At 44.4% G+C, this 144179-nt stretch overlaps 1 long non-coding RNA gene across 1 annotated transcript; it reads left to right on the top strand.

The window, feature by feature from the left end:
• Positions 1-33757: 33757 nt before the first annotated feature.
• On the top strand, positions 33758-99239 carry LOC104680401. Its single transcript, XR_750454.2, has 2 exons — positions 33758-34089; positions 98928-99239. It is a non-coding gene; the product is annotated as an uncharacterized LOC104680401 (long non-coding RNA).
• The last annotated feature ends 44940 nt before the right edge of the window (positions 99240-144179 follow it).

Here is a 144179-nt window from a genome sequence, read left to right as displayed (position 1 = left end):
ACTGACACGAGCATAAAGAGCAGGTGAATTTAACAGCTTTCATTCCATTTTCTATTTAGTTTAATCAAGATACCAGTTAAGAACAAGGGGAGGTTGCTCCCAGAACTTCTCTGTCCTTTTAGGGGTTGACCCTACTGGCTTAGCTGGCTGTGGATTAGACCACACCTGCTACAAATCAATAAATAATGAACTTCGGATGCTGAGAACCTGAAACACTACATAAAAGAGGGCATAAATAAACTCTTCTTTGTCAACATATGATGGGCAATTTGAAGCAGTCAGTGGAGGATAGCTGTGCACGAGAATGTGGGCCTCCTCCCTTGAGCCAAGGTCTCAGTTTTATGCTTCCTAACTTGGAGTTAAAAGAAGTAAGCCATACAGGTAAATGATTATCAGGCAGAGAGGCTTAACATGCATTACAGTTATGCCAAACCTGGGTGTTTCATAGGTGTTTTCAATGTTGGCATGAACAGTGGAGCCAAATAGCATCTTGTAGCCCCTACGTGGGCACGATTCTTTCCTGGATGACACAGTCTGCATGCCCCATGGTGACATTCCTGTGTGCTTGATACAGTTGGCTAGTAATCCTGGCTTTGAAGAAGGTTTTCCAGTTCCAATCACCATGCTCAAGACCAATGTGTGGGCCGGTATTATGGGTCATGAGTCTTCCCCAGGAACTTTGGTTAAAGTGAGTTTGAGGAAAATATGGGTTCTCTCAGATGCTCACAGACCACGTGGATGTGAAATTTAGACTTTTATTTGGATGATAATAAAGGTAGACTTTAAAAGTTTTCAGAATAACTGGACAGCTCTATCTGTCTCAATAACTGCAGGCTGGAGTTCACATTCAGCAGGAAACAGTGCTCAGGTTCCTTCTCCTCCTAGCCCTGCCCCATTCTTTATAACATGGAAAGCCTGATTACCCCCCGCCTAATGCTTCCTTTCAGGCAGCATGATTTTTGCTTCACTGGAAACACACCAGGATCACTGATGATGATAGCATTTATTGCTTGGAATAAAAAGTGATCTGCGGCCCTATACATAGGACAGCAAATAGTATTGCTTTTGACCTAAGGTTCCCATGTCACTTCATGATTTTATTCATTTTCATATTCAAAAGAAGGATAAATAAACTGCTTTCCTGCTTAGTAGCTTGGTCATCTGAAATCCAATATCTGAACTCAATTCCCAGTGGGAGAAATTGTGCTTTGCTGCGTGTGTCTAACTCAGTCTCTGATGTTCTGGTTCTGACTCAGGATGCTGGTGACAGCTGCACCACACATGCCACGCCTTTCATACTAGACTAAGACCAGACGTCTTTTCTGGTGCACATGGAGTCACACTGTGACCTAGAAGACGGTGCTTTGAAATAATGACAAAGCACAGAGGCAAGGAATAAAGCTTGACATTGCATACCAATGGCATCATCAAATTTGTCCTCAAATGTCACTGTGTAATGCTGAGTGATTTTTGGGATCTCCCTAGTTTCCCCCAAGCAAATTACGTATCTTCATAGGCACATCGATATCATTGTTTTGAATATAATATATTTTAATGAATATATAAACATTTACAAATAAATATAATGAATATAACAAGTATGACTGTCTTATAGGAGACACAGGTGTTTTCAATAAATGTATATTTATTGTGAATATATATTTATAATAGAAATAACAATACAATGTTGTTGAATGGGTGAATAAATCCTTTAAAGCAGCCTCAATGTCTTAAGCAGTCACTATGATTCATTCATCTCATGCAAGCATTATCTTTCTATGTATGTGATTAATACTTATGGTAAATTGATTTTTATTGAGTCTCAAGAAATAGGAAAATTCTTTTCTGACATTTTGACTATTCTAATATGGCACAATATTATAATTTTAGTGCATATAATTTTTTCCACCCAGAAAACTGGCACTTTCTAAATTCCTGGTTTCTTATTTAAAAACAAAAAGAGACAAAACTTATGACAAATACTACCAAATTAATATTTAAATTATATTTGAATGGCAAATTGATACTTAAAATTACATTGCTAAAAATTAATTCCAGATACGAAGCAAACTTAAATGAGAAAGATAAAACAATTTAATTTTTAGAAGAAAATATAGGAGGGGCAACTTCATGATTTTGGCCAAGGCAAAGACTTCTTAATTAGGACGCCAAAAACACCATTAAAAAAATGGGTGAAATAAGCCATTGAAATAATACTGGGGGCCGGGAGTGGTGGCTCACGCCTGTAATCCCACCACTTTGAGAGGTCAAGGCAGGTGGATCACCTGAAGTCAAGAGTTCGAGACCAGCCTGGCCAACATGGAGAAACCCTGTCTCTACTAAAAATACAAAAATTAGTCGAGCATGGTGGTGCATGCCTGTAATCCCAGCTACTTGGGAGGCTAAGGCAGGAGAATCACTTGAACCTGGGAGGCGGAGATTGCAGTGAGCAGAGATTGGCCCACTGCACCGCAGCCTGGGACAGACTGGGCCACTACACCCCAGCCTGGGACACAGGGAGACTCTGTCTCAATAATAATAATAATAATAATAACAACAACAACAACAACAATAACAATATTGGGTACAGATATTGATTTCCTCCACATGTGTGAAAAAGAAGGTTATGAGAATCAGAAAGCAGGAATTTAGACAATATGTAGGGGCAGCAGATTTCCCTCGTTTTGTAAAACAGACGTCGGAGAAGGAGTGTCAACTTGCAAATAGGTCAAAAACCCTTTGAGGGAAGGAAGTTTCTGGGCAGCAGAAGCTTTACTACCATTCACTGTCACATGGGGAGGGATTGCAACATGCTGGACCTTTACTAATAACATCTTGTCCCATTTGGATGACAACCCTATGAAGTAGATATGATCATGCTAGGGAAACTGAGGCTGAGTGAGACCCAGTGCCATGCCCAAAGTTGGGCTGCTGTCCAGTGGTAAGGCACAGGCTAGCCGTGTCGGCCCTAAAGGGCACCCCGTTACATACCCCCAAGATACAGGTCATGAGGCTGCACCCTAAGCCACAGCCCAGCATCCCCCAGGCTCAGCATGAGTTTGCATCTGCTCCTTCCCTGGAAAGTCATTTATTTACATAAATGACTAATGATCCTGGGCAAGGGCTCCTGTTGGGCCACATGTTCTGCTTTTTAAAATTCAGAGCCTAGGTCAAATGTTTGATAGAAAAATGAAAACGTAATGCAAATTCCAAATAAAGCTGATATGCAAAGAAACTGCCTGTTAACTTTCCTTACTTGTAAATCGTATTTTCAGTGGAAGACTGTTCAGTTTAAAGATAAACATGACATGACTAGAGGAGAAAGAGGATAGCCCCTCCCTTTAAGTTCCAAGATAATTCAAGACATCAGTTAACTATTGAGCAATTAGAGAAGGTGTTTGGGGAGCTGACCTTGACCTAGTATCCTCAAGTCACCTTCCCCTCCATGAGGCCTGGTATACTTCATGTTCCTGGCAGTCGACATCTGTCTGGCTTATGAAGAACGAGATAATCACATTCATTTTGGGGCCTCAGGCTATGAACACCTGAGCATGTTAATATCAATTAAAAACCCCAGCACCCATCTGCTGAGGTCAGTACTATTAAAAGTCAGGAGTGGCTGGGCACAGTGGCTCACGCCTGTAATTCCAGCACTTTGGGAGGCTGAGGCTGGTGGATCTCTTGAGCCTAGGAGTTCAAGATCAGCCTGGGCAACATGATGAAACCCTGTCTCTACTAAAAATACAAAAAATTAGCCAGGTGTTTTGGTGGGCGCCTGTAGTCCCAGCTACCCAGGAGGCTGAAGTGAGAGAATCACCTGAGCCCTGGAGGATGAGGTTGCAGTAAGCCATGATCGGGGTGAGATCTTATCTGAAAAAAAAAAAAAAAAAAAAAGAAAAAAGAAAAGAAAAAGAGTCACGAGTCAGGAGTCAGACGTAAATGCCTGTATATCAGACCATATTTTAGAAATTTGCTTTTAAGTTACCCTTGTGACTGAGACTCAAAAAGAAACTTCCAGGATGAATGTTCAAGCTTCCAGATTGAATCTATTACCCATGTGATGTAGGGTATGGATAAAAATCTGTACCATGGGTTTTAAATAGATACCTTCATGTGTGTAAGCTTGCACATATTTGTGTGTATGTATGTGTACATCTTGATGTGAGCAGAGTTCTATTAATGCCACAATTTTTCTGCATACACCAAGCCTCAGATCAGAAGCTGTGTCTCTAATATGTGCAGCTCCTTTAGTCCCTAGATTTAATTGCTCTCAACCCTTGCTACAGGAGCAATTTAACCATGGCAATGTAATCTTCGAACTAGAAGAGCCAGCAGCAATGTCATCCTCAGGAATCTTGTGAGGAATGCAGAATCCTAGGCCCCACCCCAGACCTACTGAATTAGAATCTGCATTGTGCTGACATCCTGGGGTAGCTGAATGCCCACAGGTGTTTGAGAAGCTGAGAAATGCTGCTCTAGCCCACAAGTGTGGATGATCCTCTCTTCTACTCTCTTTACAGTATGTTTCTAAGGTCCTTTAGATCCTTGTTTGGCGGATTTTGTAATTAAACATGGTAAGGGGCTGAGTATTTAAACACTTGTTTGGATTTCTAATGTTTGTTTGGCATCATGTCTATAGTTTGGGTTTCTTTGGTTAGTTGCATTCCTTACCACTTCATTTATCAACACCTTCTCTGGAGAGACGGAGAATTACAGACAAAATGGATTTTGGTAGCTAGAGGAACATGGGAAGCTGGCAGGATCTGGCTACATGTGGGACTGAAACCCAGGCTGCCGTCCTGCCCAGCTATGCTCAGGCCCTAACAGGACATTTTCACAGAAGATTTGGGACTGAGCTACAACATTGCCTTCAATTCCAGTGGGTGCCTACACTTGCAACCACTTTTTGTTTGACCAAACAACCGTTCCCCTCCAAAAGTCTAGATAAAATATATTTAAAATCATGTCGTGACACTTTGACTTTTTACATAAATGACGAATGCACTGAAAGGTTGGGTTGTTTTTAGGATCTATTTTCCTTCTTGGATGTATCCTATTTCCAGCTTGATTCTCTTGTGTTTTCTTAAATCTGCTTTTTGTCGGCTCAGTGTGAAATCAACTCGTGTCATTCTGAGACCCTTTCTCTTCCCTTCCTTCTCCCCTCCAGAAGCCCCCCAACCTGCCCCATCTCTAGCTATGCACACAGCCTCTATCCCAGACCCCTGCCCCATCCTGACAGATGCTTATGCTCAAACACTCTTCACTGGGTCCTGAGTCTCAACCTGGAAACCTCAGCGTCACTGTTCACCAACAAAAAGTGAATCTGTTACAAGTCACATCCCTGCTTTGCTGTTTTTACGGCTTTGCTTGTGGAGATGAGGGACTGTAAAGCACACTAAGAAAAAGCCTGACAGAAATCCCAGCGACGTTTCAGATCAGAGGAGGAAATCTGTCCCAACCTCATCCATTTGGAGGCAGCGGGAAAGGGGAAGGGGTCATCCGGGACTCCAGGGTGAGCCAGAGCCCTCCTGTCTCCTGTGTGGATCCACATCCACATTTATGTTCTCACTATGTGAGAACACATAGTGTTCTCAAGCTATATGGAAAGCCACTTTTTGTAAGGAGAATAATATTTTTATTGCATGGGATGAGGAGCTATTTTTGTAAAGGAATCCCGCAGTGAATAGTTTGTATAATGAGGAACCCTCCTGTGCTGCGAATGTATTTAACTTAATAAAAGCCCACATTTGGATCTCAGGGTTTCTTAAAACAATGCACACACCACATACAGGAATAAATACATTTCTGTACACACAGATACATTAGATAGGGTAATGCCAGCAGCTATACAGATGAACCCCAGCATACCAGTGCCTTAGTGCTCATGGAACAGTCCTGGTTGGCAGGCTCTCTCCTTTCCCTTGTGATTCAGAAACCCTAGTTCCTTCCATCTCACGCTCTCCACCATTCCCTGAGACCTTGGAGGTCCCAGCGGCCTTGGCATTCAGCCAGCAGACAGGGAGAGCGGCCTGAGTGAGATCCATAATGCTTCCCCTCTCCTCCCACTGGTGAGAACTGGACCTAGGGCCATGTCGGGCTGCAGGGGGGCTGGGCCATGCAGTTTTTGGCCACAACGCCACAGCATGAAGAGGAAGCACTACATTTTGGTTGACAGATGTCATTTCCTTATGCATGGGTTTAAAAAGCAAATTTCCTCCAAGATGTCTGAACTCCTACATGGAAGTTTGAGTGACTGGTGGTACCTTTAGTTTTTGGAGAGTGAATTTGAGACCCTAGGGAAATTTATTTGCATTCTGGCAGACGTGAGAGGAGAAAGAAAGATCTCAGGGACTCCCCGTGCTTTGTGAAGAGTGCTTTTATTTATTTTTTTAATCACCGTGGTATTGACTTTATTTTTTTTAAAAAAAGCAAGCCAGTAAGCAAGAAGTTAACTGCACAGAGGCAGCTTTGTGGCCTGTTGTCAAAAGAGAGGAGTCTGGGGGCTGTGGGGCCATGGGGCCATGTCTGTCGTGGGGCTGCAGCCTGTGCACTCATCATCTGTATTGTCCTGGGTCTGGTTCTGGTTTCTCTGGCATCTCTGGGTTCCAGAGGAGCCTTTGTAGAACTGACCCAGGGCTTAAGCCAGCTTTGCACTGTTTACACTTCCCTGGATTTCATAACTTTACTGGAACCTGCAAATTGTTTTTTTTTCCTAAAACACAGATGTACCAAGTTCTTATGAAACTAAAAGGAATCCAGTAACCAAAACCCATCTCCAATCTCATTTGTTGTGAGTGCAAATGTCACATTTAAGGACTGGAAAGTACTTGGCCTTTGGCCTGGAGACATGGGACCCTAGAAGGAGGAACTAGTGGAGAGTCCCACAGACCTGGGTTTCACCCTTCTCTGCCACCTGATAGCATTTGAACTTGGGCGAAAATTGTAACTTCTTAGGGCTCAGTTGCCTCATCTGTAAAATGGGGTAAAATCGTCCACTTTGCAGAGTTGCTCTGTGGGCTGGAGATACAGAATGGGGACCTCTCCTGTGTGTTTAGTAAGTGGTAGGCGGGAGGTGATTTCCATGGAGTCCATGCCTTCCCTCTTCACCTCCTTTGGAAAGATTCTTCCCCAGCCTGCTCCTCACTGCTTTGAGCACTTTGCATACATTTCTCTGTTCCAAATCCCAGACCTGGATCTGTAACCCCAGCTTACCTGCTCTGTACACTCCTTCTTGTTCTCTTACCTATAGGACAGCTTCCCTCCAGGGTCTTGTAGGCCCTGAAAGTACACACGCCAGACACTGATCTCTTTTTTCCCCACAGGGTGTCTCCTCCTGCCTCCCCGTGCCTGCTTCACCCATCTGATTTCTCGGGTGCCTGGGTGGCAACCTTGGAGTCATCTTTACTTTTCTTTTCCTGCCTCTGATTACATCCTTTCTGCTCCTTGCCAGCCCCTTACTCTTGCCTCCCGCATCCTCGATGGTGCCAGTTCATTTTCCATATTAAAGCCGGATGCATTTTCTTACCACTCTCCTTTCCTTGGCAGCCTGCAGAGATGGCCGGCTTCTCACCAGGGGAGACACTTGTTGTAGAACACTAGCTCTAAATGTCATGAATCAGAAATAAATTTCTAGCCCCCTGGTCAGGGTCTTGCAGTCTAATTCCACCTCATTGTTCCTCCTTTAGCTCCCTTTCCTCCCCAGCTGAAATCATTCCGGTTCAGTCCAATTGAGCTAAACATTAGCCAGTGGAAGCCACTCACATTCACTGCAGAATCCTGCTCTCCGGTTCCCATTCTGCTTTCTGGACTCATCTACTTTACTGCTGGACTACTCTTGCCTAGAATGCATTGTTGACTCCCTACTCTTTACTTTTGCATAAGCCTCTTCTCTCCTCTTATTTACAAAATCTTTCATCTATTGGGTGTTGTCAGTGTGAGTCAGAGTAGAGTCCCGGAGAGTGGTAAGTGCACAGAAAACAGGTCAAATGTATTAGGGTTGAAAAATAAACGTTAGAATTTCTTAAACATTCAAAAACCTAGCTTCTTTAGGTTTTAGAGTTCACATTATAAATTTCATTATTCTACCTACTAATTTAATTTTACAACTTATTAATTACATCCCATAAATATTTTAAAGTGCATGTATGCATCTAATGTATTTGATAGTCTTAAGTTCTCCCAAAGCTTGTAACAAACAAGACCTCTCCAAGAACTTAAAACGTTCTTTGAAATCGGATAAATGAAACGTAGAATGCATGTTCAACTTATGTAAAACCTTACACAAATCATTTTATACCTTTTGACCAATATCCAGATTCTAAAGTTGAATACCCAGTTATACACTTTACACTGGAGTCACCAGGCTAATCCACCAGACTTGCCAACATTTGCAAAATATTACAAACCTTTTAAAGGTGAAGTACACACCAATGGCTCACCAGGGTTAATGTAGCTCTGTATGGGTTTGGCAGACTCCCACATTTCTCAGATGAATTCTCACCTCCTGTGTTGAAACACTGGCCCATCTAAACAGCAAACAAGTTGAGATTCCCATTGCAAGGACCTACCAGAGGGATTTGGGGCTAAGGCTCAGGATCTGCTTAGCACAGATCCTGAGTTAGCACAGCCATGTTTATTTGATTGTAACATGAATGCCCCTACTTACCAAGTGATTGGTCTGTCAGACCACGGTCCTTAGATCAAAGGTACACGTCACCCAGCTCTGGGTCCCTTCAAATCTGCACTCCCTGGGTTTCCATTTCTGATTCTCCTCTTCACCCCCTCTCATCTAGGCTTTAATGACCCTCCATGGGCTTCCCATCAGAACCTCTCCTCCGCATATAAATGGCTAGGGCCTCTTTTATCATCACAGAGAATTTTAGTGGAAGGACTTCTGTGTCCTTCCCAGATTCTTCTGGTCAAATAAGACCCAAATATTGAGAGATGTTAAGATGTCATAAACAGAATTCTGCCTCTCCTGCAGACTCTCCCTCTGGGTTTGTGCACCGTAGTCCTGCCGAGGACAGAGGTCTGGGCAGAAAGCAGTGCCCCTCTGTCCATGATATATTGCACATGGCAGCATTGCCTGTCAGATCCCACATGCCTTTGAAATTGCAGCAGGTCGTCTGTGATCCACCTCCCCTCCTCACTGCCCCCACAGTAGCCCACATGTTTTAGGTAAGTAATAACTAACTGAGGTCCTGCTGGATGCATTTGCCTGTGAGAGAGGGCCAGAAAAGGGGAGTGATTAGCTCAGGACCATACAGAATCGATGCCCTCACCATAAGCTGTGTCACATTTGACATACTTTCTCTTTCTAGTTTAGCTGCTGACATAGGATTAATGGGCTAGCTCTTATCCTTATATTCTGAAGGTGTTTTTTAGCTATAGGAACACTAATTTATATTCGCTGAGTGAGAGAGGCTTTGAGTTCTTAAACCATCATCACAATGTCGGTTCCTGGGGTTAACAGTGATCATGGAAAAAATTTCACTTCTTCATTCATTGCAGCTCAGTGAGGTTGTAAAAATTACATAAATTGCATTTAGTAGTTCAGACTCCAAAAAGGGGATGGCATCAGATGTTGTATTTGTTAGGCATTTTTAGTAGCAAGTAAAGAGAAAATTCAGAAAACTTGAGATTGCACGAGGGAGACAGAGACTATATGGGAAGATATAGGAGTTACTCATAGAGTCAAAGAGAGCCTTGCAATGTGAATCCTGGGAAAGCAGAGATTGTCAGCCCGTGCCAGCCCTGGTTCCAGGAGTGCAGGGAAACCAGCAGAAACAGAGTAGAGGTGGACACAGGCCTGTGGACAGTAACAGTAGTCAGCATGTCATTTCTGGATTTGTAGTCCCCTTCCAACGTACCCACACTGTGAACACAAACTGAACCAGCCCTAGAGAAACTGCTGGTGGAGGGGGAGGTATGTTTTCACAAAAGGATTTCTGCTTCTGGACTACATGATGTGCTAAGTCACAGAAGCCTGAGGAGGAAGAAATGAGAATAAACCGATATCTTGAAGGACAGAAAGGGGCCTGTACGTGGAAATGAGTTCCTTTACCCTTCGAGGAAAGTGACCCAGTCCCTGCCTAGAGGGTGGCTTCCCTGCAGACACCAGTGATGGACTGGGCTACCTGTAATTTGTGGCTCCTTTCAGCGACCAACCTCACTATCCTCTTGTTTTCAAACAGGATTGGGATTTGATGATTTCTTTTTTTTTTTTTGAGACGGAGTCTCGCTGTGTCGCCCAGGCTGGAGTGCAGTGGCGCGATCTCGGCTCACTGCAAGCTCCGCCTCCCGGGTTCACGCCATTCTCCCGCCTCAGCCTCTGAGTAGCTGGGACTACAGGCGCCCGCCACCACGCCCGGCTAGTTTTTTGTATTTTTAGTAGAGACGGAGTTTCACCGTGTTAGCCAGGATGGTCTCGATCTCCTGACCTCGTGATCCACCCGCCTCGGCCTCCCAAAGTGCTGGGATTACAGGCTTGAGCCACCGCGCCCGGACGGGATTTGATGATTTCAAACCCATCATGGGATTGAAACTTTGTCCTAAGTCAGTGATGACTACATTTCCAAGTACTTTCGAGGAGACATATTTTCATGTATTTTTGGTATCGCTCTGGATTTCAACTTATACACCCAGAAATGTCACATTTAGAGGCCCCTTTGTTGAGTAGATTTGATCTCAAGTATTCCAGGTCTGGGGACGGATCTGGCTGGAAAATGTTCAGACACTGAAGTTTCTAGAGCCTGAAGATGCTCCCCTATCAGGTACCAGGATGAGCCAGATTTCATTCTCTGACTCTACATAACTTCTGACAAATGAAATGAAGTTTGCATTTTTGGCCAACCATGGAGCCTGCTCAGTGTCTAATATTCTTCTTTGAAGACTGAGGATGTGACATGATTTTTCTCTCCCTCCTTTTTCTAGCTACATTTTTCTTTTTTTTCTAACTGGTTTTCACACGGGTTTTCCATGGCCTCTCTCTGACTGTGGGGACTGGCCGTTTCCCAGGCACAGCACCTTGGCTTGGGGGAGCCGTGAGAACTGATTAGTGTCTTTTGAAGGAGGCATTGGGCTTCTGCAATGAGAGAATTTTCGTGTGTGGGGAACATGGGAACTTTTCCTTTTGTTGGCTCAGGAATGAAGTTGTTGTATAAATGGACCAAGAGACCTAAGGAAAGGGACAGTCCTTTTGGCTGGTGGGTCCTCTCCACTGATAGATCCAAACAACAGAGTTGAAAATGTACCACGAGAAGACTCTGCTCATTGCCTGGAACTCAGTAGCCCCTGTGGCCATGTCGGCACTCGCCTCACCAGAGTGAGCCTGGTTTTCCCGATCATTTGGCCTTCCACAATAAGGACAATTTAAGAGATTATTTCGCAATGTTAACTACTTCCTTGAGTAATTTTGTGATCTACATTTCTCCTTTCTGACCAGCAGTAGAATCCATTTATGTTTCCAAGATGTTGCTACTTAGGATACAATTATTTCTAAGAAATACAAGCGACATTGCTTTCTAGAATGGGAACCCTGTTCTACCGCCCTACAAGGACCTGTCCTGAGAGAGCTGGGGGGGATGCAGGCTTGGAGGAGGTGAGGGCATGCACTGAGTGGGTGGAGGGAATCAAACGACTGCCAGAATAAATACCAGATGAAGCTCCTGGGCTTCTTGAGGGGTAGAATTTCCTCTGAGCTCTCTGCAAGACCCCAGCCACAACCATTCATCTACTTAATGCATTGAAGCAAATCATATAAAAAGCCAGACAGATATTTTCTCTGAATTGAAAACTGGATTTAGAGACTAGATTAAGAAATATTGTCTTTGTCATGTAAATCTCTTTGGAGAGAATCATGTCCCCACTGTATGGCAATGCAGCAGATCCTGACCATTTATATTGGTGTGTCCTTCCTGCTCTCCTGGGGAGACCATCCCATCAGGATGGAGCATGTAGCTCTCACCCATCTCCCTGTTCTGCCATGCACCCTCCTTCTTGCCTGCTCTTTCTGCTCCCCATGGCCAGCCCCTCCAGCCAACAAACTTTTTATCTCTCTTTATTTTGCAAAATCATCACCTCCAACATAAAACTAGAATTTGGCAAACAATCACATGTCGGCATAAAGCTCTTAAATTGACCTGTTTTTGATTAAAGCACAATATGGGTTTTATAGTTTGCCTCAGGTGACCATTTAAATGCCTTGAATAATGAAATGAAAAACTGGACAGACTAAAATAAGAGTCCTGTCTGCTTGTGACAGTAACGAATGATCCCTCATTGCCTCTCACACAGCTGCAGTCAGGGTTCCCACCACCCTTTCTGCTGATTCTGAAGTCAGTCCTAGTCCATAAATTATCAGGGAATTTGGTGAGTTTTCTCTTTTAATGTCAGTCTGTTTATTTGATTGGTAGTTTACTGACTAGTGGTTTCTGGCCTTCACACATCCTATTAATATGTTGCTTAGTTGAGCACAATAATAAATAGAATTTTTGTTTACTTTTACATCCAAAGATAAATGTTGAGTGCTATTAAAAACTTTTCTAAAATAGTAAGGCCTCCAATGAGAAATTTTCCTTCAACAAATCATAAAACTGGGTTTAGAAGTGCCAACCCAAGTAAAATTACTGATGAACTAATCATATAGTTATTATTTTTCCTTCATCTTTTCTATGCGCTTTGTTTGACACTTATTGAGGATACAGTTGCTGAAGACCAGCTGGGTAGGACAATGGCTCTGTCATGCATTAACTCATCCACCCATTCATTTATTCACTCATCTATTGAGCATCTGCTATGTGTCAGGCTCTATGCCAAACATTTTATTCAGGAGCCACTATATCGATAACTATAGTGTAAGCTAAGTCATGCAATGAAAGACTTAGAGATAGACACCAAGCTGAATATTAAGCCAAATAAATTGTTGGAAGATATATTAGTTATCTAAAATAGACTTAAAACAATAAACATTTATTATCACAATTTCTGTAGGTCCAGAATCTGAACATGGCTTAGCTTGATGTTTATGGTTCAAGACTTCTTGAGGTTTCAATAAAGGTGTTAGTCAGGGCTGCAGTCTCATCTGAAGGCTCAGCTGGTTGGGGGTGGTGTCTGTATCTATGTGGTTATTGGCAGGCCTTGGTCTTCACTACACTGGAACTCTTCAAAGGGTTTTCTCGTGACACAGAAGCTAGCTTTCCCCAGGGTGAAGAATGTAAAAGAATGTGAGAGCTCTCAAGACAGATGCTATAGTCTTTTTTATAACTTAATTTTGGAAGTGATATTCCATCACTTCTGCCATATTCTTTGTTAGAATCAAGTCAGTAAATCCAGCTCAGATTCAAGTGAAAGGATTCCACAAGAGTGTGAATACCAGGAGGTAGGGAAATTGGGAGCCATCTGAGAGGCTGCTTGCCACAGAGGGCCTGTCAGTTAGGAATTGGGTTCAGCTGTTGCTGTTAACAGGCTCGACCTAAGTGGCTTAAACACAGTAGAGTTTTTTGTTTTTCTAATGAGAAATCTGGAGGCAGATAGTTGCTGGCCTTGGCTCAAAGGCTGAGGGCACTGCGGTTCTTGTAGCCGTTCACTTATGGCCCTAAGCTGCTGGAACTCTTGCCATCATACCTGCATTCCAAGCAGCAGAACAACAAGAAAAGAACAGGGGGAGAAGAGAAAGAGGGCACCAGCCCATTGACTATCCTGTTCATCCCAGGAAGTATCACTCAACAAGCTCAACTCTCATTTCCATAGCCATCTCCAGCTGCTCAGGAGTCTGGACAATGTAATCACATGCACCATTATCCCCAAGTGCACCACTGCCTCCATCCCCTTTCCACCTTTCAGTTATAGCCATAAACATTCAGCTAATCCATGTCCAGATTCTTGACCTACAGAAACTGTGACAGTAAATATTTATTGTTTTAAGTCTATCTTAGATCACTAACATATCCTCTACTTAACATTTCACTGGTGGTTAATATTCAGCTTAGTGTCTATTCTCAAGTTTTCCATCGTTATGTCTTTGCACCCTCCTCATTGAAATATTGGCTCCTGATTAGAATGCTTGAGTACCCTTCTTTTATACCACCAAGACTGCTCCTCAAGCTGATTTTGTACCCTGCAAGCCAGTGATGCCTCTATTAATGGTTGTCCTTGTCTTTTATGAGTTGATGTGACTGGGTGGGGGAGATTGAACACCCACCCTCACACTGCTCACTCTCAAGTAAAGAAGTAAGCCAACATTAGAGTCTCAGGGCTATGAAAGGGAGCACAGAAATCACAGTGCAACCTCCCAAGTATAGGTCAGGAAGCCTGGTTTAAATATTTGAAGGCAATGTTATGAAGTTCCCAGTGGGAAATGAACTTGAGAACTGGGTCATTCATATGCCCAACATCTACCTTCTGCATATTTGGAGTGTGCATGGCACTGCCTGGGGCCACTGCAGTGAATAAGAGAGATGAGAATCCAGGCAACTCCGAGAGACCCAGTCCCACCTGCTTTGCTGGCAGGGGCTTAGGATGCAGTCACTTTCCATTAAAGTCAGAGTCCTGGAGTCCCATCTGCTTTGCTTCTGCATTCCCTACAATGATGAGTGGTTAGGAGTCCATGTCCCAGAGAAAGACTGTCTGGGTGTGGGTCCCTACCTTGTCACTTCTGTGTCCCCTTGTGTGAGCTGCTGGACATCTCTGGGCCTCAGTTTCCTAATTTATAATGTGGCTGCCTGTCGGAGGATTGCATGAGAAGATACATATTGCTCAGCATAGTGCCAAGGGCACAGTAATAGCCCAACACTTATTAACCACGTAGATGACAGCTATGGAGATGACGGTGATGATGACAATGGTGATGATGATGATTCCATTTCTATTCTAAGGTTTGGTTACAGTTTCCTAACTTTGGGAGATATGCCTATCTGTATATATCACGGCATAGTCTCTTTCTCTTATTGTAGAGAAAACACCTTCACATTATACATGCACTGCTTGGCCTCCCTATCTCTCAGGGTAGAGGAGACTCCGGAATTCCTCTCGACTGGTCCAGATGCCCGGAAAATTCTACAGACAAGCAGCACCAAACTTATGAGCATACATGTGGTCCAAAATATTCTTTTAAAGTCAAAGCTGTCATTGCAGTTTTCCAGAAATAAAATGATATAAATTGTGCACAGGACTGCTTACCATACTTAACTCTTAACACAGCTGAGCTTTAAACCATATTAACAGTACCAACCTGAGTTCTGGGTCCTGGGAACCAGGAGGAGATAAAAGATGAAGAAACGGGGAAGGAGAGGCCGGGTGCGGTGGCTCACGCCTATAATCCCAGCACTTTGGGAGGCTGAGGTGGTGGATCATCTGAGGTCAGGAGTTCAAGACTAGCCTGGCCAACATGGTGAAACCCCGTCTCTACTAAAAATGCAAAAATTAGCTGGGTGTGGTGGCATGTACCCATAATCCCAGCTACTTGGGAGGCTGAGACAGGAGAATTGCTTGAACCCAGGAGGCAGAGGTTGCAGTGAGCTGAGACTGCACTGCTGCACTCCAGCCTGAGCAACAGAGTGAGACTCTGTTTCAAAAAAAAAAAAAAAAAGAAAGAAAGAAACAGGGAAGGAGAAATGATTGGAAGAAGATGGATATGCTGAGTCACATTCTGAAATTGAGAAGTCTATCTGTGATCACTTGCACATCTTCCCCTCTGGGTAGTGTCTACTTCCCATGTCACTCTGCCATTCTTTTGCTGAAGCCATGCCCACCTTACCACAGGGTGCAGGGCAGTGAAGAAGCAGCAAGCTGTGAAGGCTGAGCCATACCTGGGAAGAGTGACTGCTAACATGTGTGTGTTCCTGGAGGCATTTGCTCCTTCACAAAGAAATGCTTGTGAACTCAAACTGGGTTCTAATTGTCAACATTCAAGGGAGCTTGCAAAAAGAGTCATTATTCAATAAACTATACCAAATACTATAATATGTGCCTGGCATGTTGTAGATGCTGGAGAAACAGGAGTGAACAAATAAGCAAAGCCCGTGCCCTGTCACTGCATTTCTGCAGAAAAGATGTTTTGCTTCAGGGAAGCCAAATCACTCACCAGGAGCCTGGCCCCGAGTCCACTCTGGGGGTCAACACCCAGGGCTGCCCAGCGGGCTGTGTCTGCTGTTCCCCTGGTCCTAGTCCACAGGCTTTTTGAAACCTCCAGTGCACTCACTATGTAGAAAACAGAGGTGAAGGCTCCTGTCATAAGGACGACTCTTTTCTGGAAATTAAAAGGAGCAGTCCTGCTATCTCACCATACAATCACTGGTATAGTTTACTTTTTCATTCTGTGTCTGGATTTTTCCCCTGGGGCTGCAGAAGTAAGCCTGCTTCCTTGGTTCAAAGCCAGTGTGTGTTTCTGCAAGAAAGAACTTCTGGATCAGTGGGACCCCTTAACAGGTTGCAAGCTGGCTCCTGAGAGGGAGCAGGCAGCCAAACAATATTTGGCCTGTCCTTCCCCCTCCACACCAGCCTTAGTTCTGGTTCCTGCTCAGTAGGCGAGCGGCAGCCCAGGACTTCGAAGGAAACTTGATAACTTGTCTTTGTGTGATTAAGGCTGGGTAGCAGAGTCCACTGAGAACCATCTAAGCTTCACCATAAAAATAGACCTCTACTCTGGGTACCGGGGAGTTTTAATAATGTGGAAAAATGCTTATGTTGTCATGTTAAGTGAAATAGAGTCCTAAGTAATGTATACAGTGTAACTACAACTATGTAAACAGAGAGAGAGCAGAAGGAAATACAGGAAAATATTAATAGTGTGTGGCTTTGGAAGGTGGGATTAATACACTCTACTTGGCTGGGCTCAGTGGCTCATGCCTGTAATCCCGTCACTTTGAGAGGCTGAGGTGGGCAGATCAAGAGGTCAGGAGTTCGAGACCAGCCTGGCCAATATGGTGAAACCCTGTCACTACTAAAAATACAAAAATTAGCTGGGCATGGTGGTATGCACCTGTAGTCCCAGCTACTGGGGAGGCTGAGGCAGAAGAATCACTTGAACCCGGGAGGTGGAGATTGCAGTGAGCCGAGATCATGCCATTGCACTCCAGCCTGGGTGACAGAGTGAGACTCCGTCTCAAAAGAAAAAAAAAATATGCTTTACTCTTCTACATTTTCTAGGTTATTCCCAGGCAGCATTTATAACTTTTATAATCATACAAAAATAAGCTTTATATTATAATATACATATTTTGCATATTTTAACACTTTTCCCCAACTTTAAGAATATGTGTTAAAAGAAATTTATGTTACTCTAATGAGCAGCTGCTATCTTGGTTAATTCATATTTTTTCACAATTAATAATATAAACTTTAAACAGAAACTGATAGGAGCAATTGTCCATTGGGTAATCAGTGGGTGAAATTGCCCAGGAAATGAAAGCAAAACAAAAACAATATGAAAATAAAAACAAAAAATCCACAAACTACATCAGAAATGAATTTCCTCTTTGGGACATGCTGAAAAACATCCTGGGTAAAATCAAGGTATTTTGCAATTATTTTTCGAGTAAAGATTGTACAGAAGGATGCAGTGATCAATGCTGCTTTCCTTTACTGCTTTGCAGGTCTATCTAGAAACTTTAGTGGCCAGAGAGGCGGCCTGCAGGCTCAGGGATAACTGTCTTGCTAACAAGGAGCTTAACAAGTTCCCTGTTGCAGTTTCCTACTATGAAAATGTGGGGTAGTTTTGTGGGAAGCTGCTAGTTCCCTAGTCAATTTTTGAAAGATCTAAGAGAATAAGGAGGTTCACCAAATAGCAAATTTTGCTGGGGTTACAGCCACACTACAGATGTTTACAATGTGGTACCCAGGGCTGATAAGGATGGGGCCCACTGTATCAATTACACTTAGGGTTGGTTGTATGTAGCAGAAACCTACAATAAAAAAGCCTCAAATACGAGACATTTTATTCTTTCACATAAAAGAAATCCAGAAGATAGTGAGTCTGGGGTTACCCGGCCACCGCTCATCCCTGCTAACTCAGGCTCCTTCCACCTCTTCACCCTGCCTCCCCCGGGTGGTGGCCACCCCCACCTGCAAGGGCATTAACACGCATGGAGTTGTTCTAGAAAGAATTATTTTGTGCCCAGCTGAAAATCAGGGTCTTGATTTTCAGGGAAGAGGGGAGAACACATGTGGGGTTAGGCAACCAGCAATCACTGCTGTGGCCATAACTGGAGCATACTGAATGTTCTGAGGTCTCCAGGGGGTGCATAGCAGTCTCTCAGTAGTGTGCAATGTGGCCTTTCTGGACCCAGAGGCCTATAAACAGATAATAAAGCAATAAATTAGCTGCCCCACACAGCTCAGTACCCTGCAGGAGAACAGGGGCAGGATAATAGCAACAGCACCACCATTCTGAGAGGAGCAGACGGGAGGCACACAGGGGCCCCCCGCCCAGCTACAAACCTTCTGAGCATGCAGCAGCAGGCCTTTCCCCCAGATTTTCTGGTTTATCCCTGGGGAACCTCTCTACTCACTGTCCTCTGGGGCCCCTAACTTGTGCTCAGAGAGACCCTCTGGCCTCTCACTCTGGATAGCTGTGTATGATATGGGATTAGGGACATGCCCTTAGTGGGGTCTGCACAGCTCCTCCTGCTCACTTGCTGCTGCTGAAGGTTGGAGATTCCACAGTTGAATAGTCAAATGCCTTTTTTAAAAAATTGAGATGTGGTGGGGCACAGTGGCTCATGCCTGTAATCCTAGCACTTTGGGAGGCTGAGGCCAGAGGATCCCTCGAGCCCAGGAGTTTGAGACCAGCCTGAACCATACAGTGAGACCTCAGCTCTACAAAAAATTAAACAATTAGCTGGACATGGTGGTACGTGCCTGTAGTCCCAGCTACTAGGAGGCTGAGGTGGGAGGATTGCTTTAGCCCAGGAGGTCGAGGCTGCAGTGAGTCGTGAACTCACCACTGCACTCCAGCCTGGGTAACAGAACCAGACACTGTCTCCGAAAGAAAAAAAAGAAAAAAAAAGGGAGGGCAGTGAAATTCAGGTAGCATAAAATTACCGTTTAAAAATGAACAAATTCAGTAGCATTTAGGACAGCCACAACATTGGACAACCACCACTTCTATCTGGTTCCAGAACATTTTCCTCACCCCAAAAGGAAACCTTGTACTCATTAAGCAATTATTCTTATTCCTACCTGCCCCCAGCCCTGACAACCACTAAACTACTTTCTATCTGAATGGACTTGCCTATTCTGAATATTTCATATAGATGGAATCATGTAGTGTGTGTCCACTTTGCATAATGTTTTCAAGGCTCATCCATGTTGAAGCATGAATTAATATTTCATTCTTTTTATTCTTTTATGGCTGAATAATATTCCAATTTATTCATAAAATATATTTTTAACTCATGGTTTCTTTGACAAATCGGGATCCACAAAAACACATTCAGCTTCTGACCTGCTTGCTTCTCATCAGCTCCCTGGCTGCAGTCACACTGAATTCTTGCCAAGACCTACGCCTCAGACCTGCTTTATTGCTTTTCTTTTGTGCCCCTTCACTCACTCTCATTTGATGGAATGGCAGCTACCTTGACTCTTCCTGGAACACCATATGGCAAAGGCCAGTCCTTTCCCTTCATCTCGTTCTGAGCTGCTTCAGACCCTTGACCACTCAAAGGCCAGCATAGTCTCATCTCTTACTATTTGGGATTTATAAGCAGTTGACTTTTCTGACTTTGCAAAGCCCTGAATTTCGGAACTCTATTCCTTTCCTAACAATAACAACTGCATTGACTTCTAAACAGCATTGGTTGTATCACCAAGGGGAAAGAAAAAAAAAAAACCTCAAACCTCTGCCAGTTAAACCATGTCATGCCATATACTGCAAGTGCCATTACAATGTGAAAAAGAAATATGCACCGCAGAGTTGATGACGTGCAGTAAAACTACCGATATGAACGGCTGACATTAGTTGAGGTCCTACGCATTGTGAATCCTTTGAGAGAGATGTCAGTATTGTTAGCTTTCTTTTACAGAGGAGGCAGTGGAGGCAGAGTGAGGTTCACACCCAGCACCCCTCACTCAGAAGGCTTCTGCCTGGGTGGAGCTTGCATTGGCCAAACCTCATCCACTTGCCATTTATTCTGTCATTCAGTGACAAGTGTTTATGGTCACCTGTGGGAGTGTGTGTGTGGCAAGGGTGGAAAATTTCCCTCTTGGTGTTTTCAATTTAGTGGAGGAGTAAAGATGTGTAGCAAAATATGAAAGAGATCATTCAAACATTTAGGGGCTCAAGTGAATGCAAAGGAGTTGGGGAAAGTTCCGCTTAGGAGGTGATATTTGAATCAGGTTTTCAAGACCAAGCAGGAATTTGCTTGGAGAAGGGGGCTGGAGGAGAAATGACCAGGCTGGGGGTGGCAGGAGCACAGGTACAGGCAGGGAGAGAAGAAAAGGGGCTTTTGGTTTGAGACCCTGCAAGGAGGCAGCATGGAGGAAGGGGCTGCAGGGAGCTTTGGGGTTGGGGAGAGAATGCAGCTGGAGGAGTCCCTGATGTCACTTGGGTATTATTAATGTCAATAATAAGCTTATATAGAATGACCTGCTCACTACAATAAACAGTCATAACTGTGGTGCTCTAATCAACATGACAGCATTGGAGACTCTACCCCAACTCACTTGGGTCTAGAGGTGATCAGTTTTTCCCCGGCCAAAGCCCAAGGGCAGTCTCGCTCCTCTCTCCCTCCCCTGGCTCATGTTCCTCTGTGTATGACTGTGTCCCTCCAGCCCATGACCCATGGAGAATGCAGACCATCTCTCTGCCAGTGTTGGAGACCAGATCCCATGGAAGGGCACTCATGTCCAGCCTGGGGCCCCCAGACTTGGCAGACACTACTAGTTGACAACAGATACCCTTCTCCCCTTCTTGCTTAATTTAAAAACAATTCTGTTTCAGATGGCATTGTGTCAGTGAAAAAGACCACATTTTCTGGACTAGTCTGCAACTAGGAGAGCCCAAGTGATCTAGTTCCATATGTGGAACCATTATGTGGAATTTTCAGTAGGCTCCATCATGGTGGGAAGGGATGGCGTTACACATTTTTCTGTCCTCCCTCACTTCCTCCTACTGTCAATAAGGGGAACATGGACTTGCTGGTTGGAGTGCCAGCAGCCGTCCTGGGCTGTGAAGTCACTTTGAAGATGAAAGCCAGGCTCCGGGATGGTGGATCAGGAAGACAGGGGCCCAATTTCCTGGTAATGCTTTGGGGCTGCACCCTCGGCTTGTGCTTTTTATGCCAGACTACTTTTACATGAGAGAGAGAGAGAGAAAAAAAAGCCCTGACTTAATGCATTGCTGTTTTTTTCCAGAAATGTGCAGCCCGACCTAATGACAGGTGATTTAGGGTGGGAAGTAGAGTAAGATGACAGAACTACAGGACCACATGAAGGGAAGGAGTGGGTCCCCCAGGAAAGGGTGCAGTTTGTTAGACAGAACAATAACATATCCACTACAAAGAGCTGCCATTTGCTGGGCGCTAAGGGCCTGGCCCTCTGGGAACCTCACCATCTGTATCATCTCACTTCATCCTCACCACAGTGGGGGCACAAGGACTCTCTTATGACCAGGGCTATTCTCAATTTACAAATGAGGAAACAAAGGCTCAGGACGGGTTCTTTCCCAAGGCCACTGGGTTGGGAGCTACTTTCCACTCTGGGTCTGTTTGACTCAGGGACAAATCTTGAAGCCCCACAAGGGCACGGAGAAGCTGTGCAGATGTGAAAGCTGTAGTGGCCTGATCAGATCTGTGACTTTGTGTCATCACAAAAGTGAAAGAAGCAGTTCACAGAAGGGAGCGGAGTGTGCAGGTCAGAGGCAGGAAGAATAGGCAGACACTGTGATGATGACAGGCTGTGAAGAGATGGGCGATGCCTGGGGTGGGAGGGACTGTTTTGGGCCCAGTGCTGAACTGAGAACCTCCTCTCAGGCCCTCAGTCAAGCTGGCCCCTGCTAGACATGAGATTTGACTCACTGGTTCCCATTAATAGCCACTATAGATGAATGCACTCTATCAAGTCCATGTCTGATTAAATTCAACAACTCAGGAGTAGTGGTACAGGAAGTGTGCTGATTTTTTTTCAATACAGATAAAGTTTTTAATTACAAACTCTTCAGAGGGCAAACTCAGATTGCTTAGGGTGTATGTGCCCTTGTAGTGTTTTTGAGGGAGTCATTAGGGGCATGGAATAATTAAGTGAAAATTAAGAAGCTATTAAAGAATCACTCAGCTAAGAAGCAAGATGGTATATCAGATCAGGCTCCATCTGATCTCTTGGCAGTAAGCGTTAGACCACAGGGTTATTTAGGTGTCAAGGATTTTGTTTTGCTAGTTATCAAGCCTAAGAAACTTCCCAGTTACATCAAGTCAAGCAAATAATGAAGGCTATCATCCACCTTTGCTTACAACAAAAAGAAACCACTTATAAGTTCTTCCTGTTAGCCAAAACTGAAGAATTTAAAGTGCCTTGGCTCTTAATAATTGTTTTACTTTATGATTTTCTTGCTAGTATTTCAAATACATAGTCTGTCTTCACCAAACTAGAGATAGTTGATATCAAGAAAAATGTGTTTGCCTGGACTGAATGATGTCATTGCACACTCAGGGACCATGCACTCTTTAGCAGCACCCACCTTATTCCATGCTGTCCTGCCTTCTCCATTTGTAGGATAACTGTAGTACTCAGAAGCTGGCTGGTGGAGCCCAGGCCTCTATCATTCAGTTGCCATCACTGTACTTGGTGGGGCCTCAAAGGATGCTCCAGATCCCATTTTCCTGCTTCCTTTTTTGACAGCATTGTCTGTGGGTGCTGCACCCATTCCCTGCAGCCAAGTTCCTGTGTTTCACTCATGGAGGCTGCTAGGGCCATCTCCCTGGTCACTATGGCCTCCCATGCCAGGCCAGTGCATGCGAGGCCAGTGCATCCTACTCTGCTCCTGTCTGACTTGACCTCTCAGCAGTGCTGGCAGGTGGACCTCTCATGCCTTCTTGAAACCCTCACTCCTTGGCTTCTGAGCAGTGATTTTCTTGGTTTTCTTCCAACCTCACTGGCTGAGGGTGCTGGGTTCGCTTCTCATCTCTCTCCACATGCTCTCTCTCTCTCATCCAGGGCAGGTCTTTAATTCCATCTGCAGGACATTAACTCTTGAATCTGCCTCTAATATTGACTTTTCCCAAGAATTCTAAGCCCACTCAACATCTCCACATGGATATCTGATAGGCAACGTTCAAATTAAGATGGCCAAAACCAAATCTGGGATTTCACACCACCCATCTCTGTAAGTGGCACTCCTCAGTTACTCAAACCAAAAATTGAAGGGTTATGCTTGATTTATCTCTCTCCATCACTGCCCTCAAACCCAATCCATCTAACAACTCTATCTCCAAAACATTACTCAAACAGGTCCTCGTCTTTCTGTCTCTGCTATACTCATCAGACCCCAATGGGACCCACTAGACTCCCTTGTTTCCACCTGGTCCTACACAAGGGCTCCACACTTAACAGTAAGAGTTATCCTCAGAGGCTGGGCATGGTGGCACACACCTGTAATTCCAGCACTTTGGGAGGCTGAGGCAGCTGGATTGCTTGAGCCCAGTTCAAGACCAGACTGGGCAACACAGTGAAACCATGTCTCTATAAAAACTACAAAAATGAGCCAGGCGTGGTGGTGTCTGTCTGTAGTCCCAGCTACTTGGGAGGCTGAGGTGTGAGGATCACTTGAGCCCAGGAGGTTGGGGCTGCAGTGAGCCATGATCACGCCACAGAACTCCAGCCTGCAACAGAGTGAGACCCTGTCAAAAAAAAAAAAAAAAAGAAAAGAAAGAGAAAAAGTTGTCCTCAGCAAATTCAAGTCAGATCATGTCACTCTCCTGTTTAAAAGCCTCCAGTGTCTCCTCATCACAGCTGGCACAAAATTCAAGCTGCTTCCTTGCCACCTTCTCCAGCCCCATCCTGTCTTCTCTTGCTGTTGCTTAGTAAGCAGCAGCCATCCTGGGGACTCTTTCCTGTTCCTTTTTGTCTTGGGATCTTGGCAACAGCTGCACTCTTGTCCTGGAATGCTGCTGGCTGGCTCCTGGATATCATTCAGATCTCAGCTTAAATGGCACCTCTCCAGAGTGACCTTCCTAGATGACCTGCCCATCTCAAGTACTTCCCTCCTACCCTATGCTAATTTTTTACACTGTTCGTGTCACTAGCTTGTACTTTTCTCACGTACTTATTTTCTGTCTCACCCTCCTAGAACGTAGGCTTCATGAGGACAGGGATCTTTTGTGTCTTCTTCTTGCTGTGTCCCAGGACCTGAGTTGGACCTTGGCATCTGGTGTGTATTCATTAAAGATTTGTTGAATGGTTGAGTTCCAAACTTACTGTCTTCTGCTCCGTGTGTTCTGATGTCTTCTTTATTATGGTCTGCTTTGTTGAGTAATGTGTTATGATCACCGAGATTTACTCATAGGCACTGAGTTTCAAAAGATGATGTATATTTAGTGTATGATTCATTTATTTAAAATTTTAGACTTTTGACTGCAGCCTGTGACTCAAATACTGTATTGGTGGAAAACTTTCAAATCATCAACCACACGTATTTGGATTTTACCAGCTCCATGGTACATATAAAAAATAGCCAGTACTTAGAGATTGTTCTTATTATCATCCTAGACTTTTGTGGATATTAATTTTTAATTCTCATATAACCCTATGAGTATGAAACTCTTATCTCCCTTTTGTAAATTGGCTGAATGTGTCAGTTCTCTAATGCTGTGTAACAAATTCCTGCAAACGGAGTGACTTTAAAACAAGCCACATCTATGAGTTCACTGTTCTGTGGGTCAGAAGTCTGGGCAGACTCCACTGGGTTCTCTGCTCAGGGTTGCACCAACTAAAATCAAGATGTCAAAGGGGTTGTGTTCATGTCTGGAAGCTTTAGGGGAAAACTGACTTGCAAGCTCATCAGGGTTGTTGGTGGAATCTGGTTCCTTCTGGCTGTAACTCTGAGGTCTCTGTTTTACTGCTGGCTGTTAGCTGGGGGTTGCTCTTAGTGCTTAAAGACCTCCTGAAATCCTGACACAGGACCACAGGACCCTTTCCTGCTTTGAGTCTCTGACTTCCTCTTCTGCTTTCAGCCAGAGAAAACGCTCTGCAATTTTTTTTTTTTTTTTTTTTTTTTTTTTGAGACAAGGTCTCATTCTGTCACCCATGCTGGAGTGCAATGGCATGATCACAGCTCACTGCAGCCTCTCTGAGTAGCTCGGACTACAGGCATGGACCACCATGTCTGGCTAAATTTTTAATTTTTTTCTGTAGGTAAGGTCTCACCATGTTGCCCTAGCTGGTCTTGAGTTCCTAGATTCAAGTGATTCTCCCGCCTCAGCCTCCCAAAGAGTTGGGATTTCAGGTGTGAGCCACCACACCTGGCCAATGACTTGCTTTTAAAGGGCTCACCTGACTGGGTCAGGCCCACTCATCTATTCTCCTTATTTTGTGGTCACTTAACTTGAACTTTATTGTACTTACAAAATCCCCTCACAGTATTACCTATTATTAGTGTTTGACTGAAAAAGCAGAGACAGGAATCTTGGGGAAGCATCTTTAGAATTCTGCCCACTGCACTGAGGTTCAGAGAAGTTAGGTGATTTATCCAAGGTCATACAACCAGCAGTGGAAGCCAGATTCAAACCAAGGTATTCTGGCCCCCAGAGCCTGTGACCTTAAATAATACCCTACAGTGTGACGAGAATCCAGTGCTGCCTTGGAAATCGTGCTGGGCAGATTTTCTGACAATCTGATGTAGTCATGCAGGTGAGATGCACTGGGTTACTCTGTTCACAAGGACTGGAACTATCCATGGTGCCTTGTCTACTCACTCCCATCACTTCGGATGTAACTGAAGACAGATATGACCAAAGAAGTCAGGACTCTGCTTTTCAATGGATTGAACCCACGGATGCTGCACCATTTTCCACGAGTCAGCAGCATCATTTCCAGGTTTTTGCTGCCCCCAGAACTTGGTTACCCCTCAAATCCTTTCATCATCAGCATGAGTGAAATCAATGTGACTCCCATTAACAAGAATATTATTATTGTGCACATGAGAATTAAGCCCAAAATGCAATCTGTGCTCACTCAGGTTTTGTGATGGATGGATGCAGTAGTATGCTGGCAGTGACTTGTTCTGGGTTTTGGAACTGATTTGCTCATCTCTGCCCAGCTCACTTTCAGTGAGAGCATGCTGGTAGTTTGCAATTGGCAATTGAGGGAGAATTTACACTAGAGAAATCAGCAAACACTAGAAATTAGGGTTTGCTTTATTCATCTATATTTGGAGAAGTGATTGTTAAACATTTGCCAGCACACCTCTGGATAGATGGATGGTAGATGGAAGTGGTGAGAGCCAAGAGAGTTCAGGGATTCCAGCTTTCATAACCAGAAGCAGGGACATTCTTGGAATGCTTAAGGGGGCTTGGAGGGAGGACCCCCAGCATCAGCCCAGGAGAATGAGTCTTGTGAACTGGGAGATGAAGTCTCTAAAGAAGTGAGAAGGGAGGCAATTTGAGCTGGGAATCTTGGCAAATAGCCCTAGGCCAGAGGCAGAGGGGAGGAGAAAAAAGAACCTTCAGGGCCAGGAAGATCAGTGGAAAATTGGAGGCCTTACAGAAAGCGAGTGGCTTGCTTGAGCAGAATGATGCCTCATGAGTTTCTTAAAAAGGAAAAGGTAGGGGTAAGGGGCTGTTTATCTGTTAATACTTCAACCCACTCTCAGCACCCAAATAATAAGGTGGGTGCATCAAATCTTGGTAGCTATATATATAAGAATACTTGTAGGGGTTGTTTAATTTGGGACCTTATAAAGACAATAGAATGGCTTATTGAGAATCACTAAACCAACACCCTGTAATGAAAATACTTTTTAGCTCATATAGATCAAGACACCAAACTTGACTATATAAATAGAGAGATATACCATGTTCATAGATTGGAAGACTTAACATAGTGAAGAAGTAGATTCTACCCAAATTCATTGATAGATTTACTGCAATTCCTTTCAAAATCCAAGGGGGGACATTTTGTAGACACAAATGAGCTGACACTAGAATTCATATAGAAAAAAAAAAAAACAAGAATAGCCAACATAATTGAAAAAAGAAGAATAAAGTTGGAGAAATCATACTACCTGTTTTTAAGATTTGACATATAGCTGTAGTAACCAAGACTGTGGTATTGGGAAAGGAATAGACTGGTAGATTAATGGAACAGAATTGAAAGTCCAAATATAAATACACATAACATGGTCAAGTGGTTATTTTTGTTTTTTTTTTTAGACAGAGTCTCACTCTGTTGCCCAGGCTGGAGTGCAGTGGCACGATCTTGGCTCACTGTAACCTCCCTCTTCCAAGTTCAGGCAATTCTCTTGCCTCAGCCTCCCGAGTAGCTGGGACTACAGGTGTGCACCACCACGCCTGGCTAATTTTTTCTATTTTAGTAGAGATGGGGTTTCACCATGTTGCCCAGGCTGGTCTTGAACTCCTGACCTCAGGTGATCTGCCTGCCTTGGCCTCTGAAAGTGCTAGGATTACAGGTGTGAGCCACCATGCCCAGCCAGCCAAGTGATTTTTTTTACAAAGTCCCGAAAGCAATTCAATGGAGGAAAGATAGACTTTTCAACAAATGGTATTTTATTGGATATCCTCAGTCAGAAAACTCCTCAATCTAAACCTCACATATTGTGAAAAATTAACTTAGAATTGCCAATATGCCTAAATATAAAATGTAAAAGTCTAAAACTTTTAGAATAAAAAATCTTCATTACTAGGGTTAGGCAAATATTCCTTAGAAGACCTAAAGCACCATCCATAAAAGAAAGATAACATCTATTGGATTTCATCAAAATATTTTATTCTGCAAAAGATATTGTTAAAGAGGATGAAAAGACCAGATATAGACTGGGAGAAAATATTTGCAAATTACGTATTTGATCTAAAAAGTTGTACCTAGAATGTATAAAGGTGGTTCTAAACTCAACAGTAAGAAAACAAAGAATCCTATTAAAAAGTGGAGAAAAGAATGGTATAGACACTTTGCCAAAGATACACAGATGGCAAATGAGCACATGAAAAGATGTTCAGCAGTATTAGTCATTAGGGACATGCAAATTAAAGCTATGTGGAGATACCACGACTCACACGTTAGAGCAGCTAAACTAAAAATACTGACAATACCAGCAGGGGAAAGGATGAGGATCAACTGGTCTCTCATGCATACATTGCTGGCGGAAATACAAAATGGATTGTATGGTCACTTTGGAGAAAGTTTGACAGTTTCTTATAAGGGTAAACATACAGTCACCCAGTAGTAGTACATTAACTATTTACTTTAGACAAAAGAAAAACTTACATCCATACAAAAATGTGTACACAAATGTTTACAGCAGTTGTGTTTGTCATAGCCAATGTGGAAAACAAAACAAATTTCCCTCAACATGTGAATGGATAAACAACCTGTGGTATGTCCATACAATGGAATAGTTCTCAGAAATCAAAATAAATAAAATCCCACAATATCACCAAAGGGGACTTTAGTTTTGTCTGTAATGTTTTAAGGTTTTTAGTAGACAATTTTCATGTTCCGTTTGTTGTTGAATTTTTAAAATTGATGTTTCTTTTATTACAAAGTATGAAAACTACAAGAGCATACCTCCCTGCCTGGTCAATGTTCTGTCATGTAGACAGACTCTCCTTCACCAAGCCCAAACCCTCTCCTTGAGCAGTAGGTTCTAGCCTTCTATCTACTCCACCAAATTCATTCTCACTCTCTCTTACAACATCAATTTTTCTCTTTCTACTAAATTATTTCTATCAATAAGTACACAGATGGGCTGTTGTTTTTCCCATCTTAACAAATAAGGAAATCTCTCTCGACCTCATTTCCCCCTCCAGCTATAGCCTTATTTCTAGAAAGCAGCGTCTGTTCTGTCTTCATTTTCTTTCCCCTTTCTCTCCTTACTCAGTTCAGAGCTTCACCCCCATTTCCCCAACAATTCCTTTTTTTTTTTTTTGCCAAATCCACAGATGCTCTTCTATCTCCACCTTACATGGCCTTTCAGCAGTGATTATGCAGGTGATCAGTCTCTCCTCCTTAAAACACCTTCTTCACTTGCCCTTAAAGGTTCTATACTCTCCAGGCTTCCCTCCCACCTCACCAGCCCTTACTTCCCCACTCCCATCTTTGCTGGCTCCTCCTCACTCCCCAACCTCTTAAAGCTGCAGGGCCCCAAGGCTCAGTTCCTGCTTTCTTTTTCTACATTCATTTCTGTGGTGAACTCATGCAATTTCCTTACTTTACAGACTATATTACATCCAATTTAAGATGCCCTCAATTATAAGATGCACCATTAAGTTTAAGTTCCGGTAAGGAAGAAAGAAGCACTGCCAATCAAGCTCTTTTATTTATTTATATTTTTTGATATGGTGTCTTGCTCGGTAGCCCAGGCCGGAGTGCAGTGACACAATCTCGGGTCACTGTGACCTCCACCTCCCAGGTTCAAGCGATTCTCCTGCTTCAGCCTCCCCAGTAGCTGGGATTACAGATACTCACCACCATGCCCTGCTAATATTTGTATTTTTAGTACAGACGGGGTTTCACCATGTTGGCCAGGCTGATCTCGAACACCTGACCTCGTGATCCACCCACCTCGGCTTCCCAAAGTGCTGAGATTATAGGTGTGAGCCACTGAGCCCGGCTGCCAATCAAACTCTTATATCCTGTCATCCCAATTTCAGATGTCTCTTTGTTCTCAGAGTCCCTCAACTGCTCTGGAGAGAGTGATGCTGCTTCTCCTTCCCAGCACCCCTCTGGGAAGGGGAACAGGGTTCACACCCTTCCTTCTATCCTTTTTCTTCTAACTCTCTTCAGCACCCAGCCTGTGCAATCCTTATGTGAACTTGGGATGGTATCGCCTGTTACTACACCTAGCTTTGCCACATATGGTTGTACACATACATACACTTGTATGAATTTACTCCATTAGGTTGTGCAGTATATAATCTGTACAACTATACATTGTTGCCTGACTTCACCCATTCTTCCAAGGCTTTTTATTTTTCTCTTTATAATACTGTCTTAGTTCATTTTTTGTTGCTATAACTGAACACCTGAGGCTGACTAGTTTATAAAGAAGAGAAATTTATATTTTAACAATTCTGGAGTCTCAGAAGTCCAAGGTTGAGGGGTTGCAACTGATAAGGGGCTTCTTATTGGTGCGGACTCTCTGCAGAGTCCTGAGATGGCTCAGGGCATCACACAGTGAGAGGACCCACTAGAGACGGCCAAAGTGGCTTTCATATGAGACCCACTTTTGTGATAACCCATTAATCCGTTAATATATGAATGGGTCCATTCATGAGAGCAGAGCCCTCATGACCCAATCATCTCCCAAAGGCCCCACCTCTCAATATTTCTGCATTGGGAACCAAGTTTCCAACACATGAACTGTTGAGGAACACATTTAAACCACAGCAAATACTTTGTCCTGGACTTTTGAAACTTTAGAGCAAGAAGGAGACTCTTTAGTTCTGTGCATTCTTCCCTGTTATTTCTTCCCTGAGGCAATCACTGTAGCCTTGGGCTTTTTGCTCCAGTTGGGCACCCCTGAGCTTACCACTGTGGCTAGAAAAAAACGTGCCCTAACTGACATAGGCCTGGGAGCCCATCTGGAGCCATTCACAGTGGCAAGGGGTGGCCCTTGTTTTGCCTAACTGACGAGAACACTCCCCTGGCTATGAGGGTGGAGTCCATCTTAACCAAATGTCAAGGTTGCTACCAGTGGGGGAGGGATGGAATGAATGTGGGGGTATCCACTGGGTCTGCTCCACAGGTTCAAAGGCAGGGATGGTGTTACTGGGATGAAAGAGACTTGAGCCTGTGTTTAGGTCCACAGACAGGAAGCAATTGAAGATGTTGAAGGGAAAGAGCCTAAATTTGGTTAGGAGCAAAATCCCAGAGAACAAATGACGTGTAGCAGGGAGGGTCTAGATTTGAAATGAAGGCATGAAACTTCTCCTAGATGGAGGATGATGAAAAGACCTGCTATGAAGGTCTAAGTGAAGGAAGGGATGTGAGGGCCTCTGACGGTCTTGTGTCCTCCAGGTAGGAGGAGCAGCACAGCTGGAGATACTGGCAGTGTGGGCAGCTTCATGGTACTTTCTGGGAAGTGTCCAATGTGTAATTTTAATTGGCTCTTTTCATTAAATAGAATTGATATTATTTTCAGAGATTGATCACTTGAAAATTAGGATTTTGATTCACTTCTCAAATGAAGAGAAAGTGCCTTTGCCTCATGTATGTCTGCAGAGTTTGGGAGAATACATCATGAGCTCAGGGAATGTGTGTGCGAAGATGTTTAAAAAGTCACTTGTGGGAATTTGCCTGGCTTGGTGGTTAGGAATGTGGACTCTGAAGCCAGGAGGACTGGGCTCACATCCAGGCTTTGCAACCTTGGGCAGGCTCCCGAACTCCTCTGTTTCGTTGCTAAAAAATGGGCAAGATATCACTATGTTTGGTATAGACCTACCGGAAGGATCAGAAGACTTAATATTTGTGTGTGTTTTGGAGAGTTACTGGCACATAGTAGATAGTTTTACTGCGAATCATCATTATTTATAATAATTCTATGACATGCTGGATTGTACATTGTCTTTAGAAATGAAATTTGTTTTGTTTTCCTAATTTCGTGAAACCTACATTTTTCCAGGGCTATTTTCGTTGGGGAAAGAGCATGCAGATGTTCAGTGTTTTCAATGTAGCGGTGTTTAAAATGTCATCATTGTTTCCTTTCTGGTGGGATATTCAGAGCCAGCTTAAAGAGACTCTACTCCAGAAAGTTCCATATTAGCAATTATGTGGGGGCTGGTGCTCATATGCCTTAATGAATGATTTATTTATTAGTATATTGGGAATGGCTTCCCCCTTCTCACACTAGCATCTTTTCCCCACTTTCCAGCCCATTTCCAAATGAGAAGGGCTGAAGTCAATCAGGAATTAAGATTTAGCATTTCTGGGATTATCTTCGAATGAGACATTGCACTGGGGGGACACAGTGTCACTCATCCTCCATGGTGGCAGTCCAAATTGCTGCTTCGGGAGCAGGCCTGGCTGTGTCTGAGGCCTCAGAATGTTCCAGAAGTCTCCCGTAACAGTGCCATTGTGGAAGAAACCACTTCTAATGTGGCAGGAAGGTGTGGCCCTGCTTGGAGCCCGTGTTTTCTAACTATTTCACGTTCCTTTCATTCATCCCTGGTGTTATTTTTTGAAATTAATTTTTGTTTTCAGTTCTCCCAGGAATTAACGAGTTAACTTAATAAAAGTCTTCATAAAGAAGGTAAAGGCTGGCTTTCCACATAGAGAACAAACATAACCACCCACATCTCTGCAGAGATCCTGGTCAATGCATTCTTCTAGTGGGGCTGCCACACACCTGGGGCCTCAGACAAGCCCCTTGTGGATGACAGGGGCTGGGCTGAAGACTGTCTCTGGGTCTGTGCCTCCTCCCTGTTCTCCACTCTCCCCCTAAAGGAAATGCACTGCAATGAATTGCACAATAAAGGCACTCCTAAATTCTGGAAAACCAGCAGGCTTTGAACTCTCCTGGGGGAAAGAACCATAAAAAACAAAACTGCAAGGAATGAGACTATTTGGCCAAATGGCCAATATGCTACAACTTTCTTAGGGAACTCACCGCACTTGGTATTGCCTGATGGAAAAAATGCCCTGAATTTCCCGATAAAAGATCTGAGATGTGGCAAAGGAATAAGCATTTTTTCCCTAAGACAAATCTAGCTGTAAATGGAAACTGGGTCTCATGCCTCCGACAAAATATTATTTCCTTATTTACTCTAAACCTTTAGGAGTATCAGAATATAGCCTACATAGCATCAGGTACAAAGCCAAAAAAGGCTTCAAGGGCACCATTGTTCATCCATGACCTTGACTATGTCACCCCCCAGAAACCTTGAGTTGGGCAAATGTAATCACAGCAGCCTTTGCTGGCTTCTTGAGCAGCTGCTAAGGATCACATGGATTCTGCTCACACCCAGTGCTTCTCATAATTTAAAAATGTTTGAAGCTGTGGGAGGCTGCCTGGCCCTCTGCATTATTCAAAAGAAAACCAGGAGGCAGCGACAATTCTTGATTCTTGCAGATAAACATTTTCCAACAACTATTAAGAGGTGGATTGCTCTACCTTCATTTAATTCCTTGGTGGTTTACTATTGGGATCTAGCATATTCTTGAAGTCTGAAAGATGGATAGAAAAGATGTAAGTCGTGTAAAGTTAAAAACTGGGCACCAACCCCCCTAACAGACAGCTTTGAAGAGATGATGATTTTAGATCCTGTGAATTGTTGTGTCAGAGGAACATATGCAGAAGACAACAGGCACCAAAATGGTTATTACCAGAACAAAGTAAACCTGAACACCTAAAAGGATAAGAAAATATCTCATCCTTCTCTCTACTCTGAACTGCCTTGAAAAGAGCAAGAATTTCATACATGAGCCTGTAGCACATTACAAAATCTTAGTATGTATTTGAAATTCAAATGCACACAAAGTTCATGCATTTTATTTTCCAGTTGTTCTCAAGACTCCTAAATAAAGCATTTCCCCTGTGTGGGCGACCCCTGGGTCCCATGTGGGGTCAGTGTTTGGGTCTCTCTGAGAGGATCAGGAAGGCTGCCCTTCCAGGAAGGGCTGCAGGGACCCTGGGAACCGGACCAGTCCAGCTCACAAGTATGAAGAGAATGTCGGGAGAGGAAGTGGTGGCTATGAGTCAGCATGAGTCATCTCGTTCCAATGAGAATGAAGGCTGAGGTGTGCGCCTTTTTTTTTTTTCCTTCTTAGTCGTGTGTACATCATTGGGAATGGAGGGAAATAAATGACTGGATGGTCGCCACTTTTTAAGTTTCAAATTGACATTCTAGGCAAGCGGTGCCTGAGCCCGTGCCTGTCTTCAGATGTTCACAGCACAGTTCCTGGGAAGGTGGAGCCACCAGCCTCTCCCTGGTGAGTATGTTTCTGTCATTTTTAGGGTCGCTTCTGCAGTTTGCCTTAGAGTCTGGGCTGTGGGAAACGCTGCTGCGTCCTGGCAGGGACACTGCGTTTCTTTCAGACTTTGAAGATCTGTCGTTTTAGAAAAGTGGCTGCCTCTGCCCCCAGCCCTGTGGTTACTGTCCTGTAGTGTGACTGTCAGGAGGTGTCTCTCGGTCCTTCATTGCGAGAATGTAGATGCCGGTTGCACATTCTGTTGTCTTGGAAGAAACTGCAGTGCTTGGCTGGAAAATAAGCTGCTCGGGACTCCTCTGAGAAGCCAGAGTGAAGCTCAGAGATGGAAGTGGGTCTACTTGTGCTAAGCCAGGGTTGCTGAGGTTGGCTGAGCTTCCGCTTCTCGGAGGTGGAGGAGAGGCAGCTCCTGAGCCATTTCTGGCCTCGTGGTCGGAGCTGCCCAATTTCGGTGCAAGAAATACCAGAGAGGCAGAACTTTGGCTGCCTTCTCTAAAAGCATATGAATGATTGCAGGAGCTTATTTTGCGTCCTTTCCTTTTCCTTAACGTTGAAAGTCACAAACTGTAGCAAAATCAGGAAGAACATAAAAATGCTGGGGGCTAGCGCTGGGGGGGGGGGGGGGGGGACTGGGGAGGACTGAGAAGGGGGCACTCAGTCTTTGAGGCCTGACTTGATCTTGATAGGTATTTCTCAGGCTGTTAGTATTCCGATGAAGCTTAGCTTTACTGTCAAGTAAAATACAGGAAACATTTTTTTAAATGTTGTTCTAGTTACTGTAAATGAAACGGTTAAAATGTCATAAATACCTTATGATAAACATTTTTTCAAATTTGCTTAAAAAGCAACACATCAGTAGGCAGGGTATGACAGGGAGCTTTTTCAGTACAGTCATTTGAGTGTGTGGGCTTCCTGGGTTAATAATGAGTCAGCACCCAATTTCTAAAATTGGAGCAGCTAAGAGAATGTTCAATCTGCCCCTTAGCACAGCACAGTGGCTGGCCGGCCCCCCGTAGGAAGGCTTGGCTGGTGGATATTTGGTTAAAATTGACTTAGGATGCCCCCCCTTATGTAAGTGACCAGCTCCCAGCTTGGGTCCCAGCTCCTCTGGGCTACTGCTGAGAGACCCCCTCTGCTAAGGGATCTGTCTCCAAGGCAGGAGTTAACACATTTGGCTTCCAACCTTTGGCTAATGTTGACGATTTTTAGGTTGTATTGAGGGAACAGGTTGAACATAGTTTCTGAAATGAAAAATCTAGTGTTTATTAAGGCTAGGGGAGCTGAGGGCTGAGGCTGCATCTGGAGCCTTGAGATGTTCCGCTTGCACGTCACCTCGCCGAGGGATTGGGCGGGAGAGTTGGTCACCGAGTGAACTTCAAAGTTGGCGCTCTGCATGTGACGTGTAGCGTGGGAAGATTAAGTCAGCTTAAAATGAGAGAACAAGATCCCAAGGAAGAAAACCTCCCCAGAACCTTACTCTTTTATAGATAAAAGAAGATACATATTGAGAAAATTAAAAAAATAAAATGAAATAGTTGGGCTGCAAACCAGCAGCTCTAGGACCAGATGCAGCTTTGGTGAAGGCATCCCCCACCAGATTCTGTTTGGCCTGCTCAGGATTGTTTTTTTTTTTGGTGTTGAGATAACTGTGGGTGGGGTCCATGCTCTCCGGATCTCAGGCGCTGCCACACCCTGATGCCACAAAGCTTGGAGAGTGCGATTACAGGGAGGCTCAGAAGCCAGGCTAAGGGCCTGCCAGCCTCGTGGGGCTGCTGTGTGGTCCCCATGGTTTAGCATCTGCCAGGCCCCCAGAACAGGGCCTGGATGGAGAAGGAACTCCATCAACACTAACTCTGCTAGACTCTCTTATTAATTTGCCCTCTGAAGGCACTTGGGCTTGTGGTCCTTGAGTTAGCTCCACGGCTTTTTCAAGAAAGATCCTGCAGTTCCAACGTGAGCAGTGGTTGTTTCCAAGGCTAACAATCCCTTGCCAACTAGGAGCCTCCACAAGTCAGGTGCCAGGCATTTCTAAGCCGGGGGAGCAACCCCGCTTGTCTGTTTGGGTGAGTCCTCTCAGGGTGAGACCCTGTCTCCTTGTAAGCACTTGGAGACGTGCCACCTTCATGGAGACGGGAGCCAGTAAAAGGCAAACTGCCTTAGACAGCGCTTCCGTACGGTGTGGACACCAACATTCGCTCATCCTTGTTTCAGAGAAGGTGCCGGGTCCCAGACATGTGCTTATCACTGGGTCCCACGCCCTTCAATCCTTTAAAGGGTTTTGAGGTGGCTGATTTTTATCCCATACATTGATCATGTTTTTTCATGCAGAATTTGGGCAGTTGTCTGGACATTAGGAGTTGAGTCATCTCCTACCCATGAGAAACAAGCCTGTGGGAGGACTGATATTATCACTTCTGTCATCAAGAAATAAGGCCGTGGGCATCCTGAATATACGGCATGTATTAATCGAACTGCGAAAATGAAATGCAGCCCGTGATGACTGCTGGAAGTTGGCCAATGTCCTGTTGTCATGGTGCCCTCAGCCTAGGGACTGGCCTGTGGCTCACTGGACCTGTCTCCCACTCTCCACCTCTCATCAGCACCTGGACCTGGTGCACCTGGTCTACCTCATGTCCAGCATTTTCCACAGTACCTGACTGCTGTCCCCACCCCTTGTTGTTGTGTGGTGAACTTGTCCCTATATTGGCAAGTTACTTAATTCCTTGGTGTCCTGCCTTCCTCATTGTAAAATGCGAATAGTCATAGCACGAATGTCATGAGTTCTCGTGAAGATTTTATGATTAGCACACCTGTTACAAGGGGACATGATAACTGTTATGTACATACCCATTCATTCAGAAATATAACAGAAAGCTTAGTGTCTCCATCTGGGTCCCTCTGCCCCGTGGGAATCCATAAATAATTGATTCTCATCCCCCGGAAATGAGATCCCTCTTGCATCATCAATTACATGGCATGTTCTGCATTTACAGGACATTGATTTATTAGGTAAATGGGGAATCCTCCTTGGTTCTCTCCAGGAAAACCTGGGGTTTTAGATATCATCATCATCATCATCATCATGGTCATCATCATTGACATCTCACAATAAGAACTCCCATTGTATTCAGCCCTAACTGTATGGTAGCAACTTTACGGTATTCCCTTTACCCTCTCCCCACCCCAATATCCATCCTGGAAGATGGGAAGGATGATCGTTTTGTTGACTCACTCAAGGCGGTGGGACTCTCCAGCAGGCATCAGGCATAGCATCTGCTTCAAAGAACGCGTCGGCGGCAACAGGGGAGCCCCTTGCACTCACTCAGGCAGGAAAATCAGGAAAAGCAGCAGCTCTGCAGGGCTTTGTGTGTAATCCAACCAGACTGATGCCACAGGCCAGGAAACCGAGGACGGTTGGCTTCAGACCTACCCTGGAGTGGAAGCAGCTGGATTCTGTCCTCACGCTTCCTGTCTAAAGCCAGCTAGAGTGAATTTCTAGTCATCTAGATTCGGGTTATTTGGAAATCATCGCAGTATCTGGAGATGACTCATATTGAAAAAAATTAAATAAGATACACTTAAAACTTAACCCAGGGTGAACATAACATGGCCTTTCCTTGTCAATTCTGAAGAAGATCTTTCAAGTTTGTGCAGTGCCTTAGAAGCCAGATGCTCTCTTCCATTCTGCCAGGGTCCTAAAGAAGTACTACTGTGCCCTTTTGATCACTCTGCCTTGATCACTCTGTCCCGTCACTCTGCTATTTCACCTGTCAGGGAAATACCTGGTATCGGCCTGTGAACATGAAGCACTGAATGCTTTACACATCTCCATCTGGATTGTTTAGGCTTTGAATGCCGAGAATTATCTGCACTTTGTTGGTCAATCATAGTTGGTGCTAATTTGTGGGGAGTTTTTCCTGCAACTTCCCCTTGTGCCATAATCCAGAGGATCTCCCTCTGCCCCCAGTGCTGTAGGCTAGGCAGATATGGGCCTGGCTCAGGGCTGTTGGGCAAGGATTGGACTCTCTATAGGTTCTGGAGGGTTCTGGTTAGATCACAGAGCTCAGGCAAGGAAAAGACAATAATAGATCAGAAGGAAGTTGGGCCATCAGGAAGGATGAGTGGGCAGGATGCTTGGTGGTGTGAGAGGATTCCTTCTGATTAAAAAAATAGATGTTATTGCACTTTGTGTAATCAGAAAAGCTAAGGGTGACAGCAGATCTTATCCATTGTGGTTTTCCTGCTTATCTTTTGCTTTTAGGAGTAATTACCCTGCGAGTGAGGGCTTCTGCTACAGGGTCTTGTAGCTCTTCTCTTCATCCTGCCCTTTAAAAAATTTATCAGACTAAAAATCACAGGAATTTTAATGATGGCAGAAAATGTATTATTTTGGCTGTTCTCACTGGACAAATAACTTACAGAGTGTGAGACGGATGTGTAAGTTTCTATCAATTCAACTAGGTACAAGCGAAAATGTGTAAAATAGCAAGGGCTCCAAAAACAGTCAGGCTTAATTTCTCTTGCACAGAAAAAGGATTCTGTTGCTCTTTCTGTCCCGTCCTCAAACAGGAAACAGGTTGTCTGGGACAAGGGTCAACAGGCAGCCTGTTCATCCATCTGCCTACTCTGCCATCTTATGGATATCCAAGTTATCTTATGCTTCAGGAAGGCTGCTGGAGCTCCTGCCATCACTTCTGCATTCCAGACAGAAGGGAGGAAGGAAGTGGTGGGCAAAAGGCAAAGCCTCTTAGATGTCAGACTCCTCTGCAGGCCTTTCCTTGAATTTCCAGCTAACACTTTCACCCTAGTCTTTTACTGGCTACCCTATCTGTAAAGCAGCTGGAGGAGAAAGATGGAGGAGTGAGGCAAGGCCTTGAGATGATGCAGAGCAAGGGGCACACAAGGGGGGCTCAGGTCCAAGGTGAAATGGCAGCAAGCACCCTCCCTCCAAAACCCACCGCCTCCTTATGAATCCCGTTGGCCTTGATTATGCCAGTAGATAATGGCTATGTGACAGTTTCAGCTTCTCTGGACTTTGATCAGGTTGACTTATGTGAACAGGCTCCATGTCCTTGGAGATGAACTTGTTCTAAAAATTCTAAGCAACCCAGCCATTTGGCTCTTTGCTGGAAAGTAGCCTGACTTTTGAAGCCAAGTCTGGACAGTTTCCTTGCTGCACCTTAGGACTCAAAGGGCATGGTCCTGACTCAGAAAGAGCTGGCTTTGAGGGAAGGGGTGAGTCATGAACCCAGACACAGCAGAGATTCCTGGTGCCAGTCTCCTGGGGGGAATTTATGATGGCCTTACATAATTGGGCTTATATATGTTTCACTAGAAAGACAAAAATAGGAGTGAATTGTCTGCCAATTCACTACGATCTCCTTGGGGTCTAAGAGCCAGGCTGATGGTTCAAAGCTGGGATCCTCTATGTATTAACAGTGTGATCCTTAACCCCTCTTTGTCCCAATTCCACATCTGAACGATGGGGATGAGAATGGTAGACTCTGCCATATATGGTTCTGAGGACTAAGTGAGGCCACATATGCAAAGGATCCGGAACAGTGCCTGGCCCCAAGTCAGCCCTCAGTCAACATAGCAGTGTTTGGATTGTCCTTATTACTTTATCGGATGCATGATAAATACGGGTTAAATGCATGAATGAAAAGAAATCCTACCTGATTTTAATACAAAAATCAAACAAGTGACTTCTGTCCCTTTGAATACCCTCCTCTAAGTTGTCCAAAGTCCTTGAAGCTACCATTTCCTTGGTACCCTTCCTGATGCCTCTGGTGCGGGCAATGTGGTTACTTCGACAAGTAGACCCTGGTTACAGAGAAGCCAAGTGATCTGTCCGCAGACCCACTCACAGGACAGAGTACTATACAATATCAGTCTGGTTGTCTTCAGAACTCTGTTGTAGAGACTTTAGTATGCATTCTCTTTTGCTTCCTCTGTTGTCAACCACAACCCTGTGTTGTTAGGGACAACAGTGTGCCTGGTTAAAAAACGGTATTTCCTAGTCTCCTTTACAGATATGGTGGCCAATGAAAGATGTAGGCTGAAAGGGTTAGCTGGGGATTCTGAAAGTTCTCTAAAGGAGCCTGACATCTAGTAGGCTTAGCCTTTTGCACCTGAATTCCCTCCTTCCCCCATCTGGAATGCAGACGTGATGGCTGGAACTCCAGCAGCCTTCATGAAGCCATAACACAACATGGAGGAAGGAAACTAGTGCTAAGGATGGCAGAGCAGGCAGATGGTCACAGGTCTTTGAGTGACCAGCTATTTTGCCTGGATATTTGACTATTCTTGGAGCCGGACGCAGACGGAGGTGGGAAAATTATTCCTGCTGACATTCAATCTGTAGGAGTATTTGTCAGCGTGTCAGGGTCACCTCTGTGTGGAGCTGCCTTTCAGGTCTCTGGTATAAGGGGCAGGGGTCATGGCCTTATGTTGACACCCTGGGACCCCAGTTGCTGTGGTCTTTGCAGACTACTTTCTTATGAAAAAGCAGAATGTGACTGCCCTGGCAGAAAGATAAATGTCGTTCAGGCTGATTCATTATTATACATTCATTTTCATTTATTTGTGGTTTTCCTCTGATTTTAAAAAGAAATCAAAATTAAAACACTTTTCAGGCCCCTAACAGTATCATGGGCCCCATGCACTGTGCCCAGTGTGCCCAATGGGCATGTAGGTCCCAGGAGGGCAGAGAGCAATCGCAGAAAGACTTGCCCTGGCCAACATAGGCTGGTCTGTCTAGGGGCAGCTTCGGAATTTTGGATTACCCAGAGCTGCACGGCGGGAAATGTGGACCTAACTCTTGCCTCTGAGGAAGGCAGGCAGGCTTGGTTTCATGTACTGTTGGTGAGCCCGGCATCCTCAATGCTCACTCGAGCTTTGGAAATGACAAGCAGGATTTTCAGAACAGGATTATCTGTCCTGTCCCTGTTTTAATTTCAGCCTCCTTATTCCCCCTGTAATAATGTGCTACACTGCCTCAATGTATTTGTTTAGTGGGTATGAATTCCAGTCTATAATGCTAAGGTATCAAATATGTGACATAACTTTACTCTAGAAATCTCTAAATTATGTGAAATCTGCTCCAAGCTCACCCTGCCCTACCTCACCCTTTCTACCTGGTTACTGGAAGATTAAAATTCTGTCATTATTGAGGATCCTTGCTTGTCACAATGCTCCAGATGTCATCAAGCAATCTTGGGCTTAGGTGATGCCAGGAAACCTGGGCGGGAGTTCCATTGTCTGCAGTGGCTGCTACCATTGCAACTTCGACACCTGGAGCCTCAGTGTGTGGGGAGCTCTGGGAGCTGCTCAGGGCCTGCTCCAGCTGGGGTGGACCCCACACCTCTCTTGATCTGTCCTCTAACCACAGGCTCTGCTGCTGGAAATGTGTCTCTGCTCTCCTGGCCATGGTGTGAGCTCCCAGTCTCAGCAAATGCACCCAGCAATGTCTGATGGGGCACCCTCTGTGGGCCTTGTCCTGCTTGCTGCTAGCTGCTGCTGGGCCTCACCCAGCCCGGGCCTCCTGTCTCAGTCTGAAGGCCAAGAGACAGTGACAGCAGAGGAGACAGAAACAGAAAACTCTCTGAGGAGCCAGGGAAGTCACAAGGTGGCTTCCCAAACTCTCTAGTGCAGCACACTGATAGAACCTCCTGCAAGGATGGAAAAGTTCTGTATCTGTGCTGGTCAATGCAGTGGCCACAAGCCACATGTGGCTACTAAGCAACTGAAATGTGACTACTGTGACTAGGAACTGGATTGAAAGTTTTATCTAATTTCAATTAATTTTAATTTAAATGCCCACAACTGCATGTGGCGTGTAGCTACCAGGTTGGACAGCACACATGAGGAACACAGACTCCTGATCTGGGAGCCTTGGAAGATGAGCCATCACTCTGATGAGGTGGAGGGCCTGAATTGAGCCCTGCAGTGGCACTAGGCAGGTCTTCAGAGGGGTTGGTGACCCCTCCGAGGTGCATAGCCCCTGGGCCAGGAGCAGTGGCTAGTCAGGTTGGGGTTCCTGGCCTCTGCCACGAGTGGCCACTAGTGGAAACCTCAATGTCTCCACCTCCAGTGGGCTCTCAGGCCTCACATGCCCATGCCAGGGTAGGGGACCTATCAAGGAGGATGCCTTGGCACCCAGAGCACCTCTGCTGTTTGTCCTGACAGTTCCCTTGCGCTGGGGACCCCAGGTGCAGGGCACGTGCATCCAGACTGTCCAGTCTTGCGGTATTTGTGCATGAACTTTCCTGCAGTGGGGATAGACAGCCTTATTCTTGTTTGTGTAAAGCCATTCCAGGAACTATTAATAGTTAGACTGGCATACATAAGCCTCAGGCTTGGTTCTTGTTAGTGTCCTACAAATCTCCCAAACTTTACTCTTTTGGCTTTTTAAGGGAGAGGCATTACACTACGTTCAGGCACAATTGACAAGAAACATACAAGCTGTGAGGAGATGAGCAGACCCAGGGCCCCAGGCCTGAGCCTCTTTTCTCTCCCATGCCCTGCCTGCTCAAGTTACTCTGAGCACAAATGATGTCCTTCTGTGTGTGGGATCACAGACTGTAACGCGGGCCATCCCTCCCCTGAAGTCACCCCTCAAGTTCCCCACATGATTTTACTCTTGGCTACTCCCCAGTTGGCTGCAGTTTGCTGGGCCATGTGACCTTGGAGGGGCTCAGAAGGCACAATGATGAAGCCACCGCCAGGGCTGAGCCTCAGCTCAGCCAGCTACTTACTGCATGCATGGCAACTGCATGCATTAACACCTACTGACCTCAGTTTCCTCACCCGTAAACTAGGAATAGAGAACAATTACCACAGAGAGTTGTTCGGAGGATGCAAAGAGTTCTTGCACGAAAAATTCTTAGGAAAGTGCTGCACATAGTAGGTATTCAATAGCATTAGCTATTTGGATTGGAATTAGTGGCTTTTTGCCATTTACTCCTGACCATAGGAGCTGTTCTCTGGGTCCTAGCTCTCCATGCCAGCAATGATCTCTCTCCTCCAACTCCGGCATTGGAGGAGTACCACAATCCTGCCTCCGGGTTGCATTTGCTGACACCCAGGGGCAGCATTAGGTGTGGGTTCAATTGTCCATCTGTTTAGTTATTTATTCGTTATTCAATGAGTGTTAATTGAGACCAGTCAGGGCAGGTGAGAAGCAGTGCGGTTGTGAGGAGGGCTGTTAGTGGGGGAGATGCTGCTGCTGGTGTGCTTTCCTGTATGAATATAGCAGCTAGTGCACAGTCATGAAGAGGGAATCAGGGACACCATGGGGATGTTCAAAACTCTTGCTGATGTGGAATCAGAATCCCTAGGCCAGTCCTGCCTTCCTCTTGCTTAGCTGTGTGGCCATGATGGAGGGTCCTCTTTGATCCTCTGTGATACATGGGTGAGGTGACCCACAGTGGTGGATGCCCAATCATCCAGCATGAAGTCATCATTACTAAGACACCTTTACTTGGAGTCACGATTGTCAGTGTGAAGGACACTTCCCACCTTAGAAGCCCCTTTCTATGAGCCCTCAGAGGGCTGTCTAATCCATAAGCCCTTTGCCTCCCACAGAGGCAGCCCAGCGCATCACTGCAAAGCGCTAGCTGAGAAGATGTTCTATAAATTATCCAAAGTCTATTCTCTGGCACATCCATGGTTTGGACCTAGCTCTGCCCCCGAAGTCATATAAGCATAGCCGTGATGGGAAGGATGGTGATAACTCAACATGCCCATTCATATTCATTGAGCATGTATTCTGTCCCAGAAACTGCTGAATTACTGCGTGAGCCCCAGCTCCTTCCATACCAAAGCCCTTCTGACTGCATGGACCTCACTACTTGTGTTCAAGCTCTTCCTTCTTCTCATGGTTCCTGGAAAGATTCTTTATGTGCTGAGGTGTTCAGCTACCCTTGACCTTGTGCTGCCTTCCACAGCATCTACTTGGCAACTTTCCAATGTCCCTCTTCACGTGGGCACAGTGACCTCCCTTGTCTGGTTTTTGGCAACCATACCCATCTGTTGGACCCGGGCACTGTGCTCGAAGTCAGCTGACCTCCCTGTGTCTCTGTGTGGGAATGTGCTGCAAAGTCACATCTCTCTCTCTCTCTGTATGTATGTGTATATATATATATCTTTTAGAGACAAGATCTCAGTCTGTCACTCAGACTGGAGTACAGTGAAGCAATCGTAGCTCACTGCAGCCTTGAACTTCTGAGCTCAAGTGACCCTTGATCTCAGCCTCCTGAAGAGCTGGGGACTACAGGCATGTGGCACCATGCCTGGCTAATTTTAAAATATTTTTTGGTAGAGACGGGAATCTCACTGTGTTGTCCAGGCTAGTCTCAAACTCCTGTCCTCCAGTGATCCTCCCACCTCTGCCTTTCAAAGTGCTGGGATCATTCTGAATATGAGGTGGTGAGTTTTTTAAAAAACTTTTTTTAACCGAAGTAGAACTTTACATTATCCTTGGTGTTGTCTTTTAGATTTAGCCCATGTATTCTCTAATATAAAACATGAAGCTCCATGTCATCTATAACTTGGAGTGGTATCCCCTTTGCATCTTCACCAGAAGACCACTTGGATCAGTGAAGACCAAGAGCAGAGACCCGTGACATCCACTAGCGATTGTCTTCACTGCTGCCACTATCCCAGTGCTCTCGGACACCACATTGAACATGAATAGCTCCCCTTGCTGCACAAGCTTCACTGATGGGGGTAAAGGGAGTTATAAAATGTATCATATGATCGAATATGTGATAGTGATCCCACAGACGAATGGAGTGGGTGGGGATGATTTAGACGCTCAGCCAGGCTTCTCCTGATGGATACCCATCCTTCTCTGTTGTTCTCTCTTTACTGCATCCTCAAGCACGGAGAACTTTTGGCGAGGTTAGCTAACTTCAGGGCAGCTGTGAATTAGATACCAGCTGTAAGTTACCTCCAACATCCAGAGCATGTAAACGCTCGACTGTCAATGATTGTAATTTTCATTGTTTATACATAGTCACATCCTCAGTTTGTGGGGTGGATGCATTTGATTCAATTCAGATATGCCTTTCAAGCTGGCCCTGCTGAGCCGGGCCTGACAGGCACATGGCTCATCTCATCTGCATACGACGGTCTCTTTGAAGTCATCAGAAGTGCCTGCTCAGAGTCATGCGCAGGAGGGAAGAGGTAAGACACAGAATGAGTACAGACTGCCACCCAGCCGCAGGAGAGGTGACTGCACACCAGAGGTTCCTGGTAAGGAGGTGACTCACCCGCCGACTGTCTCACCTGTCCAAAGTGTGTGTCGCCTGCTCTGTGTTCACCCACTGGGTTCATCAGAGGGGCACTTGGACAAAACAGAAATGCCACTGGAGAGGGGAACAAATGCTGCCCCCAAGTCCTTCCCTGCCCTTTAGAGTAACGCAGCCGCTGTCAGCACATCCTCACCCCCACCTGCCCTCAGCTTGCCAGAATTATCAGAATCTCTCAATTCTAATTTCAACCATTCTCTGTGAAAATGAAAAGGTGGTGGCAGGCAATGGACACCCTATTGAAATAGAAACTGTTCTTCATATGTAAGAAAATAGTCCCAGAGTAATCTGGGAGTAATCTGAGCAAACTGATTCAAAGGATTATTACAATTTCTTAGTCTTCTACTGCTGCAAAAGTGGCACTCTTTGATTCTTATGTTTGAGGTTCTAATTGCGGGACTTACGAGAGAGATCAGTCATGCTGCTTACACTGTGTGTAGTGAATCAATGTTATTCTGAAGGGCCTCCTGGAAGCAGTAGGGATTAGAGACTGTATGTCTTTTAACATGATCATTCCCATCCTATGGGGGTTGGGCACTCTTAACTCATGTTGCAGATGAGTAAACTGAGGCTTTTGAGATTTGAGGGTGCACAGCTTGAGGTAGAGGTGGAATTCCCAGCTTCATCCGAGAAACTATGAATCTCCAATAGCTTGCACACATCCAGGTCTGCTGGATCCTACTTTCTAAGACCACTTGCAGATTAGGAGACTTCAAACAAACAAATTATTTCCAAGGGAGGGCATCTTTCTTTGTAACCCCTACCCTGGCAATTCTCCATGGCCTCCAGGAATCCAGCCGGAAACTCTGCGATGAGTCCTGGAGAACTCTTTTGCCCAGGCAGGTGTTGTAGGTACTCATCTGGAAAAAGGCGCTCATGACAGGTGGTGCCAACCTTCCACAGGTGCTTTTCAGCATCTCTTGAGATGAGGATACAGAATTTCTCTTTCACCCTGTAAATGTGGTAAATGAGGGAATGGAATTGCCAGCTTTAATTTTTCTGAATAGGATTCAAAAATGAAACTGAATGAAAAGGTATCCAGTGAAAAACACACAGCCATCCCCATCTCCCATCCAGTTCCCTCCACAACCCTTTTCTCAGTTTCTTATATGTCTTTTCAGAGTTTCTTGATGCAAATATGGTATAAACAAAAAAGAATGGGCCTTTTTCTTTTCTTCCTTATTTTCCACAAAATCTATCAAAATGGGTTTTTTGTTGTTGTTGTTTCATTTTGTTTGAGACAGGGACTCACTCTGTCACCCAGGCTGGAGTGCAGTGGCACGATCACGGTTCACTGCAGCCTCGACCTCCCCAGGCTCAGGTGATCCTCCCATCTCAGCCTTCTGAGTTGCTGGGACTCCAAGCATGCACCACCATGCATGGCTAATTTTTCTATTTTTTGTAGGGACAGGGTTTTGCTGTGTTGCCCAGCTGGTGTCAATCTCCTGGACACAAGCAATCTGCCTGCCTCAGCCTCACAATGTTTTTTTTTTAATGTTAAACCTCTTTTTGTGTTGAGAGGCCTGGCTTGTGTGTTTGAGCTCAGCTGCCTACCTTTGCAGCTGTAAATGTCAGGGCTCCAGGAGGGCTGGCTGGGTCTCTCCTCCTCCCCTGTAGGGTGAGTGGGGCCCTGAGCTTATCCAGGCATCCGCAGGGGAAGTGTGGATGGATGGATGGATGGGCAGGCCCTGGCCTTTAGGGAATGCACTGTGTGTGGTCTTCCAGCCCCAGCAAAGTCCCAGGGGGCCCGAGCGGGAAGTTGCCATCCTCAGGGGGTCTGAGTGGGGAGTCGCCATCCTCAGGGTCAGCCGTGGTTTCTGGTTTCAAATTGAGCTCCCGGGGGCGGAGACTCCATTCCCCGGGGGACAATCTGATAGCCAGAAATGAGAGCAGTGACTTGGACGCTGTGTAATTCAGGAGGGTCCCAGTCCCTCAGAGTCACCTGGATACCAGATTGTATTTACACAACAGATGTATAAGGAAATGGAAATTGGGTCTTCAAAAGAATTAATCTCAGATTTTATTTATTTATTTTTAAAATATTGATTTTTCCCAAAGACCCTTTCCAAGTCAAGAATTGTTTTAAAAACCAGCCTAGCGAAGGCAAATGCTGTCTGTGGCAGCAGGCACCGCAAGGAGCTGAGGCTGACTTATGTTACTCCTCTGGGCTAGGTGCGCCTCTAAGGAGTTCACACACTTTAACCCCCTTTGTGACCCTACATGCTCATCCGCATTTCTTAGACGGGAAGCAGAGCCAGCTCACAAGTCGGGGAGCCACAGTTCCAGCCCAGGTGTCACTGGGCCCTGCCCGCCCCAGCCAGCAACTCAGGAGCACACAGCACCCCATGCGCGTGCAGGGGACAGCTGTCCTCACAGAAGCAGCCCCAGGGCCTACAGGACTTCCTGGGGTTTACTCTCAGAGCACCCATGAGGTTAGAATCAGAAAGCCTGGGAGTCAGGAGACCCAGGGCAGCTGGAGGTCTTCGCTGAGGCACAGCAGCCCCGTCTGGAGGCCTCCCTGAGAGGCACTTTCTGAGGAGTCTGGTGGATTTTGAGCTGCTTTTAAAACAACCTTCTCCTTAGCATAGACACTGACACTGAAGGGAAAGAAAGCAAATGGTCCATTCTTAGTGGGAAGGCAACTTGCTTTCAGGGCAATGAGTTTGGGGGAAGAGGACTGGTAGAAGACACGACTAAGAAAGTGAGTAGGAGTCCAGACGTGTGTGAATCATCCTTTAGGGCCTCCATGTGTGTGACGGGTTGACTTGTGTCTTCCAACATTCACATGTGGACGTCCTCGCCCCTGGCAGCTCAGAAAGTGACCTTATTTGGAAACAGTGCTGTTGCCGATGTAATTAGTTCAAATGAGGTCATGCTGGAGTTGGGTGGGCCCCTCATCCCATACCACTGGTGTCCTTATAAGAAGGGGAAATTTCAAGACAGACTCACACACAGGGAGTATACCATGTGAAGACTGGACTTACACAGCTACACCACCAGAAGCTGAGAGAGACGCTGGAACACAGCCTTCCCTTTGGAGGCAGCCTGGTCCGGCGGGCACGGTGATCTCAGACTTCCAGCTTTCAGAACTGTGAGACAATATTTTATTGTTTAAGCCACTTATTTTTTGGTACTTTCTTACTGGCAGCCCTAGCAGATGCTAATCCAGCGTGCATTCTGACAGAGGGTGAAGGGGGCTCCTCAAGTCCCAGGTCTAGCTTGGTGTGGTTCAGCTACTCGAGAGACATCTGCTGCTAATGGATGAGCAATCAACCTGGATGCAGGAAATCATTTTTTATTTGGGTGAATACAATATTCTCATTTTGTTTTAACTTTTCCTAAAAGTTAAATCAAGGTTCAAAAGAAAATCGAGGTTCAAAGAAAAATTTTTGGTCTTTACATGTGCTAAAAGGAAAAAACAGAAAGAAAGACTCCTTTCATCTTTATATGGATATGATCCATGCTCTGGTGGGCTACCGAGTGTCTCTCTCTGCGGGTCCCTGTACTCCGTGTGAGGTTGGCGGCCGAGCCACGGTTCCCACATGAGCAGGACAGCAGTCTCACCTCACACCGAGAACCTTGCCCGAACATGGAACTTTCACCCATGTTGCCATTTTCCCTCTCCCTTTCCCTCCTTTGAGGTTCACACTCGTCTCTCCAAATTAAAATTTACAAAGAGAGGAGATGGAGGCTCCCAAGTGACCATGAAGTCACATTTTATGTGAGACCTTTTTGCCTCATTTGCTAGTTATTGAACAAAGGTGACTCTGAACCTAGCAGAAGCACGGGTTCAACACACAGTTCAGAAAAACAGGAACCATCAATTCGTAAGAACTTAAAGAAAAAAATAGTTTAAAGAACTGAGAAGTTGCCACATTATAGTGAAAGAATGTCGGGTTTTGGAAATGACAAGAACGAGCAATCTTCACCTTGAAAATCCGGTGGAGTCAGTTACACAAGACATAACCGCACACAAACATGGCATTTCTGATAATATAATGGCATTTACAGTCAAGAAGCTTCTTTCAGAGTATTTCATGGAAAGTTATTTTAGTAGCAAGGGTAGCCTTCAGCAGTGAGTATTCGTCAAGAGAGTGAAACCTTGACTTCAAAGTCAAGAGGCGGAGGAGTGAGGACTCAGATCTGGAGGCGATCTGCAGGGCGGGTGCCCACACACAGGTGCCCCAGCTGTGGACATCCCACGTGCACAGGAGTGGGCCAAAGAGAGGCCCATGGATCCCTGCCCACCTCAGAAATGTGAGCAGGCAGCTGGGGGGCATTCGGACTCCAGCCGGGACACCCTCGTGGCTGGGCAGGGGATGCAGGCACCACAGGTCACAGTAGTTTGCTACAAGTGTCAGCTTTTAAAATTTTAAATAATCCTCTTATTGCAAAATTGAGCACATTATTTTAAGCAACGCAAAAACCATGTAAAAAAATGTCTGTGGGATGTGAATAGTATGTTTCTTTAAGGTAATGTCTGAAGAAAACACAAAAGCCCTAGGTGAAAGACGCCCTGGAAGCAGAGGTGCCCCTGAGGGTTGGCTGCCCCAGGACAGAGAAGGGCTTTGCTGGTGCCCAGGTGGCAGTGCCTGTCTTGATGCCAGGTGCAGGGGTGTAGAAGAAAAGGCAAAGAAGAAAATAAAACTCACCGCTGACATTCCCACCACTAGAGCTGCCCACTGTTCCCAGTCAGGCCTATTTCCTCCCAGTCCCGTCCTCTGTGTGTATTTGATAATTGCATAAATCATCTCTCCCGTAATTAATCTCCTTTAAAATTTGGAATAATATAGTTCTTAGAATAATATAATGATCATGCAGAATCATTTAGAATAATGTTATTTAGAATAATTTTTGTAGTCATGCCACTTTGCAGTCATTCATAACTCAGAAGGACTCTGTGTTTGGAAGGTGTATTTAAAATGTGCCCTCTTTGCTGAAGAGTTAGTTTTATGGTAAAAATCCAGTAACATTGTAGCTAAGCACTGAAAAAAAGTAAAGGATTAAGCTCAGCCTCCAGAAATACTGATTTTATATATATTTGCTCGGGGAAGATTGGTTTAAAAAGACCTACAGCCTGTTAATAGCTCTTTTATCAATTGCCTCCTCATAATTTTTGCCCTTTTTCCCCCTCCCTCCCTCCTTTATTCCTTCTGTCTCTTCCTTTTCCCCTCCCTCCCTCCTTTCCTTCCTTTCTTCCTTCTCCCTTTCTTCCTTTTATTCATTGTTGTTCTGGGGGAACTTTTCTAATGTTGTGGATTTTAAGCCTTTGATAAATATGCTGCAACTACTGTCTCTCAGCCCGTCTTAACTTTCTTTACTGTGTCATTTATATTATGGAACTATTTCACTTTTAGGTAGTTATTATTTTCCTTTTAACACCCAGGTTTTGTCTTGCTTAGAAAATCTGTTCCTACCCCTAGATTCCAAAAATATCCTCACATTTTTTTCTTCTGATACTTAATAATTTTATTTTTAAAGTTTAAAATGTCAAAACAAGTAGAACTTATTTTTGTTTATAATTTGAAGTAAGGGGGTTTCATTTTATCCTAAACGTGTAGCAAATTTTCCCAGACTATTTATTAAGTCATCCACTTTTTTCCTGCTGAAATTATGAGATTTAAGCTGATACGTTTTATGTGTTGGGGAGGTGTCACATGGGCAGTTTCCAGTTGGAATGTGGGATTAGGTAGAGCTTTGACACGACGTCTGTGTCTTTCTGACTCCCATGTGACTTCAGGGCAAAGAGGTAGAGGAATGGAGCTCAGAGCTTTTAGAGAATATGGGCCAGAAACAGGAAGGAGTCAGGGCCTGATAATGGGAACTAGCGGACAGTAAACACAGTGGAGGGCCATTGGAGCCAGAGCAGCTGAGAAACTTCAGGAGATGAGTTTCAGAGAGCCTCAGCATAAATGGATCCAGGGCGTGGTCAGCTCAAGGAAAGACAGACAACCAGACCTGAGCACAGGCCAGGCCAGGCCAGGCATTTTAGTATCTGCATATTGAGAAAGTTTGACCTTGAGTGTGACATGTAGACAAGCAACCCAAATAAAAAATAGGCCTGATTGGGGCCAAAACTAAACCAGATTGATGAAAATAATCTCAAGAGTAGGAATGGACACAACCTGCAAGAAGGAGACTGAACCCACCAAGAGTGGAGCTTGAGAAAAACCAAACGATTAGAGGCTGCCAAGTCGGCCCAAACCCCAAGGGTGTGGGAATTTGGGAGGGCACCGAGGGCTGGACTGAGAACCTCTTCTCAAAGAAGTCTTTCCAGGATGCTGTACTTCTGTCTTGCCACCTTGCAGGCCTTACAGTGAGACCATGAAGTCCCTGGCACTCTCCCTGCTGGACCCGTGGCCGATGTCGATGTCCACTGGGTCGGCCTCACAGGCGTGCGTGCTGTGCAGTCGCTTAGGGCCTCCCCTGTGAGAAGGGCCGGGCTTGGTTTAATGCCCTGCTTTTACCATCTGAAAATTCTTAATGGTTTTTGAACAAGGGCTGCACATGTTCATTTTGCACCAGTTTATAATTACATCATTAAAAACTCTGTGCTTTTCCTTTTTATTAAAAATAAGAATGTCAGAAATTACCCCCTTTAAAACGGTAGAACAAGAAGGCATTAAACTCTTAATATTTCCGGTCAAATTTGACACTGCCCCTGGACATGCAGGTCTGGGTATCAGTGGGTCTTAACCCCTTTCCTGCTGAGTCCAGAAGATGCTTCTAGTCACCTAGCATAGGTCTCTAGGGGACCCCTGCCACAAGGCAGGGCCAACACCAAATGACGTAGTTGCCTTTGATGACTGAGGCACCACTGCTTTATGTAACAGCAGGTCCTGATTTATGAAATGTGGCTTAAAGGCAACTTAAAGAAACGAAAGGTCAAGGAGAGAATATGTGATGAGATTCTGACCCCACGGAGCCTCCAGCCCTATGGCTTACTGTGCTTGGGCTGTGTTCTCTGGCCTGGAAGGGTCCACAGAGAAGGCAGGCTGCCAGCAGGAGGCCTGCCTGCTCCACCAGACTGATGACACTTATCCCACTTGGTTCCCAGAACTAAGAGACCAGGGGCCCTGAAGGACTAGTTGCAGGAGAACTCTCTGTCTTAATTTAAGGCATGCTCTGTGGAGTGGGGCTGTTGGGCAGCCTTTCCAATTTATTCACCCATCCCCGGGATTCCTTGGGATTGAGAAACCGAGTTTCTCCAGGATTCTTCTCTCACCACCCATATCCTGCAACCTTAGGGTCCTCCCTGTACTGGGTATCAGCCTGGTTTCAGCATTCAGGGACTCAGAGAGAACAATCAGAGGTGCATTTCTATCACTATGAGGATCCTTGACCTTCTTCCTTGACCTTGACCTTCTATCCTTGACCTTGCATTTCTTTAAGTTGCTTTTAAGCCACATTTCGTAAATCAGGACCTGCTGTTACATAAAGCAGTGGTGGAGAGTCCCAGGCTCCCATGAGGACCTTAGGCTCAGGCCAACAATGCAAAGAAGCACCCTACTTGGGGGAAACTTGCTGTCCAGTTGTAAAGAAAGCACCAGGGGGCCATGACGCCCATCCCACCGATGTTCCCTCCCAAACTCTCCTAAACCCACAGCTCCCAAACAAGTTTTGGATTGCACTGCTCAGGCTCCAGCCAAGGTGAGCCCACTGAGGTCAGAGCTTGCAGAATCTGGGAACTCAACCAACATGATGGCTTCAGAGATGAAACAGCCAGCACATCCAGCTGTAGTTACCCCGTAAGGAGCAGAAAGTTTGTTATCACTTCCTCTCTACTGTTTTTATGTTCAGATGACCAGTAGGTCAGTTGTTCATACTGTGGTGATGCCTGTAAAGGGAGCACTGGAGGTCAGGGGGTGCCAGTGAGTGGTGGAGACCATTATAAATACTATGTCCCCAAAGGGTGTACAGTCAAATAAATATAGCATGGGTAAAACCAGGTTGACCTAAGAGAAACATCTTTTTCTAAAAATCTGCAAGACTTCTCAGAGCCTTTGGTCATGCATTTTAAATATCCAAATATGTGTTTTGAAAATATGTGAAATAGCATAACATTTGCGGTATATGTTAAATGTAGATGATGGTGGAACTTTCTATTTTTTCTTAGAGAATTTCATGGGACCAGAGTTCCAAAAAACACAAATGTTTTGAGGACAAAACCTATGAATATTGTAGAAGATTAGAAGCAATACATTACTATAGGCAGAAGATAAATGACATTGGATTGAAATTTTTAAAATGGGAAAATAATTACAAATGGAGGAGTGGCATGGTCAGAGGCAGAGTGCAGGTGCCTGTGGCACATCTGGATTCACTGGCTCAGGCAAGCTGCGGTGGAGCAGGAGGCTGGGGACGTGTGTATAGAGTCCCAACTGCCAGATCACAGTGTTGGATTGGGTCTTTCACCTGCAGGGCTGTGTGTGTGTGTGTGTGTGTGTGTGTGTGTGTCTGTGCACACGTGTGTATGTGCTGCTTAAAGGTTTCTGAGCAAAGGATGGAATGATGAATGTGCAGCTTTAGAATAATGACTTGGTGGGAAGAATTGAAGTGAAGAAACACTGGAGATTTGTAGCCCTCCTAGAAGTCACTTTCAGCATGGATCTTGGTGTGGCCTGGAAGGAAAGGACCCGGGTTGTGGGAGGCAGCAGCAGAATGGACACATGAGAGCCGCAATCAAGACAGACGTGGCAGGGTGAAGAACTGGGCTGAATTGTGAAACTCTAGGCTGCCCATATCACACTGACATTTTGAAAACTCAGAACAGATGGCAACACCTGGGCCCCTGCCTGGGCAGATGGGCCAGAAAAACGTGACACATGTGAGGGAGGGTGGGCATGGGGTGGTAGCAGTTTCTCTCGCCCCAGCATTAAGAGTGTTACAGAGTAGAAATATTATTACAGAATTAGTGAAGCACCTCTGGGGGACTGCCCTTCCTTCCCCCAAGTATATGTTGGCTAAGTAGCCACCAAAAACAAATGGAGACACCTGCATGCTCTTGCAGCCACTGCAGTGCGGCCAGCTCCTCTGCTGGGCTGTACACATGGAGATCGTGTAAGTGACCAGGGCCAATGTCTCTGGCAGCCATGGAGAAACAGGTGGCCCAGCCAGGCCCCTTCATTGCCCATGATGGACCAGCTTGCCATCGCTGGTCAATAGCTGCAATCCCAGATAGTATTAGGCAATATATAATTAATAAAGAATATTCCAGTTGATCTGGTTGTTTTAAAACAAGGAAATTTCTTGCTATTTGGAACCCATAAAATCCAATACTCCCTGAATTGTATGTCCTGAAATCTCACAAATTTGCATGCTGACACAGTTAATAAAGGAACAGGAGATAATTTAAACAGCCCTGTGGTTTGGAAGTCACAGGTTCTGCTGCTTCATGTTCATGCACGAGACTAAGAGCCTTTGAAGAAGATCACTTCCTAGACGAAGGCTTTATGTCTGGATTAAATGCAGCTCCTCCAGATCATCTCCAAAGGAGACTCAGCCAGCTTCTGTTCTCTCTACTATCCCCGTCTTCTTGCCTCATCCCATGCACATATTTATATGTGTTCATATTTATGCACGGACATGCTCTAGTGTGCCCTCTAGTGCAGAAATTTTATGCATGAAACTTTAACCCCTCTTGCATCAAGGCATACAAGCAGAACAGATGAGTGGAAAGATTTTAGGGCCTGGAAGGGCAAACATGATAGTCACTGTACCTTATAAAGAATACCAAATGACAGTGTGCTTTGGAATATAACCACTAGGAATGTTTCTGCATTGCAATTAGAAAGTAATGATATTGAAATGAAGTGAAAAAAAAATCACAGGTATATAATTCAGCACTGAATTGATGAGGACACAGAGGTGAACTAGAAAGGCATCCCAGTGGAAACCACTTACAGTCCCACAAAAGTAAGATCTAAGCAATGGGGGTATAAAAAAGGAAGGCAAATTGATGAAGATGGCTTGCGGTGATGTGACCTGGAGTTCAGGGAGGGACAGGGACTTGCCTTGGACTCACCATGGGTGCTCATGAAGGAGGCAGCATTTGGACAAGGCCCTGAGAGGCAGGTGGATTTGGATGTGCAGTGGTGGTCCAGGTGTGTGGAGTGGGGGTCAGGATGTACAAAGGCATGGAGGTGGGCAAACCGAGGCTGAGAGCACAAGAGGTTCTCTGTGTGTCTTCCGGCTGGCCAATGAGCACATGGAGGTAAAGGTACACAACTCGGTGAGAGACAGGAGTTTGTGTGGATCAGGCCTGCTGTGACATAAATATGCAAATGATGTGGTCCCTCGTGGTAGCACCCTCAGGATGATGCACTCTTCTACCAAGGTTGACGTTGCTCAAAACAAGGCTGAAAATTTTGGCGGGGGGTGTACCCTGGGAGCACATTTAGAAGCCACAGTGGAAAAAGCCCTCATTGCTTCAGCTTTGAGTCATCCGGGCTCTCCCACCTGGCTCATTTCACCTGACAGTTTCTCAAACTTCTCACAAGGAATTTGTCAGTTTATTACACATCCATAGAATGCCCTGAAGAGCTATTCCAAAAGAAGAGCTTGAAAGTCAAACACTAAGCAGAAAAACGGTGACTTCCAAACCACAGGGTTTATTCGAATTATCAACCTAGTCCTTTATTAACAACTTCAAGGTGCAAATTTGTGAGATTCCAGATGGGCAGTTCAATGAGCAGCTGGATTTTGCTGGTTCCCAAGCAAGGAAAATTCCCTTGTTTTAAAGAGCCAGATCCATTTGGAATAGTCTTTCTTCCCCACATATTACGGCATGCACATGACTCTAAAGTACCTGCTGAGGGTCTTTCTTTTTGTGACAGTGGGCACTGTTCCCCACTGTCATCGGCTTGTCACAACGCTCAGTGTGCATTCCGTTGCTTCTCTCTATAACGCCTCTCAGCTAACTCTGCTGTTTCTGTGCTCCTGGGTTGTTAACATTCGAGTCTTGGCTCTATACCATTTTCCTTATCATTTAGGATTCCACTGGGAGGACATCACTAAGTTTTGTGAAATCAGACTTCATGTGTTGGCTGAGATCATGGGGATTGAGTGTTCTCTGAGCCCTTGCAGGCTGGGGGAAGACAGAAAACCTGGACACCTTGCAATCATTTGCAATAAAGTGGAAAGACTAAAGTAGTTTTGATTTGTGCATTAGTCTGTTTGGACTATTATAACGAAATACTACTTGGTGGCTTAAACAACAGAAATTTCTTTTCTTACAGTCCTGGAGGCTGGAAGTGCAAGAGGAAGGTGTCAGCAAGATCGTTATTTTTCTGAGGGCTCTCTCCTTGGCTTGTGCACGGCAGCCTTCTCCTCGCACAGTCTTTTCTCTGTACGTGCTCATGTCTGTGTCCTGATTCCCTTTTCCTAGTAGGACCAGTCAAATTGGATTAGGGCCTAAACTAATTACCTCGTTTTACTTTACCTCTTTAAAGGCTGTATGGCCAAATACAGTCACATTTTGAGGTGCTAGAGGTTAAGATTTCAACATATGAATTTGAGGGGGGACACAGTTCAGCCCACAACATTTGTTTTTTGTAATACATTTAAAAGACCCATTTCTGGGCTGGACTCAGTGGCTCATGCCTGTAATCCCGGCACTTTGGGAGGCCGAGGTGGGAGGATCACTTGAACCCAGGAGTTTGAGACCAGCCTGGGCCACATAGCAAGACCCTATCTATATAAAAAAAATACACACACAAAAAAACTTGACCAGATATGGTGGTGCACACCCATAGCCCTAGCTACTTGAGGGCCTGAGGTGGGAGGGTCACTTGAACCCAGAAGTCTGAGGTTACAGTGAGCTATGATCATGCCACTGTCCTCCAGCCTGGGCAACAGAGTAAGACTATGTTACTTAAAAAATAAAGTAAAATAAAAAGACCCACTTCCATTTATTTCACCCATGGAGAAATTGTGCAGCAAGTGGTTAGGTGAAATGTGAAATGCCTGACTGATTATTGTCATCATGCTCGATTATAGAGACACAGTATGCTCCCCTTTGCATTCTTCATTGCTGATCCTGTGCTTTACATCTGGTGGCTACAAAAATTTAGTATTTTGCTAGCAGGTACATCAAATCTATTTCTCATTTCAAACATTACACTTTTTGTTTTCAACGATTCTGACCCGTAGTCAACAATTGCAAGTACGTGGAAATGTGATTCTCCTGCTTTTGGGAACAAGGGAGCTCCCAGTTTTCTGGGCAGGATCCGACATTCCCATCATAAGGGTGGCCTTACCTGTCTGTTCCTCTGGCACCTCAGTCAGAGCCCTTGGAGTTGGCTAGGCCAGTTTTGGCCCTCCTCATTGAGACCTAGTCATTCTGTAGACACACTTCATTCTCCCACGCTTGGGCTTCTGGTTCAACCTGTGGCTCTCTCAGTATCACCAGAAGATATCCATCTGGCCCACCTTCTATGATTTTTTTTCCCATGTACCTTTCTGACTAAATTGTATACGATCATTCTCCAAAGGGTTGGCTGTCTTTGGTGGTATAAAAGGCCTGAGTTCTGCCTTGGATTTATGTTTTTTGTGTATATATATATATATTTTTGAGATGGAGTCTCACTCTGTTGCCCAGTCTCTAGTGCAGTGGTGTGATCTAGACTCACTGTAACCTCCGCCTCCTGGGTTCAAGCCATTGTCCTGTGTCAGCCTCTGGAGTAGCAGGGATTACAGGCATGCACCGTCATGCCTGGCTAATTTTTGTATTTTCAGTAGAGATGGGGTTTTACCATGTTGTCCAGGTTGGTCTCGAACTCCTGACCTCAGGTGATCCACTTGTCTCGACCTCCCAAAGTGCTGGGATTACAGGCGTGACCCAACGCACCCAGCCTTATTTCATAATTTTTGATTGTAATTTCACCCACATGTTCTATTCGTGTGAAATTTACTAAGATGAGACCAAGTAGAGATAAAAACTAAATGAACAACTTAGGTCTCTCTTTCAGACTTTTTTTTTTGGTTTTATGGTCTTAAATACAACCCACTTGGCCTTTCCCCTGAGACCGCCGGTTCTTTTGTCTCTGGAGTCCCAGAGATCAGGGTTTGAACTAGCCCACCACTTACTGGTCGTGTAACTTTGGGCAATTCAGTTTGCATCCCTAAGCCTCAATGTCTTCATCTGTAGGATGGAGGTAACCATAATGCCTGTCTCAGAGGCTGCTGCTAGTGTTAACTGTGGGACACAACACAGAAGGAGGCACACACGAGGTGTGCAGAAAATGTCAGCTTCGTTTTTTACTCTTCTGCACTTGCTGTAGCATTCTGCAAAGCTATTATTCCTTTCCTAGACTCATGCCCAAAGTTACAGAGGACCCAGCAACCATCGCCTGCAGCCCCTGGAAACCTCTTGACTCTTCTGTGATGTCCCCAGTGATGCAGCAGCCCCGGCCTTCTTCTGATGGCTTGAACAGTTGGTCTTCATCGAACAGTTCTGTATTGGAAACTTGCCAACCTCCATCCACATTCCAACCTCCATCTGCATCCCTTGGTACAAAATGGTTCAATCTGTCTACCTCCTTTCACATTCCACCAAGATATTCAAGGCCCAGGGTTCCTTTGACCACCTCACACCTAACAAGTTCCCTCACTGTCTCTCACTCTCCCCTGAATATTCTAAGCTGCCTCTGTCCTGCTAAAACTGTAGACCTGAGAACGAAGTAAGGTGCTTCGGGTGAGGCTTGATCAGCATAGAGCAGTAAGGGGCCACCTCCTCCCACCCTATAAGACCCTATTAGTGCACCTTGGAGCCCTTTGCTTGGCTGGTGGCTACATTACACTTCTGTTAATGATGGAATTCCATAACATTGTTCCCCATTAATTTCTGCTACAAAACACGAAAGTCTTAGCCAGGTGTGGTGGTGCCCACCTGTTGTCCCGATTAGGCAGGAGTCTGAGGTGAGAGGATCGCTGAGCCTGGGAGGCAGAGGTTGCAGTGAGCCAAGACGGAGCCATTGTACTCCAACCTGGGTGACAGAGGAAGACCCTGTCTCAAAAACAAAACAAAAACAAAAATAAAAACAAAACAAAACACACACATACACACATATATAACTCTCGTATTTTACACTTATGAAGTTAGGTGGGTTTTTTGTTGTTGTTGTTGTTTGTTTGTTTGTTTGGCTTCGTTTTTTGTACCCAAAAGTACATAACCTACTACTACCTACCTTTATTTTTTTTTGAGATGGAGTCTTCCTCTGTCACCCAGGCTGGAGTGCAATGGCGTGATCTCGGCTCACTGCAACCTCCGCCTCCCAGGTTCAAGTGATTCTCCTGCCTCAGCCTCCCGAGTAGCTGGGATTACAGGCACCTGTCACCACATCCGGCTAGTTTTGTATTTTTAGTAGAGATGGGATTTGACCATGTTGGCCAGGCTGGTTTTGAACTCTTGACCTCAGGTGATCCCCCCACCTCAGCCTCCCAAAGTGCTGGGATTACAGGCGTGAGCCACCACTGTGCCTGGCCCCTTACCTAAGGTTTTTCTAAAGCATGTTTTTGGCAATCTATCTTAGAATCTTGTCAAAGGTAAATACAAGGTTCAGGGTTTATGGAGTCACCCTCTAGCCCTTTAAGGCCACCAGAATTGCTGGTGTCTTACGGACTCCTGAGAAGGTCGTGGCGGTGATTCTTACAGATCAGGTCCTGGCTGCTGGGCTGCAGGTCACCGGACAGAAACAGAACTCAGTTCTCATCACCTGGATGCCGTTTCATACTCTCCACCCTCTCCTGGGCTTCAGTTGCCCCACACAATGTCAGTCTCTTTGTGATTGTTAGTTTTATGTGCCAACTTTGCTAGGGCATGGTACCCAGATATTTGGTCAAATGTTATCCTGGATGTTTCTGTGAAGGCACTTTTTAGCAGATTAACATTTAAATCAGTAGATTTTGGCAAAGCAGAGTCACTGCCTTCCATAATGTGGGTGGGCCTCATCCAATCAGTTGAAGGCTTTAACAGAAAATCACAAACCTCCCCAAAGAAGATCGAATTTTGTCAGCTGACCCGAACTGCAACAGGGACTCCTGGGGTCTCAGCCTGCCAGCTTGCCCTGTGGAGTCTGGACTTGCCAGCCCTTACCACTGTGGGAACCTAATCTTTAAACAACTCAACCTCCCACCTCCTTCCTCTCACACACACACACACCCAGTTGATTCTGTTTCTCTGGAGAACCCCGACTAACAGTCTCCTTCTCAGTATTAATGTTTTTTTTTTTTCTTGGACAGAAAATATGGATAAAATAGAAGTCCAGAAGTTCTGTTTTCTCTCACGACCAAATTCTTCTGTTTCTCTTTTAACCCATTTGGATTTGTGAGTCCCGGAGCGTGCTCTGCCAGGGCTCTGTTGAGTTCCATAGTGCATTGAGCACCACTATGTGGGAGGCACTGGCTCCCAACAGGCAGTGGGCACCTTTTGCTTAATGAACTGTCTTCCCAGGTTTCACTCAAGCCCTTTCTATCAGACTTCTACCATGCGGCTCTGTCAATTTCTTTAAGCATCTCTCCCTTCCTCCTGACCGTCCTGGCCAAGAAACTCCCTTAATCTCTAATATCTAAAAACATGAAGCCAATTGCATCATTAGATCTGCAGTATATATAAATAACATTTACTTACAAGAATATTTGTAGAGAAATGTACGTAAACGTACTTACACACATTTCTATAAATACATTTAAATTCCTAAAGACTTGTTTGAGCAATTTAAAAAAAATGCTCCAGTTTAACTTCCTATTACAATTAGGAATTTGGGGCAGGGGGCAAAATTGCCTAGTCTACTCACAGTGACAGCAATTAGAACCTGCTGCGGAGTCAGAGGAACTGCGTGACAACGCCTGGCTGTTGACGCTGAATTGGGTTCAGAGCTCTCCAGTGGCCACTGAGAAGTAGGAGAGTGTTTCCTGCACAATCCTGATTTCTTGGGGGAGGAGGTACTATTGCACACTGCTGGGCGGAGCCTCTGAAACCTGGACCAGGTCTCCTCCCATGCTTCCTCTCCTTGAGGCAGCCCCACCTCTCCCCAGCACACCCCTCTGTAGCCTCCCTCTGACTCACCTCTCTGTGTCTGTTTCTCCCCAACTTGAAGTCCCATCACCTAGGCCTCTCTCCTTTTTCCTAGGTGGCTGGCAGTTGCTCTTTCCTTGGTTTTCTCTAATTCAATCTCTTTCCCACCCTTCAAACCTGCCACAGTCACCTTTGACATCCGCAGAATCCACCCTCCTTGGAAGGGATGAGGAAGGGGATTTATGTAACTTAATTTGATTTGTAATGTTTCAAATGGTATTTTTTTTCTGGGAATAATTGGCATTGGATTCTGAACTATCTTTCCTGTTGCAAAGAATGAAATCCCTTCTAGGTGATGGGGCTCGATCTTTCTCTGTTGCAATAGCAGCGATGTCCAAAACAATCAGAGGCATTTTCTACCGTACCTGAGCCATTCAGTGGTTTCGACCTCTGCTCCAGACTACCCTGGGTTATCCAGATGGGTTAATGCAAGTCCTTAGAAAGATGTTTCCCACCTTGAGAGTGGGTTGTTGGCTAGGTGTGGGGGGAGCTGTTTGTCTACACCTCAGAAACGCTCACAGCAGTAGGTTCCAGGCAGAGTCCCTGGGTCTCCCTCCCTGGGGGGCTCTGAGACTAGCAGAACTGATGGCCTCATAAATGGAAGCACAGGTATGCAAAATTTCATAGGAGTTGGTGGGCAGACCCATTCCTGTTCCCACCAGGGATGCGGGGGACCCTTCTCCCTTCCCCACGTCAGCCCAGGGCTACAGAACAGCAATCTTGAAGCTCCTCAGGAGGCAAGGAACGGAACGGAGAGGACAAGAGTGCCTGCAGAGTGGGAAGGAGACACAAATTCTCAGGTATTTATCCAGGGTAAGGGCAAGGGCAAGGGCTTTTCTGCAGTCCAGGACATTAGAGAGAGTCCTGAACCAAGAACTCCATCTTCTGCCCCGATATCAGCTGTTTTTATTGACTGAGCTGTTGGAGAACATAGTTTTGGGGTACGGAAACAGTGAGATCCGTAACCCCACATCCCTGAACCCAGCAGATGTTTCCACACAGACCAGAAAGGACTGGGTGTGTACGGCAGGGAAAGGAAAGCCATTCTTGAGTAAATGGTGTTCAAAGATTAGGCAACATGTGTATACGGTGTTCTCCTGTAGACATAATGATGTACAAGGGTCAGAAGCAATTGCTTTCATCGGGCAAGTTACTTAACCTCTCTAAAGCTTTGGGTTTTTATGATCTATAAATGGAGACAGATCCTATCTCATGGCTCTGCACACCATGCAACGATAGTGGAGTGCTCAGGTGACTGCCTGGCAGGTAATTAGCAGACAGCCCGGGTGTACTTTAGCTGTTCAAGTTTCCTCAACTAAATCGCCTATGAGTTTGCACAGAATCCCTTGCAAAGAAATATGTTCTTGTTGTTGACTTACATTTGAGTTGGTTGGTCTTACAGTTAAGGCGGAGGACATCACGCTTAATAAGGGCCATTTTAAGTGGAGTGACAAGTCACTAAGGGAGTTGTTGGCATTGTTTACTTCTTATTCAGGGCTTTCCGAGAAGGGACGGTGTGTCTGTAGTTTTTATCTTATGAAGGTTTCCCAACTGCAGTTTAGTTTACTGTTATCTTAAGGGCCATTTATAAATGGACTAGCTTGTCTTTGCACTCAGGGTAATTCACAGAGTTATCAGTAATTTCATTGCAGCTGTGAGCTTTACACAAACCTTGCAATCCGCCTTGAAAAATGAAACTGAGTATAAGTGGGGACCAAGGAAGAATGTTTTTGAGGGAAATAGAAATTACCATCCTAAAAATGGTTCCTTCTCTGTGTCTGCTGATAGAAACCCTTGACCTCTTTAGAAGCAAGGGCAAAATTATTCACTACAATGATCTGAATCTCATAAATAAAATAATGATTATAGCCGAATGGAATTATTCAGGTCTAAATGAATAACCCTAACTAATTTATTTACCATGACAGTAAAGGAAAGCATAGCTTTGTGCACCCCATCCCACACCCTCCACCCCCTACAAATTTTACTAACACTGTTTCTGGGTTCGGAATATTTTTGTCTGAGTCGGTACCTCAAATCACTTGAGTTAAACTGCAAATAAATCACACATAATGCAGATAAAATGACTGCATGCCCTAATTTCTAGAACGTGACCTGAATGTGAACTAGACATTCATTTTCTTAAGCCCCACGAGACCCAGGGATTCTTGACATGTGTAGCGAGGATTGAAGAGGCCCGAGGCTGTCTGTCCACTCTCCGTGGGCCTGGCTCCCCTTGGACCAAATCGAATGCATGGGAACACACCCCTCAGTTGTCTTTTTCCTTTGGTTTATATAATTCCTGGCATGTGCCTTTCAACGCTTCATTTATGTTAGAAGTTTGGTATTAGCCTCAGGGCTTTACTCTTGACACCGCTACTAATTCTCTACTTTATATTCGTGATTGCCCTTCTGAAAGGAGAATCTTGTTTCAAAATTGCACCTGGGCATTTTAAAGTAAATAGGATGCAAATCCTTAGTTGGCCTCTTGTGTACATTAACTTCAGAGTGAAGAATGAATATGTAAGACAGTGGTGGGGGATGGGGAGTTGAGCAAGGAATATAATTTGCATAATGGTGTTTGCCGCCTGGTGAAACTGAAACCCAGCCTGTGTGGGTGGGGCCTTGTTTCCTAACGTCAGCGCTGCTGCCCACGAAGGCCTGCACCAACGCACGGTGCCCTCCGGCCGCCCACAGAGGCCGGTGTCTGGCCAGGGGCAGGGGCTGGGGGCAGCAAGTGTGAAACCAGCTGAAGCACCTGCAGCTCAGGCGGGCTGCAGACTCCCTGCTCTCCCCTTGTGAAAAAAGCACACATTGTCCTTTCTTCCTGCGCATATGAATCTCTCAGTGGGGTCTCATTTTCTGTGACATGGCAAACCTCAAAAAAAATGGAAGTAGATCATTTCTGAAGAGCTTAGCTAGGCACGGTAGCTCACACCTGTAATCCCAGCACTTTGGAAGGTCGAAGTGGGATGATTGCTTGAGCTTAGGAGTTCGAGACCAGCCTGGGCAACATAGTGAGATCTCATCTCCACACACACATGCGTGTACACACACACGCGCATGCACACACACACACACACACACACACACAAATTAGCCAGGTGTGGTGGCATGGTAATTCCAGCTACTCTGGGGGCTGAGGTTGGGAGGATGGTTTGAACCCGGGAGGTAGAGGTTGCAGTGAGCTGTGATGGCACTGCTGCCTTCCAACCTGGGTGACACATTGAGATCTTGTCTCAAAAAAATAAATAAATAAATAAATAAACAAAAAATAAAAAATAAAGAGCTTCTGATTTCCATCCCCCACCGAGAGTCATTTTCTGAGTCAGCTGGAGTGTTTCAGAGCCTAACACCTGAGGGATAGTGCAGAGATGGTGCCCAGTTACAGGGGACGGCTCAGTTCTGAATGTCACAAAGGACACTCCATGGACCACCACCTTTTCTCTGCTTGCTCTGTACCCCTAAAGTACTACAAGGCGTTTTTGGTTAGTAATAATTTGAATACTATGTGATCTTGTATCTTCTACTGTGTTTGGGTAGCTAATGTCTCTAAGTAGCAAGACGATTTATTTTTTCTGGACAATACCAGGACTATATGCTGATATAGGACTGACTTGCTCTGAGGATCAGATCTTCCACTGTAAAATATATACTCCTTATAGGGTTGTAAGAGCGGAAACCCTTCATAGCCATGTTTCTTTGTGCTCTTTCTTCAGCCAGCAGTTGGCCTGGATCTTTGCTGGTAGACAGAGGGGAATGTTCTCCTTGAGGAGTGGTCCCCTCCCTGGCAACCTCAGATCCCACCATGTTGGCAGGGGTGCTGAAACCCACCTGCCTGTCAGCCTCTGTAAATAACAAAAATCACAAGTGACTCTAGCATTTATGTATTCTATGATATTGGAACTCTTGTGATGTAAATAATAGAAATCCTCTTACATGCATAAGTCAATTTATACTATGTTTTATCTTTAATTACCAGATAATAAAAACATAACTACTCTCAGGGAGTGTGGGGGATGGTGACTTGGGCTAAGTTGAGACTCACAGCCTGGAGGTTGGCTTTGGTGCTGGCTGAGAGAGCCGCAAGGAGACGGCATATGCTGCCAATGAAGGTGCTCTCCAGGAATTTTCAGTTAGAAGTTTTGATCATTGTTCATTTGGCCTCAGGATGAACATCATGGTACGGCTTTTCATTCTCTATAATTAGTATACTTTTCACAGTCAACTTTGCATTTGAAAGTATTTATTTTATAGGAAACACTGCAAAGCAGATAATTAGCACATGTGCAAATCTATTTGGCATTTGTGGGGTGTTTGCCCTGGAAACCTATGGATGAAGCCCAAAGACTTCATCCATAGGATGAGGAGCTGGGGAGTTTCATTCAGTTAACTTAAAAGTTTTAATTGGTCTGTGTTACTCTTCTTGTTTCATATTTTTTAAGGCCCTAAGGTGAGCAAGTTACATTTTAAAATAAGGAGGAAAAGCCAGTTTTAAAAGTAGAATTGAGTCATTGCATGTGTTTTTTTCCACAAACATTAGCTGTGTGATTATTATGTCCTAGGCACCTAAGGAATAGTGCCCTTGTCCTTGGGAAGTTCACAGTTTGGAAGGGCAGATAGTTGGGAAAGGTATTGTGAATATTAACACTCGTGTTTCCCGGGGGCCAAAAAAGTTCCAGCTTCTGGGCCAGGTTAATTATCTGAATTATCTTATTTCATCCTCACATTGGGAGCCAGATGCCCCCAATGCCCTTCAGTGACTTTTTGGGGGGCTTTGAGGAAAAATGAGGCCCAGAGAGGTTATGTAATTTGTCCAAAGTCACACAGTAGGTAGATTTAAAGTCAAACAGATCCCAAAGTGCACACTCCTAATTACCATGCCACTAAACCAGACTCTGAACAAAGCACTTTGGGAGCAAAGAGAAGACCTCTGAGGGTCTGTCTGTGTGAGTCTAGGGCATATTCAAAGTTAAGAGCTGATATTTAGCTCAGCAGGAAAGGGCTGGGGCACAGTGTTGGATGCACATATCAGGTGGCATTTATTGCTGATGATAGTAAAAGAAAAGTGTAAAATAGGATAATTTGTTCACATTTCAAGATGCATTAAGTTTTTGTTTTGTTTTTGTTTTTTTGTTTTGTTTTGTTTTTTTTTTTTTTTTTTTTTTTTTTTTGAGACAGAGTCTCGCTCTGTCGCCCGGGCTGGAGTGCAGTGGCCGGATCTCAGCTCACTGCAAGCTCCGCCTCCCGGGTTTACGCCATTCTCCTGCCTCAGCCTCCCAAGTAGCTGGGACTACAGGCGCCAGCCACCTCGCCCGGCTAGCTTTTTTTGTATTTTTTTAGTAGAGACAGGGTTTCACCGTGTTAGCCAGGATGGTCTCAAACTCCTGACCTCGTGATCTGCCCGTCTCGGCCTCCCAAAGTGCTGGGATTACAGGCTTGAGCCACCGCGCCCGGCCTTGTTTTGTTTTTTTGAGACAGAGTCTTGCTCGGTCTCCTAGGCTGGAGTGCAGTGGCGCAATCTTTAGCTCACTGCAAACTTCGCCTCTCGGGTTCAAGCGATTCTCGTGCCTCAGCCTCTCAAATAGCTGGGACTACAGGCGTGTACAACCACGCCTGGCTAATTTTTGTATTTTTGGTAGAGATGGGGTTTTACCATATCGGCCAGTCTGGTCTTGAACTCCTGACCTCAAGTGATCCGCCCACCTCAGTCTCCCAAAGTGCTGGGATTACAGGCGTGAGCCACTGTGCCCGGCCTCAAGATGCATTAAGTTTTAAAGACCCCTGGTTATTTTTTGTCCTCTGAGACCTCATTCCAATGTGACATGGTTAACATCAGTGAGGATGGCATTCCTGTCCCACACAGTAAAATGTCACTTCTCACACACGTAACTCTGGGCATAAAGCTAGTAAAAATATAAGACCTAGAAGAATATAACATCATGGTATGCTGATTGGGAATTTCACTTACTGACACTAGAAAGGTTTTGCATTTCAGAACACAATAAAATAGGTAATATTTATCTGAAAGACATAGACAAGTGGTGGAGGAGCTAGACACCCCTAGTGCCTTTTGGTGCCTTTTACCAGAGAGAAAGCAGAAAAGGAGAACGTGTTTTATCCCATGAGAAGGAAATATTGGCTTGATGCCTACCATGCCCAGCCTTGCATTAGATCATCCAGGTAGCTGTTCCCTGGAGAAGTTCACAGGGTGGTCAAGATAGCATGGGGAGGAGGTAATATGCTTGGGGGCAGTCCAGGAGGGACTGAGGGAGGGTAAGCCAGTAGGGGGCGCCACAGAAAGGGAATGAGGATGTGCCTTGAAAGATTGACTAGATGGAGGAGGAAGGAAAGCATCAGAGGCTGCCCAGCAGAGGGAGGGGCTGGGGCTGGGGTGGGCAAGGAGAAAGTCATGCCATCTTCCTGTGTGAACAGTGGAGTTTTGTCTAGGGAGGGCAGAGGCCATGTTTTATCCATCTTTGTCCCCTTCTATGTCGCTTTTTCTCCTCCCATCCCCATTCCCTGGTTCATATAGGGACTTGTTAAGGGCTGAATTGTGTCCCATCCCAAATTCGTATGGTGCCACCCTAACTCCAGTACCTTGGAATGTGACCATATTTGGAGAAAGAATCTCCGAAGAGGAAGGTAAAATGAGGTCATATGGGTAGTCTGTAATTCAATATGACTGGTGTCCTTATAAAAGGAGATTAAGATATAGACCCATGTGACAACACAACAAGTAGGCGGTCGTCTACAAGCCAAGGAGAGAAGGAGGCCTCAGAAGAAACCAGCCTGCCACAACTTGGTCTCAGACTTCCAGCCGTCAGAGCTGTGAGGCAATACATTTCTGTTGTCAGTCTCTAATACTTTGTCATAGTAGCTCAAGCAAACTAATAAACCAGTGCTCAACATACTTTCGTTGAATAAAAGCACAAAGAGATTTGTGAGAGGAGGGAAACGTTGCATACTTAGGGTGGGAGCAAACCACAGAGGTCTTTCTCAGCCTGGGCAAAGAATGTCAACTCTGTGTTGGTGCCAGTAGGGAGCTCTGTGGGTCCCTGAGCAGGAAAATTCCATGGCTTAAGCAATGTTTCAGGAAGTCTGGGATGTTAGGCTCTGGAGCTCTGAGCAAGTGAGATGGGGCTGGGAGCCACAAGAAGGCTTGACTGGGGCTAGTGATAACCAATGGGCACTGGAAACATGGAGGGGGAATCTTTCCTCCCTTTTATGTCAGGATTCTCTCCTAGAGGAGCAGATGAGGACCTCTGATGGACCAGGAATTTGGAATTCTGCCTGGGTAGCAAGCCCATGGAGGCCCTGATCTGCTTGGACAGAGAGCAGCTCCCTTCACCTGTAAAATGAGAGTGAACGAGCTGGTGTCTAAGGAATTCAGAATCCACACCCATGGAGTTCCACGGGATATGTGGGATTTTAGGGGGACCAGGGTGTCCCCAGTGCAAGAAGGAGGCTTTCACCAAGGGGCTGCTGCACTGCAGATAACCCCCAGGGGTATGAAAAGAGGCTGAACTGGAGGCCCTCCATAGTCAGAATCCATCCATTGACCCAGGATGCCAGGAAGGGGTAGGCCCATGGGTAGCAGAGGCTCAATGAACTCCCTGGCCTGACTTGGCCACCAGGTTTCTTCAGCTCTTCAGCTGCTGCCCGTAGGAAGCTAGCTGGCATTCCTTCCCTGGCCCTTAGCTTGCATGGATCAGGGTTTCACATTAAATTCTAAGCCCAATGACATGGATCTTTTTATTTTAACTCAGTGCTGCACACTGATGAATGAATGAATGAAAGATCAGGGCAGATGAAATGTCAAACCTCAGCAGTTGCCCTTATAGTTAGAGGTGTTTCTGTGAAGCAAATCAAAGCTTACAGTATCAAGAACTTTTTCAAAAAGTACACTTTGATCAAAGTTGGATGTTATTTCTAAGTGCATCAGGGTGAACACCTCTTAAAAACCCCTTATTATGTATGCTGAGCTATTCTGAACCTCAGTGAGAAATCAGTAATGTCAAGAAACCTATACATAATTATTTGTTATAACATAAAAATCCAGAGCTCTTCAAGCATTATTCTACCCTAGTTGGTCAGATTCTGCAGGAAAGAACACTGAGTCTGAAGCAAAATAAATTCCTTGAGTTGAAGAAATTTGTTTCTCATAAAAAAGCTGAATGGGAAATAATGTTGAAAATGGAGGGAGGCCTAATGATGATATTATGCAGTCTTTTGTCATTACTTAGTCTTCTGTGTTTCAATCATTTAATCTGGTTTTCTTTCTGGGTGCTTTAACTTCCACTTTAATTTTCTTTATAATTGTACAATTATAAAAGAGAATTCAGGGGACCGGCCTTGACAGCCTGGGGTAATATCACTGGGAGTAGGATCTCTCAGTGTGCTAAGGAGCAAAGGCACTAAGAGAGCTGCATTTCACTCCATTTTTTTGGATCTTTTGGTATATACATTTCTGTGACTTTAGTCAAATGGGGTGGACTGTTGCATAATACTGAGGGCTATATGAAGGAGGAGTCGTCTACACTTGTAAAAACCTTCTTTAGGGGTGGTGGGTAGTACATAATTGCAGAGGCATTGCTGATTTAATTAAGTGTTTTTTGTTTAAAAGTGACGGAAAACTCAATTCAAAGTGGTTTAAGCAAAATCCAGAGTTTTACCGTCTCATGCAAGTGAACAATGTAGGAAAAGGCTGGCATAGATACAGCTAAAATGAAGTCAAGATGTTTCAGCTCTCTCTTCTCCTGGCCCAATTTCTAATGCACTGACCCCATTCTCAAATAAACTCAGCCCTCATGATCCCAAGGTGGCTGACGTTGGTCCTTTCAGGTCCAAACCAGCAGGAAAAAACTTCTGTCACAGCATTCCTGTAAAAGTGCTGAGGTTCATCCTGATTGGACCAGCCAGATCACATGCCTATCCATGAGCCAATCACAGTGCATAAAAGACTGTGACGTACTCATTAATTTGCCCGCCATTATCTCCACTCCTGTCTTGAGGGTGGAGTTACGAAGCTTGCTAATGGGATAGTAGGGAAGCAAGCCAGATGTCCGCTAGGTTTTACTCAGAGACATAGGTGACCCACTAAATTTAAGCATATTGGTGCGCAAAGGAGGCATTTGTTGACTTGCAAGTAACCACCTCTCACTTATTTGTCACACTAGTTCTTCCTTTTGTAAGCTGCCTGGGAGAGGGATGTCAGTGGCTTTCAAGATCACGCCTTGCAAATTAGGCATCATGCCCCTCATTCCATCCCCCCTGTGAGATGGTGGCAGAACAGTTCCTATTCAGACACCCGCCCTCATGCCTCTTCCCCCGTCCTCCTAGCAACCCTAGCTCCTGGTTCCGAGCATCTGACTCCTTCCTTATCAGCACAGGGAGTTGCTTTTTGTTTGTTTGTGTTTGAGAAAGACTTCTTATTTCGTTCATGCACATTTCCTTTCTGTGAAGCAGACTCGGGGGCTTTTTCTTTCTGACTTATTCTGTGCATCCTATCAGTGAAGTGAGTGAAGTCAGTGAGTGGCTTCAAAAAAAAATTTTTTTTGAGACGGAGTTTTGCTTTTGTTGCCCAGGCAACAAAAGCAAAGGAGGTTGCAGTGAGGCGAGATCGTGCCACTGCAACCTCCGCCTCCCAGGTTCCAGCGATTCTCCTGCCTCAGCCTCCCGAGTAGCTGGGACTACACGCACGCGCCACTATGCCCAGCTAATGTTTAGTATTTTTAGTAGGGACGGGGTTTTACCATGTTGGCCAGGCTGGTCTCGAACTCCTGACCTCAGGTGATCCTCCCACCTCGGCCTCCCAAAGTGCTGGCATTACAAGCATGAGCCTCCGCTCCCAGCGTTTTTTTTTTTTTTTTTTTGACAGAGTCTTGCTCTGTCACCCAGGCTGGAGTGTAATGGCGCGATCTCGGCTCACTGCAACCTCCGCCTGCTGGGTTCAAGCCATTCTTCTGCCTCAGCCTCCCAAGTAGCTGGGATTATAGTCCCCCACCACCATGCCCAGCTAATTTTTTTGTATTTTTAGTAGAGACTGGGTTTTGCCATGTTGGCCAAGCTGATCTCGAACCCCTCACCTCAGGGGATCCACCCACCTTGGCCTCCCAAAGTGTTGGGATTACAGGTGTGAGCCACCACTCCTGGCCCAAAAATATTTTCTGATGCTGATAAAATGTTTTGTCTACTCTTAAGCAATTCCTCCCTTAGCAGAAGTTAGAGGTTCAAGGTTCATCTATGTTTGCCAGTCAGGAATGCCACAGGGCCAGCCTAAGTGTCCATGAGTGGATGAGTGGATAAAGAAATGCGGCACACACACATATATACACAATGGAATACTATTCAGCTTCTAAAATGAGGAAATCCTGACATTTGCAACAACATGGATGAACCTGGAAGACATTATGGTCGGTGAAATAAATTAGGCACAGAAAGACAAATAACACATGATCTCACTTATATGTGGAATAGAAAAAAGTTGAACTTACAGAAGTAGAGAGTCGAATGGTGGTTACCAGGCATTGGTGGATGTAGGGTAATGGGGAGATACTGTTCAAAGGATACAAAAGTTCAGATAGATAGGTGAAATAAGCTTAAGAGATCTACTGTATAACATGTGACTCTAGTTAATAGCAATGTATTGTATTCTGAAATTGAGAGTAAATTTTAATTGTCTTCATCATAAAAGATAAGTATGTGTGAATTAGCTCAATTGAGCCATTCCTTAATGCTTATTTCCAAACATCATGTTACACAGTAAATGTGATAGAGTTTTTGTCAATTAAAAAAATCACCAAAAATTAAATAGTGAATTCCACAGAGGCATTCTCTCCAGGAAGGGTCCCCTTCCTAGATTTGACTACTGATTAGGGTTGATCAATGCCCTTTGGTAAAACAAAACCAACCCCACATTTCTTCATCTCCCATGTCCAAGACATATGCAGTGAGTTCTCAGTGATTACTACCAGCACACAAATGATGGCTGCTTTATTATTTGGTGACCTTTGTTGTTTGTTGTGATTGTTCTGTTCACTTTTAGTCCCTCACAGCACTTTCAGCCATTTAGAAAGACAGTATTTGTTCTGCTAGGGCATTTGCAATCTGTTTCTGATTAGCTAAACTGGTCCTGACCAGTGCTAAGTTCGCATTTCAGCTTTGATTTATGCCTTCTCTATCTGCAGATATGTTTCTTGTTACCCTATACAAGAGGAGGCCTCTTCTTATTTTCATGTGAACGAGGTAATAGGCATCAGGAATAATTAGACCAGGCCATATGCACCAATGTCATAGGAGACTGAGATATGGAAAGTAAATAATAACAAAACTCCTGATTACTAAGGCATAGAAAAAAATCTTAGGTAATTCCCCAAGTTGATAATCCCAAATGTCTAGGCATCCTTCTCAAGTAAGGAAAACATGACATTAGAACTACTCAAAATAAATGAGACTCAGTGGTATTTTTAATCATAGATTAAAAACAACAACAACAACAACAACAACAAGGGTCCGGTCCTAGGGAACTATGCCAAGGCCCAGCCCTTTGATTCACAAGTATCCACAAAAACAGACCGTACCGGCTGCTTTCAAGAGAAAATGTGGCCATCAAGGTCAACAGTGGAAGCTCTATAACCACTCATTCATTCCATCTCATTGGCCCTGAGCCTTTCAAAAAGCAGGCAGAGAAGGAGCCCAAAGAACAACATGGCAGGCAGGTTAAGGAAGAAAAGCAGAGTTCACAGACGTCACTAACAATTTCGTAATGACCTCGTGACTTAGCTGGAAGGATTCCGGTGAAGGTGTCACCAGCTCTTTGTCCACCTCTTAGGCTGGGAACCTCAAAGGCCGCCCACACCTTGACCACATACTTTCTTCCTTTTCTTACACAACCAAGCTCTGCACCAAACATCAGGGGGACGTTTGCATTTTCATTGTATTCATGCGTATTTCTAGCAAAATACAAATTCTTACTGATGTTGACTTGTACTGTGTAGCAAGGAATACTGTCATACAGCTGTGCAGAAAACACGCCCCCTTGCTTTTTTTTTTTAAATTAGTTACATATAATTCTTATAAAATAACAGATTCCGTTTATTTCCTCTTGACCTCTGACATCAGAGACATTTGAAGGTCTGAGGTGGGTTCAATTAAAAAACATAATGCACTTGACAAGTTGTTGTATGTGTGCATTGTGAATAGATTGTGAATAGGCCTTAACAGTGCATTTATTTGTTTTCTTTTCTCCCATTTATACAGACTTTTGTTCTGCTCTTAGATAAAATACTAATAAACAGGAAGTTGAAAAAAAATGTGGTGCAATTGTTCTGAATGTTGTTTTTCTTGCAACGCTTTACGGGCCACACCACACCATCCTATTCAAAACCGTCCCTGTAGGTGGTGGTGTTAATAAAGAAATGAGGCGGCCCAGGGCCGCCTGCCTGAGCCTCTCTGCAGCTGCTCACCTCCTGCTGAGGCCTCTGCCTTCAGAGCTCGTGGGCCCTGCTCACACGTTCCAGTAGTTTCCTCTTTATTTGTCCTGAACCAAGTTGTAGAATTTAAAGGAGGTAAAGTAAGACGATTTCTATGGAAAATATGTTTTTCTTCTTTACTCCTCATGCTGAGTGCATAAGAATTTATTATTTCCCCTGAATGTTCAAAGTGGTGTGTGTGTGTGTAAAGGAACCAGGAGCAAACAATCTTAATAGGAATGTGTGATCTTGTGTTTATCTTTAGCACCCTAAGTTAGCTACAACCCGGGACTGTTGCCATTTGAACAAGTTGTTAAGAAAATCTGCCATGTTTTGCTCTTTTTAAAAAGGAATGACTGTAATAACCATAGCAACACTTACTCAGTTTTGTGATCCACTCCAAGATTATGGGAGCAAGAACAGATACTCCTGAAAGCAACCCTCACCTCCTCCCCAGCCCCCTGCCCTCAGCAAGTCCTGGCCTGTGTGAACTGAAGGGTTTGGGAGCTCTGGACTCTAGGAGTGCCCAGAAGCTAGAAAGACTGGGGTGTACTAGTTATTGAGGGGCAGTTGTCAGTGGCAGTGTGGGGCAGCCCCAGTTGTTATTCAAGGCACTGCATTGCTTTTTTGTCTCCTCTGTAAGCGTCCTGCCTCTGTGCCAGGGCTTGCAGAAGTAGGCCTGGACTTATGCCCCCCTACCCAACCAAGGCTTTGCCTTTTGCCCCCCACTGTGGTGCCACCTACTTGGGTTTCCCACAGTTGGTGGTGCCAGGCAGGAAGCAGGAGTGCAGGTTGCAGGAAGGGAGAGCAGAGGAAACAGAAGGTGCTTAGGAGGGAGTTGGGCAGGCTCTGTCCCCAGCAGATCCAAGGGTCCCTGACAAAGAGAACACCTCACTTCCGCCCCTCCCCGGAGGCACACAGAATGCCCCCTCCCACCACGTCTAGGCTGTTAATTCACACCCACCCAGGCCGCCCCCAGGATCCCCAGACCAGTGCCAGTCAAGTCTGGCCTGTGGCTGTGACACCTGCATTTCCCCAGATGGTTGCCTGGCCTAGACCGGTCCTTCTATCTGCTTTGTTTTTATGTTGATTACTAAGTGAAGCACAGTGTTAAATACGGGAAGAAAAGGCTAGAGATGCAGTCATGGGAGTGTGAGGCGGAATGGAATAAGTGGGAGAAAGTCCAGGGCTGAATATGTGGACCCTGCTCTGGGGATCTGACTGGCTCAAGCTCCCAGGCCATTAAACAAAGTTGCTAATGTCAAAAAAAAAAAAAAAAAAAAAAAAAAAAAGGGAGAGAATAAACAAATCTGTCCTCTGTTTTTCCGCACCTGGAGAAAAGTAAACCCTTTGGGCATCATAGGCTTTCACCAATTAGACATCCGGGAAAGGCTTTTCTGGGCTTAGCCCTTTTGGAGAAGCATGAGGGTAGATGTAAGTGTGTGAACCTTCATCCAATTCTGGAGAAGGATTCCAGAGCGAAAGAGATTTCCATGCTGAGTCTTGTGTTTCAGCGATCTTCCATGGCATAGCTGCAAAGAAACCTGAATTGCCCAGGATTAACCACCTTTCCTTTAGACAGTGAGCAGTGTGTTTCATGAACACATTACACATTTTAGGGTTGTCTATGGAGGTATCAGCACTCTCATTACTATTTTTAACATTTTATTCTCTGTTCAGGGTCAAGAACTTCATCCACCTAAGTCAGCTCCTGTCACTACATGGAATGTTCTAGCAATGAAATGTGAACTTAAGATATTTGGATTAAAACCCCAAAGTTAAGTCAGGTTTAAATATTCTGTAAGAAGCAGTGAGCTCCTTTTGTCTATTTGGGCACAGTTTTCGTGAATTATTTAGGCTTTTCTTAAATGTCTGAGCTCCGTGGTTAGACAGCACAGAAGTTATTTTTCCCTTTAATGCTGAGGCATTTTCACTGATTTCAGTCTTACTCATTAGAAAATGCTGTGCTCACCCACAGCTGCCAGGGTTTCTAGAACACAACACCCTACCTTCTCCTGTAGACATTTTAGTCCGTCCTCACTCCTCCACTGTGGCTTTCACAGTCAAATGTGAGTTGACCAGCAGTCATTTGTGAGCTGTGAGCGGTATTTTTGGAACTTACCCACCCCCAACCCCCCAGAGTCCTGTGGAGGTCACGTCCGTGGGTTCTGCCATCGGGACAGGAAAGTTTGGACATTACTACCAAAAAAATGCAACGTGACTAAGCACCATTTAAAATAGCCTTTCTTATTCTCTTGTAAAATTGTAGGGATTTCCATGACAGATGTCGTTTTAGTCATTTTAAAACTTCAGCGCGTTGAGCCTCATCGGCATATTTTTATTTTTGACACTTCATATTTTAGAGTGAATTGAAAACTAATTTGATCCGTTTCAATTTGGAACATCCCTCAAGGTCATTTTACCAGCATTTAGGCCAATGTTGATCATGCTTTCATTTTAAACGTAGTTATTTTCTCTCTGTGAAGTGATTACTCCTTGCTTGGTGTGTGGTCTGGTGACTTGTTAATTTCAAAAACAAAACAAAACAAAATTCTACGATGTAAGCGGGTTTAGACGTGGAGCCTGGCCCGGTGTGGCCAGGCTGTGGCTTTGCCCATCACAACGGCTGCCTTTGCCTCAAATAGCTTGAGGCTGGCACCTGGTCAATGTTTGCTTTTGTCCAAAAGAAGGAAACAGTAGAGGACTTGGGTGGTGTAATTTTAGAACTTCAGTTCTAAAATTCAGTATTGGGTTGTCAGCTTGAAAGATCCATTCTCTTCTGTAAATATAGATACATATTCACTCCTCCAACCTTTCCCTCCACACAATTAAGAAACCCTACAATTAATTATGCCAAATCAAGATTTGCTTTTCTGTATGATTTTTTTCCCTTTTCCCTAGGAAGTCTGTAATGAATTTTCTTGTTTATTGTAATATTTTATGTTTTTATACATACTTACATATTGTATATTCTTATAGCATATATATGTATGTATGCAAACTTTCTGAGGCTTCTAAAAAAGAGAAATAATATTGGTTAATTAACCTCAATTTCTTTTCAATATCAAATGTGTAACAATAACCCCAAAAGGAGAGGTTCCAGAAATCAAAACAAGTTGACATTTGCCCATTCTGAATTAAAATGCAGCATTTGACTTTCATACTGTTTTGGCTGTCAAGTCTTAGTTTTTTCACACTATCAGATATTTTCAGATCAAAGGTAAATATGATTTAGAATTATATTTCAAATTAGAACTGTCATATGCCCACACACACATTTTGCTGATATACTTACAAACTAGCAAACAATGCTCTTTAATCAACAATTCATAATCTGGGTCAGTGATTTTTATCTCCATATTTGCTTATACTGTATGCCATCAATATTTTATATTGGCTTGCCTATAACTTAATATTTTATATAAGCTGATCTATGAAATTCATATTTCACATTTGCTTGGCTATGAAATTATTTTTTTGTGATGCTGCAGTTCACCTTGTGGCATACAAGTTGAGAAAATTAGCAAGCTGCATGTAGTTCCTTATTGTACAAAAACAAATGACACATGGTCTCTTTATCACTTGCTTTGTATTTACAGATACATTTTAAAAATAAAACTTGCCTTTTCTATTAACATGGAAAACTCCCCACCCCACTCCCATTCTTGTTGATTCTTTTTTAGTTTTAAACAACAAATAATCAACTTCAGTCATCTCATTTTTCAGGGGAATTACTCATTGTATTTTCTACCTACAGCCACCGGGGACTGATGTTGGGATCTGTGATCAGTTTCCTGTTGTTACGCATAGCTTTTCTCAGTGGTGAGAGAGAGATCATGTACTGAGTACACACGGAGGGTTGAGATAGCAGCCTGGTTTATCTTACTTCTGATATGACTTTTAAAATATTGGTTTTAAAAGTTTGTCTTTTAGTATACCAAAATAGTATGTCCCTGATGCTTCTCACTGCATGCAATCCCTGCACAAATGCTTTCTATGCAATTAGATTTGGGGGCTCAACTTCCATTTTTTCAGTCTGTGAAAACATTCATCATGCCAACGGCCCTGGAGAGGGCCACTCTGTTTTAGTGCAATTTACATGTGTCAGGACAGGACAGAAAAGGGACAGCATGTTAAAAAGAAAATAAAACTGTAATATGTTCAATCCTTGTCATGCTGAGGATGTTTGTAAATATAAAAAAAAATTGTATGGATTCCACGTCCATGAGATAACTGGGGTGGTTAGATTCACAGAGAAAGAAATTAGAGTAGTGGTTACTAGTGGCTGGGGGCAAAGGGGAATGAGGAGTTATTGTTTAATGGGAATAGAGTTTCTGTTTGGGAAGATGAAAAAGCTCTGGAGATGGATGGTGGTGATAGCTACATAACAGTGAGTGTACTTAATGCAACTGAAGAGTACACTTAAAAATGGTTAAAATAGTAAATTTTATGCTATGCCTATTTTAGCACAATAAAAGAATACACATTCATGGAAACAGGGCATTTAAATCATTATGCATAATAAAGTGATAAGCTAGTTGTGATTTGCAAAGAATTATAGAAATTATAGGGAGAAACAGAGTCTCAAGAGCCACCCTGGCATCCAGAGCTCCCGTTTTACAGATTCAGGAGTGGAGGTCCAAAGAACATGTGCTTTCTTAATGACAAGAACCCAGATGGCAGGACCCCCACACAGGGCTCTTTGACCCTTTGCTGCCTTCCTCCCTCCCTTAGAGGGGCCATTCTTTATTCTGAGTAAACGTGCCGCTGATTAGATGGGCTTCATGATAAAGACCTGCAGTAAGGACGTTTTAATCCTTTCATCTAGACCGTTCACGAGTTCCACTGGTGTGTCTCTGGGGCAGGCTCCCAGATCACAGACTGGTTCCACCATGCCCCGTGACCTCAGAGTGCCATTAGATGGGAGGCCTTTATTTCAGGGGAAAATCATGTTTGAAACTGAGAGGGTCCCCAGCAGTTTGCAGCAACACTGGCTGCTCAAAAGGACAGCACGAGGCTTTTCACAGCATGTAGACATCATGGTTTTAGGAGAGCTTTGAGCTTGGGAGGGTCTACTTGTGCTTTTGCAACCTTAGTTTAGATTTCATTTGCATCTACTATTTGTAAGTGCACCATTTTTCTAAGGGAAGTATATATGTGAGAATGATCTACACATGGTTTTTGTAGATGGCTCACAAAACACATGTCAGTAGCCATTCTATGGCCTTGGAGTATCATTTCCCACACCTTTTCTATGATCTGTCTTTATTTTTGACTCTAATATGTATCCCTTATCATACAAAAAGTTATTGAGCCATATTTGATATATTTTAAAACTTCCACCCCAGTGGAATTAACACTCATTATATTTAATTCCACACAAACTTTCGTCCCAGTTGTAGACCGTTTACCTACTTCCTGACAGCAAACACTACACCGGTATGAGGTTTTATTTTAACACATTTGTGCCCATTTTCAGCATTAATAATCGTGTGTGGAAGTGGCAGTAAAATGAAGATGTCACCTGAGCATGGAACCACAAATCCCTGAACGTGTGACGGCATCTCAGTGAAACAAAAGCATGACATACTTTTTCTTTCCAAATGAGGCAGTGCCACAACTAAAAAAGCCAGTTTCGCTTTCTAAAATACATCTTGCTGGAGAAAACAGTTATCAAATCCCATCCACTGCCCATGTAAAATAAATACCATTCAGAAAAGCATGGCGTGAATGGCCACACTTCTGATGAGTTTATAATTGTAGGTTGCATACAATCCCAATGTGAAGCCTGAAATACGACATTCAACGTCAGGCTTATTCCAGGCTATTGCTGTGGCTACTTTTGTAATTCAACCAGCAGGGCATTTTAGGCTAAAGTGTATTTCCCCTAAGCTGATAAGAATTTTCCTGATCCAAGGCTCCTTCTGGAATTGAACACACACATTCAGTTGGGGACACCTAGATGGAAGAAAGAGAAAGAGGAGAACCCGAAGTGAAGGAAAAGTCACCAAGAAAAGTTTAGTGGAAAAAAAAAAAAGGCTCTCAAGAATTAAGAATGTTGAATTGCTTGAATGGAGCTTGGGCAGGAAAAAGACCATAACTCTCACACACGTGAAGGTTACTGATACCCAGGAGGTAAAAGAAGTATTTAACATGCTATAAAGAAGGGTAACCAGAGTAATGGGGCGAAACCAAGGGAGGACGTCCTGGAATGTAATATTAGAAATAAACTTCCAAACAGGGAAGTGTCCATCCGAGTGTGAAATGGGTTTATCAGAAACAAGCTGCATGCCAGTTTCATTGACATTGCAGAGAAGGTTAGACTAAAAAGCTAATGAACAGAAAGAAGAAAGAGGCAAACAGGGTGTGTGTTAAGAGTGGTGGAATATGAAGGATGGTGCATTTGTGCAGGCTGGAGCTGCTGGCCTGAGGAATGGTGGTGGAGTTTTTTTACAGAGCATCTTCTGAGCACCAGGAGAGTGCTGGAAGCTGAGTTTGACACCAGCAAGACCTGCCCTGAATCGCGGACTGCTGGATGTCCGGAAGTTCCCTACATGTATGTTCCTGAAGTTGGACTTTTTGTCACCTTGGGACTATGGCTTCCCAAACTTGGCAGTCAGTGTCCCGGCAAAAGCCCTATCACTGTGAGGTAGTGTTTATGGAGTCACAGCTAAAAATTGCAGAGAAAATCATAATGGGGCATTTTTTTTTTAACAAACAAACAAACAAACAAACTTTTTTTTGACTTTGCAAATAAATTGCAGAATTATCACCATTGTTGAAATATTTTCCATTAAAACTAGAGTTTATTAAAAGTGCCTGGAAGGATGCCCCCTGCTGCCTCCCTGAGTCATCGCTTTGGATTTGTTCTTTCTTCAGAGGCAGAGATTTATTTCCATAGCAGGGGTTTCCAGTGTTGTGCTTGCTGTCCTGCAATAAGTCTTCCTGGCTTCGTGTCCTGACCTGCTTTTAAAACAGTCCTCCACTGTGTTAGGTAGGCAAAGCGATACTTTTCAGGGGTTTTTTTTTTTTTTGAGACAAAGAGCCTCGCTCTGTCGCCCAGGCTGGAGTGCAGTGATGCGATCTCAGCTCACTGCCGCTTCTGCCTCCTGGGTTCAAACAATTCTAGTGCCTCAGTCTCCTGAGTAGCTAGGACCACAGGTACGCACCACCACACTTGACTAAATTGTTTTTTGTATTTTTGGTAGAAACGGGGTTTCACCATGTTGGCCAGGCTGGTCTCAAACTCCTGACCTCAGGTGATCCACCCGTCTCGGCCTCCCAAAATGCTGGGATTACAGGCGTGAGCCACTGTGCTGGGCCCAAAATGAAACTATATAACAAGGTAAGAGCAACTTTTCCCAGAGTCAAAGGACGGTGCTCCATGGAATAGTGAAAGTCTGAGACCAAAGCACCTTTTCCCTTTAATTTCTCCAATTGCTTTTAAAATATTCTATGCAGTCAGCATCTGAGTCCAAAGGGAGGCTGTGTCTTCCCCCAGTGTCTCTCTGAATGAGGTCAGTTTCTATGTTAACTTTTACCCTTTCTTTTTCGCCTCATTCCAAACCATTTCTCCTCTTGTCATCTTTTTCCTCTTCCTTTTCCTTCTTATTTCTCCTGTTGCCTTTTTTCTACCTTTTTATTTTTTTGCCAATATACATAAAATTGCTTTTTTAAAAAAAATCAAAGACAGGATTTTCATATTTTTTTTCTTAAAAAACAGTATGAAGGGCTGGGCTCATGCCTGTCATCCCAGCACTTTGGGAGGCCAAGACGGGCAGATCACGAGCTCAGGAGTTCAAGACCAGCCTGGCCAACAGAGTGAAACCCCGTCTCTACTAAAAACACAAAAATTAGCTGGGCATGGTGGCGCGCACCTGTAGTCCCGGTACTCGGGAGGCTGAAGCAGGAGAATCGCTTGAACCTGGGAGGCAGAAGTTGCAGTGAGCCGATATCGCAGCACTGCACTCCAGTTTGGGGCAAAAGAGCGAGACTTCATCTCAAAAAAAAAAAAAAAAAAAAAAAAAAAGAAGTTAAACAATGAAACCACCCATAATATATTAGTCTTCAGAAAGAAAAGAAAACCAAGGTAAGAAGCAAATAACAGAAGTACAACTTCTATTTTTCTAATTGTGGACTGACTCCAAGAGGATTCTGCCCCCCACTCCCCTGGTGGGCAATAGGCATCCTGTTGGCGGTATGTAAAGGAATGGAAAGCTACAGCCACCTGAGGAGTCCAAGAGGGGCTGCTGCAGGGAGCCCACCTACCCCACTTTCCCCATGACCACAGCCGCCCACTCCCTCAAAGTGGGACTTCAGGCCAATCAGGAGAAGATCTCAGGCAAGGAGAAACAGTCCATCCCATCCGAGAGCTCGCTGGGAGAATCTTGTAGGCTACATGCTAATGAGATAGGCCTGTTGCCAAAGGTCACCTCCGCACTGCCTTGGCCAGAAATGAGGCCTGAAATCCTGCTATTAGAGTTGCACGCACACAGGAGCCTCCTCTGGGAGTTCTGTTAACCACTGGTCTGGGAGAAGCGATGGCACAGATGGCCTCCCCAGTCTTTCCAGGGCAGAGCGGTGGGGGCGGAAAGGAAAGAAAGTGCTGAGTAGTTCAGGAGAGGGGGTGAGCATGGGGCTGGGGGGCAGCCTGGGGACACTACGACCCCACCCTGGCCTGGTGGGAGCTAGAGGAACAGGGAGAGTAAGTCTAAAGTAGGCTAGACTCAGGAAAGGGAAAGAAAACTCTGTGTGTCTTTTTTTCTTTCCTTCTTTTCCTGCCACACGTAGCCTTGTGCTCTCTCAGGGCTGGTTCTACTAGTGCAGTGATGCTACGCGGGAGGGGCCCAGGGACCTGATAACAGGTGGGCGTGTGTTAAATAGCAACTCAACCAATGAATGAATGAATTTGCCTCTCCTACCTTTCCGGACAGTTTTGAAGTTTAGGTGAAACCATATGTATAAAAGCTCCTGTGAACTGGGAGATACTTTGCAATCCCAAAGTAGGTAAACATAAAACCAGTAATACTTTTATAAAATCATAATTAATAATAATAATGCTACTGGAAACATCAATCTAATACACTTTTTTTTCTATGAAAGACTCATTGGATTCTTTCCTTGGCATGAAAGCCCTGCTTCCCCCAACGCAGGCAGGCTCCCTCTGGCACAGGGTGATTGCATCGTAGACCTGACCCAGCATGATAGAGAAGCGGTTCTTTCTGAGTTACCAATGGCCATCCATCTTTCAGCAAGAGTGCCTTCCCATTTTCCTTGCTCTACCCATGAGCATTTTCAGCAGAACGTAGGTGCCAGACATGTTCTACTCTCGATCGTGAAGATTATACACACTCTGACCTTCTGAGATAAATGTTATTAAATTGAATAAACAACATTGTGTAGCTTTGCTTTTCTGTTTTATCTCAAGATCCTGCTGACGTGGCTAACAGGGCAACCTGTGAAAAGATTTTTATTCGTGTCTGCATCAGTGTGAAAGGCTTCATCCTGGTGTGTACTCATCACTCAGATAGTGGTATGAATAAATGAAGGAATGCGTTGACAAACGAATATGGAAGGTGATTCCGGAAAGGCGCACCTCCTGGGATAAATATGGTGACAGTGGTGAGTCTGCTGTAGGTCTACTAAGGTCTTGCTCTTAGCAGAGATCCAAACACCCAATGTTGAAGACAGTTCCTCTTTGCTTTAGAAAGCTTTGTGCACAGGAGAGGGCAAACTGCATCTTAAAAACTGAGAGTCCAATAAATGCATGCCAAGGTCCATGGTGCTCCAGGCAGGGTGCTTGGTGCCGGAGAGACAGAGTGAACTGAGCTGGCCGTGGCATCTGTCCTGGAGAAGTCACACTCCAATCAGGAAGGCAGGAAAGTGGACCAGACCTACAGCCTCTGGGGAAGGGTGTCCATAAGCTGCGAGGTGGTGGACTCTAATGGCAGAGAAGGTGTGGTAAGAAGGCAAGGACATCTGCAATCCTTCTCTAACTCTTGACTTACTGTTCTCTGCTGCAGGTTAACCACCCCTCTGTTACCTTCCTTCTCTCTAATGAGGATATTAAGAGTAGTTGCCTCAGAAGGTTGAACAAATTTGGTAATTTACAGAATGTGTAGTTGTCCCTTGGTATCCATGGGGAATTGGTTCTAAGATCTCTTACGGATATCAAACTCCAAGGATGCTCAAGTTTCTGAAACAAAATGGCATAATATTTGCCTGTGACCTACACAGATCCTCTCATGTGCTTTAAATCATCTCTAGATTATTTGTAATATCTAATACAATGTAAATACTGTGTAAATACTTGTTATGATATTTTTATTTTATTTTTATTGTTTTATTATTATTTTTAAAAATTTCAATCCATAGTGGATTGAATCCAGTAATGTGGAACCCGCAGATATAGAGGCCAAAATACCTCAATGAGTGGCAGTTCCAGCATTGCCCATCTCCCTGCACCAATCTCTGCCAACCTCGGAACTGTGGTTCAGTCCCAAGCTAGAGAGTTGGTTCATGCCATCCATCCCACCACCGTGATCCCATTCGGCAGATGATCACCCAGCGTCAACTCTGAACCAAACACTGTTCTGGGCAGGGGCAAAGGTGAGAAGCACAGACCTTGGCCCTGCCCTCCCCTCCTCAGGAGCCCAGCAGGGCCATTCTCCACAGGTGGGACTCCACTGCCCAAGAGAAGCCTGAGGCATGAGGCCTGTGTGTTGCTCAGTGACCAGGTCCATCCTCCCAGTGCCAGGGAAAAGGAGGTGCTCCTCAAACTACAAAGTAACCCTTGGACTTCTCTTTTACCTGGGGTGGTGGCAGCTGGAGAGAACCCCGCTTGCTCATCTCCACCAGTTCCCAGTCCCTGCAACCAGCAGTGGCCAGCCTCTGGCCACCCCCATGAAAGCACATAAAAGGGTTGGGGGAAGCTGCAACCCCAGAATTGAGGTGAGCTGGAGTTTGAGGACATAGGTTGCTTTTCACTTATCTCTGACAAGAACCATATTACAGATCATTGGTACAACAACGATTTCATGCTTCTAATTGAATACTGATGAAAAATTGGCAATGGTTTCTCAGTTACTTCTTGGAAATAAATTGTGGGTAAATAACATCTGCTTAAAGCTTGGAAACCCAGTTTCCTTTGGTTTGTGTTTTTAAATGCTTTGACGATGCGGTTTGCCTTTTTACTCCAAGAAAAAAAAATACAATTAAATAGAGGCTGACAACTAGGTGAGATCCACAGCCAAGCTATTCTAAGAGCCTGAAGTCACCCTGGACACCCAGGTTGATGACAAAGGGCAGAAATTCAATATGGAAACAGGATCCACTCCAAACGCTCCATCTCCGACATTATGATGAAGAGAATATGTATTTCATGACAGGGCAAATGTTGCCATCCTTCTGAGGGAAAATGTAAATGAGGATGCTTTTAGGGATGATTTCTATGTTGTCACTAAACTGAGACATTTGTGCCTGCTGGTGCCAAGTGAAGATTGCTGTTGCTGTTGTTGTCTCGCAATGATTAGGGTTCATTCCCTAGCAACAGGCAGCAGCAGAAAGGAAGCTTTGCAGGCAGAGTCACCGAATAAACACAGTGGGAACGGTATCAACAACAAACCAGCGATGAAGGGAGGGGCATGTGGGGCATACCACATCGCCTCTCTGGCTTTCGTCTGCACCTGGGACCAGAGGCAGGTGGGAAGGAGACCTTGACAATGTGGGAAGTCCCTTTGATTGGCTGCAATGGAGGAGTTCACATTTTACTGTGCAGTCTAGCATTGCCCATTCTGGATTAGCTCGATCAGACACGCTTTTGTGCTTTATTGTACTTCTTTCTTTATTTGTCCTCCTCAAAACTGATCCATAATGCCATTTTGCTGATCAACTGTCCCTGGGACTTCGGTGTGCTGGCTCAGAACCCCAGTCTAGTCTTCAAAGGAGCTGACAGAATGGGGTGTCTCAGCATGGAGGACCCAGAAGCAGAGCTCTCTGGTGCTTTGGGGGAGAGTGAAGCCCTTCATTCCACTCCTCCTTGCAGACGAGCTTTCCTGGTATTCATGCACTGCTTTTTGTAACGTCTCAAATGAAGGCCACAGCTCAGGCAAGTAGAAGAGAGCTCCTAAGAAATGAAGTCTGGTTGCCTTTGAATTTATAAAATAATCAAAATTGCTATTTCCTGCTAAGAAGACAGGTACAGAACAGGTGACAGGCCACAGTCATTACTGTCCCCTGCTTGTTCCCTGGGCTCCTGGCCTCCCACCTTTTCTAGCTACTGTTTGAACCCCTGGTTGGGGACTTCCTCTGGCCTGGCTCTCCTGGGCTTGAATGGCAACCTATATTGACAGATTTCATGCCACAGTTCTTTTTCAAACAAGATGATTAACAATGGAATAATTGGGCTTGGGAAGAAGGCCTTTTTAAGCAAACTATGGAAAATAATTGATGAGTAGTGCAGTTTTAGAAAACTTTTTTTTTCTATTATCCTTTAAAAACTATGTTGCTAACTGCACATCACACTGCATTCACATCCCAAGACTAACACCCCTTGACCTCTGCCATATGAATTAAGGTAGAAGAAGGGTCATAAGTAACAAAGTTTTGAAGTTGAATGAATCTTTTTTTCCTGTAACTTTACTGACCATTTCCCTTTCTGTCTGAGAGATCTGCGCGGTCCTGTGCATGAGGTTCTGTGGTTCAGGTGTGTTATTGGCTACAGAATGCTGATTTCACTTGGGTCTGTTCTGGTTTGTCCTAATTTCTCTTTTAGAGCTTAATTATAATTCCCAACAAATTAGGCAAGATAGAAAGTGATATTTTCATCATAGATGGAGTGAATGGATGACTAAACATTCACCAGACGTCATTCTTGTAACAGTTAAATGGTAGTGATTCATGTCTCCATCTCTTGATAAAATATAAAGTATTAAATCTTGATTGCTAAACACACTGACAAAACGACTGAACCATGTTCCTGGTTGAAGATACCTGACGGTCGACGTTTATCTGGGATCTTTTGCTGCTGCTTTGGTATGACTTCTATCAAGATAGCTTTCAACGAGGTAGAACGTTTGCTTTCACTCTGGGTTTTCCTTGGTTTCGACAATTTTTAAGTGTTAACTGAAGGAAATCCCGTCTTGTCAGAATGTTCTTTTCAATACAAATTGCAGTGAAGTAACGGGCTAGAAAGATGTGGATCCTTCTTGATTCCAGGAAGCACACGCCTGTCGGCGACTCTCTCTGCCTGGCCTGTGTTCACTGCGGTATTTTTGCCTCTGTCACCATCCTTGGGACTAGGTGCAAAAATAGGCTTACGTTCCATGTGTCACCCACCGCTTCACTTCCTTTTTGATAGATCATGCGTAAGGAGGTGAGAGGACATGGGAAGGATTGCTATGAAGTAAATAGCAGTTAAATCTTTTCAGCCAGGGGCGGTGGCTCACGTCTGTAATCCCAGCACTTTGGGAGGCTGAGGCGGGTGGATCACCTAAGGTCAGGAGTGTGAGACCACCCTAGCCAACGTGGTGAAACTCCGTCTCTACTAAAAAATACAAAAATTAGCCAGGCATGGTGGTGGATGCCTGTAATCCCCGCTACTCAGGAGGCTGAGACAGGAGAATTGCTTGAACCCGGGAGGCAGAGGTTGCGGTGAGCTGAGATCGTGCTATTGCACTCCAGCCTGGGTGACAGAGTGAGACTCTGTCTCAAAAAAAAAAAAAAAAAAAAAAAAAAAAAAGAGTTAAATCTTTTCAGATTTCTAGGCTGGAAATCAACAGAACAAGATCTGCTAGCAGAAGTTGTTATATCTCAACGAAGTATGGACTGGAGATGAATCTGACAACCTGTGACATCTTTAAATGTCAAACCCACCGCACATCACAGATGACATCGTACCTAATGATCAAACTCCCTTTAAAATATACTTCATGTAAATACATTTTTGCGAAACCACAAGCTGTTTCTCTCAGTTTTGTTTTCAGCTGGCTTTGATAAGGAGATTGGTTGGCAGCCTACAGCTAATTAAGCAGCTTTCAAGCCAACATCAATGAAAGGTTTTAGGTGACTATCAGAATTACACTCCACTCTTCATGGTCCACGGGTATCCACTATGCCTTTTAATTGTGCCAACAGACCCTGTCAGAAGAGAATGATTTCACACTAATTCGAGTTTACAACCAAAATCATCCTGTTTTCAGTGGTGTAGATCCAGTGTCTGCATCTTTCTTGTCAACTCACAATCGCATTAGAACAGGGGGCTGGATTTATGCTCTGAGAAATGCAATTTGCCTTTCTAAGCTCACTTATATATATTTGTATCTGACATATTGTAAATTTCTTAAACTTGTTACACATTTAGTTTTATAACTAGAAATCAATTTTATTTATTTATTTAGTGGAAAACAGAAAATGAAGTGCAAGAGACCCTCATTTCTGGGACAAGAATTCTGAGTTTCTTGGCTTCTTTCATTCTTGTCTGACCTCCCCTCCACCCCCACTCACCCACCCAGTTGCAGTTATTTCTAGATTTTGGTAAATTATTCATTGCTTTAAAAAGAGAAAAAGCTCGATTTTCTAACTCTACAGTTGAGCTAGCCCTAACCTCTAAAGCCAGATTGCTTTAACAAAATTGTCATCATTTTATACATGACAGATTGGCTTCAAATAAAATGGTAAATGGGAGGAAAACTATATTTTGCTTACACTTAGGAATGCCTGTAAACATAACAGAGTTTAAAAAAAAATCTTGGTGTTTTAACAAATGCATATTGTGAAAAAGAGGAAGAATAAATTAGCTGGTTGCCTGTGAAGTAATTGTACTAAAACCATTCATTTTTAATATATGAGTATTCACATTTTGATTCATATACTTGCAAAAGAAAAGTGGGAATTTTTTCCTTAATGCTTTGACTATGTAAGGAAAGCTTTTGTGCTGTGCCACTCTGCTTTTAAGAAATTCCAGAGGTACAGATACAATCGAGGGTGAACTTGAATTTGTTCCGTGGGCACGGCCTTTTCTGTTGTGGTAAAACAAAGTTAAAATGACAACGGTTCTGAAGAAAGTGCTTCAAGACCATGTCCTGTTTCACTCTTTCCAGATGACTAAAATCACCCTCATTTCCCAAGTCTTACATCGGGGGAAGAGGATATGTGGTTTAAAAGAGTGGCAAATACTAGTTAAGGTCAGCCTTTTTCTGAATGTGAACATTCAGTTTTGCTGCATGAAGATAGGGGCAGGTATTGTAGAGTAAAATTCTCCTACAGAAAATGTCTGAAAGTAACAAATTAGGTGATTACCACAGTCTCCTTATCCACTGTCATCTTTAGTCGTCGTGCTTGTTTTCAAAGGTGTTTCGTGTGTTTGTTTTTAAATGCTGCTGTCTTACATAAGTCAGGCTACTTGCTTTAAAGTACCAGAAGAGTCCTATAACATTGAAAAAATTGAAATCCAAAAAAAAAATGAAGTATGAATTCTGAGTCACATGTTTTAGATATGGTGTTAAACAACATAACACATTATCTTGAATGGAAGATGTTACTACCTTGATGTCATCAGTTCAGCTTGACCAGAAGCAATGCCGAACTTTCACTGAGAATCTTTTAAACTGACCCCAAATGTCCCTATTCTTCTCAATGATTTAAAATGTCCTGTGCTAACTCTTCTATCAGTCAATATATGTTTTTCAGTGTTCTTACTGAGTGGTGTTATTTGCTTTTAGTTCTTTTCTCTGTTTATTTGCTGGTTTATGTTTTATGAAGAAATCCACTTTCAGAAGAAATAATGACTTATTTTCTGTGGGTGTTTCCTTTCTTCACTACTTTAAGAATTTTCAAGTATAAATAAATTGTGAGAATACATATGTGTGTAAGGAGCGTGGGGAAGAGTTAACTAATTTTTAAATTGAAATGAGGGAAATACTGGACTGACTCTACTGGTGTTTTTCAGGGTGTTCCTCAATTTAACAAAGCAAAGCACTGAGTTGTATTTCTTTCTAATATAGATGTTTAAAAACATCTTCTAAATGTAAGTAGCAAGGACTAATGCTCAAAGTATTGTCTGAAAAATCTAGAAATATTTGCATGCTGTTATGAACAATTCTGTCTCTTTATGGAGAGTTGTTTAGGCTTTTTAGAAACTCATTAATTTGATTGTAAGCGCCTCACTGTTATCAGGAAAAGAAGCTTTAGAAAATGGTTTCAGAATGTGTCATTTTCTCCTTGTTTTAATCTGAGACAGTGTGTGGGCATGCTGGTATTTTAAAAGGCTAAAAATGTTGTACATATTGCTGTGTCTTCAAATATGAGGGAAGATTACAAACAGAAGTTTTCTTCAAGCCTCTGTCTGAAATTCTGCTTTTCTTCTCAGTAGTAATTCTTAAATTTTTACGGAGGGATCTTTCATTCTTTTTTTTCATTTTCAATTGGTTGTTGTAATTCAGCAAAACAAATGTTTTAAAAGCCAAGTCAGCTTTCTATCATTTTGATCTTAATATTTAATGGTTTATAAAATAAAACCCTGTGTTTTAATTTTAACTGGTTTCATTATTTTTTTATGAAATGATTTGCGGTATTAGACTGTCATTTGGTTTCAATATTAATATATAACATGAACTACGTGGGTGTCACTTATTTTCAGTAGTAAATAACTGCTTAACCGATTACTTTACTTTAACATAGTTCTACTGTTCTTCTTGAGCCTCGTGATCTGCATCTTCAAACAATATTTGGTGTGTGTTTTTGCAAAATAGCATTTACATACTGTGTCATTAAAAACAGGTTTCATGGTGTCATGGTGGTCGGAATCAGGGAATGTCGTGTAGTTGGTTTCAAAATCCATCAGTAGGTTAATCATTAATTATTCTTTTTCCAGGAAAAAACTGATGAGGTTGTTTCAGAATTTGAATTTACTAGAATTCCTTTTTTTTGCATTTAAAAAACAGTTTGCATTTTAACCTTAAAGTGGGTTAATTTGGTAAGAAAAGGTATCTTTTCTGTTTGTATTGTGGCTTGTTCATTTTCTCATAAACTGTATTTGGTAGCTAAAATGTTGAAAGCAGTTTGGGAACAAAATGTCTGCTCAAACCATGACAAAATTGGCCACAATTTGCCGATTGGGCTGATAACAAAAGCCAGCAACACAAAATAGGTAGAAAAACAGTTTGTTCGGTGATGTGAGACCACTGAAGTTCTTTTTTGCATGTTTTTTTTTTTTTTTTTTCATTCTGATGCTTATGTTGTGATGGAAATACACGAAGTCTCTGCTTACCATAGTTTCTGATTAACTATTTCATCTGCGGATTTCTTTTAAAACTTCAGAAAACAAGCTGCCCACCGGACATCTGAGAAAAATTTGGAATAAGAGCCAGCTCTGCACTTAAACCTTTTGTTTTCTCCAGACTCCACTTGGTTGTAGATGTCCCAAAGCTCATATTTTGATCGTTTAAAGCAGCATTTAAATTCCATTTCCCCCACCACCCCAATCTTCAACATTGAATTGTATGGCTGTTACTACACTTTTGCAAGTGTCAAACAAAAATTCGAGTTTGCAGTTTAAAAGAAAAGTTCTCTTCCTGGACATATAGTTGACAAAAATGTCAACAGCTAAAAGTACATATTGGCTCTCATATTATCTTCACAGACTGGAAGCAACTATTAATGTTTTACATGAGACAATACATTTTTTTTCAAACGATAGAACGAGATAACAGCCTCCTCTCTCTTGCCTCTGCTGTTCTAACTTCTCATACCTTGTGTTGCCTCTATGTGTGTGATGGTGTTATTATTTTTTTTTTTTTTTAGTCTTAAAAATCAGATACTCCAGGACAATAATTAGGATGAGGTTTATGTTTCTACTTATCTAATCTTTGTTTTCACAAATAAATACAAATAACTCAAACTGAAACTTGATGGCTTTGGTGATAATATAATAGCAGCCACGGGGAAATTTTCTTCATTTTAATGTTCTTTCACAACCCACATTCAGTTTCGGTAGGAAAATTATTAACCTTTTCAACAGCATGCTGAAATATGGGTTCACAATAGACTCCTGAGTATGATTTGCAGGTTTTGGTTCTATTTTGAGATTTTGGTGTACAGTTTTTCTCTTTTTTTCTCTTTCTTTCGTTCGTTCATTCTCTCATACCAATTGCTTTCTTTGACACCTATCACAATGACTTAAAATCCTTCACTTGATATCTTTTTAATGTGTGCACATTATACAGTGTTTGCATTTATTTTTTATTATGAGAAGGGAGAATTCCTATTTCCTTCTCTCCTACTGATTGGTTCTATGGAAGAGGACACATTCTTTATTCTCACTGTTTTTCTCCACTCTAATCCTCATGTGGAGGTTGTGAGTCCTCCAGCCCCATTTAAAAAAATCCAGTTGAGCCACATTTTCCCAAGGGCACCCGGCTCCATGTCAGGCATCAGACCTGACTCCTGTCTGCCTCCAGTGGCCTCATGTCTGTGTCCATCACCAAAGCAAGTCCCCCGGTTTGGGCTTGCTGTCCTGAAGGTCTGCACAGCCTCAGGCTTCCATGGGAGGCCTAGGTGACGGTGTCTCCATAGCTGACTGCTGCTGGGGCTGCAGGTCTGGAAGGGCTATTGGAGGGAGGTGATCATGATCTTGTTACTGTGGCTTCTTCACCTGAAACACACACGAGGGCAGGACCTGGGGCCAGAGAGGCCGGTGAGTAGGAGGATCTCGGATAACAGTTTCTGTTTTAGGCGTCCCCTTCTCCAAGTCTGGCTGGGACAGCCACACCTGCAGGGAGGGCCCTGATGGGGGTCGTGGTCCTGCCCCGCATCTGGCAAGCCTGTGCCTCATGTATTCACAGTCATCTTTTTTGTTTGATCCCCATCTATCCTAAGTCCCCACCCCCCCTCAGTGCCCTACCCTACCTGTTCCCACCATCCCTGCAAAGTTGAATATGGAAACTGAGAAACACATATTTTATCTGTAACAAATGTGGACATTTCCAGTATTGTAGCCTGGGTTTTTTTTTTTCTTCTTCTTCTGCTTCTCATACTTCCTGTATGAGGTTAGTTTTTTTTTTTTTTTTAAATGATAAACAAACTATTTTTTTTTCAACTTTCTTGGGAGGCCTGGGTGTCTAGTGCCTCCTGCCTGCATTGTTGTGAGCCTTTTGCTGGTGCTGTCTACCTGGGCACAGATGTCGGTGTTAGTAGAGCCTGAAAGTGGGAGTGGGGGATGTGGTGTTTTGCACCCACCTCTCCTCCCCAGGGTTGCAGTGAGGAGGGTTGAGCTGGTGAAAACATTTCTGTTCTATTTGAAAGAGACTGCAGTAGAATTCATGGCTAAGTGTTCTGTGCAGGCAAAAGGAACTGAAGGATGGAAGGCAAGGGGGATGGGGCAGGGGTGGAGCATGGCTAGAAGAGATGTTTGATGTTTAGGGAGAGATCACTGGTGCAGATTGAATATCCCACAGCAACATCTGGAAAAGGAGATTAAGGGATGAAGCATGCGAACATTTCTCCTCAGGTCACCCCAAAAATGTGTTGAAATTCTGGACGGCTTCTGAGCTGCTTGCTCTTTCCGCCCCTGGTCGAGATCTCAGAAGAGAGCGTCCAGCAAGTAGCTTGGGTACAGTTGACTAAGTGTGAACATCAGTAGCCAGCCACATGGCCAACCCGCAGTTACCCATGGCCCTGCATACAAGAATGTCACTAGGAGCAGATATGACTTGCCACCTGCGGTTGTGTGTATCTGAATCACCTGGGGGCTGTGAAAGACATCCCTAGGACCCAGCCCCAGGGTTTCCTTCTTAGAATATCTGAGCTCTTGAGGCCGGAGAATTTGCATTTCTAACAGCTCTCAGGTAAGGAGATGCTGCCTGTGCAGAGACTCCCATTGAGAACCACAGCCTAGAGCCAGGGTGGTTGAAATACCTGAAAACCATGTCTACTGGAGTCTGCAAATTGTCTCCACTTTTTTCCTAATGTCCCTTTGTGTGCCCTACCACAAACTTAGAATCCACACCAGCCTCTCAGAAGGCCTTTTGCATTTCTCAGTAACTGAACAGCAAGGTTACCTGTCATCTTGACGTTTTACCGTGTCCATCAGACTATAAAGTGGCTGAAATGTTTTTGAGGTTTGGTTCTTTGAAAAATGGGTTTTATTTTACAGACAGTGAAAGGGTGAATCTGTAGTGTATGGTATGACTAGACTGGGAAACAATCTACCAAGGGCCGACCCTTGGATTGCTGCCCCTTGACAATTTCCACCTTTACTATAAACTAAGGGAGCTGTCAGAGGTTCTTCCCTATACAGAGCACTCTTGATGGAATTGACACCATCTTAGAAAAAGACTCCATCTTACGTGTCAAAAGGCATCATGCCAACAGGGAACAGATGACCACCTAATCAATAAAGACCACACCCAACCGAATAGGGACATCACCAGCTCTTTTCTACTATCAGTCCTTGCCAGAGGTCTCGGGGCTATAAGAAGAGCAGGATTTCACCAGCTTGGGATGGTCGTGTTAACAGAGCCTTGCTCTGTTGTTGTCGTGATCAGCACCCAGCATCTGTTGCCAAAGACTCTGCCCACATCAAAGACTCTTGATGTCTGTCCGGAACAGGCCAGGACACTCTCATCCACATTGCTCTCGTTGGATTGGCTCATTAACCCTTTCTTCTATCCCCTTCTGACTCTTTTTTCAAAGCCACATTTATGCTCTTTTATCCCCTTTCTCTCGATGTTATATGTTACTGTTTCATGTGGAATGTTTAATATAGCATTTATATATTGATTAAATTAAGGACACTGCTGTGTGTGGTTTGCAATATTGACTGACTTGCAGAGTGGCTTGAGCCTGAGTACGCACAGCTCTGACTACCAACTAAACAGGACATACTAAGGAGAATCACTTCCTTGGGAGCTCCATGTAACTTGTGGCTTTTGTGATTGAAATAGCATCGGTAAAAGTCTGACCCTGTGGAAAGACACAAATGTGCATGGACCTGGCTATGTCTGACTTTGTGCTGCTCAGGACACTCTGCACCCAAAAGTGAGTGAGCCTGGAAGACCTCAGGGGGTCAGATGTTTGAAGGGGCTGCTGAGTGTCCTGGCAGGCAGCAGAGCCTCACCATCAGTTCGCTGCATGGAAGGCTGTGTGCCTCTATTTCCCTGCTAGTTTTTGAATTCCCTTGAGCTCCGGTCCTTCCTAGGTAAGAGAGATGATCCCAATAGCACCAACCTGAGAGGGCTGGGGAGATGTTTGAAGGAAAGTTTGGCTGGGGAGCCATAGCTGGCCTGTGGTACGTGTTCGGTAAATGGTGGCCAGGAGGACCCGGGTGTGTGTCCTGGGACTGACACACTCTGCTGACGGGGGTATTGAAAGTCCCCACTCAAAGACACAGAATCTTCCTGACCAAGTGTAGGTCGGTAATGATGCGTGGAGCACTTTGCAGAAACTGCTTCTCAGGGGAGGTCCCTTTGAAAAGGTGCTAAGACTGCTCAGAGATACGTGGCTGGAGCTCTAGACGCGGGAGCCTCTGTCAGAGACAAGGACCGGGGGACTCAAGTACTGCTGCCTGGCTCCCTTGCCCTGACAGCTCTAGCAGCACACGAGTCTGATTTATACAAAGAACCCATCTTATATCTCCCTAAAATTAGTCTATGATAAGCAACATACATTTCCTGAGTGTGCGGTCTAGGTTTTAACATTCTGAAAAATAAAAACAGTGGACTCCTGAGAGCCAAACAGTTTGGCAGTTACTGAGCAGGCTCCATCCTCCTTGGCAATTCTTTTGAAATCTCAAAAAATTGGCTTCCTATAGTGTTAGAATCTGACGTGAGTCAAGATGGACAGGGTGTGAGTTCCTCACTCGTGCCTTTTCTATGCATTGAGGAAGACCTCGGTGCTGCCAATGGGGCAGAGCAAGCTCCAGTGTGTTTTTGCGTGTGGCTGACTGGAAGCTCTGGCTTGGGCTCTTAGCAGTGAGGTATTGGCAGTTCCTTGGATGTCACAGCAAATCGAAGCTTGTGGTCTTCACTTCCTCCTGCCTTGAGACTTACTGAGCAGAAAGTAGAGGCTTGAATGGTTCAACTTCAAGGGCAAAACAGCCTGCCTTGGGGGTGGGACTGGGGGGTGGGCATCTGTGCCACTGCTTCTCTCCCCTTGTTAGTTTACCATGCCAGCAGCCTTCTGTCTGATTGTCATCAGGAACAGAAAGAGCATGATTTGGGAGCTAGCTGGAGAGCTTCCTGAAGGTTGCCTGAGCTGCATTTTGGGCCCCCAATGAGGGCTTCTATTCAGGGTGATGTGTGTGAACCTGAGGCCATCTCTCAGATCTGGGGGGGAAGTGAGGTTGTGTACCTACAGTGGGGAGACCTACCTGGGGGCTCCTCAATATTAGACACCTGCAGGAACAGCAGGTCAGCCAAGCCAAGAGTAAGAGTGGCCCTGTCTGTGACTAGAAGCTTCTTCAGGGCTGCCTCAACACTGGGGTGGCACTGGTGGTCTCCACCCACTCCCAGTGTACACTGGCATCTAGGGAGCCATGTGTGATCGGCTCTGAATTAGGGGCAAAACTTTTAGTTCTCAGATGAAGTGTCGTAGGTTTCTTCAGTGATAACTAGACAGCCAGGCCAATGTAGAGCTGATTCATCCTTGCAAAACCTCCCAGACAAGCCAGTTCAGGCCTTGCAGTGGAGAACTGGAATTCAGAGTCTTCTCAGCCTTGGCCAGAAGCCAAAGGTAGGAGAGGTAGGAGAGACCCGGGTCCCGGTCCCTGCTGTGTCCTACCCAGAGTGACCTTGGGAAGGTTGCCAACTTCCTTTTTTGGTGAGCTTTGCTTTCTTTACCTGCAAAGTAAAGGGTTGGTTTGATGATCCTTAAGGGTGGCCACCTCTCACTCTGTGACTTTGGCCCAAGGTCCACATGGTTGGGTGTTCCATACTGTAGCCCTCCTGGGCTATTACATTTTGGTTTTTTATCACACTCAGAAGTGGGGGTAACTGGTGAGGGGCACGGGTTGGTAAACCACCTCTCTATTTCAGTGATGAAACTAAAGAAACCAGGTTTCCCCTTCCACCCCTACTGGCCACTGATGCATTACTTAGTTCCTGTTTCTCTTTGCCCACCCAGGAAGGCATTGTGTATGAAATCCTGGGCCCAGATGCTGGACTTTAAGCCACGTTAGAAAATGCTAGCTCATAGGACTCAAAACGGGAAGCTGGCTTTCCCAACAGATTCATCTGGGCAGTTCTCCTCCCAGAATGTGTAGGGATCACGGGGCCAGGTTCTTCAAGACTCAGGAAGCTCTATTTTTCACTGTCACTAGCCAATTAAGGAAAAAACAAATAAGACTGTAGGAGTTTGTATGGATCCGTTAACTCACTTGTACAAGACATTGGGAAAGATACCGGGGTGGGGGGAGGAACAATACAGTTTCAAAAGATAAATAGAGACTGTCACAATCGCCACATGTCCTGGCAGCCAGGGCTACCGGCTCAGGAGAAGCTTTATTCCCTGGCCTGCAGTGCTGCAAGAGACCCTGGGAGGAGGAGAGCTCTGCCAGGCCCTGTGGGCTGGGCAACCCGCCTTCGGCCACATTTCCTAACACCACTCAGCAGAACCATGCCAACAAAGGCCAGTGTACAAAAAAAATATGGTGTGCCAAAAAAAAAAAAAAAAAAGTTATGCCCATATATGTTTGGGAAGTGCACAATAATTTAAACAGCTTTCTTATTTCTTAACTTCTCTGGGTCTTTTGTGTACTGCTGTATCTTGTGAATGAGTCTCAAGAGGAAGGATGAAGCTTTTCCAAAATCACATCCCCTCATCTCATTTTACAGAAAAATTTGTGCCTAATATTAACCAAAGGAAATGTGGAGCGGCAGGGCCAGTGGGTTTTCATGGTGAACTGAGGGTTGCATCTTGGACAGGTTGTATGTGGAAGGGACGGCAGGGTTCCCAAGGAAGCTTTGCACGGTCATGGGTAGAGCTATCCCTTCTTCATCCATAGTGAATATGGCTGGAAATAGCCGGTAGTCTTGGATTTGACCTCCCTTCCATGAAAGTGCTGTCTCCGGTTCGCTCCTGGAAAAACTGCTTTCTCCCCAAAGTGTGTCTGAGCAGCAGATTTAAGCATGAAGTTGGTTTTGTGGGGCTACAGTATGGACTTTAGGAAGATGGTGCCATCTGTATTTCTGATTCTGCCGTCCCTCTGTCTGTCTTTGGAAGTATCCTTTCACGTGTTTGGAAGACTGAGAATGATTTTCTGCAAACAATGAGCCAGACCACGCTGGTCTCAAGCAGCAGAGCAGTCATTAACAGAATCCCAGTCTTTCTAGAGCTGCTGTCAGTCCTGTGCTGTCCTCAGGGACTTTGCTTGGTCAGGGGCCCCACTTCTTATCTACCCTTCCCTCTACCTCACCGAGGCTGCTTGGCCCAGGTTTATCATGATTATTCCATGTACCTGGGAGGCCATGTCTCCCGGGGAGGCTCAGGACCTCATTGGGTTGGAATTCCACGGGGATCTCTCATTGGGTCTCTTTGGGCCCTTGGAGAGGGGAGTGGAGGGCACCACCTGGGCAAACACCTGTGCCATCCTGTAAGTCCTTGTGTGACTCTTCATCCAAGTCAATGGGGGCATGTAGGGGAAGAGCCTCAGGGTCCATCAGGAGTCAGACTCTGACCAGGAAGTCAGAACTGAGTCAACTTTTCAATAAACACATAGGCTGGCCCCAAACAAAGCAGCAGGCTTTTGGGAACATCTGCCTTTTCAGTCTCTTCTGAATTCTGTTTGTGTGGACACCCCATGTCCTGCACCACTGTTGCCGCCAGCAATGTTTGTTGCTTGTGAATATTTGAATAGATGCTGATAAATTTGATTCTCTGGCTTATTGTGGCATTCATGATATGTCTTTCCCTTTTCAGTCTCCATGTACTAGAGCAACTGTCAGTGTGGTTGGCAGTGACCTGTGTTTTTCATGCATGTTTTTGTTTCAGAATAACTGGGAGATGAAACAGGAAGCTCTATGACACACTTGATTGAATATGACAGACACCGAAAATCAGGACTCAGCCCCCTCCAGCACCTCTACCTGTTGCCCGCCGATCACAGACGGGATGCAGCTGAAAGATTCCCCGGGGCCTGGTTCTGATCGCCCGCTGTGGACTCTGAGGCCTCTGCATTTGCGGGTGGTCTGCCTGTGATATTTTGGTCATGGTCTGATCTGGTCGGTTTCCCATTTATCTGGCCAGTCTCTGTGTGTCTTAATCCCTTGTCCTTCATTAAAAGCAAAACTAAAGAAAACAGAATTGTTTGCTTATTAGCTATCTTTAAGCACTGATTGAAAGGTGTTTGAGGGAACCCTGGCATTACCACACAGTTCATCTGACATCTTTCAATGTGTGTTGGGCTTGACTCTCTCATAACTCAGCCACGCTTGCCTTGCTGCTTCTTATATCTCTCCAGATTGCTGTAGAGTCAGTGTGGGCAGACTGACATTTGAGAGAAACGTTGAGCTTCATCTGGAAACCTCTTTTCACACCCACCCTGATCGTGGCCTATAAACTGTGACCCCAAGATCTCCATTAACCTTGGGCTTTCCACTAGAGACATCTACCATCTCTGCTGCCTCCCTCCCCTCACACATCAGTTACTGCTTCACTTATTCATCCCATAAGGATTTCTTGGGGGCCTCCTGTGTGCTGGGTTCTGGAGACAAAACAGTGGGTGGGACCAACTCAGCCCCAGTCCCCACCCAGCACCTCTAGCCAAGTCTGAGTGGCCTCTGCTGAAGAAGTGTTGGGCACACTGCACAGTTCATCATGGTAGATGGCTCCATCCCATTTCACTTAGATGCCCGAATTTCCTAAATGCTCTCTTGAACTCTGACACTCTGGGACTGGCACCTGAACAGTCTATACAACGGTGAAATATCGAAGCCTTCCTTCTGTGTAATCCCACTATCTTCCCCAACCTCAAGCAGGACAATTTGACCCCCTCCTGAGGACATAGCCAAAGAGGCCATTAGTGGGAGCCTTCCAGAACTTTCTGGCAATCTTCACTTTTTTTTTTTTTTTTTTTGAGACGGAGTCTCGCTCTGTCGCCCAAGTTGGAGTGCAGTGGCTGGATCTCAGCTCACTGCAAGCTCCGCCTCCCGGGTTCACGCCATTTTCCTGCCTCAGCCTCCCGAGTAGCTGGGACTACAGGCGCCTGCCACCTCGCCGGCTAGTTTTTTGTACTTTTTAGTAGAGACGGGGTTTTGCCGTGTTAGCCAGGATGGTCTCCATCTCCTGACCTTGTGATCCGCCCGCCTCGGCCTCCCAAAGTGCTGAGATTACAGGCTTGAGCCACCACGCCCGGCCAATCTTCACTTTTAAGCTTAGAAACATCCAAGAATAATTTTAAGTGATCACGTTTACTGTTTTGTACTTGTTGGAATTAGTTTACCAATAGGCCATGATGATGATCACAAAAGCCACTACGTGCATGCAGTGTTCATTGCAATGCATATCTAGGTCTCAGCCCAAATGTCCCCTTCTCAGGGAGAATTCCCTGGGCACCATGTCCTGAGGGAACCCTCCTTCCTCCCCACCGTTTCTCTCTATCTTGTGATTTTATTTTATTTTTTTCATAGACTTACCATTATCAGCACTTATTCTGAATGTTCAATTATTATCTGTCTGTCTCTCACTCCACTCCCAAAATTCTGCTCTAGAAAGGCAGATTGTGGTCTGTCTTATTTCCCAGTCTGTCCCCGGCGTTTGAGATCTGAGCCTCATCAACAACTGTGTGCTGACTGGGTTCATCCTCTCATTACTTCTCAGGCATGCTGAGATGCTGAGGAGCCCAGTGCTCTGACCATGTTTGGCGGATAAGGAAACTGATCTGAGTCTGGTGAATGGCCTCACTCGGGTGAGGACCCAGGCTTTCCTCTGGGACATCACCCAGCAGAAAAGGTGATCGTGAACTCTCTACTGTCTGGATAGTCAGGTTCTCATCGGAAACCAAACTTTGCCTTGCTGATAAACTTCCTAAAGTTCACGTTATTTGCCCCCATCCTGGAAGATAAGGACCACTGTGTTGTGGAGGGAATTAGCCTTAGCTGGGTGTCTCTGGATGCTACTTTCCCCAGAAGAACACTAAGAAGAGCAGATGAGATGAATACAAAGATTCCAGCTTGCCCTGAGATTCTGCTGGTTCTACCTGGCTAGGTTCTAGCAGAAGAAAAGGAAGTGTACAAGTGTAACATGTGCAAGGGCAGTGTACAGGGGTAACATGGACATCAGGGACAGTCCTCCTGAGGATGTGGGGAGCCAGGCCCAACTGTGGGTTGGCAGAGTTGCTCACATACACCTAACCCTGGCCCCTCTGGACACACCCTTGCCCAGGTGCAAGGAGCTCCACTGGGAAGAACATCTTCACCCAAGTGATCACTCTTCCTCTGTGTTCTCGAGCAGGATGAAACCACATTCTCTACCCATTTCCCAGTCTCACCCCCAGGATTATTTATGACCTCAAAAAGATGGAAGTCACAGGCGCAGGGAGGACCAGACATAACCCATATGGTGCCTGCAGGATAGTTAGTTCACAAGGATATTAGGAGAAAGAGCAAAAGAGAAGTGACCACATAATTCTAGATGGTTAAGGCAATAGTTCTGACCCTGGCCAAACATTAGAATTACCCAGGGGCTATGAAAAATCCAGACATCCAGGATCTGCTTGGACCAATCACATCAGAATCTGGGGAGTGAGGGGGTGTAGACATCAGTATTTTTTACAACTCTGCAGGTCATTTCAATGCATAGCCAAGACTGAGAAACATTGGTCTCTCAATGTACCATCCACTATGGTAGCTGTTAGCCACAGATATCTTTGGAACATATAAAATGTGGCTTGTACAACCAAGGGACTGAATTTTTAAATTCCTTTTTATTTTACATTTAAATATCCACATGTGACTTGTGGCTGCCGTATTGGACTGTGCAGATACGGAACATGTCTATGAGCACAGGAAGTTCTACTGGCTAGTGTGGTCCAGGGGAACCTGGAGTCCTATGACTGCCAAGTGAAATCCTGCTAAGTCTGAAGGGACTTTAAGGTAATTCTGTCTGTTAACGTCACTAACAAGCCCTCCTGTCTTGGATTTGCTGTATATTTTTCATCTATGTTTCGAGCCAGGGCTTGTGCAGAAGCAAGGGTGACAAACCTTCAAAGCACTGCACTGTAGGACTGAAAAGCATTGAAAATACAGTTATGCACTCAGTGATGTTTCTGCATATACAATAGCTGTCCCATAAGATTATAATGGAGCTGAAAAATTCCTATCACCTAGTAATGTTGCAACTGTCATAATGTTGTAGCACAATGCATTATCTTTTCTATGCGAAGACATGTTTAGATGCACATATTCTTACCATTGTGTTACAGTTGCCTACAGTTTTTAGTGCACTGAAATGCTATACAAGTTTGTAGCCTAGGAGTAATAGGCCATACCATATAGCCTAGGCATGTAGTACGCTGTGCCATCTAGGATTGTGTAAGTACACTCTGTGATATTCGCATTACAATGAAATTGCCTAACGACGCATTTCTCAGACTGTATCCCTCTCATTGGCAATGCATGATTGTATCTGTAAAAATCTAAGGCCCAGACCTAAGTATTTTGGTATTCATTCTACTGGTTTACTCAGTTTGTATCTATGAAGACCCAGTTCTAGAAAGGAGCTTTCTAAATTATTGTTTAGTTCGTGTAATCCAAGAATTTATGAGACTTTTGGAAAAGCAGAGTGCTAGAAGTGCCACCTTTCGGAGGTCACGGATTTAGTCAGGTGGCCCAGCAAACTCGACTCATTGGGGTTAGAGATGGAGAATTAGAACCAAAGCTGAATCACTTTCTGCTTATCACTCATAGACTGCCAGATTTTCTTTTTTTGTTGGAGGGAAAGCACCTTACAACAAATAATAATACTATTTTGAATTTCAGAGCTTTCCCTTTTTCAAAGCACTTTACCATCTCTGACTTATTTTGTCCTCCCAACAAGGCCATAAGATAAGGAGGGGAGGGCTTTTTAGAGCCTGTCTAACACCCTAAGACAGAGCTTAATATTGCTGAAAGCATTGAAAAGTACAGGTTTTGTTTTCTCATCCCTGGCCACACTCAAGTACTTAGTGGCATAACTGGAAACAAATTGACATAGATTTTTAATCCTACAGTGGACTGTGTTTTTAATAGACACTAGAGCTTCACATTTGTTCTCTTTGGTTCCATCCCAGGTTTCTAACCCTTGTGCCTACATTTTTGGGAACCATTTCTTCCTCAGAACTTTGTGTGATCTGCGAATTTGGTAAATATGCCTTCATTTACCATGTCTCCTTCCAAGGTGTTTTTTTTTTTTTTTTGGACGGAGTAGCTCACTGCAACCTCTACCTCCCGGGTTCAAGTGATTCTCCTGCCTCAGCCTCCCGAGTAGCTAGGACTACAGGCACCCGCCACCATGCTCGGCTTATTTTATTTTATTTTTTGTATTATTAGTAGAGACAGGGTTTCACCATGTTAGCCAGGATGGTCTCAATCTCCTGACCTCGTGATCCACCCTCTTCAGCCTCCCAAAGTGCTGGGATTACAGGCGTGAACCACCGTACCCAGCTTCCAAGGTGTTTTTTAAATGGTGAATGGGACAGAACACAGGACAGATCCCCATGGCTCTCCATGAAGAAGGTCCTGTGTCACCCCAAAGGATGTCCCCTGTGTAGAACCAACCACGCCAGGCTGACATTCTCGCTTTTGGGTCCTCAACCTTCTCATGGGTAGAGCTGCAGAGAGTCATTTCAAACCACACTTGACTGTGGGCAGAAAGCACGGAATTGTCTGTCCAACTGGGGACTCAGGAGCAGCCTGGCTGTCTGCAGCAGCTGCAAAGGGAGCAAAGGCAGGCAGGAATTCCATGAGCCAGGAGGTGGCCTTCTTTGGAGACGAGTGTCCTGCCAGTTGCAAGTCCTCCTGGTCACACCATCATCTGGTCCATCTTTTTTATCTTAGATCGGATAGGGTGAGAGGTTTTCAAATGCTTTACTGAAATCAAGACACACTTTCTGGGGCATTCCCCTAATCGACTGTTCTGGTGAAGCTCGTCAAAACAGGAAATGAGGTTAGCATGGAATGACTTTCTCTTAGAGAACTTATGTTGCTTCCTTGAGACCACCACTTTCTTCCCAAAAGCTTGTGAGCCTTGTTTCGTGTCTCTTCTGGGTTTTCTCGGAACTTGGAGGAAATCTGTTCTTCTGTAGTTTTTAGAATCCATTCCCTTGGAAAATGGTGGTGGTATTTGCTTATTCCCAGTCTTCCCGACTCTCTCCTTTTTTCTCCAGTATCTCTAAGATGTTTGCAAGTTTGTCTGAAGTGAGATCTGCACATACTCGAATTACAGCAAGAATGTGATTGAGCCACACGCTCTGTGCCCATGACCAGGCTGACAGGGCCACATGTGGCCTCCCTGGCATGGGCTTTAGGCAGCTCCTTCCCCTGAGAAGCTGTTGGATCCACATGTTCTCACTTTATCAAAAATGGCAGGAAGAGAAAACTAATCTGGTGGAGATGAAACTTGGTGGGAACACTCCGCTTTCCTCCCCTGCTCCGTGTGTGAGCACTTGGCTCAGAAATGCACTGTGGCTGAGACAGCCCTATCTGGCTTCACCTAAGCCAACCCCCGTGTTGAGTTATTTAACTCAGTTATCAAAGCAGTGAGGGTTTCAGATCTAGACAAGCTGCATCATGCTTATTTTTGCTGAGGTTTTCTGACAAATGGCTCTACTTGAAATTTCCAGATTTAAATGTCTGTTTTATTAAAACTAAAGTACTTTTGAGTCATATTTGCTTTTATGCAGTAAAAGAGAGTCCATGAGAAGGAATAGCTGGCTTTGCCTCACAAGTGTTTAGGGAAGACTGCTGTCTCCAATGCGAGACCTGGATTACCTTTTGGAGATTCACCTACTTCTCTTGATGCTCTTGTTGCTGGAATCATGGTCTGTTACATGCTTTACATGACTTAGCAGGATCTTGAAAGCTGTCCTGAGTGCTCCTGCTGGAATGGGGTAGATTCCAGTTCCCTCTCCCTTAGTCCCGCATGAACCTCAGCCTCACTCTACTCAGGTCTAGGGTACTTAGTGTGTTCAGTGATGATTGTCTACATAGATGGACTTAAAAATGTGCACCTTTATAATCATCCCAGCTACCACCTAAGGTTCTAGCTTGCTCTGGAGACATTTTTGATGGTTTACAATGTTATTTTCCAGTGTGCATAGGCAGGCCCCAGAGGCAAGGTGATCATCCCTTTGTTTCAGTTAAGAAAACTGAGTTTTAGTGAGGACAGTCAATTTTTCCCATATCACAAAAATGGTCATGCAATGCTGCATCCCATATTTAAGTCCAGAGTGGTGAACCTCTCCCTATCCCTCTATTATGCTGCCATTTTATTTTTTGTAGATGTGTAAAATCAAATGTCATTCTTCCCTAAAAAGGACTGTGAACGGTAAGCAACAGTTGGGAAGGGTGACACCAGACAATGGCTGAAAACAGGGCGACTGGGAGTTGACTGATGGGTGCTGAGTGCTTGGCACCCCTTCCTGCTGCAGACCCCACTGGAGTCTCCTCAGCAGGGGGCACCGGTGGCCCCCATTGGCCCTGCCTCCTGCCAGGGCTGTGTGAGGATCCACACGGGCTGGGATGAGGGTGGACGTTGTTCTGCAAAAACTGCCCACTACTCAAAAGTGATGTTGTAGCCAGGCATGGTGGCTCACACCTGTAATCCCAGAACTTTGGGAGGCTGAGGTGGGTGGATCAAGAGGTCAGGAGTTCAAGACCAGCCTGGCCAATATGGTGAAACCCCGTCTCTACTGAAGATACAAAAAATTAGCCGGGCGTGGTGGCACGCACCTGTAATCCCAACTACTTGGGAGGCTAAGGCAGGAGAATCACTTGAACCCAGGAGGTGGAGATTGCAGTGAACTGAGATTGTGCCATTGCACTCCAGCTTGGGTGACAAGGTGAGACTCCATCTCGAAAAAATTAAAAAATTAAAAAATTAAATAAAAAAAATTGATGTTGCTGGGTCAAAAAAGAAGAGGCCCCACCCAGACCCCTTAGCACTGGAATCTGCATTTCAGCAAGATCCCAGGGGGCTGTCACAGTTGCTAGCTCTGCTCTTTATGTTCGCCTCAGTTAGGTGCTGCGTACCTGTTAGAGGAGTGCAGTCGGTCTTTATTCTTCAGAGGAGCTGATCAGAGGGTGGAGACATCAGACAGGGACTCCTGGACCCCAGACAGGCCTCCCCGACTCAGCTAATGGGGATGGAGCAGAGGATGGAATGTTTGAGAACCACCAACATGCAGCAAGGAAATTAGTGAGAAATGAGTTCCATTTGCCAGAAGGGACTTTGAGAAGGGAATGCACAAATACCATAAAAAACTATGACTCTTCTACCTCCAGCCCTTGCCACCAACTCCTATCCCATTTTTTTTATATCCGAGAGGGTTGATAGGCAGCAGACACACTGACTCTGTAAGCATTGTCCCTGGTCCCTGCAGGCGAGGTGACCATGTACCCGAGTTCGCTCAGGGTGGTCCTGTCCATGCCTATTAGAAATGAGTTCATAATTCCTTTCAGCTCTGCCTTTCGCTCTCAGGCATGCCCTCGCTTGAGAATGCCTATCTGGTGTGGATACCCTCACTTTAGATTACCTTATATCTGCTATTATATTTTCCGAAGAAGTTGCTTTACGAACACTGACTCCTCAACACACGGTCATCTCTAAAAGGAAGGGTGTTTGGCAGTTCCTTGACAGTTCTGGAAAGGCTGCCTTAGTGGAAGCAGAGCCAGCCATGGGGGGGTGAGAACGAAAGTGTGCACTCAAGCATGTGTGTGTTTGGGGTGTGTGGGTATGGCTGTGTGACAAGGTCATATGGGTTCTGTGTACCTTAATGTGTGACACAGGTGTGGGTGCAGAAGAGGACACGGGTTGTCTGGTGCGTGGGTGCCTATATGCACATGGGGTGGTTGTGTGTGTGTGTGAGTGCACATCTATGGTGTGTGTGTATAGCTGTGCATACATGCCTATGTGTTTAGAATGTTTGGTGTGGTACGGTGTGTGGGAATGCATGGGTGAATATAAGTGTGGGTGTCTTGGTGGATGTGTGCACCGATGTAGTATGTGATGTGGCTGGATGTGGGTATGACATGTGTGCAGTATGAGCGTAGGTTTCTGTAGCTTGTGTGTGCATGCAGTATGTATGTTTTGGTACATGTGCATTGTGTGTGGCTGGGTGTGGGTGTCTATGTTGCATGTGGAGTGAGGTGTTTGTGATGTGTGTGGGTGTGTGCGGTGGGTATATGCTGGTACCTGTGTGCTTATGTGTTGGTGTGTGGAGTGGCTGTAGGTGACACGTGATGCTATGTGTGCCTCCTAAGCTTGTGTGTGGTTGTCCCCAGACCTACTGCAGACTCAAGCATGGCTCCATGTGGCACCACCACAGGAGAAGCCTCTGTGCCCTGGGAGCTGGTGGGGAGAAGGGTCTCACTCTTGCCTGTCCCTGGGCATCCACCATGGCTGCACTGGGAAGCCACTGGGTGCAATGGTGTTGCTGTGTGGGTTGGGGCCTCAGGCCCACAGGCAGCAAGCATAGACCAGATCCACCCAGCACCCTGACTGTTGAGGACAGGCCCTGGCTGTGTCTCTGCAGCCCAGCTAGCTCCTGCTGCATAGTCAGGCCTCTGGAGAGATGTTCCCAGGGAGGAATCACTGAATGGATTTCCTTCCTCCTGCCCTGTTTGGATAGGGACCCTTGTGGATGCTTCTGGCTCCAACTTTTGTGTGCAGTGGCTACGACGGAGAAGAGATGAGCTCCCTCTCCAGCCTTCTGGGCTGCTGGCATCCCCTATATGTTTCTTCCTGGGGACACTCTCAATGAGGCCAATTCCGGGCTGCTGGGGGCTTTTCCCTCTGTCACTGAGGGGCCTCCACAGGGATCTGCCTGGCTGCAAGATGCTGATGGGTGGAGGGGTGGCCCACCTGACCTCCAGGAGCAGGAGCTCCCAGCCCTGTCCCTCAACTGTTGCCCCTCTGGAAGAACATTGCTCTTGTTAGCTAACAACCACCTGACTTTCCTTGATCTGTCTCTCCCTGAGGCAAGAACGAGCTAGGTCTGAAGACTGAAGATCAGTGCTGGGGCCCCTCTTGGAAGGCTGAGGAAGTGGAGAAGTGCCCAGGTCTGGTCTGCTTAGCCTTCCACTAGTTGTTGGAGCTCTTTGAGCCTTGGTTTCCAAACCCATAAACTGGGAGAATGACACCTACCCCAGCAGCACGGGGGGACCTTTGCAATAAGGTGCAAACCCACTCAGCATGATGCTTGGCACAAAGCACAAAGCCAATAAATGCTGGCTATTATTACTATTATTTTAATTCAAAGGTTCAAATATTGAGAATGAAATAAATATATCAGGAAGTAGTAGCATTGTGCCATCAGAAAAATACTCTGATGGGGTCCTAGCGATCTTAGTCATGAAAATAAAATATCAGAAGAAAGACAAGATGATCTAGAAAGAAGGGATGCCAGCAGTCTTAGAAAAAACAAAAAACAAAAACAAACAACAAAAACAAAACTGGTGGTGGACAGTGAGACACCAGGAGCAAATACAGGACCAGCCAACCAGACACTGCTTCCTCTCCCTTTGACAGGCAGGACAGGGGCCCACTCCCAAATCTGCAGGGTCAGACACGATAGATGAACAGTGATTTGCCTGAGTGTAAATACTGTGATGTCTTTCTTTTCTTGAACTTTTAGCCTTGCTGGTAAACAGGGTGCATCCAGAATTGTTTTTCTGAGAACTGACTTTTGAGGAAATAGGGGGAAAAGGGGTTTTTATTAGCTAATTTTTAGTCTTGTGCATGACTCAAAACCTTCTTATTCTGTTTCTTAACTTTGCTTCAGGAGACCCTTGGCCAAAAAATAGCTTTGTTTTTAATTGATGAAAGAAAAATCATTACAATGTGTAAGTATGCCAATTCAAACACGGCAAAACTTTCAAAGACAAAGTGGGGGTAGGGAAATCATTCTGAAGAAGATTTCTGAGACAAGAAAAAGAACCAATCCAAATCCCCATTTGTGTTTTCTAATGAGAAACTCCTCACACGCCATTTCCCTGCTGACCCTGGTCTCACCTTGACCACCTCGCCCCATTTTCATCTGTTATAACTTCTGAGATATTGTAATGGAAGTAAAGAGTAAGCTTGAGATACTCTCTCAGCATTCAAGGTACTGCCTTCCTTTCTCCAAGCAGGAGGCTGACATAGCCACCTTTATTTACAAATGCCGTAAATCGACTGTGCAGGATCCTTTCGTGAGAAAGGAGAATAATGGCAGGGAACCATCCCAGCAAAACGAAGACCTGGGCTCCACCGCCAGCTTTTCCCTCGAAGGTCATATTTCACCTTTGCCCTGTAATTTCCTGAATTGTTCAGTGAAGATGTGACTTCTTGGCTTCCAAGCTTCATGGAGGTGTTGTCCAAACACAAGGTCCATAAAGTGCTTTGGAAGGTTTGGAGGAATAAAGAAACTCTCTTGATCCAAAGTTGTGATGGAGTCTCATCAACATTGTAGCTGATGATGGCGAGTGCTGGAGGGTTCATCAGACCTGAGAGTAACCCCAGCCTTCTAACCACTCTCTCCCCTCACTATTCATTTGTATCTGTTCAGCTGAATGCTGGCAGACCGTCTTTCAAATAATGCTCCTGTTGGAAAGTAAGCTGAGGACATTGAGAATAAATATCTCCAGTCTTCTAAGCTGTATGGCAGTGTTGATGGGACCTCGAAGAAAGTTTCTCCCTGCCATCTTAGAAGAAGGAGGAAGAGGAGAAGGAAGCAGGAAAGATGGAACAAATTGCTGTACCTTTTTAAAAGATGGGATTGAAATAAATCACAAAGAGTGTTAAAACAGGCAGCTCGTGGGAAGCCAATCGCTGACACTCTCAGGCCCCATCCTTTCCTCCTCCTCTTCCTTTCAGAATAAATTAAAGAATGGGCCCAAATCCAAGTTGTGTGTATGGTATCTTTATCTGATTGACCTCCTACTCCTAATAATATCTTATCTTCGCTTGTAAATCATTAGCACCCTTTTCCGTTCTCCCGGCATGTCACTTCTTTAAATGTTATGAACACTCACAGGAGTCCACTCTGCAGACAGACAAAGCTACTGCGAGGGTCCTCTGTCATTCATTTGGCGATTTGGTCCTGAAGGCCTCAGCTGGCTTCACCAGCAAAGTGTTTCACACATTCCCATAGCCCTGCAGCAGCCACTTCCCCAAAGGAAACAATCTGAGAGATCAGGTAAACACTGAAGAATGGAAATTTCATTCATTTTCCTACCTGCATCCTCTCTGGTTGACAGAGAATATCAGTCAATGCAAGATTTGTTGAGAGTGGTACATTTGAGGATTTATTTGTAGGCTGTGTTAATATACTTTTGAGAAATTCAGTTGTATCTAATTAATGCTTTTTTTTTCTCTTTGATTCATTCCAAACTATTTAAATTGGAAAACTCTGTGCTATTTCAAGATGCACTTTAAAACTCATGTTGCTGTGATGGTGCTTGTTGTCACTGCTTTTTGTTGGTTGGTTCTTGTTTCTACAGGGCCCCTCCTCTTTGGGCTCATGTGGGTACAGAGGAGACTCACAGTTCCCTAGCCAGATGATCCACAGAAGTTTTTCAAAGACTGCATGGGTAGTGTTACTGAACATAGTTCATATATATGGGTGCATGTGTGTGTATTTCTAACCTTGCAAGCTCCTTGCAAAACTACATAAATACTTGTATGTAACTTGTGCTGTACGTAGGAACATGCCTTATAAGCAAGGTTGATTTTAAAGTATTCCTTCCATGGGTAAATAAGTCTTCCCTGATGATAAATCATCACAGTTACTTTCACCTCCGAAATCCCTTGAGCTCTCCTCTCCCACTCAGCCCCTGTAGAAAAGGGCTCCCTTTATTTACTGCCCTACTTGTTGCAAGTTCGGGGCTATTTCTTTAAGTCTAACTTAATATTTCTTGTATTTAGTTCAAACTGAAAAATTCTCATGTTTACCGCCGGGTGGGGCAGGGGGAAGCAGTGTCTACTTTAAATCTGTTGCAGCACACGAACTTAAATGACAAAACAAACACAGAAGACTGGAAAGTCAGGGACCCTCTTAAAGAAAAGCTTACAAAATTATAGTGTCCACGTGAGGCACGACTTTCATATCCTTTATCTAAGTGTCACATGATAGGGCGGCAAAGTCGATCCCCCCAGAGCCTGGATGATAGAAATATTTGTGGTTTGATATGCGTCAGTGCTTATGACTTTGGCATAAAATGCAATCTCCTTTGTTTCTTCCCCACATTCAAGAAGTGCATCTTTCCATAATATTGAGAATAGAACCTAACATTTATTGAAAATCTATGAGCATATTTTATCAAAAAAAAAAAAAAAAAAAACACTTCCACATAGTAATGGCTCAGTGAGGCAGATAATAGCTTCATCCCATCTCACGATGGTGAAATGAAGATCAGAGGGAACCAGCAACTTACCCAAAATGACCCCCTTAGGAGGTGGCAGAGCCCATACTCAAAGTCGGTTTGTTTAACCAAACTGCTTACAATGTCAACTTAGTTTGCGAAACAGCCCTATGTGGTTGGTGGTATTATCTGCAATTCATCATCAACACACCAGGCCCATGGCAAAGCTAAAAGCAGAGCTGACAGCCAGAGTGACCAGAACTGGGTCTCATCCCTGCTACACCTGTGCCAGAGAGAGAAGATGAGCACTCCGAAGTGTTTTCACGCACCTGGGGGCCTTCCTGTCCAAGTGCAGTATAAATGGTCTTTGTGCCACATCTTAAAGGAATCCTCTTACAGAAAGGGTTTCCCCTCTGAGTGGTAAGACCCAAGACCGGGCTGAGGCCTCTTCCTTTGCTATGTGAGACCTGAAGGCAAATTCTGCCTGGACTCACAGAGATCAATGTGGCCTCCGTCTGTCTGTGTGTCATGACAGAAAGGAGGTGGGAAAACTTGGAAAATGGGAACCCTCACTTTCCTGAAATTCCCAGCAGTCAGTTCCAAGAATTGTAACCTTGAAGCACAGGAAAGCAAGACCCTCAGCCAGGAACATGGAAACTTTTGCTGGGAATTCTCTGAGGTCCTAACGAGGTGACACAGTGGTCAGATGTTCCAGGTTCAACATCAAGGCCGGTGGGGGCGGCACTGCACCGGTCACGTCAGGAAAAGCAGTGTAGTCAGAGAGTGTGGCAACCACCATACGCCTGGTAGACAGCTCATTCCATCTGCCTTGCACATTTTCCTACTTCCGCTGAGCTCAGAATGGGGAAGATCGAGCACGGTCTGCTCTCATCACCCTGAAGACTTTTAAAAAGGCTCTGCATACTCACACAGAAATCGGGAACCTGATCACTGTGGCCTGACAATGTGTTTTGAAAAGGCGGGGGTGGTGGGGGCAGTAGTCTTTCCCTGAAAGTTCCCATCCATTGTTGAGTAAACATCATAAATCTATCGCAGAGAGACAGGCTGCCTGTACTCAAATTACTGCCTGCTACAATTTTAGCTTCAAGTTTTAATGCCCTAAACATGAATAACGTCGTATCCCAACACAGGTCTGATTAATGAGGCAACTTTGCCAACTTCAGGGTCGGAGACTGTGTCCCCACCCCCTTCCTTTTCTTTCCCCCTGTGGCTTAGTAACCATTTCAGCAAATTTCCCCATTAAATATACAAGGCGACTGAGTGCAATAAAAACTAAAGGATATGGCAGATAAACACCAGCGTCTCTCTGGGCAGACCTCACTGGCCAACAGAGCAGACCAGCTCAGGTTTGCTGGGAGGAATCCAGAATGTTCCATCATGAATTCCAGCACAAAAGTCATGCACGCATTGCCATTTGCCGTGGGTCATTTTCAGTCTGTGGGTTACACTTACAGGACCGTCTGCTTTCCGAGCTAGTCATGCGGTTTATACGTGGAACGTCACTCATGCCCTATTCGCACTTAAGGTGAGCAATGGCTGGCTGAAGGTCATGCTCAGGAGATGACCCAAATTAGAATGTAATGTCCAACCTTAAAAGGAAAGAAGGAAGTTTTATCTTGCCCAGATGTTGTCTGTTCCCCAAATAAGATTGTGCGTCGCTTGAATAATTCCCGAATGGGAGCCCATTTGTTAAGCACTTAATGCACACTGGGCACTGAACAAGAAATGCAGAGGAGTCCCCAGGACTTGCTGAGTCTTCTAGAGACAGCAGAGATGCTTTGCTCACAGGAGCTCATTTTCTGTCCACAACAACCCTGTGCCATCAGTTACATTATCTCCAGGTTTCTCACACGACCAAAGCTGAGGCTTAAAGGGTGGCACAACTTCCCCTGCTCTGGCTCCAAATTCAATATTCTTAAGCCATAAAGCATCTCTCTTTCCTCCCCACCCTGTTCCTATTCTCAGTCTCTTCATGAACACACACACACACCCCCACACACCCCCTTGTCTACACTTGAACCGTAGTCTGGGCCTTTTACATCAACAACGCAACTACAGCAGAACCTGGCTTGGTCCAAATTGCAGAGATTTTAAATCTAAATTTCCCATGCTATTGAGACTTTACAGAACCAATCCTTCAGGTGAGTTTTGATTTTCTGTTTAAGCCAGGGTTCAGCAAACATTTTTTCTAAAGGCCAGATAGTAAATATTTTAGGCTTTGCTGGGCTGCATAGTCTCTATCACAACGGCTCAGCTCTGCCTTTGCAGCATGAAGCAGCCACAGGTAATACATAGAGGAATGGCAGAAGCTGTGCTTTAATACAACTTTATTTTTAAAAACAGGCAGAGGGCCAGATTTGGCCTCTGGGCCATAGTTTGAAACCCCATAGTTTGAGATGTAAGTCACTAAAATTGTTATCAGTAATCTAGGGTTTTAGACATTGGATCTGTCTAATCTATCTGAAGTAAGATTGGGGGCCAGGACCATTGTAGCGAGGCTGTGGAAGTTCACAGCTGCTTAAGAAGCACTGTGATCAGCATTGCTCCTTACCCCAGATGGGCCAGGCCAGCAGTCACAATGTGTGCTCCATGGGGAGAGAGCAATAGGAATTTCGCTAGAAAAGAGTTCTCTGGACTAGTAAGTTTAGAAAACCTTGGGCTATTATTATCATTATTATTATAATATTCCATGATTGCAGGACTTCTCAGGGCTTTCAATATGCTGATGAACATGAATCTTCCTAGATATTCTGGATCTTTAGGAAGGAAAGGTTTGTGTGCAGAGCACGTCTGCACAATATTCTTTAGGAAGACTGATCTGGCTCCTGTCCTAAAGATTCTCATGCTATGTTTTTTTCTACCTCTTTTCTGAACTGTCCCACTTGAGGGTACTGGCCTGAACTGCTGCCAACCATACAATATCCACCCTCAGAGCCACACTGCAGTCCCACTGGGGACTTTGGTGGCCCTGCCTCCCTGCAACCCCAGGTACTCAATTTGGAGGGTTGGAGTACAGATTGCTGTGTCGCTTTCCGTCATTTTTATCACCAGCTGCTGACCATGCTTGCTTAAAGGTCTGGTATTTATGGACTCCTAGAATCTCCCAGAACCTCACAAATACCCCTGGGCTCCTGGTTTGAAGGACTAGATGGGAAGCCCCACTCCCTGGGAGAACACAGGCCCAGAGCTTCCTGGAACTGAGGCAGGAGCAGCTTGGTCAGGGAGTGTGAGGACTCTGACAGAAGCACGGGTGCGGGACATTCATGCCAGGAAGGCCCTCATCACCTGAGACCTTGGTGAGGAGGCGGGACTTGGAGAAAAGGAGTCCCTGCTATAGTGGTAAAACCAACCAGGGTAGGTGGTTTTGTATAAGACTCTTAACTCTATGGAGATTTCTGTTCATTACCTGCAAAATAGAAATGTCTATCCCAGCAGCCTAGGCTTAGACTGTGGAGGGCTAGCTGAGGGCTGTGTGAGAAAGTTTTACAAACATGGCTGGGCCCAGAAGGCTGAGCTATTGTCTGGAGGAAAACTCTCAGGGCAATTCAGACCTTTCTGGGCCCTTCTGAGGAGAGAGGCATTGAGGGAAAGTTTGAGATTTGACTTCAGGGACACTGTTCTCTAAGCATATGCCTCAGTCACCAGCACTGAACCCACTCTCAAAAGCTAAGTAGTAGCAATGAAATGCTTAAAAAGTTCTACCCAGACTGCAAAGACCCACAGCAAATAGAGCACAGTGGCTGGCCTGGGGAGGGCCCCTGGGTCCAGGCAGCAGCCAAGGAGTTCTTGAGCCTTATTTATCACCTTGTAATATTTTACAAGGAGGGCTATGCATTATTTCTCTAATTGAAAGTTACTTTTAAAAACAGACAAAGAGAATCAGGAAAAATGATGTGAGGACTTTAGGCCCAGATCTGTTTCCGTTTCAACAAGATGTGTGAGGATGACGAAAATGTCGTTTGGTTGAGCCGTGGTCATCACCCAGCATTGTTCTTTCACGTGTGTGTGTGTGTGTGTGTGTGTGTGTGTGTGTGTTTCCCTCGGAGTTTCCTAGTAGTCATTACTAAGAAAACTCCTAAACTGACTCAAAACAACAATGACAAAAACAAAAGCAAACAAAAAGACCCAATCACCACAGGTGCCATTCAGGCCCTCTTGTCTGACGGCGTGCTTGTGTTTCTGGATGTACCCGCTTCCTTTTCTCTCTTACTCACCAGGTATCACTGGGAATCCCTCCTTCTTGTTCCGGGACCCTAAAGGAGACACCTGGGTAAGACTCATATGGGTCTTGGGGCAACCCATTTCCAGGAGAGCGTGACCCGCACCCCCAAGCCCCAGGAGGAAGGACCCTTCCCTGCTGAGGCCTGCTCTCCATCCAGGCCAGGGGCCTGGGCCTGAAGCTGGGTTTTGGCCTTTTGGGGGTGCCTCTCTTGTCCAGGAAACACAAGGTCTTTAAGCTGAGCCTGTCTGTGGGGAGAGCAACCCATTTCTTAGAGGGACTCAGTCCATAGGGATAACACTAGTCCATCAGGGGACCCTTGTATTTTCATCCTGGAGAGCACAGTCCCCTGTTTCCTTCTGGGACATAAACAGGTGCTTCTAATGCTTCATCCACACAACCTCACTTCCCCAGCCTTGATTTGCAAATGGGCCCACAGAGAGGTCCCAGGCCACTACTTGACCCAGGCAGTGAAGGTGAGCGTGGGTCTCCTCACTGCTGTGAGCTGGGCAGAAGAGCAAGCGAAACAGCTAAGAACCAGACAGGCCAGAGTTCAGGCCTGGACTTGCTATGTGACCCAAGGCAACTCACCCAACCTCTCTGAGCCTCAGTTTCCCCATTTAAAGTGGAAACAAGACCAGCCCCTGCCTCACGGAATTGTCATGAGGAGGAGTGAAGTGGTGCCCGTGCAGAGCTGCTGCCCAGGGAAGGGGTTTCGGTGCCAGGCCTGACAGCTCGTCAGGGAAGCCCGCTGCCGGCCATCCCGGGGAGACAGTGCCAGATCAGAGGGAAGCTCAGCAAGCCACTTAAAAGGGACCTTGACTCATTTTGTGGTAACCGAATGTGCAGCTCAGGAAGTGCTTCGCAAAAACGAACTGGGCTCCAGCCGCCCCCTCGTCCCCCTGCCCTCTGCTCAGGATTCACTGTGCCAAGTCCCACCTGACACCACCCGATGCATGCCAGCAGCGTGCATGGCAGGCCCCATGTGTCCTCGAGCCCACCGAAGACTGGTGGGTGTCAGCTCTCGGAAAGACAGCCTGACCTTCTGGACTCAAATTCCACCCCTTCCTTTAGTCCAGGTGCTCAACCTCCCTGGGCCTGTTTCCTCCTCTGTAACTGGCACTACCGCATACTAGGGCTGGTGCAAAGCCCTTGGCAGTCAGGTATCATTTAATCCTCACAAGCAGTTCTAAGGGCAAGTACGAAACCTTGCCATTTGAGGATGGGGAAGCTGAGGGCACCTTGAGTTATGCCAGGGCACACGGAGGATGTCTTAGAGCTGGAATTTGAACCTGGGGAATGGCACTCCTGGGCCTTCCCTCCTAACCCCTAATATCTAGAACCTGGATCGTAGACCCAGCTAGTAGGTCTTGGTGGTTCCTCACATGGATGCCAATTTTCATTAACCACGCACGCTGCTGCTTGGTGGGCAGGTGAGGAAGTGGCCTGATTATGAAGGAAGCCCAGGACAGGACCCTTTTTGCCTCCCCATGGGATGTCCTGGCTGCCCTGGGGGAATACGTGTGGTATTCTCCACACCCACCTGGACCTCTAGCTCCCCAGAGCCTCTGACTGCATGTTCTGAGGGCAGTGGCATCAGGAACCCCTGGGCGCAGTGTGCAGAGACTGGCCGAGGAAAGCTGTAGGGGTTACCTATTAAGGAGGCAAGTCCAGGCAGGGACTAGGGACAGAAGAGGGTGGAGGGAGACCAGAGGGAGGAAGAGGCTGCCCTGGTCATTAGCCCAGATCCCTCCCACCCACTTCTTCCCATCTCCCTGTACTTGCCCCATGGGGGTTCCCAAAGAGAGGGAAGTAGAGGGGGAGAGGAGTATGTAGACACAGGAGAGCGAGTGAACACCCCACCCACAACAGTGTCCTGAAAAAGGCCCCTCTTCTGTCCCCTGCTTCACAGGCCTTGGGAACAGGGAACTCTGCAGACTGAGTGGCATCCCTGCTGGGAAATGAGGGCCTGTCTTAGTTCCTCATTTAAGGCACCCACCCTCATTCCCAAGGCAGTTAAAAGCCCCAAGTTGCCCAACTTGGCCAGGAGAAGCCTGTCCCATCAGTCTCACACACCCAGAACTTGTCTGTCTGGCCGGCCTCTGAGACTGGGCAGGGACCAGCTCTGTGTCCCCGAGCCCACATGTAGAGGAGGAAGCTGTGAAGTTGATAACCCAAGAACCTCTGTTTACCACTAGTCATTGTCAAACTCTGATGTCTTTTGGGACTAAATTTGAAGGACAGTTTTTACTGTTGTAACCAAAAAAGCAAACGGAAGCAAACAATTAACAGGCCCCCTTCTTTTCGGGACTTTTTTTCTTTGTCAGTAGAAAGCCATTTCAGTAAACAGGAGCTGTTACGAAATGTATCTCACCCCACAGTACGCCTGTAAAGCATCTCCCTTCCCCCGCTGCATAACCCATTGTACAAGAAATATTGTGATAGATACCTTTGGATTGAAGCTGGAACAAAATGAGCCATTAGGAAGCATTCCATTTTCACCTGGATTTGTTTCTGCATCTTTTGGAGGATTTCTGCAAACCCACAGCATAGTATGGCATTTCCCATACTCTGTGATAAGAACCTCCAGGATAACATTGGTAACTCTGGGACCATCTGAGCCTTGAGCAGCTTCTACTCTGATCTGGATGTCTCTGATGTGTGCCTGTTCAAGCAATCGATGAGCCAGTCGTGGGCCTCAGACTCATGGGAACTGGGGAAGTACCCAGGTCAACCCTGCTTGCTTTTACGGCTTTCCTGTAAAAGCTTCTCCACTCTTTGCCTGGGCAAGCCTGTGCCTAGATCTCCAGTACATACTCCAGCTGCCAGAGGGGATGGGGGTCTCCCTCTTGCATCTGGAACCTATTCAGCCAGCCTGAGATTGAGAAGGGGCTACCTGCTGGAGCTGAGGGTGGGTGAACCCTCCCACCTGGGGCTAGCGAAAGATTGCATCTTGTCCCAAGGCTCTGCTGGACCACGGAGGATTCCCACTATTGTCTTTTTGGGATTTGAGGGAGATGTTCCAGACTGGGAGACCGGGAGAATGTTTCTCAGAAGGAGGTAGAGACTGGGGTTCCCGGGATGTGACTCCCCACACACCACCAGGCTGACAGTTCCTCTCTCTGTCTTCCTGCTTTTCTCATGCAAACAGCACCCCTTTCCCATTGCTGTTCTAACACCCTTGGTAGCTTAAAACAAAACACAAATGTATTCTCTCGCAGTTCCGGAGGCCGGAAGCCTGAAATCTGTTTCAACGGGCTAAAGTCAAGGTGTCGGCAGGGCTCTGGGGAGATCAGCTTCCTTGGCTGTTCCAGCTTTTGGAGGTGGCCAATGTTCCTTGGCTTGTGGATCCTTCCTCCACTTAAAGTCCATCACTCCAGTGTCTGCCGCATCGTCACATGGCTATTCCTTCTTTAAACTTCTTGCCTCCTTCATATAAGGACTCCAGTGGTTACATTAAGGGCCCACTCAGATAATCCAGGACCACTCCCCATCTCAAGATCTTCAACTTAATCACATCTGCAAAGTCCCTTTTGCCATGTAAGGTGATATTCTCAGGTTCCAGGGATTTGTGGATGTCTTTGGGGGCCATTATTCAGACTCAGATAGTTACAGTCAAGACCTACGAGACAGCCTTCTGTATCCCTGAGTGGTATTTGAAGCAGCCTAGCAACAAAAAAAGCCACAAAACCTTGTCAGAAGAGCTGTTTTGGGGGCCACCCCACATTGACCCTTACCGCTGCAGCCCCTGGTTTCCTCTGGCCCCTGCGCTTGTGTGATACCTTGAGAAGGGGTGGATCTGCTTGCCAGTCTGCATGGGAGCAAGAGGATGGGTGCTTCCTCTCCTTTCTTGGTACATGCCAGCACAGTCTGTGGCTGGGATGCTGCTCTCTGAGACTTGGCAGCTTACTTGTTCACCTCAGCAATGAACCCCGACCACATTTTGCCATTCCTATTCTCAGCCCCCTAGGCAATCTCATTCCCAAACTCGATGACCCAGTCTTCCGCATGGCTCAGAGAACTACCGGAACTGTTAGCACAGAGGCCCTCTGCTGGAGTTCACAGATGCAGATTCTGTTGCTTGCACTCCAAATCTGTGATGCAGGATTGCCTGCTATGTGGAATTAATTCAGGACTTGAGGAATCCTTGTAGTGCCACCTTACAAATGGGGTAGTATCTTGAAAACCCAGTCCTGACATCGAGACCTTGCCATCTGTCAAGCAGAAGTGTGCACCTGGGGTGTATTGGGGGAGGGGCAGTGTTGGAGCTGATTTCACCGATTTCTGCCCCTCACTCTCTATTGTGCAACAACAGGCTCTTCTATTCCTTAAGACAGCAGCATTGTTGCCAGGTCCTTCTATTTGCTCATAAAACTCCCATTTACACAGCAGTTTGCAGGACACATCAGATACAAAAATGGTTGTGAGGTTTAGTAGAGGGAGACCACAGCCATAATGAATCCTGGCAGGGTTTTTATTTTGGTTGCATCTCAGAAGCACTTTGCCAAGCAATGTATATGTGTTGAATGAATGAATGAATAAATGAATGAATGAATGCAGTGGATTGACATGGCTGTATAGAACTGCAGTCACCCTTCACAGAGAAGTCTCTGCAATGCACCTGAAAAGCAATGACCATCTACATGTTCTTCCTTTTCTCGTTACATGTTTTACCCCACAGACCAGAAACTAAACAAAAAGCTCATGTTCCCGAATTCATCTTTTACTTGAGGGTAAAAGCTTGGGGTAGTGAAGTGAATGTTGGTGCCATATCACGTTCAAGCATTTTGGAATTATATAGCTCTAATGTAGACAAGAGCAACAACAAAGAAAAGAGACTCCATCATCAGAATTGATAGGTTAGTAAATTTACAGATAACTCAAAGATATTAAAACAAAAAAACAAAAAACTTTCTAAACTCTCAGTCTTCTTGGGAAGCCGTCTGCTGTCGTTGGGCTAGAGATACCAAGAAGAGCCAAGGCAGCAGATTGTGGTTGAAATTTAACACGATGTGGGGGTGGGTAGGCTGGCGGCACACGGGCTGCCATCAGAGATAACACACAGCTTGGAGAACCGGGGTGTAGATCAGTGCATCAGAACCCTTTCCAACGGTCGGGAGAGGAGGCAGCTGCCCTGGGGGCAGGGAGGACCTCTGACCCACAAGTCCTGACCTACTGGCAGCAGGACCATTACTGGTTTGCTTGTGTGGGTCTGAGACATTTCCGGAGATGTGGGACTTTTAGTGCTAAGACCCAAATAGCCCTGGGGAAACTGGGAGGGTTGCTCCCCCAAGTTTCAACTTGTCTATAGAATTATCTGGCTTTGAAAGAATGTCACGTGCTTTTATCTTGAATCTAAGGTCACTGGCATGCCCCTCTCATCCACTGGTTATTCTTGGTGGTAAGGTGGTGGGGTGGGTAGAGTGAGGGGAGGGTGAAGGGGAGGTTCCTCCTGCCATTCCTTCTTGGAGAAGAGACCAGGGCCTTTCCAGGATTTTGGACTCTGACATAAAAGGAAAACACTTAAAGACCTTCAGGATTTCGTGAGAATAACATAATTTTATTTTAACAATAAATTTTAATATTTGAGAAAACGCAGACATATTGTTTCTCAGAGCCCATAATGAGTCAGTGTGGAAAACAGCCTTTCTCTGGAGGCAAAATTGCACTGATTAACTTGAATTACAAAGGGAGCATTGCTTACCTTAAGCTAAGACAGCTCAGTGAGACCTGCTATAGCAATTTTTATTACCAGGATACACCTGGTGCAATTGCGCACACATACCCTAGAACTTAAAGTATAATAATAATAATAATAATAAAAGGAACATGAAAATCCAGACGTGGAGTGCTTGTGGTCTCTGGCCACTCAGGTCTCTCCTCTTACCTACTCTTACCTCCTCTCAGATCCCATCGCTGATATTTAGATCCTCTAGAAACACATGCGTAGCTCAGCTGCATGTCAGAAGTGCAAAACTATTTAACTTTCATTTTTTTATGTATATGCCTAAACTCATCTTACACTTAAGGTCCCTGTATTAGTCTGTTTTCACACTGCTAATAAAGACATACCTGAGAATGGGTAATTTATAAAGGAAAGAGGTTTATTGGACTCACAGTTCCACATGGCTGGGGAGGCCTCACAGTCATGGCAGAAGACGAAGGAAGAGTAAAGGGACTTCTTACATGGCGGCAGGCAAGAGGCGTGTACAGGGGAACTCCCCTTCATAAAACCATCAGATCTTGTGAGACTTACTCACTACTACAGGAATGGCACAGGGAAAACCTGCCCCCAAAATTCAGTTACCTTCCACTGGGTCCCTCCTATGACAAATGGGGATTATTACAATTCAAGGTGAGATTTGGGTGGGGACACAGAACCAAACCATATCAACCCCCTTCTGTTAGCAACAAAATATTTCATTTTACTAACCAAAGATTTGTAATCTCTACTGTATTAAAACTTACATTCATTAAGGTTCTAAGTTTCTGATGCTGCTCAAGGATTCCCCACTCCCCTCCTTTCCCAAAATCCAGCCCAGGTGCCAGGAGAAGTGGGTGTGTGTGCCCTGTGGCATTTGGGGAGAAGGGGCTGGCCTCCCAAGGAAGCAGAGCTTCTCCCTCCTGGTCTTCAGGTGCCACCCTCATGGGGTCCCTGCCTAGGTGTCTATGGCTGGGGTTGCTCATGACCTATTCTCACCATAGGCATAGCACTAAGGTCTCTGGCAACTTGCATGTGTCCCCAGATTGGCTGAAAAGTAATTCATTGTATGATTATAGCACAGTTTGTTTAGTCATTCACCTGCTGATGGCCATTTGGGCTATTTCCAATTTTGTAGTACAGTAGTCCCCCTCTCATCCACAGGATAGGTTCCAAGACTCCCCAGTAGATGCCTCAAACTGTGGACAGTACTGACCCTTATATACACTGACTGTGGATAGTATTGACACTGTCCATGGATTTGATAACTGAGAGGGCTACTAAGTGACAAATGGGTGGGAAGTGTATATGGTGTGGAGACACTGGACAGAAGGAGGATTCCTGTCCCTGGTGGAATAAAACAGGACAGCATGAGATTTCATCATGATACTGAGAAGAAGGCACAATTTAAAACTTATGAATTGTTTATTTCTGGAATTTTCCATTTAATATTTTTGGACCATGATTAACCACAGGTAGCGAAAACCATGGAAAACAAAACCGTGGAAAAGCGGGGACTACTGTATCATGAATAAATCTGGTAAGAACAAGTACAGGTCATTTCGTGGACAAGTGTTTTTACTTCTCTTTGGAAAGTAGAAGTATTGCTAGACCATACGTAAGTGGATGTTTAATGTATAAGTAACTACTAAATAGTTTTCCAAAGTGGTGTATGTTCCCACTGGCAAAGCATGAGAATTGCTTCATGTCCTCACCTACGTTTTGTACCTTTAGTCGTTATAATTTGAGCTATTCTAGTACATGGGAAATGGCATTTAGTTCTGGTTTTAATTTGCATTTCCCCAATTACTCATTATATTGACTACCTTTGCAAGTGCTTATTGACCATTTGCAAAGTGTCTGTTTTAGACCTTTTATTAGACCTACTTCTAGGCTGTTCTAGGACTATTTTTATATTTGGCTATGTATTTTTTATTATGGATTTATAGAAATTCTTTATGTATACTTGATACAAGTCCTTTCGCACATAAATATATTGTGAATATTTTCTCCTGGTCTCTGGCATATCTCTTTTTCATTTTCTTTCTTTCAAAGAGAAGAATTTCATGAAAATAAATTTATTACTAAAATAAATGTATGATTAATGTATGATTAGTGTTCTTTGTATCCTAAGAAATCTTTGCCAAGATAGCAAAGATCTTTTACGCTTTCTTCCACAAATTTTATAGTTTTAGGCTTTTATTTTTAAGTCTATTTTGATAAGTCTAAAAGTGTGCTACTTAATTTTTGCATGAAAATTTTTAAGATATTTTATGGTTGTTGATTTCTAGTACCCACTTAGTTAGATAATACACTTTGTATAGCATGACATAGACAACAGGGATAAGCAATAGGCTTTTAAAGCAATAAATCTTTTAAAGAAATTAGAGAAAGACAAAGAGAGTAGTCTTTTACAGTTACACACATATTTTACCTATCCATGGTTGTCAACGTCTTGGTATCTTCTTTCCATTCTCAGTACCCAAGCTTCCATCTGATGTCATTTCTCTTCAATCTGAAGAACTTTCTTTCATATTTCCCGGTGATGAATGCTCTCAGCTTCATTTAACTGAAAATGTCTACATTACCTTATTTTTTTGAACGATATATTTTGCTGGACATAGAATTTCAGTATTATTTCATTATCATAAAATTTTGTCATCTCTCACCTCATTGCTTCTGATAAAAAAACAGATATGATTTATATCATTGGCCCCATGTATGTAACATGCCTCTGGCTGCTCAAGATTTTTCTTTCTCTTAATTTTTCAACTGTTTGACTGTGTTGTGCCTGTGTGTGTGTGTGTGTGTGTGTGTGTGTGTGTATGTTTATCTTCCTTGGAGTGTTTTGAGATCCCTGAGTTTATAAGCTAGTTCTTTTCATCAAATCTAAGACATTTTCAATTATATTTTCTCTCTATTCCTCTTCTGAAATAGCAATTACACATATATTAAACTATGTGATATTATACCAGATGTCACTGATATTCTTTTATTAAAAAATATTTTCTATATGTTCTTAAGATTGGATAGTGTATATTGACCTCTCTGCCAGTTCACTGACCTTTTCTTCTGTTGCCTCCAATCTGATGTTAGGCTTATCCACTGAAATTTTCATTTCTGAGTTCTAGAAGTTCTATTTGTTTTTGTTTTTTCTTTTCCCCCAAATTGTTGCTATTTTCTTCCCTGATTTCCTCTCTGTTCCCTCATTATGAAAATATTTTCCTTTATGTCCTTGAACATATTTATAATAGCTACTCAAAAATTCTTGTCTACTAATTCCAACACCTAGAGTACCTTGGAGTTTGTTGCTATTAACTTTTTTTTTCTTTTGCGTATGAGTCCGTATGAGTCACCTTTTTCTGTTTCTTTTCATATTTATAAGTTTTTATTACATACTGTGTTTTGTGGGTAATAGATTTAGAGATTCTGGATTGTATTGGTTTCCTTTGGCAACATCAATCTGTTAATTGTGGAATATCACCTTAAAGTTGTAGAAGCTTGGTTTTATACTCTTTAGGGTAGGCCTATTTAGATTTTTCCTTAGTCTTAGGGAAGATCTTTAATCCTGGGGGCATCGTTATTACTCTTAGGTACGACCCCTTCCTAGGATTTTAGTGAAATGCCCAAGATGTTTCCAAACAGCTCTTTTGGAAAAATTGATAGGATTTAAACTCCAAAATCTGTCTCCCAATCATTGAGCAATGGGCAATTGGTTGAAATAATTATTTAGCTTTAAAAACTTTAGGTGTCCTCTAACACCTCAAGCAATAAGATCACAGCTTTCTGCCTGGCGAACTAGAGACAGTCCGTAGAGAAAAACAGGACAAGCATAAGAATCACGGGTGCAGTTCCTTCTTTCAAAGGTCAAACTTCAGTTTCTCTCTGCCAGTGCTTTCAATTTTTAAAAAATATTTTGGTCAGAGTTTATAAATCTTATCCACAGGAGGATTGGGCCAGTGGAGGATACTCCATCATCATTAAAACTAGAACTTCTCCTATACCCACTTTATGGTTCTTAAAATGTATTCCAAAATTGACCTCCACAAGGATTAGACATTCTCACTTATTTCACAGAAATAAATGAGAGTCCCTGATATCCTTTCCCCTTGGCAGCCAGAATTTCTTAGACCAAATTGCATAGAATACCAGAACCTTAGAGAACAGCAGACCCAGTACTTCTCAGCTCAAGGCTCCTGAATCCCAAAAGGGTTCATGAGGGTAGTATGGAGTCAAATGGCAGCTTCTGTAAGTTATAAGCACTATGTATTTCCAAGTATAAAACATACAGTTATTCATAACACAAATCTGCAATGTCATTACTTTTGGTTGGAATTACATTATAGTTTTCCTGAAGACATAGATTTTCTCTTGCTCATCAGAAGCACTGCTTTATAGTTAAGTACATTTTTGGTCAACCCCAAATGGCAAGATGTATTATTATTGATAAGTGACGTGTGGCTTTTAGGACATAGGAACCTCAGAAAGAAAGGTTATTTGAAGAATTCTTGGTGGCCGTGGGCACTTTGAGTAGTAATGAGTGTTTCTGGTTGACGAATTTAGATTTAATCATTGGAACTATCTTTGTTTATAAGAGCTGCTATAGCTTTAGCTTCGTTATTTGCTGAGGCCCCAAGAGATAAAAGCACTTGCCTGGAGTGACACAGACTAACACCCCTTGTGGGTTCAGAGATCAGAAACTAAGATCAGACTTTGTTAGGAACACAGCAGCATCTATAACTGTGAAGGACTAACTCTGATACCTACCATGTTTCAGAGACAAAATATAAAAGGTAAACTTAGAGAAAAGCACTTTAGAGAGGCATCCAGAGAGAATGTTGATGACTGGATGGACATGGCCTTTTGAAATGCCTGTGATGTCTGTTCCATTACTTACCCAGGCAAGAATGAACCAATTGGAATTCATGTGAATGAATTTTGATTGAGCACAGATTCATCATATCTTGCCAGGTTTGTCCTTTATTTGTCTACAATGCTGATGCATGTGGATTCACATCAACTCCATCCACTACACTGACAAAGGCAGATGCTTCCCCACCTTCTGTAATCAGGCAGGAAATGTATGGTATAGGGCAAGCACATAGATGATTTTTTTCTTTATAACTCCTGTCATATCCAGACCAATGTTACATATTCCTTAATATATATTTTCTGCAGCAAAATGTAGATTTATTTCACCATATTTTTCCCCAGAAAAGTCAGCATCCCCATTTGAAGAAGCAATCATAGAAACATGGAGAAATTCATTATAGTCTCAGTGGACATAAATCAACTTTTAATTACCTCTACCTGGAGATGCTTGGCACATTGTGTTGTGTGTGTGAGACTGAATGTGTGTGTGTCTGAGATTGAGTGTGTGTGAGTGTCTGAGAGTGGCGTGTGTGTATGTGAGGGTGTGAGGCTGGGTGTATGTGAGATTGTGTGTGAGAGTTATCTACGCATCTCCTCTGTCTCCTCAGAGCCATTTCTTTTCTAATTGTGCTCTCAGACAACCAGCTAGCTAAGTGGGGTCTGGCAAGTCTGAGACACTCATCCTGGGGTTTGCATGAAGCTTGTCTCCAGGAACCCAGGATACAGTTTAGATTTGCTCAGACCCATCTCAGCGGCCTGGAGTTAGGAGGACCAGATCCTTTGAAAGGTGAAGAAGCTGCTGCATAGGAAACAGAAATGAGTCAATTTCTGGGAAGTTGCTAGAGTTTGAATATTTGTCCCCTCCAAAACATGTGTTGAAACTTAATCCTCAGTATTGAGAGACAGTGCCTTTAACAGGTAATTGAGTGATGAAGGCTCTTCCCTTATGAATCACAGGGTTATCATAGGAGTGGGACTGATGGCTTCACAAAGGAGGAAGAGAGACCTGAGCTAGCAGGTGAGCATGCTCAGCCCCTTGCCATTTGATGCTCTGTGCCGCCTCAGAACTCTCTAGAGAGTCCCCACCAGCAAGACAGCCCCACCAGATGTGGCCCCTCCACCTTGGACTTCTTGGCCTCCATAACAGAAAAAATAAATACTCGGTTTCAAGTGCTCTGTTATATTCCACAGAAAAAGACAGGAGTGGAGAGGCTTATAACCCCCAGGATGGCCACAGGCCTATATCCCTTTTATCTTCAGGGGCAAACCCTTGTCGACCTGTTTTTCCATCCAGCCAGGACAGCACTGTAGCAGAGGGAAAACCCAAGGGCCCCACGTCCTGGCAATGCAGCCAGGACTAGTGTCCAAAAAGATACGGGGAATGGTGCTGTGACTGCATGCTATGAGTTGAAACAGCCTGATTGCAGAGGGAGGAGTCAGGAGGGGCTTCCCAGAGGACAAGGCGGGGTGGGGTTCACCCCTAGTGTAGCCGCAGCAGGGGACTAGGGGGCTCTCTCTCCACTGTGAACCTGGTGTTCTTCCCTTCTTTGGGGTCTGGCTCTTCTATTGGGAGAACAAGGTGGGCAGCAGAAGTCACCAGAACCTCCTCCAGTTGTGCAATGCTAACCTTGAGAGCAGGGCCAGGCTGAGACAAACACAGAGCCCCCAGCTTCTTGCAGATAAAATGTGAAAAGAGTCTGTAACTTGTTTCAGGTCCTGTGGAACTGTTAGCAGAGATGGATGTTTCCAGCTGGGGGCTTGCCCTAGTTTATTAGAGACACTATAACAAAACACCTTAGACTGGGTAATTTATAGGTAATGGACATTTGTTTCTCAGTTTTGGAGGCTGGAAGTCCAAGATCAAGGCACAGGCTGATTTGGTGTCTGGTGAGGGCCCACTCTGTGCTTCATAGATGGTGCCTCTTGTTGTGTCCTCACAAGGTGGAAGGGGCAAGCAAGCTCTGCTTCACCTGTTTTATAAGGGCACTAATCCCCTCTAGGAGGCCTCCACCCTCATGACTTAATCATCTTCTAAAGGCCCACCTCTTAATACTATTACACTGGTAGTTGTCTCAACATATAAATTTCGAGGGGACACATTCAGGCCTTGCAGGGCTTTAGATCCCACCACTCCATCTTATCCTCTTTCTTGCGCCTTCTCCCTTCTCCTGAAGCTTGAACTGAAAGATGCTTGATTTTGGCCTCTACTTTGTGCTCATTGCCATTTGTGACAAATGAAGAAATTCTATGTATGGTGAGGAGAGCACCATGGAGCCCCTTAGACTTTAGATCTGTCCATTCGGCTCTGTGGATATCAGTTGTATTTTCTCTATTTTTCTTTGAGCTCTCCAAATAAAAAGATTTGATAATCTGAATACATTGACCATGTATTCTAGAGGTATATAGAAACATGTGTGGACTCTGAAGCCAAACTTTCTGGTTTAGTCCTAATTCCAACACATATTAGAAGTGTGACTTGGGCAAGTTACATAAATTCTCTGGGTCTCAGTTTTCTCATCTGTTAAAAAAGACAGTGATACAGCTGGGTGCAGTGGCTCACGCCTGTAATCCCAGCATTTGGGGAGGCTGAGGAGGGCAGATCACTTGAGGTCAGGAGTTCGAGACCAGCCTGGCCAACATGGCAAAACCACATCTCTACTAAAAATACAAAAATTAGCCAGGTGTGGTGGCGGGCACCTGTAATCCCAGCTACTCGGGAGGCTGAGGTGCGAGGTGGAGGTTGCAGTGAGCTGAGATGGCCACCACTGCACCCAAGCCTGGGTGGCAGAGCAAGACTCCATCTCAAAAAAAAAAAAAAAAAAAGAAAAAAGAAAAAAAAAAGAAAAAAATACAGTTATATAATAGCAAAGACATGGAATCAACTTAAATACCCATCAATGATAGACTGGATAAAGAAAATGTGTTATATATACACCATGGAATACTATGCAGCCGTAAAAAGAATGAAATCATTTCCTTTGCAGGCACATGGATGGAACTGGAGGCCATTATCCTTAGCAAACTAATGTAGCAATAGAAAACCAACTGTCACATGTTCTCACTTATAAGTGGGAACAAAATGATGAAAACATATGGATACATGAGGGGGAACAATACACGTTGGGGTCTGTTGGGTGAGTGGGGGATGGAAGGAGGAAGAAGATCAGGAAAAATAACTGATGGGTACTAGGCTTAATACCTGGGTGATAAAATAATCTGTACAACAAACCCCCATGATGTAAGTTTACATATGTACATATGTAACAAACCTGCACATATACCCCTGAACTTAAAATAAAACTTAAAATAAACAGTGATAGTACCTATCTCATAGTATTGTTCTTGGAATTATGTTAGCCATTATATAATTCTTAAATAGTTCCTGGCGTGTAGAAAGTACTGTGTAAGTGACAGCCGTCATTGCTTTTGTAATGATTATTTTGCTTCCTTTCTTTATGTTCATTGCACATTTAAATTTCTAAAAGAGATTCCAATGTCTTTATTAGTAAGGCTGAGAGGAAAGCCTGAATTTACCTTCCCCCTCTTCTCAGCTCTGCCCCTCACAGCCCCAGACCTTTGTTTGCTTTGCTTTGCTTGCTGGACCCAAAGACACACAATTCTTGTCCCTGTGCCCAGGAAGGAGTGTTGGGATTCAGGGCAGATATATTTACCAGACTGTGGTTTGGGTCCCTGTATTGTCTTTTAACTTATAAAATATCTGTATAATTATTTTTCATTACTAGCAATGACATTCCTTTGTTATAACTGCTTTTTTGAAAATGAATATATGCGCATTGTAAACAATTTCAAGTGCAACCCCCTCCCCATCCCTTGTCTGATGGCCAGTCTCCCTCCCCTGAGGGCCGACGCCACTGCTTGCCAATTTTGACATAGGCTTGAAACAATGAGTGTCAAGTGACTGGTGAGTTTGATTCCTCCTACTTGTCTTGGCAATCCCAAACAGTTCCAGGAGAAGATTTTTTCTTGGAGGGTGGGTGGCAATGAAATAATAGCAATGGTGGTCAACTTTTATTGAGCAGAAATTGTCTTCCAGGCATCTTTCCAGGAGCTTTGCTTGAGGGATCTTGTGATTTTTGAGATGAGCTACCGAGGTGGCTACTGCTGTGACCTGGGATGGAGATGCCCAGATGGAGGTTCAGAGAACGGAAGTGTCCTTCTAAGGCCTAACTAACAAATAGGGGACTTCCGTCTACTCCAAGGATATCTAGCTCCAGAGTCCACACTCTTGGAATCTGGAAAACTCCATCAGGACAAATTCAGGAGCATCTTAGAACCACTTTCCCTGAAATTTCCTTTCTACAAACCTAGGAAGGCTTTTTCCCCCATCTTCCTAGCAAGTTCTTAGCTTTTTATGGAATAAGAAAATGCACAGAGTGGCCTTCATCCTGGACAGGATCCTTTGATGTGAGCCATAAGGCACCTTGGGCTGGGTCGTCTGTGGCCTCTGCAGGTGGCCTTCACATGTCCTTGGGCTTCCCCATCTGCCCAGGCTTTGGTCTTTTTATTTCAAATGCAGAGAAAGAACAGGCTCACTTGAACCTTCTCCAGAGTTCTTTCTATTACTAAGAGTCCATCTAGCTAAACATGTTTTTTAAAATATTTATTTGCACTGGTGAGCCCATGGCCATGGTGAAAGTGGGGACATAGGTAAGCAAGAGTTCACCCTGCCCCACAGAGCTCACATCCCACAGGAGTAGAACACACAGCAGCCCTAGGAAAGGCACTTCTGGCCTATCCCTGTCCCTCACCTGCTTTGCACCTGGTTATGTTTCCCTTACTCCCAGTAGCAAGTGCCCCAGGAACCCCGTGGGTGACCTACTCAGTGGTGGGCTGTGCCTGCTTGCAGGAGGAACCAGAAGGCTACTTTGGGCTACTTCTCAGGCATGAGCCAAGGGTCACATTATAAAAGCTATGCCAGATTCCCCATAGATGATCCTCTATCCAAAAATTAGGAACTCTTAAGTCATAAGATGAGTCAAATCTTCCCCCTTAGGACTCAACATAGCTATGTTTTACTGGAAAAAAAGTCACTGGAAAGCACTTTTTATTGTGTTCTAAATCTCTCTTATACCCAAAGAGGTGGTTCAGCCCTGGTCTAAGGCACTGCTGACTTACTCTGATTGCCACCTTCAGCATCATCGTGATGATGATGATGATGATGATGATGATGATGATGGTGATATAACAAGATAGTAGCAATAACAAGAGCTGCCTCTTCCCAATTGTGAAATTATGTTTATGGATATCTGGGGCTCACTGTTCTCTTTAGGAATGACCCCTAAGGGCTCATGACTCCCAGCCTCCAGTATTGCAGGTAAAGCAGTGACCCCATCTCCAGAAACGTGGGTCTCACCACCATAGTTATAGCTTAGATGGGGCAGAGGGTGCTGACTCCGGAAGCTGCCATCATCACTGACTGTGTTGAATTTGGAAATGGAGACAGAAATGTACACATACTCATGGGCTTTGCAGAGAGGTGATCAAACCTTACTGTTTCTTTTTGGTTGTAAAACCCCGAGGATCCCTCTGCATTTCTTCCCTTCCCACCCCCATTGTTTAAGCCTCAGTTTCTCCTTTGAGCTACCTGGGATTCTGATGGGCAGGATTGCTCTGTAACCGCTAAACTTTGTCCACAACTCAGCCATTTTGTGTCTCTGGTTTGCTTTGGATGGCAGTTTTCCCCTTATCCTGCCCAGATTTCCAGTATCCAACCCTGTTATTTTCTTATTTTCTTCTTTATGACCTGCATTTTTCCAAAGATTGAGAAACAAAAATGTCAAGGTGATAGATGCATATAGATAGGTTGAAAGATGACAGTCAATTTTAATCCTCATTTTGCTTTTCTGTATTTCCAAAATTTCTACAATGAACATCCATTGTATTTGTAATCACAAAATAGTCTAATGAGGCCGGGCATGGTGGCTTACGCCTGTAATCCCAGCACTTTGGGAGGGTGAGGCAGATGGATCATGAGGTCAGGAGATCGAGACCATCCTGGCTAACACAGCGAAACCCCGTCTCTACTAAAAATACAAAAAAATTAGCCAGGCGTGGTAGCAGGCGCCTGTAGTCCCAGCTACTCAGGAGGCTGAGGCAGGAGAATGGCGTGAACCCAGGAGACAGAGCTTGCAGTGAGCCAAGATTGTGCCACTGCACTCCAGCCTGGGCAACAGAGTGAGACTCCGTCTCAAAACAAAAACAAAAAAACAAAACAAAACAAAACACAAAGAAAAATAGTCTAATGAAAAGCAAGTTGGTACCTTGAAGCTGAGTGTTTTGATTGAATGTTGGCTAAGGATCCAGTCTCCCAGAGGTTAGTTAAAAGCTCTTTCTCCAGCCCCATGACCACTGGGGTAACAATTCAGCTCGTCAGGTCATGAAATTTCAGAGGGTTATCTTTGTCCTGAGCCTCAGACCTCTGTGGCTCCAACAAGGGCAGGGCTGTCTGACAGTGGAGACTTGACACCCCACTGGCTCCCAGTACTTGGAGCTGCAGTATTTCTTGAGCGCTACTGTGTCGCACTGGGCCTGAGTGCCTGCCCCCATCTTCAGAGACCAGCACCCGGGTCTGGTCGGCTCACCTCACTCAAAGTGGCAGGACCGTCTCTACGGCGTGCATTTTCTGTGTGGTGTGTTTTTCTTTCTTTGATAGCTCATAAAATTCCCCTATCTGTGCTGGGCCTCTTGGCCTTTAGTCTTCAACCTCCGCTGGAGCTGTCCCTATTTCTTTTTAATTATGCCTCTTTTTTTATGGAAGTTTCCTATTGAATTTTTATGACTATATAGAGCTGTGGATAGACTCCAACAAAAATGAAATCTTTATGGAGTAGTCATTTCTCTCCAGGAGCCCCTGATAGATGTTCCTCTGTGGATAGACGTGCATGTATGGTGGGGGCGGGGAAAGTCCCTCTGGTCTTGGCTGCAGCTCGGCAGGATGCGGGACAGGCAGCTGAGTTGCTTATTCCTCATCATGAGGGCTGCTGGGACCGTGGGGTGCATCTCAGCTAGAGGGGATGGGGGTGACATCGGATACAGAGAATAAGAAGTAAATCTTCCCTAGGTGCAATTTCTTTGCCTTGGTGTCTGCTGAATTAGCACTGCTCCCTATTCGCAAGCAATCAGGATACATGGCTGTATATGAGTGGAGACATGCCCTGTTATTCCTTATTCAGAACCTTCATGGCCAGGCACAGTGGCTCATGCATATAATCCCAGCACTTTGGGAGGCCAAGTGGTAGATCGCTTGAGTCCAGGAGTTCAAGACCAGCCTGGGGACAACATAGTGAGACCCATCTTTATATAATATAAAAATTAAAAAAAAGAAGAAGAAAAGAAAAGAATCTCCTGCCCAGGTCTGCCAGCTTGCAAAAATGTTATCCTTGGGGCTAATATCCTGTATGAGTTCATTTTCTTGCTGCTGATAAAGACATACCTGAAACTGGGAACAAAAAGAGATTTAATTGGATTTATAGTTCCACATGGCTGGGGAGGCCTCAGAATCATGGCAGGAGATGAAAGGCACTTCTTACATGGCAGCGGCAAGAGAATAGTGAGGAAAAAGCAAAAGTGGAAACCCCTGATAAACTCATTAGATCTCGTGAGACTTATTCACTATCACGAGAATAACACAGGAAAGACCGGCCTCCATGATTCAATTGCCTCACCCCAGGTCCCTCCCACAACACGTGGGAATTCTGGGAGATACAATTCAAGTTGAGACTTGGGTGGCGACACAGCCAAACCATATCACATCCTAAATGACTGTCTGGGGTCACTGGACCGTGGCATGCTTCCCCCTGTGCCAGCTACCAGCTATGTGGTCTGGGAATGGCTTGGGATCCACAAATAGCTCTCCAGGGGAGTCAGGGACCAGAGTTGCTGTTGCAGAGTGTGAGTCCCTATGCCAGGGAGGGAAGGGACAGTCATTCATTTATAAATAGATATTGGGACTCACCCACATTGAGTGCTGGGCCTAGATCAGGGCACCAGGGATTTCTCAGTCATAGTCTCTTGCCCCATGGAGCTGATGTTTCTGAAGGAGGAAATGGAGAAAACTTAAGTAAGCATGTAAGTGAGTGAGGTGGTTTTAGACTGTGGTGAATGCTGTGGGGCAAACAGGGAGAAATTAAGAGGGCTGCCAAGGGAGGAGGAGGGAGGGGTTCTGCTTTCAACAAAGTTCAGGGAAGGCTGCCTGCTGGGGCAGTCCTGGAACTGGGACAAGATGATGAAGGGCTTGCATGCTCAGATCAGGGGCAGAACCTTCCAGGCAGCAGGACCAACTAGTGCAAAGGTCCTGAGGTGGAATGAGTTTGTCAAGTTGAGAAACAGAAAGATGAGCATGGCTGGGGCAGTGTAAGCCACGGGGAGAGTGGAGAGACAGGAGGCTGGGTCATGCATGGGGGCTTTTCAAGCCTTGCTAACGTATTTTAAATGTCTAAAGACACAATTTTGACTGCTGGACAAAGAATGGACTGTGGAATTGCATTAAAGTCCAGATGTCTAGCTTTGGGAACCACCAGGAAGGCAACACAATGCCCCTGCTCTCAAGGGGATCTAGGGAATGGGAGAAGGTGGGGTTATTGTTTCATCAGGCTGTTTGGATTTAGATCTGTTTTCTTAAGCTGCAAGACCTCCTACAAAACTTGATCCTCACCTAAGTTTGGAGGACAACTGAGAAGTGATAGTTATGTTTTCCTCCCTGCAGAGAATAAACTCTCAGGAAAAGATGGAGCACTGCAGCTCTTACCTATGAATGTTGATGAGGAATGGAGTCTCCTATATGAGTGTGGCAACTGTCTACTCACTGGAAGGAACAGTGATACATATCATAATAGGGAAGGAAATGAACAGCATCCATTATGTGATGGCGTCTATCCCATGTGTTAGGTCCTGTAACTGACAACCACCACCCTGAAAAGTATTATTGCATATGAGACTGGAGACCAGAGAGGTTAAGTAAATTGCCCAAGATCACATAGCTGCTAAGAGGCAGAGCTGGGGTTTGGACTCATGTTGGACTGACTCCAATGCCCTTTCATCTGTCACTCGCACCCATAGCCCTAGACAACACCCACATGCCAAGGGCATCTGTGGTCCCCTCTAACAAAAGCTTATGGCTTCTCAGAGAGACTGGAGTCCATGGCTGGGAGAGGCAGGGGCACCCTGGGAGAACCATGTGTCATCAGGGTTCTTTTCAGGCCCTTCCAGCCACCCACCCATGGGTATAAGGCCTACCCCAGGTCTGCAAGAAAAAAACATGCTTGACACTTGAACAAAAATTAGCTCTGAAATGTAGGAATAAAGCTGCAAAACGATAATTAGTAATTTAGATCGATGAAGAATAGGGACTATAAAGGAGAAGAGAGTAGGGGAAGTAGGGAAAAAAAGGAACATAATGTATTTATTACCATGGAATGATACACTTAAAATGGTAAAGATGGTAAATTATATATGTATATTTTACCTCAATAAAAAATGAATTAAATAAAAAAAGAATAAGGAAAACAAACGATCTTATTTTACCTTCATTTATGCTTTCTCTGCCCTGCGTCTCTGCCTGATGCCGACCCCAGTTTCTGACTGATAAGGTTTTCCTTCTGCCTGAAGAGCTTCTGCAAAGCTGTCCTTAGGCCAGATCTACTCACTAGGAATTCCCTCAGTTTTTATTTGAGAAAAATCTTTATTTCTGTCTCACTTTTTTAAAACTAAGCTTTTTTTCTAAAGAAAAATAATCATCTTTTTTTTTTTTTTTGAGACAGGGTTTCACTGTCCCACCCAGGCTGAAGTTCAGTGGCTCAAACATGGCTCACTGTAGCCTCAACCACACGGGCTTAAGCAATCCTCCCACCTCAGCCTCTCAAGTTGCTGGAACCAGAGGCACACGCCAATACATCAGGCTAATTTTTGTTACTTTTGTAGAGATAGCTTCTTACTATGTTGCCCAGGCTTGTCTCAAGTTTCTGGTCTCAAGTGATCTTCCTGCCTTGGCCTCCCAAAGTGCTGGGATTACAGGTGTGAACCACCAGGCCCAGGCCAAAATTAAGTTTTTTAATCTGGAGATCATTGTAAATTCTTCTGCAGTTGTAGGAAATCAGAAAAATATTGTGTGCCCTTTATCCAGTTTCCCCTAAAGATAACATCTTATATGATAGTATAATAGCACAGCCAGAATATTGGCATTGATACACTTTTACTTGTCCTCATTGTGTGTGTGCACCCATGCATGTGTGTTTAGTTCCATGCAATCTTATCCCATATGTAGGGTCTGTGTATCCATCACCACAGGGTTCCTCTTGTTGCCTTTTTATAGCCATACCTCCTACCATCCTCTTCTCCTTAATCTCTGGCAACCAATAATCTGTTCTTCATTTTTATAATGTTGTCATTTCAAGAATAATAGACTCATGGTGTGTATGTCTTTTTTGCTCAGCATAAGTCTCTGGAGATTTATCCACACTGTTGGGCACGTCATTATCCAATGCCCCCTTTCCTTGCTGAGTAGGACTCTATGGAGCAGATGCTCCACAGTTTATGTAATCAGTCACCAACTGCACAGTGAGGCTGGAGAGAATGGGAGGCGAGAGAGGGGAGAGGTAAGGACAGGAAGAGAAAACCCTCTCAAAGACATCTCAAGATATCTGCAATAAAACCTATACTCTCAAACAAAAACTCTCTTGGTGGACTCTTTTCTTCTTCTGGGAAAAGAGACAACATAAATAACTCAGATCACCTGCCACACACACATGTGCATACTGACGTGTCCCCTCGTGCGCTCATGCGTACACATTTTTGCACATGCATACACACACACACGCAGACACACACAGACATGCCTACGAAGAGGCCAGCCCCAGTGTGCAGCAGCTGTGAGGCGGCTGTGCCCCTCCTCCCCTAGAGTAGAACATACATTCTTGTGAACATAGGATGTGGCATTTTCTTATGTCGATGTGATGTGAACAGCTCCTGGTCACCAGCCACCTTACCCACTGATGCCTCTTCATGGGTGGGTGAATGAGGGGGACACAGCCATTTATTCCTGGCATCTTGAATTGAACTTGAAATTACTGCCCACTAGAAATAAGGCCTGGGGCATAGAGTCTTATTATTAAAATCTTTTGTGGAACGTCATAGGGCTCCAATCACCCCCAAAACATTGTGTCTATGGGAAGACGCACCTTGAGTTCCACCATACAAATGGATTTGTATCAGTTTAGGTTTCATGTAAGCTGCTCACGGTATCCTAGTGATGCATGTTTATAGTAAAATATTTTAGAGGGTAAAGAACAAACACTGCCAGTAATTTTTACTGTACACACATTTTTTCTTATAAAAATGTTACTCTATTGCACATAGTGTTTTGAATCATGCCAATTTTTATTTGGCAATTGTATAAAGGCAGAACTTTAAATATCACCCCCAACATTCTGTGCCTAAGCCTCAGAACCTACACTTACAAAGAGCAACCATATTCATGACTATGTATTTAATGCAACATTAGGAAACTAATACAGTAATAACCCACAAGCATTTTCCATGCCAATGACCTTTTTGCCATCTGGTTTAGTGACTGCAGAGTATCCCATTACATGGGTGTCTCACACTTTGGCAAGCAGCCCTTAAGGATGGACACTAAATCATCATGGGGTTTAATACTCTCATCCACAGAAGTTACTCCCAAGCCAGTCCTCACATATCTTGCTCTCATTACTAGGGCAGAGTGTTCTAAGAATTATCCTCTTATGGGCCACCGTGGCCAGAGTAGACCAGACTCACTGTTTCCATGCCTGCTGGTTCTTGCTGCCTCCATGCCCTGATTTCAAATAACCACTCCATCTATGAGCTAACTGACCTTAGAAAGATACACTTTTAGGGCTGGGCGCAGTGGCTCATACCTATAATCCCAGTACTTTGGGAGGCCAAGGTGGGTGGATCACCTGAGGTCAGGAGTTTGAGACCAGCCTGGCCAAACATGGTAAAATCTCGTCTCTACTATAAATACAAAAACATTAGCTGGGCGTGGTGGTGGGTGCCTGTAATCCCAGCTACTTGGGAGGCTGAGGCAGGAGAATCACTTGAACCTGGGAGGTAGAGGTTGCAGTGAGCCCAGATCGCGCCAGTGCACTCCAGCCTTGGCAAAAAGAGTGAGACTGTCTCACCAAAAAAAAAAAAAAAAAAAAAAAAAAAAAAAAAAAAAAAAAAAAAAAGATATACTTTTAAAAAGCATATCCTCCCAGTTTCCAATTAAGGCCAATAGAGACCAAATATATCCTCTTTCATAAAACAAAACAAAAAAAATGGCAAAAATATGTGAATCTACAAAAAGATACTAGAACTAATAAGTGAATTTAGAAAGGGTACAAACTGTAAGGTCAATATTTAAAAAGTCAATTGCATTTATATGATTAACAACGAACAATCAGAAAGTGAAATAGAGTGCCATTTATAATAATATCAGAAATATAAAATACTTAGGATAAACCTGTCAAAGGATGGGGAAGACCTGTATACTGAAAACTACAAAGCATTCCTGAGAGGAATTAAATAAAACCTAAATAACATACCACATTCAGGGTCAGAAGAGTATATTGTCAGGATAGTGCTTCTTTTCAAAATTGATACATAGTATTTTGTTTTGTAGAGATTGACAAACTGATCCTAAAATTCAAACGAAAACACAATAGATCTGGAAAAGCCAAACCAATTTTGAAAAAGAAGAAAACGTTGGAGGATTAACATTACGTGATTTCAGATCTTATTATAAAGTCCCAGGAATAGAAAACAATGTGGCATACACATGGACAAATAAATCAATAGAACAAAATATATGTTTTGGAAATAGACCTACATATATATGGACAACTGATTTTCAACAAAGCTGCAAAGATAGCTCTGTGGAAAAAGGGGTACTCTTTGAATAAATGGTTCTGAAACAATTGAATATCCACATGGATGAAAAACTGAACTTGAAAGAATATTTTGCACCCTATATAAAAGTTAACTCAATATTGATTATAGACCTAATTTTAGAAGGTACAACTATATAAATTCTACAAGAAAATATGGGAGAAAATCCTTGAGACTTTGAGTTAGGCAAATACATTTTAGATAAAAGAGCAAAAGCAAGACACATAAATAAATTGATAAATTGAACTTAATAAAATTTAAGAACTTCCACTTTGTGGTAGAGACACCATTAAGAGGATGAAAAGATAAGCCACAGACTAGGAGAACATTTTGCGAATCACGTATCTGATAACAGACTTGAATCCAGAAAAATTTTAAAACTCTCAAAATCACAGTAAGGAAACAATCCAATTTTATAAATGGAACAAAAAAATTGAACATCTGTTTCACCAAAGAAGATGTATGGATGGAAAATAAGCACAATGCCATTAGTAACTAGGGGAATGCAAAGTTAAACAACAATCAGATACTATTACACATGGAATACAATGTCTAAAGAAAAATACTGACCACACCAAGTGTTGGTGTGGATGTGGAGGAACTGGAACTCTTATATGTTGCTGATATGAATGGAATGGTACCTCCACTTCGTGGAACAGATAGGCAGTTTCTTAAAAGGTAAACATACATTTACTATATTACTCAGCCATTCCATTCTTAGGTATTTACTCAAGAGAAATGAAAGCATATGTCCACAAAACATTCTTACATGATTGTTAATAGCAGCTTTATTTTCAATCACTTCAAACTGAAAATGATCCAAAAGGTACAGCAACAGATAAATGGACTGAGGCACATCCATATAATGGAGTACTATCAAGTAATAAGAAGAAGCAGACACCTGGGCAGTGGCTCACACCTGTAATCCCAGCACTTTGGGAGGTTGGGGCAGATCACGTGAACTCAGGAACTTGAGACCAGTCTGGGTAACATGGTGAAACCCCGTCTCTACTAAAAATACAAAAAAATTAGCCAGGCGTGGTGGCACACACCTGTAATCCCAGCTACTGGGAAGGCTGAGGCAGGAGAATTGCTTGAACCCAGGAGGTGGAGGTTGCAGTGAGCTGAGATCATGCCACTGCACTCCAGCCTGGGTAACAGAGAGACTATATCTCAAAAAAAAAAAAAAAAAAAAAAAAAAAAAGAAAAGAAAAGAAAAAGAAAAAAAAATTAGCAGAGTGTGGAGGTGCACATCTGTAGTCCCAACTACTCAGGAGGCTGAGGTAGGAGGATTGCTTGGGCACAGGAGGTCAAGGTGGCAGTGAGCTGTGATTACATCACTGCACTCCAGATTGGGTGACAGAGTGAGACTCTATCTAAAAAAGAAGGAAAAGAAAGACTATTGATCCATGCAAGGATATGGATGAATCTGAGAGCAATTTTGCTGAGTGAAAGAAAGCAGAGGAAAAAACACACAAGCAGTAAGATTTCACTTACATAGAATTTTTAAAAATGCAAACTAACCTATAGTGACAAAAAACAAAACAATGGGAATTTATAGTGTTAAACACATATATTTATGAGAAAAAAAAGATATACAGTCAATCATTTAGGTTTCCATCTTAAGAAACTAAAGAAAGAAGCCTAATTTAATTTAAGCCTAAAGCAAGGAAAATAAGATAAGTAATAAAACAGAACTGAAATTAGTAATAAAATACAACAGAAATTAATAACATTGTAAACAAGAAAACAGCAGAGAAAAATCAATAAAACAAAAGCTGGTTCTTGGAAAAGATCAATAAAATTGATAAACATTTAGTCAGGCCAATGAAGAGAGAAAAGACACACATTATTAACATTAGAAACAAAAGAGAGGGCACCACAACTGATCCCATAGACATCAACAGGTTAATTAAGTAATACAACAAACAACTTCATGCTCATAAATATAACTAAGGTGAAGTGAAACAACTCCTTCAAAGACACAAACTATCAAAACTCCCCAAAGGACAGTAGTCTTCTATTCAAAGAGATTGAATAATTTAAAACCTTCCAGAAAAGAGAACACTATGCCCAGATAGTTTCACTGGTACATTCAACAGAACACTTAAAGAGGAAAGAATAACAATTCTCCACAATATCTTCCAAAAAATAGAGGCAGGGGCAATGGTTCCAAACTCATTCTATGAGGTCAGTTATCTTAGTCTATTTAGGCTGCTGTAACAACACACCACACAAACTGGGTGGCTCATAAACAATAGAAATTTATTGCTCACAATTCTGAAGGCTGGAAAGTCCATGAGCAAGGCTCTGGCAGGTTTGGTGTCCAGTGAGGGACCACTCTCTGCTTCATAAATGGTTTCTTCTAGTTGTGTCCTCACATGGTGGAGGGGATGAGGAGTCTCTCTTAGGCCTCTTCTATAAGGGCACTTACGTCTCTTCTATAAGGGATCACCAATTCATAAGGGCTCCACGCTCATGATCTAAGTACTTCCCAAAGGCCCCACTTCTTAATGCAATCACCTTGGAAGTTAGAATTCCAACATATGAATTTGGGGGAACACAAACATTCAGACCATAGCACAGTATATTACCCTAACACTAAAACCTGGTAAAGACATTTTAAGAAAGGAACAACTACAGACCAGTATCTCTCATAATCATAGACACAAAAAAATCTTTAAAAATATTATTGAATCATATTTAGTAATGTTATATACCATAACCAAGCGGGATTTATTCCATGTATACAAAGCTGGTTTGACATTCAAAAATCAATGTAATTTACCACATCAATAGGCTAAAGAAGATAAATCACATGACTATATCAACTGATACAGAGAAAGTATTTGAAACAAATCAATACCTATCTACAATGAAATCTCTCAGCAAACTAGAAACAGAGGGGATTTCTTCAACTTGATAAAGAACATGTACAAAAAGCCTGCACTAAACATCACACTTATTGGTGAGAGGCTGGGCGCTTTCCCCCTAAAATCAGGAATAAGGCAAGGATGTCCTCTCTCACCACTCCTATTGAACATCATACTGGAAGTCCCAGCTACAGCAATAAGAAAAAGAATTAAAAGAAAGATATACAGACTGGACAAAAAGAAATAAAAATTGTCTTTATTAGTAGATACATTGTCTATGTAGGAAATACCAAATAATCTACACACACACAAAAAGGTAAAAACCTCATTGGAAAAGGTGAGTATAACAAGGACACAGCATACAAAGAAAATATACCAAAGTCAATTGCTTTTCTATATACAATGAATAATCAGAGTTTGAAATGAAAATTACATTACCATTTACAATAGCATCCCCCCAAATCAGTATTTAGTTATAAATTTGACACAATCTGTATGGAAACTATGCAAAAAGCTAGACAATAGTGGCAAAATAAAATAATCTAAATAAACGGCAAGACAGTCCCTGCTTATTGATTGGAAGACTTGGTACTGTTAAGATGTGAAGTATTTCTAAGTTAATCAGAGCAATCCAATTCAAAATCCCAGCAGGTTATTTTTCAGATATTGATAAACTGATTTTAAAATTCATATAAACAGGCCGGGCGCGGTGGCTCAAGCCTGTAATCCCAGCACTTTGGGAGGCCGAGACGGGCGGATCACGAGGTCAGGAGATCGAAACCATCTTGGCTAACACAGTGAAACCCCGTCTCTACTAAAAAATACAAAAAAACTAGCCGGGCGTGGAGGCGGGCGCCTGTAGTCCCAACTACTCGGGAGGCTGAGGCAGGAGAATGGCGTAAACCCAGGAGGCGGAGCTTGCAGTGAGCTGAGATCCGGCCACTGCACTCCAGCCTGGGCGACAGAGCAAGACTCCGTCTCAAAAAAAAAAAAAAAAAAAAAAAAAAAAATTCATATTAACAAGCAGAAGGCCTAGAACACCTAACACAATACTGAAGAAGAAGATCAAAGTTGGAGTACTCAGAGCCCTTCATTTCAAGAATTATTATAAAGCTATAATAATCAAGACGGTGTGGTATTGGCAAAAAAAAAAAAAAAAAAAAAAAAAAAGGAGATATAAATCAACAAATGGAGAGGCCAGAAATAGACCCACCCACACAATATAATAAACTCACTTTTGATAGAGGTGCAAAGGCAGCTCAATGGAGAAAGTGAAGTCTTTTCATCATGTGGTGCTGGAACAATTGGATGTTCATAGGCTAAATGAATCTGGACACAGAACTTGCAACTTACACAAAAGCTAACTCAAAATGGATCATAAACCTAAATTTAAAACACACATTTATAAAACTTACAGAAGAAAACATAAGAAGAAAATCTATGTGACCTTGGGTTTGCTGAGAAATTTTTAGATACACGACCAAAGGCATGAACCATGAAAGAAAAAAAAATAGAGAAGTTGGACTTTATTAAAATTAAAAACTTCTGCTCTATGAAAGATTCTGTTAAGATAATGAAAACACAAGCTGCAGACTGAGAAGAAATATTTGCAAAACATGAACCTGATAAGAAACTTGTATCCAAAATATTTTAAGAAATCTTAAAAGTCAACAAAAAGAGAATAAGTAATCCAATTGAAAAAAATGAATAAATCTGAACAGACACCTCCAAATCACCACCAAAGATGATACTTGTGTGTGTGTGTATACATGTGACATACACATTTGTACATATATGTGTGTGTGTATATATATATATACACCTTACAAATGGTAAATAAGCATGTGAAACATCATCTGTCATTAAAGAAATGCAAATGAATAAACAGTGAGCTTTCACCACACACCTATTAGAATGGCTAGTATACAAAAAAGCCAACGATACCAATTGCTGTGAGAATTTAGAAGAATAAGAACCCACATGTATTTCTGGTGGGAAGGCAAAATAGTACAGCTACTTTAAAAGATATGTTTGGAAGTTTCTTAAAAAGTTAAACATTATTTTACTGTATGAATCAGCAAGCATACTCCTAGATGT

Source organism: Rhinopithecus roxellana, chromosome 17 (genome assembly GCF_007565055.1).
Source record: "Rhinopithecus roxellana isolate Shanxi Qingling chromosome 17, ASM756505v1, whole genome shotgun sequence".
NCBI lineage: Eukaryota > Metazoa > Chordata > Mammalia > Primates > Cercopithecidae > Rhinopithecus > Rhinopithecus roxellana.
Note: the sequence above shows the minus strand (reverse complement) of the source record. Positions and strands in the feature narration are given on the sequence as shown.